This window comes from Neolamprologus multifasciatus, chromosome 23 (genome assembly GCF_963576455.1).
Source record: "Neolamprologus multifasciatus chromosome 23, fNeoMul1.2, whole genome shotgun sequence".
Lineage (NCBI taxonomy): Eukaryota > Metazoa > Chordata > Actinopteri > Cichliformes > Cichlidae > Neolamprologus > Neolamprologus multifasciatus.
This window is the reverse complement of record NC_140460.1, coordinates 3,069,877-3,191,772: the sequence shown is the minus strand read 5'-3', so window position 1 is coordinate 3,191,772 and position 121,896 is coordinate 3,069,877. Positions and strand designations below refer to the sequence as shown.

The window sequence follows — 121,896 nt, the reverse complement described above, 5'->3', positions numbered from 1 at the left end:
GCTGATTACTTGCGTTATCTCGCACCACTTTAGTCGCAACCATTAGCTTACGGGGAGGGGTGTTTGTTCTTTTGTATCAATGTATCAACAACAAATAAACCTATTAACGAATTATTTTATGATGAAGGGATTTGAAACCCGTATCTGTTGAAAATAAAGTTGAAAAACATTAAGTTATTCAACCAAGTGAGTAATTACAAGTAAGTACCAACCCCTCCTCTGTGGTTTCGTCTTATACCGGAAAGGTCCTTGTTTACAGCACAGCTCTTGCTCCACGTTAGCATCCGTGATTTGACAAGAAGGAGACGGGATTTTTTTATTTTTTTTTTACTTTTAAAGCAGTTCGCAAAACTCGTTGAATTAATCTGTGGTACACTTCGACTGGCATGGTTGTTTGGAGGCGGAAAAGCTAGCGACAAGGGCAGCAATGACAAGCTTGCTAACGTAGCGCTAAGGTTAGCCTGCTAGGCAACTGACGCTAGCTAACTTGTCACTAAGTGGTGCATCCAGTTTACTGAAACAGGTACCGGTATGTCAACTTAACTCTATAACAAGTACTCGTGTCTGTTTCTTTACTGACAGGCACTCGCACTGCCACGTATCACGCCTGGCTTGCTTAGTTTATGACCTGAGTGGCTGCTCATAAAGAACGACCGCGGTCATGGGTGCGGAGAGCAGCGCGGTGCGGAGCTGCACCCTGGAGGAGCCGCTCCTGACTCTGCCCACCGGACCCACCATGTACTCGGCGGTGCTCCAGGATGGAAAGCAGGCTTCTGTGTTTGTTCACAAACGTGGCAATGAAGACAAAGTCAACAAAGCTGCCAAGGTGTGTAATTTCCAGATGTCGCTGCTCGCCTTTGCCGTCGCTCATGTGCGTTATGCATGGAAGTGTGCAGCCAGCACGCTGCCATGATCATGTTGGACACAAAGTACCGCTGCATCGTTGAGACAATTTTACCAAACTTCTCCAGTCGGTTTCCTGTATTTTCTAAAACAATGTAGAAAAAAAGTTCTTTAAAAAAGCGAATTAATGCATCACGTGTGATTGTGTGTGAAGTTGAGCTGTACACACAAGTGTGTAATGTGGATGTAACATTTTAATTAAGAAAAAAAAATAACATGCTTTTGCTTAGTGGAAGAGCCCCCTCCAACTTCAGTATTCTCTGTTGTGACTAGAATTAAATAAGTGAAAGTATGAGTTTTATTTATTGACGGGTAATTTAAATTACTAATTATTTGCAATTCTTACACCTGCTTAATCATCCACACATTTCACCCAGCACCTGAAGACACTGCGACACCCGCGTCTACTGCGCTTCCTGTCCTGCTCAGTGCAGAATGGTGGCATCCACCTGGTGACAGAGCCTGTGCAGCCCCTGCAGCTACTGCTAGACAGTCTCTCCCCAGAGGAAATTTGTGCAGGCATCTATGACCTCCTGCAGGCACTTGTTTTTCTGCATGAGAGGGTGAGTGTTTCTACAGTCTCTGCATGATTATATCAAAGCATGTGGAAAAACAAGTTAGATGAAGATGGAGAAGGTGATTGACCCTCGGATGTCGTTCTGTTTGCATTAAACATGCATGCATATTCATGCAAGTTCCAAACTTGTCTTGCTCTTCCACCAGGGTAAGTCGAGCCACAACAACGTCTGTATTTCATCTGTATTTGTCAGTGATGATGGTCATTGGAAACTGGGAGGGATGGAGACTGTCTGCAAGTTCTCTGAAGCAACTCCTGAGGTAAGAAGTGTATTAAAGCCATGTGGGCAGTCATGTGAAAAAGAAAGTTTGAGAAGAATTCTTTACTGTCCTGTGGAAAAACTAAGTAAATATCATGATTCAGTAGCTTGTAGCTTTCTCAGTCTTTTACATCATAGTGAAAGAATATTGACCCAGTCTTTGTACAACTCTTTTTACAACATTGTTTCAGTTCATTGAGGTTTGCAGGCATTGGCTTAGGAGATGATGTCAAATTTCAATTGATTTAAGGTCTAGACTTTGTTTTTGTTTGCTTGGTTGTTTGTTTGTTTGACAACTACTTGAAGTTTTAGCTGCTGGATAGAGTTGGTCTTTGGTACACAGAAAAGCTCATGGTTGACACAATGACAGCAAAGTGCCAAGGTCATGTGGTTGCAGAGCAAGCCAAAATCATCATCCCTCCACCACTGTCCTTAAAAGTTGGTTTGAGGTGTTTGTGCTGATGAGCTGTTTTTAATTTTTGCTTGATGCGATTCTGTGCATTATAGCTAACCATTTCCACTTTGATATCATGTAGCCAAAGCACATACCGTAAATCCCGGACTACAGAGCGCACCTGATTAAAAGCCGCATGCTCTAATTTTAGAAAGAAAATCAATTTTGTATTTTTTTTAAAGCCGTATGCGTTTCACTTCTAATATGAGATATTTACACAGAAATATTACACGTGAGGATTAATCCGTAAGGTAACATCAACATGGTAACATACAAAAATACATACTGCAAATGCTTTCTTTCCTCGAACAGCGCCTGTAACGCGGCTACCTTTAAGTATACGTACGTATCTGTAACACACAAATTACGTTGCTTATGGTATTTTTTACGGAACAGTGCACAAACAACATTACATCATCTCTTAACAACCGGTAAAAATATATACTACTTATCAATTTTATTGGTCTACTGTTACCAGGCAAAATGTTTTTGGCTGCATGAAAAACAATATGCATTAGCTGCACGTCAGTATAAGCCGCAGTGTTCACAGTGTGGGGAAAAAGTAGCAACTTATGACCCGAAAACTACGGTAATAGTGGTTAAGCTGTTTTCTAATCGTACTGTCATAACATGCTGATATTTGAGAAAACATGTTGTATGACTGTAATACCACAATTCAGTCCGTGTGTGTTCACTCAACTAATGCTAAGCTGGCAAAGATTTATCCAAACATTGAGCTATTTTGCTTGCAATGTATATACAGTTCAGCAGTTTTAATGCACTTTTTTAGACTGTTTGAAGACTCACTCTGTAAAATATCAGGTTTATGTTAAATGTTGGCTATTCCTAAACTCCTTAGTTCCTCACAAGCATCCAGAATGCAAGAGAGGCCAGCTATATTCCTCCAGAAGAGCAGGTAAGCAGGTTAAAGTTAATGATTGACAAGAAGCACTTCCCACTGTGTTGACAGGTTTTCAAGAAACGTTTTCTTGACAGGTGGAGGGTTTTAAAATCCTTCCTGATAAACATGCTCACTCTCGGGACTGTTACTCTTTTGGGATGATGGTGGAGTCTCTTATTCCTCTCCTTAATGGCTATGGTAAGGAGGTGACCTTGACTATCACATTTCATTTTTTCAGGTTTAACCTGCATGTACGTTATCATATGCTTTGCACTGTTGTTTTCAGTGTCACAGGAGCTTGCTGCCAGCCTGACAAAAACACTGCAGGCAGGCCTGCTGAACTCTGACCCCATGTCGCGGCCGCCGCTCAGTTCCTTGCTCACCAATGACTTTTTCAGGTTTGTGTGGTCAGGTTTGATTTGTAGTTATCAATAAATACTCAGAATGATTTTTTTAAAACAAACATAATTTTTCTGTGAACAGGAATGACTTTCTGGAAGTGATGAATTTTCTGAACAGTCTCACCCTAAAGACAGAAGAAGAGAAGAATGAATTCTTTAAGTAAGAAATAATTTACAGGTTATATGTGGACTTTTTTCACAGATAGAATTTTCTTTAACTTGTATTATGGTATATATATTCTCCTTACGTAGTGTTTTGGTTTTATGTTTTTTAGGTTTCTTCTAGACCGAGTCCAGAACCTCCCTCAAGAGTTGATAGCTACACGCCTTGCTCCCAAACTCCTTAACTCTCTCGTTTTTGCAGAACCCATGGCTGTAAAAAGCTTCCTGCCTCATCTTTTAAGGCCAAAGAAAGGTGAGATTGCATTTGAGCAAAAATTGGCTCCTGATAACCAGATCTTATAATCCCATTTTCTGAGAGAAAGCCAGAACTTAGTATTTGCCTGACAGGCACAAATGTTTTATGAAACTTTCTTTATTTCACCTTTGTGGACAGATAACAGTGGTGGTGGTAGCAGTGAAGATTGCCTGCTGTCTATGTCCCTTTACCGTAAGCATGTGATTCCTCAGCTTCTCAAACTCTACAAGGTCAATGAGGAACATGTCCGAATCGTGCTGCTGACCCACATCCACCTTTACGCGGAGTTTTTCTCCCACGATGAACTCAAAAACCAGATCCTACCTCAGGTGGGGTGTTACTTTAGAAGCAAACTTTTTTGTTGTTGTTCTTGTTGTCAAAAAAACGAAGACAGTTGAAGCTGAATAGTTCAGTATTTTGGAAAATGTTTAAACCAATAAACAAATTTTTTTCTTTAGTCTTTCTTAAGAAGCTCCAGACGGGGAGATTAGGTAATAGCTTAAACAGGGTGAAACAGGCAACCCCAGAAATTGTAACCAATTTAATAATAATAATAATAATGTATACTTTATTGATCCCTGTGGGGAAATTCCTCTCTGCATTTAACCCATTCACTCAGTGAAGCAGTGGACAGCCATTGGGCGCCCGGGGAGCAGTGTGTAGGGACGGTACCTTGCTCAGGGGTACCTCAGGGGAATCGAACCCCCGACCTTCCGATCACAGGGCCACCAATTTTATCTAATGTCTAAAGCTTGAGAACAAAATTCAAATGAAACTCTCTTAAGTATATTATCTTGTCTATTACTCTCTTTAGGTTTTGTTAGGAATGAGAGACACCAGTGATTCTCTGGTTGCCATGACGCTGCAGAGTCTGGCGGTGTTGGTGCCCTTGCTCGGGGCTCAGGTGGTCGTTGGCGGAGAGAGAACCAAGGTCTTTAAACGCACCACACCTAACTTTACCAAGTCTACAGAAGTGACCCCTGAAAGTAAGCAACGCTGTCTATAAATGTCAATGAAAGCACCTCTAACTAAATAATAACTAAACAGTGCAGGACAGCACAAGTCTTGTGTTGCGATAACTAATTTATTAAAATTGTATGTCTAAGTTTTTTGGATAAAGACACTTTTTTTTGTAGTTATGCCTCTGCAAACCACTGCAGTGGATTTTAAATCAGTCAGCTGCAGATTTTCAGCTTTTGCAAAAGTATTGCATAAACTGTTTAGTAATTACTGGAATATTAAATGTCGACCGTTTTCAGAGGCTCAAAAGTAACTGGACAAACTAAAACTGCAGTAATTTTAAATATAAGAGTTTGTTTTTGTAACTGGACAAAAATCCTTTTGCAGTCAATTACTGCATGAAGTCTAGAATCCATGAACATCATCAGATGCTGCGTTTCCTCCCGTGAGATGCTCTGCTAGGTTTTATTGGAGCTGCCTGCGGTGCCTGGTTGTTTGTGGGTCTCCCTGCAATCAGTTTTGTTTTCAGTCTTCATGCTGTGTTCTGTTGGGATTAGACTGATTAGACTGACTTGGCCACTTAATATCTTTGCCTTGAGATAATCTTGCGTTGTTTCAGCATCATGCTTTGAGCCATTATCCATTTGCACTGTGAAGTATCTCTATTTTCAGATGTGTGAGTGATGATGTAGCCACTTAACACGTTTTTGCTATTTCACAGTTAGGTTTGTTTTGGTTTTCAGCCTAATGATGGCTTCCTTTACTTTTATCAGTATTTATTTGGATCTCATATTGAGAATTTCTCCTATCTCTTATCTGCTTAATTTGTCACAAAATAATGAGAAAACAGGCTTCACTTGGCCATGAAATTGGTTGTTAGTCAATTGTCCTGTTACTTTTGAACCTCTGAAAGTGGGGGATAGTTTAAAAACAGATTTGTAAACAGTTAATTCAATACTTTAGTTAAACCCCTTGAATTAAAGGTGAAAACCTTCAGCACTTCAGTTGCATGAAAAAAGACTGCAGTGGTGTATAGAAGCAAAATTATTTAAATTCCAAAACCTTCTGGACCTAACTGTATATAGAGTACATTTCCATTATTGATCCCGTATATCAAATAAACTGAGGCTTTTGTTGTTTTTGAGAATTTAGCTATACCATATAAAAGTGGTGCACAGAACCTGATTGTGCATTAAAGGTCTGGCATCATACAGAGTTTACTAAATAAAAACCTTAAATAAAATGCTTCATTTTACAAGTAATCTTTAAAAAATCAACCAGGAACCATTACAAGAACATTTTATATGGAAGCATTCCTGCAGCAGTGTGTAGTAGTAAATAGGTCCTGTTTTTGTAGAGGTGTGTTTAGCATGCCGTGTCTCGTCCAAAGAAGATTACTAGTTTAGTCAGACTACCAGTTCAAACTAGAAAATCTGGATTTGGAGATTGAAATGTCACTCTAGTAATCCTTTAAGAACTACAGTCAAGTGAGCTACTCTCATCTTTCTTTACTTTTATTCTTTAGCCTCACCTGTCCATATAGTTGGAAGTTTCCACCCTCAGATGGCCCAACCCTCCAAAGTGCTGAATTTATTCCCTAGACCATCAGGGACTGAAGGCTTAGTCCTTGGTCACACGGGTAGCAAGACACCAAGGGTTCTCAAGCCAGTATCGGGTAAGAAACTCCCGTCATAATATTAATTCAAATGAATTTGTTCATTTATTTAAGGTCCATTGTATAATTTATTTTTTGTATATTCCAGATGTTAGCAGAAAGATGTCTCTGCCTTTGAATGGCTTTCATCAGGACAGTGAGATGGACCAACTTTCTTCTAGCCCAGAGCAGACTGACAGACTAGAAGGCACTGTGGAAGACTGGCCTGACTGGAGTGACCCTGATAGTGAGAATAGAGATGGGCATTCGGTCCAGATCCACATTCAGGCCTCAAAGGGCGCAGATCCAGTTAGCAGCCTGGCAATCACACATCAGAACACAGACGAGGAGCCGTGGGATGACTTTGAGGACACTGAACCTACCCCGGATCTCTCCCCCACAGCTCCTTTATCAGAGTCAGTCATCCCTACACCACCCAAAGGGGGCGCTGCTTCCCCATCTTCAAAACATGGCCCTGAACCACTGAGACTGGGTTCCTCTAAACCCCTTAAGTTGAGCTCAACACTGCGGCAGTCAACAAAGACAGAGGCCACTTCCTTATGGGACAATAGCTGGGCTCAAGAGAAAAGGAACTCTCAGAAATCACATAAGCCCTTAAACCCCCAGTCCAAACCTACAGTGCCACAAAAAAGTAGTTCAGTAGGTCTGGGGGAGGAGTTTACTATAAGGGTGAAGACAAAGGTAGAGCAAGACCCAGAGCTGGATTTGTTTGCAGACATGGTGCCGGACATCAAGTTGTCATCTCCAGCAGTGCTGTCACTACAAGAGACTGGCGAGCGTGAAGCAGAGCTGTCCACAGCATCTTCTGATAACACTAAACCTCTGCAGGTCGATTCATCCATCGATACTTTAACATTCACTGCCAAGTTTGCAGCAGTTGACCTGACTGAGGTGAGTGTCTGGTGAAAGGATGTTTTATATACTTTAATATATTGGTTCTCAGTCACAGCTACCTGAGATCTTGATTTTGTTATACTTAATGCTGGTAAAATAAGTATTGAACACGTCAGCAGTTTCCTAAGTAAATATATTTCTAAAGGTGCTGTTAAGATGAAATTCTCACCAGATGTCAATGATAACCCATCCAGTCCACACATGCATAGAAATCAAACCATAGATGTCCGTAAAATAACGAGACAGGGAAAAAGTATTGCTGATATGAAGAAAAGAAGGCACACAACAGGGTGCTCCCCACACGATTTCAGACAGCGGACTGAAAATAATTATCAGAGTTGTCCAAGAGCCAAGGACCGCTCGTGTAGAGCTACAGAAAAACATGGAATTAGCAGATACCACTCAGTATCACCCCCAAAACGTGTTATAGGCGCGCCGGTCCATCATGTTCCTTTCTCACTTTGCCTCTCCAAACAATGAAATGGACACGTGTGCAGAAGTTGCATTACCAGCAGGGGGATATAATATGTTAAAGTTACAAAGTTGGTAATGAGCAAAAAAATGTGTTGGTACATTCAAGGTCCTTAATTGTCAGAATCAATTAAGCTAGGCGCCTGTGTAAGTATATGCAAATGTGTTAATAATGTCTGTTTAAACACTTTCCCGTGGTTATTTCCATGCTGGCTTGAAATAAAATATCTCTCTGCTTTTACTGCAGAAGCTTCAATTTGTACATGCGTGTACATTTCACGTTTTGGAGAGCAAAGCGTGAACTGGCCAGTGTGTCTATTACATGCTTTGCCCTGATATCGGATCGCGGGAACAATTGTTTATAAGAAAACAAGTATTGTACTCGACCACCGTGGACTGTATGCACACTCACCACGCCATAATCTCATTTCTGAAGAAAAAGCATGTTGAAGCAAATTTAAAGTTTGCTGAACAACATTTAGACAAGCCTGGGAAATAGTAGGTGAATATATTCTGGCCATGTTTGGAAGACAAAAGGTGTTGCATATCATGCCAAAAGTGAAGTTTGGAGATGGGAACGTCATGGTGTGGGGCTGTTTTTTAGCATACAGCATCGGCAGCTTTGTGTCACTGAAGGAAGTATGAATGGGAAAATGCACTGAGATAAAAACCTGCTGCCATCTGCCAGGATGAAGATGAAATGAGGGTGTCCAGCAAGACAATGATCCCAAAGACAATCAAGGAAACTCAACTGGTTTCAGAGAAAGAAAATAAAGCTGCTAGGATGTCCCAGCCACTCACCTGATGTGAATCCCCTTGAAAATCTATGGAAATGGTGCTATGGTGCTGTTTTTGTGCTTTCCATTGCCTTGTCTGTTATATGTCATATGTAGCACCAGGATCTCAGAGGAACGTTGCCTGGTTTCACTCTGTACTGTACGACTGTCTGTGGTTAAAATGACAATAAAAGCGACTTGACTTAAAAGAACTAAAGCTCAGAGTTCATAGAAGGGGCCTAAAGAACCTGGAAGAATGGCCCAAAATCACGTGCGAAGTATTCAATACATTTAAGCAAGCGCGTTCAATACTTTTCCCTGTCATTTCTCAGTATGGATTGGATGAGTTGTTATCGATAACTGGTGAGAATTTCATGTCAGTAGCACCTTCAGAAATATATTTAGTTTTAATTGGTGACGTATTCAACACTTATTTTACCCGCTGTATGTGAAGCACCATCTGTGTACAATCAGTTATAAGGCATGACTCTCTTTCTCCATTTTACTGTTTTTGGAGACCTTGTTGGTTTGTAGAACTTTTAGATATGCAGACAAGCCTGAAAACACAGGCTCGTTAGGCTTGGGTTGGCTGTGGCTCAGGTGGTTGAGCAGATCGGCTACTGACTGGAAGGGTTGGTGGTTCGATCCTTCCCCAGTCTGCATGCCAAGTATCCTTGGGCAAGATACTAACCCCAAGTTGCTCTCAGATGCATCCGTCGGAGTGTGAATGTGTGCGAATGCTTAGATTGCACTTAAAGAAGGAAGTGCTTGTATGAGTGGGGGTGAATGAGGCATGTTGTACACAGCGCTTTGAGTACTCTGGGAGATTAGAAAAGCGCTATATAAGAATCCATCCATTTACAACTAGATGTTTTGGTTTTTCCACCAACAAATTTTACTTTTATCTAGTGACAGTAGGTTCCAACATGACTTGAAATTCTTTTGACAGTTACACTTCTGTGTATAACTTTGGAAATTACTGCAACCTGTAACCATTTAACACAGCTGCCATGATTTTGAAGAACCTACGAGCCAGAAGACACAGAAGAGATTCAAATGCATGTATAAAAATACACAGTATAAAATTCAAAATCCAAGGTGCTTTTCAGAAAAACTGACCTCTGACCTTGAATTTAAGGTCACTGAGATTACCTTTTTTAAGATTTTTAGTAGATGCACCTACTGTATGAATTTGAAAACTCTGTCACCTCATTCTCACATTCACAAACATGGGTGCCCATGCCATCTGCCCACTGTGGGGACAGTGGCCCATTAGCCTTTAACAGCTGAGCGGTAAAAAGCGACCGTCAATGACAATCATTGAGAATTAAGAATTTCCCACTATTGTAAATATTTTTCCCAGTGGATGATTGCACCTCTTCATTTTCTTCTTTTCTCTCAAAGACTGAACCAGGTGGCTGGGGAGATGAAGATGACCTGAACTGGGAGGACAACGCCTGGTGAATACGTTTGATCCATTACTTCCATCTGCAGTAAAAGACTTGACCACTGGAAAACTGAAACCCATGCACCACATCTGGAGTGCCACTTCACCAACAGACCAGTAAACTAGAAGTTTAACATGATGCAGTAGGGATGGTAATGACAGGGATGGGCTAAGGCTTTTTATGTTATGTTGATTTTATCATTTTTAATTATGAGAACTCGCTTTTAAACTGGAACGATCAGCTCTTCATCAGATGGTGCTAGACTTGGACAAAATAAGCCATTTATAATTTGCCAATCAGAGGTGAATGTAATCCTGTTTCATCTGCTCTGCTCATTTTCTTTATGGGTTATTTTCACCAGTGGCATAAAGAAATGTTTCGGAGACACTGGGTCTTCCCAAAAAGAGTCAGTTTGATTAACTGAAGGCCTGCACTTTGAATGAATGTGAAATCAGAATTGCATAATTTATTAGTAGCTTTTGGGTTGATGGTGAAATAAAGTAAAACTTACTGTATCAAATGTGTTTACTGTTTTGTTTTACAGTACAATATTTCATACAGCGACCCAGCCAGGAAAGACTCGAAGCTGTAGCTAAAATAAATGAAATGCTTCAAGTTTCAGAAACAGGTTTAATTAAAAAAAAAGAACAAAGATTAACATTTTTTAAAAAGAGAGAGAAACCATTTTCAATAGCAGCAAAAGTTGTGGGGACTTTGTGGGTTTTCCATACAGAAAGCAAACACCCTGAGATGAAAAACTATCTCGAGCTGCTGGGTCTGACTGTAGTGATGTGGGTTAGGAGAGTCTGGAGCTCCTGTAGTCTGGAGTCCAGCCACTGTGGAGGTGGTGCACTACTGTTAGTTTTACCATCAGTGAGAGCCTGAAGGGCTTTTAAAGCACTCTCAGCTGTCTGGATATAGCGGCTGTATTCCTGCTCTGCGCTGTTCTCCTGTCGAGCTCTCTTAGGGCATGGCTGAGAGGGATGAATAGTTAAAGAGAAAAATAAAGGTCTTGTTAATTAAACTGGTATTGATATAACATGATAGTACTTCATAGGACACAGTTTGAACCTGGAGAGCAAAATCTTGTGATAAAAATATCAAAAACAAATCTTACCCACTGCCATATTTATATATCTGACAAAGCTGACTTCCAATCAAACAGTCACATTGAAGTTGGATGCGTTCACTCAAATCTTTTACTGCTAAACAAAGTATTTGGTTTTTTTTATGCTTAGCAAAATAAAACTGATTCTGATCATCTCTGACATCCAATAAAATATGAGAATCCAGGCTGCTTTTGTGCAATGTGCACTGTCTCCTTATGCTCTGGTAGCTTTAATTTAATATAAGCCTGCTACTACTAATATGAAACGTGTATGTGAGACAAGACTGTGCATGAACATGCATATTCAGAAACACTGAATACATTTCAAGTTGATTAAACTAACCTCTGAGTCTGGAACAACTTCAGAAGGTGGTTTGTTGAAAGGCTTTTCTTTGCTACACTCCAGCTTCTCATTGTGTTGCTTGATGTGTTGCGTCTCATGTTTGAGCCTCTCCAGCCGTAACTCATTGCCTTCCTGCGCATTCACCGTCTGCAGCAAAAGAAATGACAACTTCACCATGCTTCGTTTTTATACACATGTTCATGAACAAATAATAGATTTCCCTTACCTTGCTAAGATAATTAACCACTTTGGTTTTGGTTTCTTCGACACTCAAACTCTGAGAGATTACTTCTTCGTGGTTTGTATTCTTTGACGTCAGAAGGATATATCAAGGTTACGTTTAAGCTTCAACGGTGTATGAATTTAATGTAATATGAAAATTATGTTAGACTTATAAATTAATACCTCTGCAAATTGAGAAAAGGCCTCCAGGGTGTGCTGCTGCACCAGCCAAGACTCGTCAGCCAAAAGGACTCCAAACAGGCCACTCAGCCTCGGAAGAATTTGACTCTGGAACCAAAACGGGTCATAACTGAGAAAAAAATGCTTAATTTGTTTCTATTATTTTTATTTTAAGAAAATAAAAATGGTTATTATCATTTGCTTCTTATCACGAACTTTCCTTTATACAGCAAAATCTCTCTCTCTCATATATATATATATATATATATATATATATATATATATATATATATATATATATATATATATATATATATATATATATATATATATATATATATATATATATATATATATATATATCTCTCTCTCTCTCTCTCTCTCTCTATATATATATATCTCTCTATCTCTCTATCTATATCTCTATACATATCTATATCTCTCTCTCTCTCATATATATATATATATATATATATATATATATATATATATATATATATATATATATATATATATATATATATATATGAGAGAGAGAGAGATATAGATATGTATAGAGATATAGATAGATATATATAATATAGATATATATGAGAGAGATATATATATATATATATGATGGAGATATATATAGATATAGAGAGATATATATAGAGAGATATATATATATATATATATCTCTATCTATCTCTCTATATATATCTCTCTATATCTATATATCTTATATATATATATATCTATATATCTATATATATATCTATATCTATATCTATATCTATATCTATATATATATCTATATATATATATATATATATATATATATATATATATATATATATATATATATATATATATATATATATATATATATATATATATATAAGATATATAGATATAGAGAGATATATATAGAGAGATAGATATATATAGAGAGATAGATATATATATATATCTATAGATATATATATATATCTATATCTCTATACATATCTATATCTCTATACATCTATATCTCTCTCTCTCTCATATATATATATATATATATATATATATGAGAGAGAGAGAGATATAGATATGTATAGAGATATAGATAGATATATATAATATAGATATATATGATAGAGATATATATATATATATATATATATCTATATATATATATATATATATATATATCTATATATCTATATATATATATATATATATAAGATATATAGATATAGAGAGATATATATAGAGAAGATATATAGAGAGATATATATATATATATATATATCTCTATCTATCTCTCTATATATATCTCTCTATATCTATATATATCTCCATCATATATATATATATATATATATATATATATATATATATATATATATATATGAATGAGAGAGAGAGAGATATAGATATGTATAGAGATATAGATAGATATATATAATATAGATATATATGATAGAGATATATATAGATATATATGATGGAGATATATATAGATATAGAGAGATATATATAGAGAGATAGATAGATATATATATATATAGATATATATATATATCTATCTCTATCTATCTCTCTATATATATCTCTCTATATATCTAATATATATATATATATATATATATATATATATATATATATATAGATATAGATATATATATATATATATCTCTATCTATCTCTCTATATATATCTCTCTATATCTATATATATCTCTATCATATATATCTATCTATATCTCTATACATATCTATATCTCTATACATCTATATCTCTCTCTCTCATATATATATATATATATATATATATATATATATATATATATATATATATATATATATATATATATATATATGAGAGAGAGAGAAGGAGGGGAATATAGAGGAGACTTGCAGGCTCAAAGCTTTAGGAGCAACTAAAAGCAACAACAGTAGGCTAAAGAAGACAATAGAAAGACAAGTAAACCAAAATTAAAATCATCATTTGTAAAAAGTCTTTTATCACCTGGCTGTCAGGAGGGACAAAAATCTTCCCCAGAGAGCAGAGAAACTCCAAGGCAGCCAGCAGGAACCAATCTGCACACTTCTGAGAAACCACAGCATCCAGACACACCAGAGCCTGTGATAACACAGACACACACATCAATAAATTTATTCTGCCCTCTTTAAATGTTAACGTGACGGCCAACAACACACCTGACAAATCACGTGAGGTTCAATGTGCTTCACTAAAATAGCCGAGAGTGACAAGAGAGGCTGCAGCGTCCACTGGAGCACAGGGTGGGTCTGCAACTACAGCATGGCAGGTTACAGTTTACTGCTCTTGCATCTTCTCATTTACTCCACCTGTTTGTGCGTGTACCGTTTGTTACCTGGTCTGGACTCATTCGTAACCAGAGCTGTGTGACCATCCTCACAGAAGACAACACACACTGCTCTTCGGGAGAGGACTGGCCTCGAACCACCGATAGGAGAGACGTCAGCACTGCATTCTGGTAACAGGAGGAACTTTCTTTCATTCACGAAAGATTGTGTGTTCATGGACTGATATAAATAATAAAAACAACCATTAACCATTCTGTGTTAGTAATCTCAGCTGCGTAACTATTACTCACTGGAAGCTCTGAGTTCATAGGCCAACAATGGAAAGGTCACTAACAGTCTATTGCAGGAAAAAGGTTATCACAGTCCAAACATCATTTATTGCTGATAATCAAGCTGCCATCGTCACGGCACAAGTACAAACGATGCTGCGGCCTTAATGTTTGTACATCAAATAACTGTCTTTGTTGCATGCAAGGCTATAATAATAAGGATGAATGAGTACAAGTTTATTATTGACTTTTGTTTTGTCCTTTGCACAAACAATAAAAGGCCTTCACTTGATAAAACCATGCTAAAAAGATTCAGCGATGGGGTGCAAGACTCCCATTACATCCCACTGCGGAGGTTGTCCTCACCACTTTGCCGACTTGTCCCAGTTTGTATCCTCCATTCTGCCAGTCAGCCAGCACTTTTTCAGTTAAACCAGTGATTTCTGTCACTACTTGCCGGCAGATGTCCTGAGAAAGAGCTCTGAGGAGAACATGGTGCCAAACCCGAAGGTTTTCCATCTCAGCGGGTGGAAAATGTGACACCAGCTCCATCTGTGAAAATAAATACATAAGATTATGGGAGAAGACATTATTTATTAAGATTATTTTTTTATTCATTGAAGTTGTTTCTATTGATTTCTTAAGCATCATCTAAACCCAGAAAATGGCACTCTACTCCAAATTATATGGACGGTACAAGGATTCACTGAGCTAATGTTAACAGGGACTACATCTTAATTCCCGTCAGCGTCTCTTCTTCCTCAGAAGACTTAGAGACTTCCATCTGCCACTGAAGGTGCTCAAGAACTTCTACTGCTGCACCATCGAGAGCGTCCTGACGGCAAACATCTGCAGCTGGTTTGGGAACAGCACCAAGCAGGACAGACGAGATCTGCAGAGAGTGGTGCGCTCAGCCGAACGCATCATTCAATCAGAGCTCCCTGACCTGCTGTCCATCTACACCAAGCGGTGCAAGTCCAAAGCTAGGAAGATTATGATGGACCTCTCCCATCCCAACAATGGACTCTTCTCACTGTTGAGGTCTGGGAAGCGCTTCCGCTCCCTTAAGGCCAAAACAGAGAGGATGAGGAGGAGCTTCTTCCCCCAGGCTATTCGGGCCCTGAACCAGGTGTAGGACTGGACTCTCCCACACATCACATCACCACACGCACCACCACACACTTCCTATAATCCTATAATTCCTATAATTTATAATCTTGATAATCTATTTGCACTTTTTTTTTTTTACTGTAAATTTCTAAGTTAATTTGTAAATTTTGTAGTAACCTGTAAATTGTAAATACTGTAAAACTTTTTTCTGTCATTTAATGGTCGGGCATTGCGCAGCTACAAGCATTTCACCCCCATGTCATACTGTGTATGGTTGTGTGTGTGTGACAAATAAAATTTGAATTTGAATTTGACTGAATGTGGGACTTCAATTACAAACTCATCACTCCGGTAAAGTTTCAGAAGCGTGTGTAGCATCAGTGCTGCTCTGCTGTCCAGCATTTTACATGTTTGTCTTTGCCTCTAATTGTTGCAGGCCCCGATAAGAAAAAACACCAACTTTTCAACCATTTTAATGTTTAAATATGAATCCATGTATTTCATTATTTGTAAATTAAGCAAAAGTCTTTGTGTAATTTACTTTAATACAGTGCAGGCCGACTCTCTAGCATAATTCCTATTTCCCTGAAATCTTTCCCCACTAGGGATTCTAACCTGGTGGTTCGGCGTCATAAGAAAAAACATGCGTTTTAGCAGCGTGCCCAGATGTGATGCCTGGTAACAATCGGTGGCACATGCTTTCACCTGAAAGAGAAGAAGGGGAGCAGCAGGGAGGGGTGATGAACAGCTGAGTGAAAGCACCAAAACAAACAGGTAAGAGAAATGTCTGACAATCTGCCTGTTTAAACAACTGAGACGTTATTTTTTGAGCAGTGATGCATGAGACAAAGGCTACGTTCACACTGCAGGTCTTGATGCTCAATTCTGATTTTTTGATCAAATCTGATCTTTTTGTCTGCTCGTTCACACTACAGATAAAATGCGACAGCAAACGCGCTCTAGTGTGAACGCTCAAAGCGGCCGCATGCGCAAAAGAAGACGTCACGCACAACGCGATCTGTTTAGACCCAGAGCAACAGTATTGTTTGACTGATGGCCGTTAATATAAAGACTCTGGACTTCACGTTTCCCAATTTTTGCTTTAAGTTATTTTGTTATTTACATAATAATGTAAATAACAAAATAATGATCCTTATTGCTGTTTTAGAGGAGCGCTGCTTCAAAGGATAGCTGCAGATTTCTGTCAGAATCTGCAGATTATACAGTACAAATAAAATGTTCACGTTTCTCCAACGTTGTCTTCCCAACAGTTTCACCGGATGGCCAGGAAGCGTTCGCGATGTCTTCTCGGGCGCTGATAATTGGCGTCTGTCTTGTGTCAGTGACGTAAAAGACGGATTTAATGCGACTTGACCATCAAACAGCAGCTTTCTAAAACATCAGATATGTATCGGATTCAGCACCACATACGAAAGTGACACAGATCGGATTTGAAAATATTGGATTTGTGCCGTTCACACTGTCACACCATGATCAGATATGGGTCGCATAGGGTCAAAAAAATCGGATTTGATGCGCTTTCGTCTGCAGTGTGAACGTAGCCAAAGACTGAGAGCGGCTGTCGGGCCATAGTTAAAGTATTTTAGAGACTCTCCAAACTAATGAAGGCAAGATTCAGATGTAGGCTTACACTCCTAATCGTGTGTGTTCTTCTCCTTTAATGCAACTGGATTTAGATCTGTGCACTACTGAAAGTGACACGTGAATTATTATGATTGAATTCATTAATAATTGTTATTATTATCAGCTCCAATCTATTTCATTCGTTTCAAAATGTCGTGAAGTACTGTCTGCTGTGACGTCTCACTTTCAAATCAATATGTTTGTGCGTTGTGCATTTTGCTGGTCTCTACATACCAGTTGAGCAATAAGGAGGACATGATGTAGGCAAAGCTCTGCTGTCCCATACCTGTCAGCACAGATTTAAAAGACCAAAAAAAAGCATTTGATTCAATTAATAAACAAAATCTTCACAAGCAATATCTGAAATCAGTCTAAAGGTCCCGCATAGCAAAACAAAAAGACCCAAAAAGTAACATTACTCTTCACTCTCACCGTGCTGTAAAGCACCAAACATCTGCTGCCAACACAGCTGTTTGAGTATCAGCCTGAAGTACAGCTTCAACCAAGCAAAATTCCTGAGAAGAGGAAATAAAGAAGAGGGGAAGTCAGATAAACCGGAGAAGGGTGGGAAAATTGAAAAAAAGCAAAAACAAAAAACACGCATAATACTGAGCTATCACAGAAACACGGAAGAACAACAAGCTTTTAATCGAGGGAAATCCTGCAGTGACACACTGCTAATGGTCACCACGAGATTACACACAACCTAATAATGTATTTTCAGTCTTTAACAGTGATTAATATAAAGAGCTTATGATCACATAATGTTTTAGAATAAAACTCCTTTTATTTTTGTTTTTATTTGGCAATTTATTCTATTTTACTTTATTTTTTATGTATACTGTAAAAGTAGATCTATTGCTGTATATTATTGTTAGCATGTTTAAATATAAATACTTGGCACAATCACCCATGGCTGCGTATGTCGGGGGTCAGGTTAGGTTCAAGTGAGGCTTTGTCCTGATTGGATACTTTCTGAAATCTTTCTTCTTGACCAAGCTAATAACGTCCTTGTTGTTTGCGAGTACTGCTCCCACAGTTTGTATTAAACATGTTGATATTTTGACAGAAGCAGCTTGTATAAACCGTGGTGCAGGAGGTTGGGAAGCGCATCTGTAACTGGAAGGTCGCCGGTTCGATCCCCGGGCTCTCTGTCCTGGTCGTTGTGTCCTTGGACACTTTACCCTACTGGTGATGGCCAGAGGGGCCGATGGCGCGATATGGCAGCCCCAGGGCAGCTGTGGCTACAACCGTAGCTGCCTCCACCAGTGTGTGAATGTGAGAGTGAATGAATAGTGGAATTGTAAAGCGCTTTGGGTACCTTGAAAAGCGCTATATAAATCCAATCCATTATTATTATTATTACAAATAACATATTTCACTCCTTGGCAGAGGCTGGGTTTGATTTATTCCCAAGACTACCGGATGGAGATTAAAATGATACAATCATGGTATCATCTGTCAATTCAGATCAGGGCATAGCAAACATAATTTTGGTCCTTAGAATGTCTTATTACCTGTGGTTTGTTTTGTTTTCTCTCACTCTCTCTCACACACGCACACACACACACACACACACACACACACACACACACACACACACACGCACGAACTCCAAGCGAACCAAAATGCATCACTACAAACCACATGAGAATGTTCCCCCCGCTCATTGGCCAGATGTATCTGGGGCGGGAGCAACAAAAGTAAATACAGGACGATGGTGCTGTGCTGTGGACTATTGGAGAACACAGAATTTACATTCAATTAACTCTTCAAACCTCAGTCGGCACGTTCCATTTTAAAGTTCACAGCAACACAGTTACAAAAGAGCTGAACAAGTATGTACTAAGCAACTTTGTTTAATATTGAGAAATTGTCTCTCTTAAAGGAACATCGCAGTATGGCTTCGGTTTGGAAAACGGCACCTGAACAAATCATAAGACTTCTGAAAAACTGTATTGGACAGACAAGCCAAACCAAATGGAGATGTTTGATCATAATGGAAAACACCACATTTTATATAAAAACCAAACACAGCATCACAGCACTCTCACTTCATACCAGCTGTCAGGCACAAGTGAAGGAGTGCCAGACTGCACGGCTGTGGTGTCATGTCACGTGCTGTTCATCTCAGGTTGTATTTCATTTTTAAACCTGTTAACTACTAGCTTTTTTAAAATTATTATTACTTCCTGATATGTCACACCATATCATTAACAAATAATGTCATTTATTTTCCCATGACTGTATGCTACCTCGTGGTCTTCACATTTACAGTCTACAACAAATGAAACATCACATCAGATTAACAGTTTTAAAGTGTCCCTTATGCATTAAGTGGAACAGTATAAGAGCCATACTGCTAGTATTGTGTGTGTTGTTGTGTTGACCTCACCAGTACACGGAAGTATTCAGGGGGAAGCCAAGCCACACTGGCACAGAGGTGCACACAGATGTGTTGATGCAGAGTGACTTGGACTTGTGCCTGACCCTTCAACATCACCCCAGGCAACAGCACCGGGACCTTACGCTCAGTATAGCAACGCCGGAAACTAGTGAAGACGGCCTGGAAGAGAGGAAGCCTGGGGACAAAGATGACACACTGAAGGACATAAAAACACTACACAACAAAAGAAGCTATTTTCTACTTTAAATTCAGCACACATGAATGTAACCTTTTCCAAGGCTGCTAACTAAGACACTTGTTCCTAACAGCTTAAAAGAGATTGCTCCATGTGGGATGTAATTATTATAACATTACTGCATATTAAAAATAAATTGATAGTAAAACCGTAAAGGCTAAATTGATATTCATAATTATTCAGCTACACTTGAGTTTAACTGCATTTAACTGCACTGTGAAAACATGAAAAGTACAATTAACTTTGTGAACCAAACAAGTCAATAATAGATCAATAACTCATAAAACTAGTAAATTTTACTAATAGGTCCTTCAATAAAACAAGTGTTTTAAAGTTTTTACTGCTCATTAAATCATCTAAAACCATTATTACCTGATATTTTCTTCTGAAAACTGACTCCCTGCATACCAAAGCTGCAGCACCTCCTCAGGTTGGCCGGCCAGCTGGCCCATGACGCTCACCAGCAACAGACAGTGTGGAAGCTCATGTTCAGGACTTAAACCTGCAGACAGCATTTTGTACAATCTCTAACAGTCAGCATCTACAAACATTATAGCGACATCACGACAAAATACAAATGTAGCAAAGGTCAGCTTTCAGTTAAAGTTTTGAAAGCAACCGTGGTGACATTGAGCCCTCAGGCCACCCTCATCAAGTCTGTTTCTGTGCACAAAGCAACTGAAACTGATTCAACAATCCACTTCTTAACTGACCATATCAATATCACAGAAATTTAAGTGACTTGATGGTATAACGTACAGCTGGGCGATATGAGATTTTTTCATATCACGATATGTTTTTTTCATTTCAGGCGATAACGATATATATCACGATATAAGCCAAATAACTATATTTGTAAGATTTAAATGTGCCGTTGCTCACAAGTAAAATGTGAAATAATCAGCAGCTTGTTTTGATTTAAATATTTATTTCCCATAATAATAAGTAATAAGGGTAGATGTACTTAAGGAACATGAGACTTTTTCAGATAAATAAAGGCAAATATTGCAAACTACACAAAAGGCAGCCGCTAAAGCGTTTAAGTTTCAAAATAGAACAAACAAAACAGACTAAATTGTCAATTTCACTTAGAAACAAAATATTAATTCTAAAAATAAATTTTAGTTTGTTTTACAGAAGATCAGACAAAATTGACTAACTTTTGTCAATATCAAATAAACTGAGAACTAAAAGGAAATTCTCAATCTCTCCTTGTTGTATAGCTTAGCTTTTCAAACAGTTTTAACTGTTACTTTAGTCTGACAAAAGCCGAATGACGAGTTAGCGCTTCCAGTCAGAGATTATTGTATTTCCAGACTTGCTTTCGGCACAATTTACAGTGCGCGCTACTCTGTTTTTTTTTTTTCAGACTTGAAATAGCCGAAATACCTTCACACTACGGAACTTCTGTGGCTCTTCCGTTCAACAATCTCTCCGGCGTTGGAACCATCATCTGTTTTCTCTTCGGTAACCTTCGGTCACGCTCTCAGTTGATTTTTCTCTAGTCGGCGCACTCATTTCCTCCATTACCCGGGCGGCACGCCGGCTGGCTGCTTCCCAAACAAATACACATGTGCGGCTTGGCACTTGTGCTGTACATAACAAGTCACGTGACGTGACGCTGCGGCTGTGATTGGTTCGGCTCTGCGCTACTTAATTTGGATTGGCTGTTCTTTTTTTTTTTAAGAGGACAAGAGCGGTGAGGTCTATCGCAATAGTTTAATTTTTCTATCAAGAAAAAGTTATTTCGCAATACATATCGTTATCGTTCTATCGCCCAGCTCTAGTATAACGTGATTAAAAAGTGTTCCTACGAACTTTTTTGAGCAGCGTACTATGTGTCATATGCCAGTGGAATGTCATTAGTGCACAAACTGTAATTGTTGAGTTTAAAAAGTCACTACTGTATCATGAAAATGTCCAAGAAGATAAACCTTCCACTTACGCAGGTCTTGCTGGAGGACAGCTTCAGCAAAAGGTCTTAAAGGCAACAGCTGAAGCAGGAAGGCATCCATGGGAACAAGAGCTGCTGCATTTAGCTCCTGAGACAAAGCTATGGGCAGTTCTGGAGTGCACAAGCTGGGAGGGAATTTACTGAAAGACACCAGCCACATTGTTATAATCAGTATTAAACATAAACTAAAAACTGTGACTTGTATCCATTTTTTTTTTTAAAATGACACGTAAACAACCGATACCTCGTGATCTGGAGGTAGAGCTGGTGGAAGCAGCTACAAGATTTTGTTAGAAAAAATTTGAACTCCTGTTAAAAGGATAAAAAGAAGAAATGTGTTTTAGAGATAAGATACAAGACAGCCCAACGTTTTTATGCTGTAAAAAACACCTGAAATAAATCCTAATTTGAACTACCTTTATGTAATGAATCAAAGTGTTGGCAAAAAATCTGCACATCTTTGCACTTTTTTGGAACAGCTTGTATTCTGGACTTTGCGTGGCCTCCTATAAAAAGAGAACAGCACCAATACAAAAGGTCCCCGGGGTGACCCTACACTTTTATAAAGAAACCGAAGTCCTTCTGTAAGTACAAAGGGTTACAGCACAGGAAACACTCAGCATTTGCTCTGTCACTGTTGTGACTCCAGTTGGCATCAAGTCACTAAAGACACAAATATGCTGAGATGCAATCTTTGTATATAATACAAACTGACATTATTTTAGAAGTAAACAGAGAAAGAGAGAGAGAGAATTACAATATACACATGTTTATAATTAGAGGTTTTCTACCTGTAAGCCAGCATGTTTAATCTGTTCAGCCAGCTCCACAGAGTTGTGGAAGGATGTCAGCAGGTTGTCAACAAGGCGGCTGCTGATTTCACTGTGATGTAGATGCTCCTCAACCAATGACTGGTACTTCAGACTCGTTCTGAACAAAAGAACAGCCCGTTCAAATACTTATAACAACCAATAAACTCGCCCAACTCTTAAAACTAAAAATTCATTGAGTTAACCGTAAAGTTTAATGACACTGATTGCACTAACTTGATGAGGAACTTCCACGTGTTTGCATGCAACGCTACATCCAGGTTGGAGATAACAGAGCAGATATCCAGCAGACTATGAATCACTGAGGAAGGTGAAAAATATGTCAAATGAACTGAAGATTGCATTAAGATTCGAGAGCACAGAAAGTGAGAAAATATGAAACACATAGTGATGTTTACCTGCACAGACAACTGAACACACCTGTAACAATATCAGAGACGTCCTCATCTGAGGCGCTGTTGTCAAGGCAGATCTTATCCAGCAGCTCTAAAAGACCCTTTTGAAGCGAATAAGCCTCCTTGAATAATCCCTGGAGCAAGTCAGCCACAAGGGACAGACGGCCACAGTAGACCACCTCACTGTCCTGTGGACAACAGACAGAATATGCTTGATCAACTCTGTTTTCTTCAGATAAAGCTCTTTAGGGGTACAAATCAATTTAAAATTAACTGTAACTACTAGCTCTGAGGTCTTTACACTGGCTGCCTGTCTGTCTGAGGATAGACTTTAAAGTTCTGATGCTGGTCTATAAAGCTCTGAATGGTTTAGGACCAAAATACATCAGTGACCTCCTGACCCAGTATGAACCTTCCAGATCCCTCAGGTCATCTGGATCCGGTCTTTTATCAGTTCCCAGAGTCAGAACCAGACACGGAGAAGCTGCATTCAGCTTTTATGCTCCTTATATCTGGAACAAACTCCCAGAAAGCCTCAGATCAGCTGAAACACTCAGTTTATTTAAATCCAGGTTGAAGACTCACCTGTTCTCAGCTGCATTTGAATAAAGCACCAAATCCGCACTTAAGCTTAAATTTCAAAACTTACTTTTTAACTACTGATTTTATCTACTGTTCTGATTTTATCTGTTTTGATTTTTGATTTTATATACTGTTTTGTTTGTTTGTTTGCTTGTTTTAATTAATTTTAAATCATTGTTTTTGTTTCTAATGTCTATGTAAAGCACTTTGAATCACCTTGTTGTAGAATTGTGCTATACAAATAAACTTGCCTTGCCTTACTTTTATGTTCTTTTGCATTGCTAAGTGGTTATATTTCTTGCTGCAGTATGATGGGATGCTTTTCAAATCTGTTTTCAGTCAATTTCTTGCACTGATGACACATTTGGTTTAAACAAGATGAGGAAAAACTTAAAAATGTTCTTTAGAATTATTTTCAACCACTTAAATTTGACAGATTTGTGTTTGAAACAAATATTAAAAATCCTAATTGCACTACTCAGATTAGCATCAGCATTTAGCTGTGTATAACTGTAATATAAACATTTATGTAATTAACCACTTCTGAGCAGCCACTAAAACATAGTCAGCTTGGTTATTAATATTAATGTTATAAAACTAAAACACATGCAGTGACTTCACAGAACACCTGGTTTATAAAGATAACAGCTACCAGCAAACGAAATATTCTGACCTTGCAGTGCTGAAACGTTTCTTTCAGAATTTTTAGGATACAAGCTGGTAGCGAGCGGATAGAATCCAGGTCAGGGGCTTCCTCCAATGAGCCAACATGACGCACACAAGTGGATAGCGCATCAATTATCTGCATCATTGCCTGAAAAAGAGAACAGAATCTTGTCACAATATAATCCAGGGTTTAATTTGGGAGAAAATTTAGAGCAATGCACATGATACGGCATGTAAAAAGTTGTATGGGTTCCACTGTACCATTTTGAAATGCACTGTGTCGCAATACCTGCAGTATATTCCTCAGTAAGGCACAAAGTTCAGTGTTTTGACTTGAAAGTCCACCGACTTGGTCCATGATTTCTTTCATCATGCTGTCAAACATCGTCACAGCCTGAAAACATTTGAGATTTTTTTTTTTTCAAAAAGATTAAAGAAATAAATTTTTAAGGAAAAAAAAAAAATGGAAATACAGCAGTTATTCAAAAGAAAATAGTTACTTGTATCAACAATCTGATAATAAAAGAGCACTGTATCTACTTTTTTAAACAAATGCCATAGATGGTATTCACATATTATGCAATTATCAGGATACCTTTGGTAAGATCTTGGAGAAGCATTCATCCTCCAAGTCTGGCAAACCAATATGAGGGAGGAACATGTCCGTAATTATCTTCAATATGCCTGTAAAGGTGTCATATTATACTTAAACAGCAAGTCATACCAAAGTTTGTAATTATTAAGTGTGTAATTAGGAAACTCACGTATGTGATCATCCCAGCTGTCAGACTGACAATGCAAAGAGTGAACACAGTTAAGGGAAAAATGCATTACAGGGTGATTTCCAATATAATGCCGACCTACCTATTTTATCATTTCAGCTACAGGATTAATGCTATTTTTTGGTTCTTTTTCCAGGGTTGTAATGGAGACAGGTGACAATATGAACCATAAGCTTACAACGCTGAAACTTGGATGAAACAACAAACATTAGAGAGGATATAGTGAGCTTTGGCAGGACAGACTTGAGTTCCTGGCGACAGGTTTCCTGACTCCACTGCGCCACCTCGTCCAAGAGAGAAGTGTTGGTCTGGGACATGATGAAAGACGTGCACTGCGGTCCAGGGAACAGATTTTTTCATCCAAGTTATCACTGAAAATGACTCCCAAGCCCTCTTACCAATTAGCTATTCAAGGAAATTCCTTTTATATCCATTCTGATCAGTTACAAATAGACAACTTTCCCTACTTCAGTTACTCTGCTTTGCCTAATTGTATTATAAATATCTTAAATGTCATGCAGACAGCGTTACCAGTACTTTTGTACAACAAGCTAGCGTTATAAATTTACTGAGTGCAAAGCGTCAGCTAGCTTGTCTGTTTACTGACATGTTTTGCTAACGGAAACAGGTAATGTTTTCGATGGTTAATACGTATGGCATCCTACCGCAAATACAAGTCCAGCTTCTCTTTAAGAGGTTACAAATTCACACCAGCGTTCCTAGGAGTCTTGAATTGTTGTCATTTTACGTTTTTAACGACTGAAACGACCAAGCGGATCGGTAACTCAATCTGCTTGACACTAAAGATAGCGCGCGCCGTAGTTTGAGTCGGACGTGACGTTACGACCCACGTGACTCGTCTACCCTCATTGTCATTTGTTAGAATCTTAGCTTTCAAGGAGTTCAACCAATCAGAGATCTGCTGAACTGCAAAGCGTTCGAAATAACAACTCTGGTTTGGAGTAGTGATGGGATTTCCGGATCTTTTTAGAGATCCGGCTCTTTCGGTTCGCCTCACTAAAAAGAGCCGGCTCTTTCGGCTCCGAACTGGCTATTCAGGTTGTTTTGTTGCTTTAATTAATTTATTATTAACAATAATATAAAATTATGCACAAAAGGAATTACTAACGTAAAAAAAAGTAGTTTTATTTATATATGTTTATATATAAATATATGCGGTGGCCCCTAGAGACAAAACACGTACAAACTCCAAAACACATTTCTAGCATGAACTGAACTTCCAAAGCAGAGCTACATAGATCACTTAAATTACACAATTGAAAGCATGAAGGCATGTGTGTATTGTTTGTGTATTTATACACAGGCACTCATATATATTCAAATAATTTAAAAACAACGTTCAATTACCTGTTACTACCACACACCAAATCCGGTCGTTGGTACTTGCTGGCTTGTGTAGCCACTAGGTAAGAAAAGCTCAACACTGCACCTAGCATCCTGGAGCACTTCTGTTGTCTTTTGTACGTGTTTTGAGTTTTTATGTGCTTCTGAGTTTTTACGTGCTTCGGAGTTTGTACGTGCTTCAGAGTTTGTATGTGATTTGAAGTTTGTACGTGCTTTGTCTCTAGGGGCCACCGTAAATATACTTTTATTTATTCACTCCACATAAAATGTAATAAATAAATCATATAATACAAAAATCAACTATTCACATTTCAACTTTTAACTATTTAAATTTTCAGCTTTTTCCTTTTACAAATTTAAAGTGAAACAACACAATTAAATATAAATTAAAATATGAAAACAAAAAGAACATGCATATTCTCTGCCATATGGACCTGCATGAATAAACTTTCTGAATCCTTTATCATCTGCAACTGAAATTAGTTGTGGATGATTACTATACCTTTCTAATGTGACGTTGTTTGTCCCTGGCTCTCTTTCTCTCCCTCTGGCTCTGTTCTTGTGCTACTGAGTGTAACTACCGCCCCTCCCCCCTCTTCCAAGCGTAAAGCACACGGCTCGCGTGCGGAGTGAAGCGAAAAAAAAAGTGCGAGAGAGAGGCTGAGAGAAAGAAAAAAAAAAACCCACGTGACGGCTCGCGATAAGGAGCCGGCTCGCGTCGTTCACGTCAAAGAGTCGGCTCTAAGAGCCATTTCATTCGCGAACGACCCATCACTAGTTTGGAGCCCACAGAGACGAAGTTAAAAGACCGGAATTTCAACAATTACACTTTTGTCGATCTTTTCTGTACACATGCACATACTAACATGTTACTTATAGGTTAACGTTTATAAAACTCATTGCCGTTCCAAAAATCCTATTTGTGTGTTGGAGAAACTGTCAAAAACAAATACATTACGTGAATGATATCACGTTATTTTGAGTCAGAAGGAAAATCTGCAAAGTATTTATTTATTTACTTACTTCAAGAGCGATCTGGGAAAGATGACAACAAAAATTGCAACAACTATTAAAAATATATTTTATCTGTCCAAAAAGGACTAGATTGTTCACAGAGTAGAGACAGTAATACAGATTCATAGGAATACTTGCAAAGTGGGTCATTTCTTCTTAATAAACCCAGTTTATTGCAGCATATTTACCACAATCAATAAGAATATTAGCCATAACACATACAAGCATCTGTAATCATTTTTGGCAGACAATCACTTATTGGGAGAACCCTGGTTCCAAGCCAGGGATCAGGGAGGGTTGTGTCAGGAAGGGTGCCCGACATAGCAATCTTTGTCAAACCAAATGTGGATTAAAAAATGAGATTTCCTACAAACTGTGCTATTATTGGCCAAAGACAAAAGGAAGATGAAATTGTGGAAGACGTGTTTGCAGGCAGCAAGAGAGATGAAAAGAGGGATCTGTAGGTTAGAATAGGGACTATGTCTGTTAAAGTGTCTAGTAAATGTTGGCTCCAGCACACCAGGTAAACGGGATTCAAGCTGTTAAACAATGGTGTAGATAGTAATGGGGTAGGAGTAATCTTGAAAAGGAATGTATGTGAATAGTGTTGTAGACGTGAAGAGGTTTTCAGACAGAGCAGGACTTTGTAGCTGGAAACCAAAGAGGTGTTGCTGAATGTTGTCAGTGCATATGCCTCACAACGTGTCAGTTGGAAGAGAAAGAGGATTTTTGCAATAATTTGGATGACGAGGTAGGGAGTATTCCTAGGAGTGAGATAGTAGTCATTTAAGCAGACTTCAGTGGGCATGTAGGTGAAGGAAACATGAGTAATAAGGAGTTGCTGGGTGGGTAAGGTATTAAGGAGAAGAATATGGAAGGAAAGTACAGCTGGGAAAGTAGAGCTGAAGTGGTGACGGAAACTAATCAGGGAAATGAGGAATTTAGACAGGAGTACTGGGAGTCTCCATACCACAAAGAGAGACGTGTCAAGAGCAAAGGAAAAGGCTTATAGTGAGTTGTATGTGAGGCTGGACGGAGAAAAGGACTTGTAATGAGTGGCTAGCCTAAGAGATCAAGTAGTAAAGGATGTGCAGCAAATTAGGACGTCTCCAAAAGTTGATTCTGTTCATCTGGATGTAGCGTTTTCTGGGAGAAACGTTTCGTCACTCATCCAAGTGACTTCTTCAGTCTCAGCTGGCTGCAGGTTTCCCCAATCTTATAAACAGTACATTTGCATAATGACTGAAACCAGCCCACTGAAGGAACAATGGGCTGTGAGGTCAGTTTCTTAATCATAATTATGCAAATTCTCATGACCATTGATCAACAAGAGAATGCATCAAGACGAAGCAAATTAGGATGATTAAGAATAGAAATGGTCCACTGATATGGCGAAGGAACAGACATCGCCATATCAGTGAACTTTTTAACCAAATTGTTTAAAACAATTTTGGAGTGTTAGACGATGCCTTTGAGAGTGTTGATGGAGAACTATAGCTACGGTCAGAAGAAAACATCTGATGGGGTGTAAAGAGAGGAATGTGATACTGCATGAAAAGAAGTAAAGAGTAGTGAAGGTGGTGCAGGACATTCAATTCAATTCAGTTTTATTTATATAACGCTAAATCACAACAACCTTGCCTTAGTGCTTTATATTGTAAGGTGAAGACCCTACAATATCACAAAGAAAGCAGAGAAAACACAACAATCACATGACACATATAAGCAAAGCTAGTCTGTGGTGAGGCATGTGGTAGGAGTGACAGGTGTGTTCAGGCCGGGGTGAGATTACACTGGGCATCGGCTCTGAGTCTGTTCATGTTTGCAATGGTGATGGATGGGCTGACCGATGAGGTCAGGCAGAAGTCTCCATGGATTTTAATGTTTGCAGTTGACTTTGAAATTTGTAAAGAGAGTAACGAGCAAATAGAAGAGATCCTGGAGAGGTTGAGGTATGCTGGAGAGAAGAGGAATGGAAGTCAGTAGAACCAAGACAGAATACATGTGTTAGAATAACAGGGAGATACTGAAGACACATGGAGCAGAAGCTATTTGAAATACCTGAGGTACCATTCAAAGCAACAGACAGTTCACAACACAGGTGAAGAAGAAGAGGTGATCAGGATACACAAGATTAGAAATGAGTATGTGAAAGCAACAGCTCAAGTTAAGTGGTTTGAAGACAAAGCATTGTGGAAATGTGAAATAAACTAAGGTGCACACAAGCAGGTTATCTTTATGAGTTTTGTTTTACCTTTGCAAAGGTAGATGAGACAACAGTGCAAACAGCATGACAGCAGTATGCGTGCTCTTTGACAAAGAGGGACTGTAATCCTGGACTACTAATACAGAGTTATCTATCTACAGTTAGAATATTGTGTAATAAAAGAGAACTTGTACATCAACAAGTCTAAAAGATTATATGAAAGCAGAATAAGAAAATATGGAACCACCAAAGGTCCACTTGACACATAGAAGCAGTTTAATCTTAAAATACTTCATTACAAGATGCAAAAATTAGATACTCTGGACATAAATCTGCTCCTTCATATTTGTGTGACCTGCTCCATATCACTACTATTTCCTGCCCTCTCAGATCATCATCTGCTATTCATCTTACTGTTCCGTCCTCACACCTTATCACTGTGGGGAACAGAGCTTACAGTCGCTCTGCTCCCCGGCTCTGGAGCTCTCTTCCTCCTGCACTAAGAAATATTGACTCCCTCTCCGTATTTAAGACACAGCTCAAAACACACCTGTTTAAACTGGCTTATTCGCTTTAATGCTGATTTGTATCTGTTGTCACGCTCTGTTTTGTAATTTTAACTTATTTTATGTATTTTAAGTACTACTGTTCCTTTTATTAATTGTTTTTTTGTAAGGTGACCTTGGGTTTCTGAAAGGCGCCCTCAAATAAAATGTATTATTATTAGTAGTAGCAGTAGTATGTACGAAGGCGGTATAGTGGATATATTGGACAAAAGATGCTGAATATCAAGTTTACATCTGCTGTGGCAACCACTAAAGGGAGCAAGAAGAAGAAGAAGAAGAAGAAGAAGAAGTAGTAGTAGAAGAAGAAGAAGAAGAAGTAGAAGAAGAAGAAGAAGAAGAAGAAGAAGAAGAAGAAGAAGACTTCACTTAAGAAAAGAATGCTTTGCAATCAACATGATGATATTTCTTGTAAAGTTTTATGGCAAATTAAACCATAATGTAAAAATAAAACCCCCATTTTCTAGATCTTTGTAGCTGTTGAGCCATCTATCTACTTAGCACTTTTAATTCTTATTTTTATTTTCATGTCTATTTAAGCGTTATGTGACAGTATGTTTGCACTAAGCACCGCAGCAATTTCCTAATGTTGTAAACCTGCTCAACATTTGGCAATAAAACCCTTTCTGATTCTGATTCTGATTCTGATTCTGATTCTGATTCTGATTCTGATTCTGATTCTGATTCTGATCTGGAATTTCTGTAGCCTCCGTTTTGCAGATAAGTTCTTAAGCATTGAAGTGAAGCCATGCTGTTGCTTGCTGTTGTGTCCTTTCCTAAAACTTTAAAGTGGGAGCTCACTTTTTGTTTATGAAACAGGGCTCCACACTGATGCTTATCTCGCTTTCTTCACTGCGACACTGCTTGAAGTGTGCTCGGAAATATAAACATATGGGACAGTGGCGCTATGACGATTTTCCTCCACCACTAAATCATTCCTTCTCTTTAAGCATTCACTAATTACACATGTATATCATATAACATAAACATCTGACTCAAAACTCCCAATGGGTTCAATGTCCTCATTGTGTATCATACATAAAGCATGATATTGTTTTTGTATTGAAGAGGCATTGTTAGTGTATAGCAGTATTTATGAGAAACAAAACAGAGACTGTTTCTGGGAGTCAGGTGTACACTGAACCTTCTGGCACTTGGATGTAAACAGGGATTTATGCAAGGCAGTTATTTCAGATGTGAACTGGAAGATGGGCATGCATAACATCCACTGAAATCTTTCCACAGGAAAAAAAAATAGCACAGAAGATTAATAGCAGGATTCTCTCTCTTGGGCCAGATGTCAGGACTGGAAGCAACTGTACAGGAGAGAGCGGAGAGAGTAAAAGGAAGCAAAAAATCCAAACAAGCTGAACAAACACTAATTATGAGAGGCATTCAACAGAAGTACACTTAGTGCAGTTATCTTGCATCCAATCAGAGATTTCTTCAGCTTTAAGTGGAAGGAACGTTACGGCCAATTGCACAAAGGTGAGTTAACAGTTTCCAGAAGAGAGACAAATACAAAACGGGGGATCATAACAAAAAATAAAAAAGCAGTTTTAGATTTTCTCTTATTCATCATTACACTTAAGACTAAAGTCAAATTGCAATGAGAGCATGAACACAGTTAATACTAACTTTTGGAAGAGTTGGAAATTCAGGTGTGTAGCACCTGAATCAATAAGGAGGATGACTTGCTGGCTATGCACCATCAAGTCAGACTGATGTATCTGGCATGATAATTAATATTCACAGAGAATCTGACTTTATCTTCAAGTCTTGTGACAAACTGAGTAAACAGATGCTATTGTATGTGTAGGTGTGGTACCTCCAACCTCCTGCATCAGTTGAATCCGAGCAGTTGCGTGTCTTCTCCAGTTTCAGTCCACCTTGCCAAATTTCCAGTCATCAAGTTTATCCTTGTTGAGGACTTCTCTAGCACAACGTCACCCCTGATAGCATTAGAAACAAGGTGGAGCACATGTAGCCTTTGGAGCATCACAGTTGAGATCACGATTCACTATAACACACTGAGGCTCCGAGGAGAGATGCGGACTTTCTCTGAGAAGGTTTCTCTGTTTCATCCTCCTTTTTTCTGCCTCACGCTTCCACACGTTTAATGTCTTTAAGCAATTTCAACAAAATCTTTTCATTTTCTTTCTTGAATTTTATCTATTTGTCTCTACGATCATTTTCCTCTTCTAACTACATCAGCTGTCAAATGTTGACGCCTTGTGCAAATCCAAAATGGTTTACCCAAACGTACATAACACAGACGGCTTTGTCTCCATACTTTCCCTTCTGATAAACTACATCTGGTGACAGGAAATCTGGTTCTTCATAGAGAATGGGGCTTTCTTTACCAGACTTTTTTCCCATGTTCACAAATTTCCATTTTTTGCTATCTGGTGTACTTAATCACTCCTTGAGACTTGATCCTCACCATAAATTCAAATATTTTTTGACACAATTTGGTGGGGCAGTAATTACAGTAAGAAGGATGCAGTCCGCAGTTACTCTCTTCTCTTCCTTTGACAGTAATTCACTGAGTTCCTGGAACCTTGTGTTTACCTGGCCCACTAATGACCTCTAGACTAGACATGAACACAAGGAAACAATCAATGTCTTTCTTTCCCTTAAAACCCCCCCACAAAAAATCCCCTTTTCTGTATTTTCCCCTGTAGCATTTTATTTCAAATCTCTCTCTGGGGTATAAAAGGTTTGCTTTCTCCATATCTCAATTATAATACGTAGAGTCTAGAAAAGCATTTTTCAATCAGCTGATTTTTCTTTCAGTTGATGTTAGACCCCAGATTCAATCAACGAGGAAAACCACAGAAAATATTAATCGATGTGGGAAAGGACAAGCAGAGGGCTGATGTGACAGAAAAGGATGAATGATGAAGGATGGTGATCCACTGTAGTGGCTGAAAGAAGATGCCTTCACTTGAAAAAAGTGCATATTTATTGAAAAGTCTTATGGCCATAAATGAAAATTTCCTAGGCCTTAACCCTTATTTATAGCTTGAAAAAAGGGACATTATGCAATCTGTAATATCAGTAAATCTTCTTTAGAATAAATAAAGTCCTATAGATGGAAGTGTTCTGATTCTGCCTCGTTGGAAGCAGTTTCTGTCTAGATATTTGTAGCTGTTCACCTCTCTGCAGCTATTTATAACATTCAACCAACTGCATTATATATATATATATATATATATATATATATATATATATATATATATATATATATATATATATATATATATACACACACACACACACACACACATCTTTATCTGGAACATCTGGAATTTCTGTTGACTCTGACCTGATGGAGTACTGGCTATTGTTTTGGAGATAAGATCTTAAACATTAAAGTGAACCCATGCTGGTTATTCTTGTGACTTCTTTTCCAGACACCCTGAGGTGTGAGCTGGCGCTGCTACAGGAAGGGACATTCTTCTTCAGGAAACAAGGCTCCAACCTGTTTGAAGTGCATTTGAAAGTATAAAAATACACGGGACAATGGCAATATGGTGGTTTTTCCCCTTACTACTATGTTATAATTTAAAAAAAAAGAAAAGAAAAAAGAAACCAGTATTACTGAATCCTGTAGAATTCAGTAATTGTTTGTCTTTTTCAAGACTCATATTTTCAGTGTTCCCCAAAATAAAAGCATTTCTTTTATTTGATCGACAGTGAATCCAGCAGTCCTACAACTTCTTCAGTTTCATGACTTTTTCTAAGGCTTTTGCAACCTTTGCAACCACTTAAATATTAAGATTTGGTTACAAACTATAAATATATATACATATATAGTTTGTAACCAAATTTATATATATATATATTTATATTGTTACCTAAACTACAATTTAATCTCAATAAATTAGACACTTTTACAGTCTAGTGAACCTTCAAAGCAACTATATATATATATATATATATATATATATATACATACATATATATATATATATATATATATATATATATATATATATATATAGTTTGTAACCAAATCTATATATATATTTATATTGTTACCTAAACTACAGTTTAATCTCAATAAATTAGACACTTTTACAGTCTAGTGAACCTTCAAAGCAACATGCATTTAAATAGGGTAAAATGAATATATGAAAAAAAAAAAATGCTTTAAAAAACAATGGAAATATTATGATAGTGTCCTCTAATAAGATTACAAAGAATTTGCTAATTACTTACTGTAAATTATTCATTTTACAAGAAAAGGGCTGAGTGTAACTCACTTTAAGCCTCCTACCTCCCACACAGACCTCCCCATACCTAGATAATGGAAAGGTTATCAGTTTAAAGGAAACCGGTTGTAGATTGGAATACAAAGTGGAAGGAAAATGGCTTTTGTTATTGTTTTTGTTAGGGTCATGGGGTATTTGGCAGAATTTAGCCAGTAACATTTTTTAAGTCTTCTGATGTGACTCAGTGTGAACTAAGGTCTATTCAGAGTGTCGACATGAGCTAATTCCAATCCTGTCTGCAACGTTACATGGTACTCTCTATCCAAATGTTTTCTTTGGGATTTTTTAAGCACTGAGCGAGTCAAAGTGAAACGGAAAGTACAGGAATGTGTGCCAGTGGTGACAATTAGCATGCTGCCAACCTAAATATCATCGGAAAGATTGGGCTGTGAATTTCATGTAAATGTAGTCTTTTATGGTAAAAGGTCTATTACTTCTTTCATCATTATAATGAAGAATAAAGCTACTTTTTAAAGTTAAAAACAACAATCAACTGTCAGTGTAAAGTCACCCAAAGTATCTTCATGTACTGTTAACAGAGCTGAGAAAACGCAGCGTTTGTGTTCTACTATAGGAGAAACACACTTAAAACACACACTGTGTCACGTTAAAAAATAAACACCAGAATGAATCTTGTCTCTTCACAGTCACTACCACTCATTTCTTTACACTTTTTAAGTGGTCTTGAGCAATATCTTTGTACATGACGACTTTCAATGGTTTTTTGATTAATCAGGCCACTTGACCTATGAATCAGTCATGCATTAAAAAGGCGCCTAGCTCAAGGGATGAATGAGTGTTGTGACTACAGATAAAAGACATCTTAGTAAAGCAGCCTGAGTCCTTAACATATTTGAGGAAACTGGTGAAGTGGAGAAGTGGCAGGCCTAAAAACTACAACATGTTCTTAATAGGAAGAAATTCAACAAAGACCTGACAAAAACTGTGTATGATGAGTTTTTACTGAAGACTCATCATGTAGCCATTCTTAAGGAAGGAAAGAGGGGAAAAGGCCAAGGAGTGCCAAATTATACACTGGACTGAAAATCAGCAGCATCAGGTCTTATGGAGTGATGAATCCAAAACTAAAATCTTTGGTTTAAATTGTCAACATGTACAGAAGAGAAGTACAACAGTGGGTGTCTTTAGGCATCTGTAAAACATGGTGGAAGCTTGCGTGGCACATACAGGTAGTGAAGTGACTACCTGAATAAATGACAAGAAAGCTTGCCTACGTGAGTTCAAGCTCAGTAGAAATGTACAAATTATTTTTTTACCTTATAAATTGTATTTCTGTTTATTTTTGCACATATTTCTTTTTTGTGTGCAATAAACAAAGAAATGATGGGTGGTTCAAGACGTTTGCACAGTACCAAATCACAACAGGGACAAAAATCATTCATGTGCTCATGGATCACGTGACACAAATAAGTGGTTCCCTTTAACACCACTGCAAAGTTTACAGTGCCGTCATCAAATTAAAACATCAATTTATGCTTAAGTTAATGACCCAGAATCTGCAAATGACCTTTACTAAATACCAAAGTGTTTACAAACATGCAAACTGAAGAAGTTGATGACAGCAAATACTGTGCCTGCTAAATATTACCATGTGGTCCGGTGTAAGTACCACCTGTTTACTACAGATTTTTAAAGTGCCTTTTTTTGGCAGCATAAAAGTAAAAGTGAAATTTGAACTGGATTAAAGCCATAAAATGCTGAAGGCGGAAGAACTTTTCAAAATTCAACGTGTGATTTAAAATATGACTCAGTTCGGGCTATTTTCTCACTCTGAGTTCTTGTTAGTTTTCTGATTGGAGATATTTTATCGCAGGCTTTTATTTATTATTGCACTACCGTTTAGAAAGAGTTCTAAACTCACCCTTTCCTGTATGGACTTTACGCCTGGCAAATGTACTCCTATTCAACTGAGGCTAATGGGGACTAAAAGTCAAAAAGGTATTTACAGGAATATCTACAGAGTTCATATACACAATTCAATTCTGAAGGACAAAATTTTTTACAACTGCAGAGAATCAGAATTTGTGCTTTATTGAGTAAGAAACCAAACGTGAAATGCAGAAGGACTGTATTTGAATGGTTACAGAACAGTTAAAGCATTATTATGTGCTTCGATCCACAGAACTGTTAAATAAAGGCGGACGTTTGAAATGTCACAAAGGTTACAACTATTTTTTGTCGTCCGACCAGGTGATCTCATAGTCGCTGAAGAGAGTCTTCAGCTTCTCCACAGAAACAGCATGGTCAGCTTTTCCAAAGGCCTGCGAGTGAGCAAGAGACCTGACATTAGTGAATTAAACACTACTGAAGATTTTAACTTTTCATTCAGCTTTTAGTTCACTTACAGTGGACTCTCCAAACACCCTTATCTTTTTCTCTTGGTTGTTGTGCTCGATCTTTCCTCCTCCAAGGCATTTGCACTCCATCCCCAAGGCCTCCATAGCAGGGTTGACCTTCTCAAAAATATGATCTGAAAATGTATGAAGACATTTAGAAGAAATTGAGATTGTAATTTAGTTACAATTTAATAAAAATAGCAATTAGAATCAAATACGGGAATTTGGTAGTTGTCTCCAACGACTAAGTTGGCATGAATTTCATCCCTCTGCTCTGTGCAGTATCTATTCCGCAATGCACGTCTGCAAAATCCACCAAAGGGACCATAACAATGAGACAACATTGCAAAATACACTACATGCTATAGGTTTATATCGGCACCAACAGTCACTGCTGTGCACGATATCTCGCGCCGAACTGACGCAGTTGACGCTCCCCTTGAAACCAACTATAATAACTTACTGTGATATTCGGCATTTTTTGTGCCACGGACAATGTCTTTATGCACATCGCCATCTTTCGCTTTTACTCTGACCAGTATGTACTTAAAAGTTCCCTCTGGATCAATCTCTACATCGGGGATTTTAGCCAGAGCGTCTGCCATTGCGACTGTAGATTTACGCAAAACGCCGTAGACTCTCAAACTGCGCAGAGGTCTACTGACCACAGAGAACATGAGTAGTTCTCACGCATACCTTTATTTGGGTCAGGATTTCTACTTCGCTTCTTAAAGCGGCAGGACATTCGCGACTTGTTGCTATAAATGTGCAGATTTAACGGCGCGCTCGCACTCTGGCGCCCTCATATGGCAGTAAGTGCGAAGTGTTTGAATTTGCGTTCCTTGCAGTCTGTGTATACCGTGGATTTGCATTAGAAAACTTTATGTTACATTACTCAGACGCACAAGTGAGATCATCAAATGTCTAAGTTTGGTATGAGAATTTTCTGCTTTCGGCCGTTTTCTGCAGCATGCGGCAGATTGTCCGCCGGTGTCTATCGGAGAGATCAGAGGTCAAAATCAAACCTCACAGTTAAGTTTGCGTGATTAGACTCCCGTTTGCCCTGTGACTTCATTAAGAAGTAATTTATCATGTTACCTTAAGCTTGGAGCCAAAGGACACAGAAGTTTTAGGACAGTCAGAGAAAGATAAACCTCTAAAAAGACAAAGCCTTTCCCATATAACCAAGCCAATAAGACAGGGAAGTCCAATAAACCTTTAGATTTTTTGTAACTAACAGTGATGAGTTGTGTAACTGTCTGTTCCATAGTTACAACTGTGTAATTGCTCTACTATTCACAGCTGTGTTAGTTAATCAGAGAGTTTGTTTCATCTAATTGTGGAAGGGAGTCAGGTTAAGATGTGGCAGTAACAGTAGCTACAATCCGATGCCTCAGCTCAGACAGGAAGGATGTAAACTGTCACATCTGGAAACGCAGCCAGCCAGCAGACACCTCTGCTCCTATGTGCCGCACATTTTCCATCTCTAGACACTTGCAAACAAGCGACTGTCGAGATCCTACAAAATCTTTCCCCTTGCTTTCTACCAACACCTCCTTTTCAATGACATGTCAGTTCTGAACTGTGAAAAGCATGTTTTACTCTATGCAGCGTCTGTTTGCACACTTTGTACTGTTGTTGTGTATTAGTCAGAATGATTCATTGCATGCAGTTGAGGTTTAGACGTGGGCCATGAGATTTCTTGAAGCACAAATGCAAACACAAGAATTCCTCATTAGTGATGAAGATAATATTCTCTCCTGACATCCAAGAAAACATGTCAGTGGCACACAAGTCAATCACAGATAGACTCTTATCAGCTCCCAGTGTTTCAGAGCTTTGAAAAAGAATTTCCTTCTCAGTGGCTTCATATTTAATACGTGTATTTTTAAACGCTTAAGTACCCTATGTCATACAATTTGCTTTGTCTTTGAATTTGTTCTTCTTTTCCCCTCATTTTTTTTTTTAACAAATTACAATTGTGGCCAAAAGCTTTGAGAATGACACAAGTATATGCTTTTACAAAGTTTACTGCTTCTGTGTTTAGACCTTTTTATTGGCTGTTTCTATTGCACACTGTACTGTACTGTACACTGAGGATACGTGTCAAAATGTGTTTTATTGACAATCACATTAAGTTTATGCAAAGGGTCAATATTTGTAAAAATATTTGGCCTTTTCTTAAGACCTGTGACATTTGCCCTGGCATCCTGCCATTCTTTCAAGCAGCCTCTGGGTTACATCCTGGCTGACGGCAGCCAGTTCGTGCACAATCAGCGGTCGGAGTTTTGGGGATTTTTGTTTGTCCACCAGGTTCTCAGTGGAATTAAGGTCTGGGGAGTTTCCTGGCAAACATTTGATGATGTTCCCCAAGCTTAGCTATCACTTTTGCTCCAGCATGCTGGGAATGGCATTGTTTATTAGCAAAATGTTCTTGTTGGTGGTTGGGAAAATGCTTTCATGTTTTGGTGCCATTCTTTATTCATGGCTATGTTTTTAGGCAAAATTGTGAGTGATCCCACGCACATGTATGAGACGTAACCCCACACACGAATAGTCACAAGATGCATTATTGTTGGCATGACACAGGCCTGATGTTAGAGCTCACCTTTTCGTCTCTGGACAATCATTTCTCTGGTTGTCTCGAACAATTGTAAAGGGGCTTCATCAGAGAAAAAAGGACTTTTAGCAGGCGGGCTCTGCCGGCAGCCAGCTGTGCCAGAGAGGACCGAGCTTCAGGCCCAGAGGCCTCAGGGCATCCCATCCCCCGGAAGGGGCCCAGCCGGGCCACAGGCGCCAGGCCCCGCCAATCGGCCACCAGGAGTGAGCCGGTACATATATGAGCGCCCAGCCCCAGTCGACAAGGACCACCAACACACCAGATAGGCCTCCGTTTCCTCCTGCTGTCTTTCCTAAGCAACTGAATAATTTTAGGACAAGGATGGCAAACTCATTTTACGTTGTGGGCCACATACAGCCCCCTTTCATGTAAAGTGAAACTCTTTCTATCAATCTAAAGAAGTTTAAACTACACATTTAAACCCTGTGATACAAGAAAAAGAAGTTTCAACAGAACATCTCTTTTTGTTCGTGATAAAGAAATGCTGTTTTTGGTAAATGAAAGAAATCTGTCAGGATCCGTCTTTGGACTTAAATTGTAAGAAATTAGTTTGTAAACTTAAAGACAAAGTCTGATAGCTCATTGCCCAGTCTGTCCTAAAATTATAAAACATCTTGTTAATTAACAAAAAAATGCCCATTTTAATAACGTGAAAGAAAAAAATCTTTAGTAGACAGTAAAAAAGCAGGAACTTTTCAAGCATGGTATTTTCACAAGCTGATAAAAATATAGAAAATGCAGTTAAAAATCTAAAATGTATCCTCTCATTGACATTTTCCAAAAACTATCCAATGACCAGATTGGAGTCTTTGGCAGGCCAGTTCTGGCCCCCTGCCTTATGTTTGAAACCCCTGCTTTGGGAAATGGTACTGGCGCTTGCTGGGCTTTGTAAGGTGCCCTGAAAACGTATTTATAACAACTGAACTTCCCTCTTTAAAGTTCTTCATGCTCCAATAATTGGTTGATTTAGGTGCAATCTTACTAGCATCAGTATCCCTGGGAAGCTCTTTTTATGCAAAGCAGTGATGACTGTACATGTTTTCCTGCAGATAACCATGGTTAGAGTAAGAACAATGACTTCAATAACCCCTGCCTGTTGTTTTAACTTAAATGATGTTCACAGGTGCTTTTGAAGCAGCTTTTTGCACATGTTATTGTTCTCTAAAGCACTCTGAGCAGCATGTTTTGATGGCATCTCAGTGAAGAACACTATATGCAGTGGTTGTGCATGTTTAAAAATGCAATATTTGCACGTGCAGTGCAGTGTAGTGTGATACTCATGTAAGGTAGCACAAAATGTAATACACTAGTAACTTCATGAAAATAGTTTGTAAACCGAAGTAAATACACTTGTTTTCTGCTCATGACAATGATACTGAAAGTACTAACGAAAATAGCAACGGTGTTAATAAATTTTTCTTTTGCTTTTCTTTTTAACTTTTGCTTTTCTTTTTATCTCAAAAGGAACAGCCTCTCGCAGAGTGGAGGAGTATAAGAGTCAGGGTGGAGTTTCCACTCAAAAGTCCAATTGTTATGAAAGCTTTCAGGAAACCTGGACCAAGCCAACCATCATAAAAGCCGGCACTTCAGCGCAAAGCCCTCAGAATCATATCGATCTGCGCTGAAGTCAAAGGCTAAAGAATCACTTAAAATGGTGAGTGGAAGTTGAATCAGTTTAAATTCAACTCTCTGCACTGCAGATTTATTCAGTTGTATCTTATAGCCTGTGATTGATAGTATACTATTAATGTATGTTAATGCATCTTATTTTTTAGGAATTGTGCGATGGATTATTTCAGGCACGTGCATCGTGGATCCAGTTCACTTTTATCTGCTCAGGTATGTGCAATGCAGACATCGTCCCACCTGCAAGTTTTAGAGCCTGATAGAAACTTTTTTGCATTTTTGCAAAAAATTGCATCTAATGTGTATCTCTGTTCTGTATCCTTAGTGCTGTGCATGTGGACTAGTGTTGAGTCCTGGTCTTACGTCTACTCAAACAAATCAATGAAATGGGATGATGCACGTAATTGGTGCAAGGAGCGCTACACAGACATGGTGGCCATCCAGAACCGGGAGGAGATCGAGCATCTTAACAACTGGCTGCCCAAAAAAAGGGGCTACTACTGGATAGGGATCCGTAAGATCAATGATGTCTGGACCTGGGTAGGAACCAACAAAACTCTGACAGAAGAAGCGACAAACTGGGCAGAAGGAGAACCGAACAATGGCAAAACTGAACAAAGTGTAGGAGTCAGTGAGGACTGTGTGGAGATGTACATTAAACGAGACCAAAATCCAGGCACGTGGAATGACGAGAGGTGTATGAAAAAAAAGACGGCTCTGTGCTACACAGGTAAGCAACAGTTTGGGGCTTATATGCTTTATTTTAGCTGCCTTAGATTGTTATTCTAGTTCATTATTATTAAGGTAATCTACTGATAAAACATTTAGAAATAGTTTATTTGATATATTATTTTTACTATGATTAGCAGGCTTATAAAAGCATGTCTGTTTTTTCCAGCGGCTTGTAAGATTGACTCCTGTTTGCATGGAGAGTGTGTTGAAACCATCAACAGCCACAAATGTGATTGTTTTGAAGGGTTTTTTGGAGACAAGTGTGACCAAGGTATGAAAAAAATGACCCCCTAGATTAAATCATATTTTAAGTCATGTAAAGGATTTGATATCTAACTGTGTGTTTTATTTGTTGTCAGTTGTGCAGTGTAACAAAAGTGAGGTGATTGTTCCAGATAAAGGACATGTCAATTGCTCTCACAAGTATGGCAGTTTCTCCTATGACTCCTTGTGTCAGTATTCCTGTGAGGAAGGATACGAGCTGAGTGTGCAGACTCCTCTGAGGTGCTCGGGGTCAGGAAAATGGTCAGATAAGCACCCTTCATGTGAATGTGAGTTGGAAATCTGCATTAACAAGATAAATGAAGAGATGAGACATTAACCAGTAGCTACTAAAATTCTGAGATGCTATATTTTATTGATTGTTATTATTTTCTACACAGTGATGGAGTCATGGCGTAATGCTTTCCCCCTCTGTTGTCTACAGTGATTCAGTGTGAGAAGATGTCAGAGCCTACACATGGATCCATGAAATGCTCCGATCCTCTGGGCTCATTCAGCTATCAGTCCACCTGTACTTTTACCTGTGATGAAGGTTATGTACTGTCTGGATCTCCATCTCTGCAATGTGAATCATCAGGAAAGTGGAATGGATCCCAGCCATACTGTGTTGGTACAGCCACATGTTTTTACCTTTCATCATTGTGTAGTTTTTATTATTTGGAGGATGATTAAAATAAAAACTTTAATTTAACTCCTTCTGTTGCCTCTCTTTTGTAGCTGTTCAGTGTCCTGCTCTGCAAAACTTGACAAATGGCTTTGTCAGCTGTGGAGAAGATGCTGATATGAGGTTCAGCTACAAAAACAGCTGCAGCTTCAGCTGTGACCAAGGTTACCATTTAGTGGGAGCCAGTAGAGTGACCTGCACATCAGGAGGTACATGGAATCAGCAGATTCCTCACTGTGAAGGTAAGAGGAACACGGAAAGTAGAACCCACCCATCTTCTATATCACGAGGACACGTTCAATAAAATACACATTTTTCTTTTCTAGTTGTATCAGTATTTATTCCAAACACCTTTCACTTATCATAGCAATTTTAACAATGTCTGTGTTCTTATATGTTACTGATTAATTTTCTTTCTTTCTTTTTCTTTGTTTTAGCAAAAGGATGTCCTGCTCCAGAGGTGCCAACAAATGGTCAGATCAGCTGCAGCTCTTCTCTGTCTTCATCTCTTAGTCATGACACACCCCATCCACTTGGCATGGTTTGTCATTTTACATGTGATGAAGGACATGAGCTGCAAGGTGCACACAGCATGGAGTGTACACATCCAGGCCAATGGACCTCCAGATCACCAACCTGCACAGGTACATGTGAACCCATTTTACTTGGATTACTTGTTGTTCACAACTTCATTTGTATGTCAATGACATGAACGTGAAATCTTCCTGTCCTCTACAACAGCTGTTCGATGCCCGCTGCTTGAGCCTCCTAAAAACGGTCACATCAATTGTTCCAGCACTGAGTCAGTTTACAACTCTCAGTGCTCCTTCACCTGTGACCAAGGCTACTCATTAGAAGGACCTGAGCTGCTGACATGTGATCGTCATGGCAACTGGACTGCAGAGAAACCCACCTGTCAAGGTAAATGAGCAACAACAGAACAAGGGGAACAAGAAGTTAAAATGCATAAACTTAACATAACAAGTTTCAGTTCAAAGTTTGACACTATTCACATTTCACCGTGTTTCCACAGCTCCTGCTCCAATTACTGCAGTTACCGCTGGTGTGGCAACAGGGGGCACTGCCTTGTTATCAGGCGTGTCTATGGCTATGTGGGTCTTGAAAAAACTGAAGAAGAATGTAACCAAATTCGACCTGAGCAGGTTAGAGAAGGATTAACCATTTTTATTATCTTTATTTTTAAGTTGATTGAAATCTCAGTGCTAATCTTCTCTCTTTTATTACAGCAGCACTGAGTCTCCCTCACAGAGCTACAAAAACAGCATTGACAGCCTATTATAGGAATCTCTGATATTCTTAATATTCTTAATAAACAAATATGGATACTGTAAATTTTTACCACATTATTGCAAAACATATTATGTGCACTAGTATAACACACTAATCCGGCAAAGCCAATGTAAGAAAAAGAGCTTATTTAGACACATCCACTGAATCATTGTATCCCTTTGTAAACTGTAAAAAGATCTGTGATTGCTCTGAAATGTTGCTTCAACATGTATTTCCTCCCAGTGGGAGTTTTATATTGAACATATTGTTCTACAACTTCATGAAAATGCTGCAAAAATGTGGCTATTCCTGTTACTTTAAACGTCACATCACATGTAAGCTGCCATTTCACTGCATACCTGTGAATTCTTTTTAGTATTTATGTGGTATTTATTTTCTAAAAGAAAATTGTGTTGAATGTTTATTCAGGTGTTTGCTTGTACAAAGCTATATTTTTATTTTCAATATTGTACTGTAATGTTACCATGTACACACAAAACAAATAAATATTGTTTAAAACAATTGATTTTGGCACTTCCTTGTTTTGTTATAATGACCAATAAAAATATTCCATTAGTTTTGTCACCACCAGAGATGGGCACTGTAATCTGATTACTTTTTTCAGGTAACGAGTATAGTAAGGGATTACTGTTGCAAAAACGGTAATTAGATTACCGTTACTTTCCTGTAGGAACGCTGCGTTACTGCGTTACTAAAACCGTGATTTTTTTGCGAGAATGTCTCATGACAGTGACGTAAGCGAGTGCGACGTTCGTGACAACAGCTGTGTGCAGATCAACAATGGATAATATATCGAGTGCGGGAGAGAGTATGAGCGTGCAGCGTTTAAAGCGTGGAAGTACTGACCTTACTTTGAGTTTGATTCCATAAAAAGTGACAAAAACATTAGTGTCCGTTGTGCGTGGGAAGAAAACTTCTTTTTACAGCGAAAAAAACCCCTAAACAAGCACCGAGTAGCTACGACGTAATGGGAAACTCACAGAGAAACTCGCGGATTCTTCCACTGACCGCTGCGGCACACCTGCACCAGGGTAAACCTCCGCCTACCCCACTCCTGCTTTACAGGTGAAAATAGAGCAAAAGGACCGCTAGTCTTTGACTTTATTTATTTTCTGCTGTGTTTTACTTGCATCTATTTGAAAGACTGAGTGTAAACACACAAAAAAATAAAATATGTGCTGGAATGTGCAGAAAATAAGTTTAAATGTTAAACAAATTTCTTGAGAGAATGTTGCATATAATTAAATGTTTGCTTGATGCATAAAGTTAAAAGATTAAAACTAATAAAACAAGTTTTAAAAAGAGACTTTTCCATTTGATTACATTTTGTATGATGATTATGCAGAAAAAGTAGAATTGGGCTGAAAGATCTATCACTTTATCACCTATTCAGGTTGTAAATCATGTTTTTAAAAAGTAACTAAGTAACTAAGTAATTATTTACTTTTGAAAATAAGTAATCAGTAAAGTAACGGGATTACTTTTTTGGGGAGGTAATCGGTAATTAGTTACTGATTACTTTTTTCAAGTAACTTGACCAACACTGGTCACCACAATGATAGAAATGCTTAGCCAAGCAGGGTCTGGTTTCATAACTTACCTCATCAATTCTGCACGACATGCACCGACTCTCACAGTTTTAGCAGTGACCTTCTGCCACCATGACTTTTTTTAGATGTTGAGAAAGAACCTCTTTTGAAAGCTGCCTGGACCTTTTGTCTCTCCAGCAACCTTTCCATCATAAAGGACACGACAAAGCAGAATAACATTGAAAAGTGAGAGGTAGGAAGGAAAAGCTATATTTCTGGGTATTCTATCCATTGTTTTAATTGAGTGTCATCTGTGCAAGCACTTTTGTGGGACAGGAAAGGGTCAGATATCTTACATAAGGCTGAAAATGACAACATGTTGTGACCATCGAGTTATTCTATGCTAAAGCCGCCCTGAATGTAAAAATGAGAGCTTACAAAAACCTGGCAATGACCCTTAGATGCACTGGATGGAGGCACAATTATTTTTACTGCTGCAGCACTTTCTTATCTTATGTTTGGGTTCATCAGATAAGCAAAGATTTAACTTCAGCAGCAGCTTCTGTCAAACAACATCACATCTGAGTAAATGAGACATTTTCTCATCAGTCATTTTTAATGATAATATACATCATAATGCAGCGGTCCACAACCTTTTTTGCGCCATGGACCGGTTTATGCCCGACAATATTTTCATGGACCGGCCTTTAAAGATAAAGGATAAATACAACAAAATAAAACTAGTACCGGTACCGAAAAAAAGAAAATTTATTCATAACACACGTGAAAAGACCAAGGAAAACCGAGTTAACGATAACAAACGATAACAAAATAACGCTGAAAACCGATAAAAACCCTGAAAATCATACATTTCACACCTGAGCCTCAACTCTCGCGGCCCGGTACCAAACGACTCACGGACCGGTACCGGTCCGAGGCCCGGGGGTTGGGGACCGCTGTCATAATGGATGTAAATATATCCACCTTTCACCTTGGGTAGGCAACAGATTAATAATCTAGGATGAGGTTGATATAAATTATTGATATTATCTTTGGGTTTTAGATTTGATGCTAGCAAAATGTGTGACTGATGTCATGGAACATGCAACACTGTTACATGTTATAATTGTCACACTATGAATGATTCTGAATGTTTTCAGATAATCCTTTGGATGAGACTACTGTCTGCGGGATGCATCACGACTCCAGCAAGACAATGACCTGGACCCAGGCCAGACAGTGGTGCCAGGCCAGATTCACAGACACGATGTTGAAACCAAGAGGAGGATGACTGTCTGGTCTCTATCCTGCTGCAAAGGATATTTTCTCTCTGTATTTCTGGATTCCACTCCCCAAAAAACACAAGAGTGAAATTTGGACACAGTTTGAGAATAACAGCATACGGATCGGTAATGATTCATCAGCAACAAAGGAGCCAAATAGCCACAGTGGAGGATACTAACCCCATGTCTGCTACTACTACTGGTGGTGGTCAGAGGTGGCGGTGGCGCCAGTGTCCGGCAGCCTCGCCTCTGTCAGTGCGCCCCAGGGCAGCTGTGGCTACAATGTAGCTGCCATCACCAGTGTGTGAATGTGTGTGTGAATGGGTGGATGACTGAATGTAGTGTAAAGCGCTTTGGGGTCCTTAGGGACTGAGTAAAGCGCTATACAAATGCAGGCCATTTACCAAAGTTTGATATTTCCTATACAAAATTTTGCACCATTTTAAATCCTGTTCTTATTTTGTTGATTTAGAAATATTTTAAATTGTTATATTATCGTCATAATATCACTTTCACTGAACATTTATATTTGTATAATTATTTGTCACATCTTTAACTGCTGTAACTATTAAATTGACCAACTTTATTTATCAAGAATATCATATCTTCTCCTGAACTTGATTCATTTGTATGCAGCTTGGCAAAGGATAAGGCTGTTATCTGAAAAAAGGAATAACAGGAATTTTGGTATTAATAACAAGCATTTTAATCATGCTTTGTTTGGGGGTGGGGGTGGGGGGTGTCATAATTGCCCAGGTTGAAAAGAAAAGCCAAACAGGTGAGCAGATGGCTATTAGAATGGGCAAAGAATGGCAACTCAAAGTTATTAGTAATTTATTATTAGTAAAGGACAGTATAAACTGAAGTCAGGTCATCCTGGCATATTTATACATCCTTATACACACTTTCAGATGTCTGAATGTTTTTAAAATATTTCTTTCCACACAACATGCTCTACATATTTCAATAACTTATACTTTTCATCATTAAAACACTGAAATTAGTTTTTTGTTTTTTACATAATTTTAACATATTTGAATGCCGATGCAGAGCTGATGAGTGAATACAAATTCTCCTCATTGAACTTATACATTCACTTCATTTAAAGATATTGATAAATAATTCGGACTAAGGCTGACTGTTCAGTGCTGTTAGTTTTGTTTTTTATTATATATCTCTGGTACACTGATTCTACTTCTAGTGACTCAGTATGAGATATTATTACCACTGACTAGAACAGCAATAATATTGCTAAGAGATTCAGTGCAAGTTTATGGCAAAACAGGTCCAGAATAATCCACAGCTCTATTTACTCTTCACAAGAAAGAAATGTGAGCATGAAAAGTGAAATGAAATTCTTATACCTGACAATTTCCCTGTAACCAAAGGCCTCCACAGTCACCGGTTCTCAGTGTTGGGAAGGTTACTTTTAAAATGTATTCCATTACAGATTACAGAATACATGCCCCAAAATGTATTCTGTAACGTATTCCGTTACGTTACTCAATGAGAGTAACGTATTCTGAATACTTTGGATTACTTAATATATTATCATGCTGTTTACAACTACATGAATGTGATTTATTACTGTTACTGAAGGTCCGCGGCTCCGAACCGTAGTAAAGGGACCTCTGACTAATACGGTGGGTTCTGTGTCTCGTAGCCGAAAACTAGCTTTACTTTGTTGTCTGGGTCACTTTGCTAGCGAGAGACAGAGAGAGGCGTTGAAAAGCTGCTCCAACAGAACTTATTGTTTTTGGAGGAAAACACGAACACGGTGTACAGTGAGTCTTAATAGCTTACTTACAGCTGGGCTCGTCAGGCTCTCTTCTTGGCTGCAGTGGTTATTATTATATTTACATGCTTCCAGCTCCCGTTTTTGCTCGATGACAGCTCGTACTTTTCCTTTTTCTCCCTCCCTCGCTCACAGACACATAACGTGTATGGCAGTCCATTCTCCCTGCAGCACGGACTACACTGCCTATGATGCTACATTCTTTAGAGCTATACCTGTAGCATTCTGCCTGTTAGCTTAGCACAACAACAACAAAAGGCCTCTCTCACCCAAGAAACACGCAGAGAGAGAGCGTCACCCTGTAACCATGGCAACCGTAACGCTGCCACCTGGAACAACAGAACGTAGCTGTCAAACAAAACCCAAACAGTCCTGACCCGCCACAATATGAAACAGGGAAGTACCGCCGTGTAATCCATTTATTTCAACAAAGTAACTGTATTCTAAATACCACCTTTTTAAACGGTAACTGTAACGGAATACAGTTACTCATATTTTGTATTTTAAATACGTAACGGCGGTACATGTATTCCGTTACTCCCCAACACTGCCGGTTCTCAATTCAAAAGAGCACATTTGAGAGAGAGTTACATCATGAATGTGCAGCTGACACGTCTCCAGCAACTGGGTGACGACATCCTGTTGATATGGAGAAAGATTTTTGAGGAATGTCACATTTGACCTATTGCATGAATTTCACTTTATAATTGTGTAGGTTTAAAGTCAGGATGTGATTCATGCATTTGTACTGTATCCATTTACTATAATCTCACATGAAATGAGTCACTTACTGTGTATGCATGTGTCTGTGTGGGGATGTGTGTATATGAGTGAAAGCCTTCCTGAAAGGAAGCTATGGCCAAAATGATAACGCAAAATTTACCAGTGGCTCAATTCCAGAAGGATAAATAATGTCCTTTATCTATTTATGAATACGTGTAAATGTAGTGACAATAATGAGTAACTAAAGACAGATAAGACGATAGTACTCGTCCTTATTTATAGAAACAGATACGACATATTCAAAACAGTAAGGAACAACGCAGGACTACTCTGATAATTCATTCTGAATAACTCTGACTTTTCTAACATGATCGATAACTCTTTGAGAGATGAATTATTACAACTTATTAATTATGAATAATATTTATTATTCTCCTCACATTATTCATTCCTGTTTTATCTAAATGGCATAAACCAGTATCCGTGCAACAGTTACAAATATTCTATCTGTGGTTCATCTTTATGTTCACCACAAATAAATAAATAAATACATCAGTTTTGATACATTGTAAAAAAAAAAAAATCACAAATAACAACATTTGTTATTTGTGATTAGTTATTTTGTGATTTGTGATTTGTTATTTGTTTTCCCAGTCTCCCAGTCTGCTCCCCGGTACCTCATAATATCCACCCATTTATAATTAGATTATTACTAATATGTCCCTCGCTTGTTCATGACAAACTTCGGTGTCTTTGTTTAACCTGAAAAGGATTACAAATATTAAATTCAAATTCAAATTCAAATTTTATTTGTCACATACACAGTCATACACAGTACGATGTGCAGTGAAATGCTTAGACAACTGCTCGTGACCTAAAGAAAAAAAAAGAAAAGGCTATGAATCAGATAGGAAATAAATATGGAAATTAAAAAGGGTAAATTTGACTAGGAATAAAATATAAAAATTTAAGTTAAAAATGAAATAATTGTACAACACAAATTAGAATGAAGGGTAAATTTAACTGGGAAAGAATAAGATAAAATATATAAATTAAAGTTGAAAATAAAATAACTGTACAACAAAATACACAATACACAGTATAGAAATATATAAGAATGTATGAAGAAATATAAATATAAATATATATATACACAATAACAGCAGCTGTACAAGTATTAACTGGGAATGAAGAATATAATGTAATATAATGTAAAAATAATCACAAATAACAACATTTGATGTTTTCCCAGTCTCCCAGTCTGCTCCCCGGTACCTCATAATATCCACCCATTTATAATTAGATTATTATTAATATGTCCCTCGCTTGTTCATGACAAACTTCGGTGTCTTTGTTTAACCCGAAAAGGATTACAAATATTTTTATAAACCTGAGCCAAAGACCTGACCTTTTTCTCTAATGAATATATTTTCCCCGTTTTTTAATCATGCAAACCGTTTCCACATCAAGATCAATGCTCTACTCACTGTTTCCATCCCTATGGGTCGAAAGGTTTCCTCTCGGTGGAGCTGACCCAGATCCAAACTGTTTTGGCAAACACACTGAAAATCATCATCCTCTGTTTCAACATAAGACAACAGGAAACCAACAGTTTTATAAACTGATATTTCAGCTTCTGATTCTGTAGGACCAGATGATGTATGAACACAGCTGGCAGCCAGTGTTGCAGCATATAAAGTTATCAATACTTATATTGACTGAATTTATTTGAATTTGTTTAAATTAATATCATTTAATGCTTTTTTTGATGATGACAGACAATAGAAGTTTCCTATTTGTCTTTTTTCTTTCTTATGGGAAATGATCCTGAAGCCTTCTGTGGAATTCAGCGTTAGGAAATATTGCGGGAAATTCCGCTCCAGGCTTCCTGTAGGAGGATGGAGTCAAATATAAGAGGAGGCAGTCCAGTGGATCACACTCAGAATCATTTTACCCTTAAATATACTGAGGCGGAAGGATCAACAATCTTCTGCAGGCTATCAGGCATATTAGTTAACATGGTGAGTAGAAGGGTTAGTAATTTAAATATCAATCTTTTCAGAGAACATTATTTCACTTTTATCTTATATTTAATGATGATAGCACGCTGTAAATTTATTTTAACTTGTTTTGTGATTTTATTATCATAGGATTCCTGCTTTGGACTACTTAAGAGCTGGGGATATAAGAGCTCTGCTTCATGGATGAATTTCACCTTCATTTGCTTAGGTACAGAATTTTGATGCAAGCAGAAACATCAGTGTAACTGTTGCAAGTTTTAAGACCAAAGAGAAATTATTCAAATCCGTCCTTTCTGCCACATATGCATCTAATAAATATCTCTGTTCTCTATCCTTAGTGCTGTGCATGTGGACTAGTGTAGAGTCCTGGTCTTATTTCTATTCAAACAACACAATGACATGGGAAAATGCACGAAGCTGGTGCCAGGAGCACTACACAGACATGGTGGCCATCCAGAACCATGAGGAGCTTGAGCATCTTAATAACTGGCTGCCCAAGAAAAATGGCTACTACTGGATTGGGATCCGTAAGATCAATGATGTCTGGACCTGGGTAGGAACCAACAAGCCTCTGACAGAAGAAGCGACAAACTGGGCAGAAGGAGAACCGAACAATGGCGAGAGAGTAAATTCAAAGATCAGTGAGGATTGTGTGGAGATGTACATTAAAAGAGATAAAGAACCAGGCAAGTGGAATGACGAGAGATGTACAAAATCAAAGACTGCTCTGTGCTACACAGGTGAGCAACAGTTTGGGACTAACATACTAGAGCAGATTAAAAATGTAAGATTAATTATGTGACATTATTTTACTATAATAGGTAAAATTTCTAAAAGCATGTCTGTTTTTTCCAGCGGCTTGTAAGATTGACTCCTGTTTGCACGGAGAGTGTGTTGAAACCATCAACAGCCTCAAATGTGATTGTTTTGAAGGGTTTTTTGGAGACAAGTGTGACCAAGGTAAGAAAACAAAATGACAGCGTAGTTTAAATACATATTTTAAGTCACGTAAAGGATTTGATATCTAACTGTGTTGTTGTTTTTTTGTTGTCAGTTGTGCAGTGTAACAAAAGTGAGGTGATTGTTCCAGATAAAGGACATGTCAATTGCTCTCACAAGTATGGCAGTTTCTCCTATGACTCCTTGTGTCAGTATTCCTGTGAGGAAGGATACGAGCTGAGTGTGCAGACTCCTCTGAGGTGCTCGGGGTCAGGAAAATGGTCAGATAAGCACCCTTCATGTGAATGTGAGTTTAAGTACTAATAGCTCGTAATATTGCTACTTTTTTTTTGTAATTATACTGTTTACTACACAGTGATGGAGTCATGGCGTAATGCTTTTTCCCCTCTGTTGTCTACAGTGATTCAGTGTGAGAAGATGTCAGAGCCTACACATGGATCCATGAAATGCTCCGATCCTCTGGGCTCATTCAGCTATCAGTCCACCTGTACTTTTACCTGTGATGAAGGTTATGTACTGTCTGGATCTCCATCTCTGCAATGTGAATCATCAGGAAAGTGGAATGGATCCCAGCCATACTGTGTTGGTACGGCCACATGTTTTTACCTTTCATCATTGTGTAGTTTTTGTTATTTGCATGATGATTATAATAAAAGCTTTAATTTAACTCCTTCTGTTTCCTCTCTTTTGTAGCTGTTCAGTGTCCTGCTCTGCAAAACTTGACAAATGGCTTTGTCAGCTGTGGAGAAGATGCTGATATGAGGTTCAGCTACAAAAACACCTGCAGCTTCAGCTGTGACCAAGGTTACCATTTAGTGGGAGCCAGTAGAGTGACCTGCACATCAGGAGGTACATGGAATCAGCAGATTCCTCACTGTGAAGGTAAGAGGAACACGGAAAGTAGAACCCACCCATCTTCTATATCATGAGGACACGTTCAATAAAATACACATTTTTCTGTGTCAGCCATCCTTTGCCAGAATCCAGAGAGAGAAGCTCCCCTCATCATGCAGTGCAGTGAATCTGTGACTGAACTGCGACCAAACTCCACCTGCAGCTTCAGCTGTGAAGAAGGTTTTGAACTGCAGGGAGCAAACACCATCAAGTGTTCTGAGGACGGACAGTGGAATAAAAACATACCTACATGCAAAGGTCTGAAAGACTAATTATATCAATATTTATTTGAAAACACTTTTTACTCATCATAACATTTTTTTTTTTTAACTTTTATTTAACTTTTTTCCCCAACAAATACAAGACTGGTTCACATCCAAAATAATAACACTACACAGCACTAGAATATTACAACATTATGTCCATAATTGTTGTCCACTAGGATCCAGTTTGCAGGTTACTCCCAGTGCTTCCAGTGGTTTCTTCCATTTGTCCACAAAAATTCGGGAGCTCCCATCAATATAGTGTCCCAGCCTGATCAGAGTCATAACTTCAATGATGAGCGACTTCCATAGAGAAATGGAGGGAGGCTCAGCCCCCACCCATCTCAACATAATGCTTTTCCTGGCCAACATTAACAGTGACTGAATTACATGCTCATGTTGTACCAGTGAGACGGGAATACATCCCAATATACACATTAATGAGTTTTCTGTCACCTGATGACCAATGGCTGTACTAATATTGGCGCAGACCTCTTTCTAAAATGACTGGATAATAGCACATTCCCACAAGCAGTGGAATCTAGTGCCCACTCTGACCTTACACTTGAGACAGTTTGGAGATGTTCCCATATTATACTTACTATAAATATACAGAGAAATTGTGCAAAATTTTGTGCTGCAGTTCTTTAAATCGGTTACAAACAGAGATTTTAGATGGAAGCAGCAGGATTTTGTCCCATGCTTGTGTATCTATTTCACATTTAAGCAGCGTCCCCCAAGATTTTCTCAACCATGCCAGTTTATCCACAATTAGGGCACAAATCTCGGAATAAAACTTTGATACAAAATGTTTATGCTCCCTATTATCCAGAAAGAATTTCTCCAACCGAAAAGAGGCAGTTGAGATTTGTAATGATTTAGCATTTTTTAACACATAATTTCTCATTTGCTAATACTTATAAAACTCAGTCTTTGACATAGAATACTGGGACTTCAAGGATTCAAATGATTTAAACTCACCATGTTTAAAGAGGTCATAAAACCTCTTTACACCTACTTTATGCCATCCCACAAAGCTCGACCCTATGTTTTGCGGCAGAAGGTCTGGATTATTTATAAACGTTGACAAGATATTAAACGGAAGACTATCATCATAACATTTTTAACAGTGTTTGTGTGATTATGTTCTAAAATGTTACTAAATATTTTTCTTTCTTCTTCTTTTTTGTTTTGTTTTAGAAAAACGATGTCCTGCTCCAGAGGTCCCAATAAATGGCCAGATAAGCTGCAGCCCTCCTCGGTCTTCTTTTGTTAGTCATGAGGCAACACATCCAGCTGGCATGGTGTGCAGTTTTACCTGTGATGAAGGTTATGTACTGTCTGGATCTCCATCTCTGCAATGTGAATCATCAGGAAAGTGGAATGGATCCCAGCCATACTGTGTTGGTACGGCCACATGTTTTTACCTTTCATCATTGTGTAGTTTTTGTTATTTGCAGGATGATTAAAATAAAAAGCTTTAATTTAACTCCTTCTGTTGCCTCTCTTTTGTAGCTGTTCAGTGTCCTGCTCTGCAAAACTTGACAAATGGCTTTGTCAGCTGTGGAGAAGATGCTGATATGAGGTTCAGCTACAAAAACACCTGCAGCTTCAGCTGTGACCAAGGTTACCATTTAGTGGGAGCCAGTAGAGTGACCTGCACATCAGGAGGTACATGGAATCAGCAGATTCCTCACTGTGAAGGTAAGAGGAACACGGAAAGTAGAACCCACCCATCTTCTATATCATGAGGACACGTTCAATAAAATACACATTTTTCTGTGTCAGCCATCCTTTGCCAGAATCCAGAGAGAGAAGCTCCCCTCATCATGCAGTGCAGTGAATCTGTGACCGAACTGCGACCAAACTCCACCTGCAGCTTCAGCTGTGAAGAAGGTTTTGAACTGCAGGGAGCAAACACCATCAAGTGTTCTGAGGACGGACAGTGGAATAAAAACATACCTACATGCAAAGGTCTGAAAGACTAATTATATCAATATTTACTACAAACAGTGTTACTCAAGTTTTTTTTTTATTATGTCCTGACATATTAATAATATTTTCCTCTTTTCTTTTTGTAGCAAAAGGATGTCCTGCTCCAGAGGTGCCAACAAATGGTCAGATCAGCTGCAGCCCTTCTCTGTCTTCATCTCTTAGTCATGACACACCCCATCCACTTGGCATGGTTTGTCATTTTACATGTGATGAAGGACATGAGCTGCAAGGTGCACACAGCATGGAGTGTACACATCCAGGCCAATGGACCTCCAGATCACCAACCTGCACAGGTACATGTGAACCCATTTTACCTGGATTACTTGTTGTTCACAACTTCATTTGCATGTTCAGACCTTTACGAGCACAGGTGAGATCACTTTTTTAATATGTGAAATCTTCCTTTCTTTTACAACAGCTGTTACATGTTTGTTGCTTGAGGCTCCTGAAAACGGTCACATCAATTGTTCCAGCACTGAGTCAGTTTACAACTCTCAGTGCTCCTTCACCTGTGACCAAGGCTACTCATTAGAAGGACCTGAGCTGCTGACATGTGATCGTCATGGCAACTGGACTGCAGAGAAACCCACCTGTCAAGGTAAATGAGCAACAACAGATCAAATGGTACACAAAATGTAAATGTGCACACTTACAAATCTCTGTTCAAAAGTTCACATTATTCACGTTTTACAATGTTTCCACAGCTCCTGCTCCAGTAGCTGCAGTTACCGTCGGTGTGGCAACAGGGGGCACTGCCTTGTTCTCTGGTGTGTTTATGGCTATGTGGCTCTTGAAAAAAATGAAGAAGAAAGCTGACGCATATGAGCTGAGCAGGTAAGAGAAGGATTCACCTCTTTGTTTCCTTCATCTTTCTTTTGAAGTTTGTTGTCTTATCCTCTCCTCTCTTTTTTCACAGCAACTCTGACATAGAGTCTTCCCCACAGAGCTACAAAAACAGCACTGACAGCCTAATATAGAAGACACTTCTCTTCCTCTAAGACAGCTACAGACAGCTGTGTATTTCACCACAGAAATGCAAAAAGTACACATGATATGCACCAGCATAACAGATGGGAAAAAACAGCCATACTAAATGTGACAAGGAGTGACATAATGTGACATTAAAAGATCTGCAATTGCTCTGAAATGTTGTTCCAACATGTATTTCCTCCAGAATGGAATTTCATATTGAACATATTGTTCTACAACTTCATGAAAATGCTGGAAAGGTGGCACGATTCATGTCACCGTAAATGTTACACAACGTTATGTGTGAATTGTCATTTAGCTGCACAAATGTGAATAATTTGATATGTATTTATTTACTATTTATTTTAGAATAGGATAGTTCGAATTGAATTTTTATCTTATTGTTTTTATGTATAAAGTTGTGTTTTCTTTTACCTTCACTGTTTTTTTATGCTATGAAATTTTACAGTTGATGTTTTATGAAATTCTGGAATATATGCAAACCTAATAAACCTTTTTGGATAAAAATATGAAGAAAAATGTCTTTGTTTGCTGTTGGCACGTTCACGTTTCTTCATCGGGACTAATGATAATAGTTCAGCTGTGTCACCACATTGCTGCAAATGTGTAGCCAAGCAGGATCTATTTCAGGCTCATGTGGAGCCAGAATTTAAACTTGACTCATCAGTTCTGCCCATCATCAACCTGATCTCGCAGTTTCACAGTGACCTTCTGCCACCGTGTGTTTTTTTAAGGGCTAAACAAGAATGTCTCACTTCTCCCTCATGAAGGTCATTAGCAGTTATTCAAGGAAGGAAGAACTGTATTCCTGTGTGTTTCATTTCCCCAGTGCTCATTGTTTGTTTTAATAAACTGATTGTTATCTGTGCACTTTAGTGGTGCAGGAAAAGGACCTAATATCTTACACAAGGCTGAAGGTGACAACATGTGCCGTGTATTGTTATGAACATCCACTTATTGTATGATAAAAAAAGGGAAACTTACAAAAGCCTGACACTGATTTTTAATTGTGTTTAAAAAACGCACACTTATTTTACTGCTGTAACACCTTTTTTGATTATATTTGAGTTGATTAGAAAAGCAAATGTTTAACTGAAGCAGCAGCTTGTGTTTACAGGTTCACAGAGCATTTTATGGTGTTATTATAAAAATAAGTCAGGATTTTCTTATTCAGTCCTTTTCATCATGATCTTCATTGTTACTTATGAGAAGTACTGTTAGTCTTAACTATTGTTGTTATTTTTTACTTGTGCAGATGACAAATAATAACAGCACGTGGATCAGTAACAATTCAAGGGCCCTGTATGAATCAAATAATATCCACTCCACAGATATGTGTGTGGAGATGTACATTAACTCAGGAAAAATAGAAGGAAGTTGAATGATAGAAGTGTATCACAATTTTTGTTTCATAGCATAGTAGTTTTACTTACTTATTTATTTATTTCATTAAGTTTTTTTTATACGATTGTATATTTGTTTATATCTTATTTTACTGATCTATACACCATTCCACCATTTTTATTTTTGTGTTTAACTATTGTGACAGAGCAATTTCCCAAAGTAAATTTGATGGGATAAACTCAATAAATCTTATCCTAAAACTAATGATTTTATATGAGTCATCAAGGAAAAAGACACAGTCATCTGTACAAAAAACAAGAACCTGTGTGAGTTTTGAAGTGATAAGTGACCAGGACATGTCCTTCAACGCACATATTAAACAAATATGTAAGACTGCTTTCTTCCATTTGCGCAACATCTCTAAAATTAGAAATATCCTGTCTCAGAGTGACGCTGAAAAACTAGTTCATGCATTTATTACTTCCAGGCTGGACTACTGCAATTCATTATTATCAGGAAGTCCTAAAAACTCCCTGAAAAGCCTTCAGCTAATCCAAAATGCTGCAGCAAGAGTCCTGACAGGGACTAGAAAGAGAGAGCAGATTTCTCCTGTCTTGGCTTCCTGTTAAATCCAGAATTCAAAATCCTGCTCCTCACATACAAGGTCTTAAATAATCAGGCCCCATCTTATCTTAATGACCTTGTAGTACCATATCACCCTATTAGAGCACTTCGCTCTCGCTCTGCAGGCCTACTTGTTGTTCCTAGAGTATTTAAAAGTAGAATGGGAGGCAGAGCCTTCAGTTTTCAGGCCCCTCTTCTGTGGAACCAGCTTCCAGTTTGGATTCAGGAGACAGACACTATCTCTACTTTTAAGATTAGGCTTCAAACTTTCCTTTTTGCTAAAGCATATAGTTAGGGCTGGACCAGGTGACCCTGAATCCTCCCTTAGTTATGCTGCAATAGATGTAGGCTGCCGGGGGATTCCCATGATGCATTGAGTTTTTCCTTTCCAGTCACCTTTCTCACTCACTATGTGTTAACAGACCTCTCTGTATTGAATCATATCTGTTATTAATCTCTGTCTCTCTTCCACAGCATGTCTTTATCCTGTCTTCCTTCTCTCACCCCAACCGGTCGCAGCAGATGGCCCCGCCCCTCCCTGAGCCTGGTTCTGTTGGAGGTTTCTTCCTGTTAAAAGGGAGTTTTTCCTTCCCACTGTCGCCAAAGTGCTTGCTCATAGGGGGTCATATGATTGTTGGGTTTTTAATCTGTATCTATGAAGCGCCTTGAGGCGACTTTTGTTGTGATTTGGCGCTATATAAATAAAACTGAATTGAATTGAATTAAGTGACCTTTTATTGGTGAGCTTTTTCTTAAAACCCAGTGTAATGCAACATCATGTGAATATGGGAGACAGGAGCCAGGAGACTATCAACAATATAACTGTGAACGTGGTTTTGAGGGAGAAAGGCGCCAAACATGTGAGCAGTTTAGTGTTGAAATCGGCAAAGAGCTGCCATTCAAAGTCAGGACAGGTGCTCCACACTCGCGGGGTCTCAGCCGTTCCTCACACTCCGGTCATGCCTCAGCTCGCGATAAATCTTCCAAAAAGCAGGGAACAGGAAGGGTCCAAGAATCTGAAGCCAGGAAGGGAAGCAATCACTGAAGGTACACGATATCGGACACGAATCTATAAGCCGGGATTCTCACTAACGTGGTAATTCAATATTCCAGCGACGAAAGGCTCTGAGCTGCTGCCTTTAGTGTCCAGAAACAGCGAGGAGCTACAGGTGTGCATGCCTAAGGCAGGAGCCCGAGGTGAGCTCCGCCCTGGCCGAGTGATGCAGGAGCAGGAGGGAGGGGAACAGAGATCAAAACAAACACAAAAACAGACGTAGCCTTGCAGGGCTGGCCGGGCAGACACAGGGACCATGACGTTCTTATCCAACAAGCTAATTTCTACAATAAACAAAAAAGGACCAAAGTGCAAGTACTATATTTCCTGAGGCCATAAACACTTTCAAAATGCTGATCCAATTACATGCATCAACCTGCACTGTCTTTAAAAATGTATTACAAAGAAACTGCAAGATATTAAATCACTGCATGACTGTTTAACCCGTTTGTGTCCTCGGCCTTAGAGGACTGTTGTTTTTTCTCTGCCGCATCGATCCTGCTTCCAGTGAATCATTATAAGTTATTAGCATGAACAAGGCTCGTCGTAGTGCTGTTACAGTTACCACACTGTCAGATCTCTGATGACAATACGTGGATTGGCAGCATCGCCTCTCAGTAGGAAGGTTCCTATTTCGAATCCTAGTTGGGACCTTTATGTGTGGATTGTGCATGTTCTTCCTGTGCTTGTGTGGGTTTCCTCCCACAGTCCGAAGAAATACTAGTCAGATGAAGTGGTGATTCTACACTCCTCAATAAGTAAAAATGTACAGATTAAAGTATTGTATGAAGCTATTATTAGATGTTGCTGCTGGTGTAAAGCACTTTGAGAGGTCAGTGTGACTAGAAAAACACTACAAATACTTTGAAATCTGTTATTTTTATATTAGAAACCTGTTCGATTATATTACATTAAATTATGCATAACCCATTTGCGCCCTTAGCTGTGTAATGCCCTTCTCTGGATCAGTCAGAAAATAGATACCATAGCTGCTCAGAAGGAAATCAGACATTCAACACAACCTGTTGGGTTAAGCGTAACCCTGGCTTTCTCATGATTGGTTCACCAATTTTTTTTTTTCAATTCAATTTCTTTATTGTCCCACAAGGGAAATTAGTTTAGCAGCAGGAGGATAAAAATAAACAGAACAATACTACAAAATAATAATAACAATAATAATGATAGAAAGTTCAAGGACAATTATTTGCCATTAAGGAGACAAGACGCAGTAGGGATAAAAGAGGCCTGGAGTCTTTTAGTCCTCCTCGGAGGTACTCTAAAACGGCGGCCGAAAGGCAACAACTCAAACTCACTGTGAAGTGGATGGTTCACACAATTAATAATAGAATGAGCCTTTCTATGCACATTTCTATTGTAAACGGCCAAAAGTCCATCTTGCCAGCACCCTGAAATTTTGCTAGCAGTTTTTACCAGAAGTCCCAACCAGCTGTCACTTGTAGACACACGGAGGTCTGAAGTGGCCCGAGACCTACTTGTGCATGTAATTTCATTAAATTGTGTAAATGTTTGTAAAATGTTGTTGGAAAGCAAGTTAAATATGAAGGCTGACAATTGAACTTATGGATCGTGTTTTTTCTTCACTCTAGGTTATTACGATCAGCAATACTAGTGTCATGCTACTGTCACTGCATGTTGGGTTTTTTGTTTGTTTTTTTTCCCCTTAGACTATAAACAGACTCTATTAGCTGCAGTCGAGCTATTTTTACCTTCTGCTGCATCTGTTTTTGCTACATAAAAACATAAACATACTCAGGTTTTCTCAAGTATATGTTATAGAGGCAAGAGAGCATATGAAATCTCATTGCAACACCCCTCAAAAGTAATAATATCTCTGTTTGTTTCTCACGAGGAAGAAACTTACCCAAGTAAGGTCAGTGTTGAAATTATGCGTTTGTCTTAAGCTGCTCCACCCTTCCACACAGCCTTTGCCAACCTAGCAGTTTAAAAAAAGAAATTCAAAGAATGAACAAAAAAGAAAATGCTGAGAGCTTTCTTTTTTTTCATGTTGTTCACAGGCTGCCTGAAGAAGCCAGTCCATCATGTGATACACAACTATAAACAACAAGTCTTATTTAGAACAGTTGTACATTTACTTATATTAATTACAGTGCAGTGGTAACAGGTAGATTCAAACATGCTCTGGATGCTGTTTTAAATATCAGTAAGTTAAAGTTTTTGTTTAATATGTTGTTAACAGAGATGGGCAGTAACGCGTTACTTTTTTCAGGTAACGAGTAAAGGGATTACTATTGCAAAAACGGTAATTAGATTACCGTTACTTTCCCGTAGGAACGCTGCGTTACTGCGTTACTAAAACCGTGATTTTTTTGCGAGAATGTCTCATGACAGTGACGTAAGCGAGTGCGACGTTCGTGGCAACAGCTGTGTGCAGATCAACAATGGATCATATATCGAGTGCAGAGAGAGTATGAGCGTGCAGCGTTTAAAGCGTGGAAGTACTGACCTTACTTTGAGTTTGATTCCATAAAAAGTGACAAAAACATTAGTGTCCGTTGTGCGTGGGAAGAAAACTTCTTTTTACAGCGAAAAAAACCCCTAAACAAGCACCGAGTAGCTACGACGTAATGGGAAATTCACATGGAAACTCGCGGATTCTTCCACTGACCGCTGCGGCACACCTGCACCAGGATAAACCTCCGCCTACGCAACTCCTGCTTTACAGGTGAAAATAGAGCAACAGGACCGCTAGTCTTTGACTTTATTTATTTTCTGCTGTGTTTTACTTGCATCTATTTGAAAGACTGAGTGTAAACACACACAAAAAAATATTTTATGTGCTGGAATGTGCAGAAAATAGGTTTAAATATTAAACAAATTTCTTCCAGTCAGAGAATGTTGCATATAATTAAATTTTTGCTTGATGCATAAAGTTAAAAGATTAAAACTAATAAAACAAGTTTTAAAAAGAGACTTTTCCATTTGATTACATTTTGTATGATTGATTATGCAGAAAAAGTAGAATTGGGCTGAAAGATCTATCACTTTATCACCTATTCAGGTTGTAAATCGTGTTTTTAAAAAGTAACTAAGTAACTAAGTAATTAATTACCTTTGAAAATAAGTAATTAGTAAAGAAACAGGATTACTTTTTTGGGGAAGTAATCTGTAATTAGTTACTGATTACTTTTTTCAAGTAACTTGACCAACACTGGTCGTTAATACTATGCCAACGTGGTGTGGTGGTTAGCACTGTTGCACTGATCCTGAGTTAAATTCCACCATCAGGCCGGGATCTTTCTTTGTAGAGTTTGCACGGTCTGTCTGTGTTCATGTGTGGGTACTGCGACGTGCAGTAAGTGGGGATCAGTTAAATGGAAACGAAATTTCCCATAGTTGTGAATGTGAGTGCAAATAGTGGCCCTAAGATAGGTGGGATAGGCCCCAGCCCTCCCCCAAGAGACCCTAAAAGGATATATATATATATGTATGTGTGTGTGTGTTAATAATGTCTTGTTAAATGCTTTGTACTTCATATGTTTTTATCTTACTACCGACTCAGTGGATTTAAATATATTATCGCCCCCTGCTGGTTGCTGGTATTGTATTTTTATACACATTAGAGCAGCGGTCCTCAACCCCCGGGCCTCGGACCGGTACCGGTCCGTGAGTCGTTTGGTACCGGGCCGCAAGAGTTGAGGCTCAGGTGTGAAATGTATAGTTTTCAGGGTTTTTATCGGTTTTCAGCGTTATTTTGTTATCGTTTTTATCGTTTACTCGGTTTTCCTTGGTCTTTTCACGTGTGTTAGGAATAAATCTTCTTTTTTTTCGGTACTGGTACTAGTTTTATTTTGTTGTATTTATCCGCGACACCTTAAAGGCCGGTCCATGAAAATATTGTCGGGCATAAACCGGTCCGTGGCGCAAAAAAGGTTGGAGACTGTTGCATTAGAGTCAGCCTGTCCTTGGGACCTTTGTGTGAACATATGGAAAAATCACAGTTTGTTTTATTATTTTAATCAGAATCAGAACACTTATTAATCCCTGAGGAAATGATATGGTTACAAGATAATAACAGTAACAGACTTAACTAAATTAAATAATATATTACAAACTTTACAAAACTCTAATGAAAGTGTCCTTCCATGTTCAAGAACCACACTCAGCAGCGTTTCTGCACAGCCACTATACATTAGTTACCTGGATTTTGCATTGAATTCTTTTCTAGCCACTTAGATGCTCTGAGGTTATGCAGCCTTTTATCATTTTTATTTAGTAAGGTAATTAGATATAAGGCATTCAGTGAGTGCACAATTGCCAGTAATAAGTTGGACTCACTATTGATGGATGTTGGGCATGAGTGCTCTGCCAGGGCTACCCTTTGTCCCCTTTGTTTTTGATTCATAATTTTTCTGGACAGGATTTCTCGGTGCAGACTTAAGGGTTCATCCCATCCTCAGAATTTCATCTCTGCTTTTTGTGGTTGGTGTGGCCCTGTTGGTTTCCTCCAGCTTGGGCTGGAGAAGTTCACATCCAATTGTTAAACAATGAGAATGAGCATCAAAGTCTGAGGCCATGGTCCTTAGCATTAGTAGTCATATGGACATACCACACTGTATAAGTGTACTTTTTTTCTCTCTCTTTTTTCTTCAGACTCTAAACAGCTTCTCTACCATCTTCTGACAAAGTCAGTTACTTTCTCAATTATGTGTTGAAGAAATAAAATAAATAAAATGAAATCTTATTGCAATATACCTCAAAAGAAATCAACTTCTTTGTTTTTTTCTCCAGGGAAAGAAACTTACCAAAGTAAGGTCGGTGTTGAAATGAGGCGTTTGTCCTGAGCTACTCCACCCTTTCACACAGTCTTTGCTGTACATTTAAATAATTTTTAAATGTTCAGTGAGTTGTTTTGTCTTCACCAGAGCACCTAAAAATGCAAATCTATCAACTGTGAAGAATATTGCAATTTTTACACAATTTTATTAAAATATCACTCAGCTAAGGTTGTTGTCTGTTGTCAACTCAACCTGTGAGTTACAGACTGATGAACACTATGAGCTGATTGAGTAAGACGGCACAAACGTTTTGAACAGGAAATGTTTTTAAAGCCTTCTGTGGAATGACGAAATACTGGACAGTATTGGAGGGGGTGGGGGGAATTCAACTGATATCCTCCAGGTTTCCTGGACGATACAAGAGAAGAACATAAAAGCAGCAAATCCAGTGCTTAACACTCAGAATACTTTCATCCCTACATATGAGGCTGAAACCCACAGAGTCAAACATCTACTGTAGGCTATCAGGCATATCATTTGACATGGTGAGTGGCGTATCAATTTAAATATTTTTATTTTTAGGGCAGATTTCAGTAAAAATCATTTCAGCTTTAATTTAATGAACTTTTTTTTTAATATGATGTTTACAGAATTCCTGCTTTGGACTATTTCAGACCCATGGATATAAGAGCTCGTGGATCAACTTCACCTTTATTTGCTTAAGTATGTAAATTAAGTTAATTAAAAACTTTTACAAATAATTTATTAAAAAAATCCATCCTTTTTTTGCTACATTTGCATCTAATAAATATCTCTTTTCTCTATCCTTAGTGCTGTGCATGTGGACTAGTGTAGAGTCCTGGTCTTATTTCTATTCAAACAACACAATGACATGGGAAAATGCACGAAGCTGGTGCCAGGAGCACTACACAGACATGGTGGCCATCCAGAACCAGGAAGAGATCGAGCATCTTAATAACTGGCTGCCCAAGAAAAATGGCTACTACTGGATTGGAATCCGTAAGATTAATTACATCTGGACCTGGGTAGGAACCAACAAGCCTCTGACAGAGGAAGCAACCAACTGGGCAGAAGGAGAACCGAACAACAGCAAGAGTGACAAAAATGCAAAAATCAGTGAGGACTGTGTGGAGATGTACATTAAAAGAGATAAAGAACCAAGCAAGTGGAATGATGAGAGATGTACAAAATCAAAGACTGCTCTGTGCTACACAGGTGAGCAACAGTTTGGGACTAACATACTAGAGCAGCTTGTTTTAGCTGCTTCATGTTTGATATTCTTGTTCATAATCTCACTGATCTAAAAGCTTGCAATTATTTATTTGACATGTTCTTGTAGTATAATCAGTGTTGGTCAAGTTACTTGAAAAAGTAATTAGTAACTAATTAATGATTAAGTCTCTGGAAAAAGTAATCCCGTTACTTTACTGGTTACTTATTTTCAAAAGTAATTAGTTACTTAGTTACAACCTGAATAGGTAATACAACAATAGACCTTTCAGCCCGTTTCTATTGTTTATGCAGAATCCATCATATAAAATGTCATCAAATGGAAAGGCTCTTTTTAAAATTTGTTTTATTAGTTTTAATCTTTTAACTTTCTGCACATTGCATCAAGCAAAAATGTATTTATATGCAAACATGTTTTACTTGAAGAAATTTGTTTAACATTTAAACCTATTTTCTGCATATTCCAGCATTTAAAATAAAATATTTTTTGTGTTTACACTCTTTGAAATAGATGCAAGTAAAACACAGCAAAAAATAAATAAAATCAAAGACTCAGCACTGAGATACTTACTCTGAGTATAATTAAGAAGACTTATGAAAGTACATTTGCTTTCTGCAGCGGCTTGTAAGAATGACTCCTGTTTGCACGGAGAGTGTGTTGAAACCATCAACAGCCACAAGTGTGATTGCTTTGAAGGGTTTTTTGGAGACAAGTGTGACCAAGGTGAGAAAAGAAATGACCGCCTAGATTAAATCATATTTTAAGTCATGTAAAGGATTTGATATCTAATTGTGTGTTTTATTTGTTGTCAGTTGTGCTGTGTAACAAAAGCGAAGTTATTGTCCCAGAAAAAGGATCCCAAAATTGCTCTCACAAGTATGGCAGTTTCTCCTATGACTCCTTGTGTCAGTATTCCTGTGAGGAAGGATACAAGCTGAGTGTGCAGAGATCTCTAAGGTGTACTTCCTCAGGAAAATGGTCAGAAAAGCCACCTTTGTGTGAATGTGAGTTGGAAATCTGCAGTAACAAGATAAATGAAGAGATGAGACATTAACCAGTAGCTACTAAAATTCTGAGATGCTATATCTTATTGATTGTTATTATTTCCTACACAGTGATGGAGTCATGGTGTAATGCTTTTTCCCCTCTGTTGTCTACAGTGATTCAGTGTGAGAAGATGTCAGAGCCTACACATGGATCCATGAAATGCTCCGATCCTCTGGGCTCATTCAGCTATCAGTCCACCTGTACTTTTACCTGTGATGAAGGTTATGTACTGTCTGGATCTCCATCTCTGCAATGTGAATCATCAGGAAAGTGGAATGGATCCCAGCCATACTGTGTTGGTACGGCCACATGTTTTTACCTTTCATCATTGTGTAGATTTTGTTATTTGGAGGATGATTAAAATAAAAAGCTTTAATTTAACTCCTTCTGTTGCCTCTCTTTTGTAGCTGTTCAGTGTCCTGCTCTGCAAAACTTGACAAATGGCTTTGTCAGCTGTGGAGAAGATGCTGATATGAGGTTCAGCTACAAAAACACCTGCAGCTTCAGTTGTGACCATGGTTACCATTTAGTGGGAGCCAGTAGAGTGACCTGCACATCAGGAGGTACATGGAATCAGCAGATTCCTCACTGTGAAGGTAAGAGGAACACGGAAAGTAGAACCCACCCATCTTCTATATCATGAGGACACGTTCAATAAAATACACATTTTTCTGTGTCAGCCATCCTTTGCCAGAATCCAGAGAGAGAAGCTCCCCTCATCATGCAGTGCAGTGAATCTGTGACCGAACTGCGACCAAACTCCACCTGCAGCTTCAGCTGTGAAGAAGGTTTTGAACTGCAGGGAGCAAACACCATCAAGTGTTCTGAGGACGGACAGTGGAATAAAAACATACCTACATGCAAAGGTCTGAAAGACTAATTATATCAATATTTACTACAAACAGTGTTACTCAAGTTTCTTTTTTGATTGATTATGTCCTGACATATTAATAATATTTTCCTATTTTCTCTTTTGTAGCAAAAGGATGTCCTGCTCCAGAGGTCCCAACAAATGGTCAGATCAGCTGCAGCCCTTCTCTGTCTTCATCTCTTAGTCATGACACACCCCATCCACTTGGCATGGTTTGTCATTTTACATGTGATGAAGGACATGAGCTGCAAGGTGCACACAGCATGGAGTGTACACATCCAGGCCAATGGACCTCCAGATCACCAACCTGCACAGGTACATGTGAACCCATTTTACCTGGATTACTTGTTGTTCATAACTTCATTTGCATGTTCAGACCTTTACGAGCACAGGTGAGATCACTTTTTTAATATGTGAAATCTTCCTTTCTTTTACAACAGCTGTTACATGTTTGTTGCTTGAGGCTCCTAAAAACAGTCACATCAATTGTTCCAGCACTGAGTCAGTTTACAACTCTCAGTGCTCCTTCACCTGTGACCAAGGCTACTCATTAGAAGGACCTGAGCTGCTGACATGTGATCGTCATGGCAACTGGACTGCAGAGAAACCCACCTGTCAAGGTAAAAAAAAAAAAAAAAAACAGATAAAAAGGGGAAAATAAAAATTTTCTATATAATGTGGACATTGTGGAGAACTATTAATACCTTGGAGTACACTTACACAATAAACTGGACTAGGTTAAAACACCACTACACTTTACAGGAAGGGCCAGAGTTGTCTCTATTTTCTGGGGGGTCGGAGGTCTTTCAACATCTGTCGGACAATGTTTAGAACTTTCTATGAGACTGTTGTGGTCACTGCCATCCTCTATGCTGTTGCATGCTGGGGCAGCAGGTTGAGGGTCGCAGATGCCAACACACTAAAAAAACTGATCTGCAAGGCCAGTAATGTTGTGAGGATGGAGCTGGACTCCCTCAGGGTGGTGTCTGAGAGGCGGATGTTGTCCAAGATAAGGACAATGCTGAATAACACCTTTCCCCCACTCCATGACGTGCTGGCTAGTCACCGGAGCACATTCAGTGAGAGACTGAGATTACCAAAGACTACACTGAACGACACAGGAAATCATTCCTGCCTGTGGCCATCTCCCTGTACAACTCTTCCATCTAATACACTGTGAAACTGCAATAGCTGCACCCTTTTTGCACATGCTCAGTAAAATAGCAAATGACAAAGTTTACAGGTTAGAGTCAAATGTCAGTTATATATATTCCACCCCTGTAATATTCTTCATATTTATAATTCAGTGATTGTATTTATTAATGCTATTTCTTAAATTTGTAAACTCTGTAACATATTGTATTATTTAAATAGTTTAGTCTGTTACTGTTACTGTCTTGGAGCAACTGTAACCCACGTAATTTCCTTGGGGATTATTAAAGTAGTCTGATTCTGATATATCACGAGGACACGTTCAATAAAATACACATTTTTCTGTGTCAGCCATCCTTTGCCAGAATCCAGAGAGAGAAGCTCCCCTCATCATGCAGTGCAGTGAATCTGTGACCGAACTGCGACCAAACTCCACCTGCAGCTTCAGCTGTGAAGAAGGTTTTGAACTGCAGGGAGCAAACACCATCAAGTGTTCTGAGGACGGACAGTGGAATAAAAACATACCTACATGCAAAGGTCTGAAAGACTAATTATATCAATATTTACTACAAACAGTGTTTACCCATTGTAGCTCTTTTATTTTAAGTCTCTTTAACTATGATATATTTTATTGATCTCCTTCTGTTTCCCTTTTGTAGCAAAAGGATGTCCTGCTCCAGAGGTCCCAACAAATGGTCAGATCAGCTGCAGCCCTTCTCTGTCTTCATCTCTTAGTCATGACACACCCCACCCACTTGGCATGGTTTGTCATTTTACATGTGATGAAGGACATGAGCTGCAAGGTGCACACAGCATGGAGTGTACACATCCAGGTCAATGGACCTCCAGATCACCAACCTGCACAGGTACATGTGAACCCATTTTACCTGGATTACTTGTTGTTCACAACTTCATTTGTATGTCAATGACATGAAAGTGAAATCTTCCTGTCCTTTACAACAGCTGTTACATGTTTGTTGCTTGAGGCTCCTAAAAACAGTCACATCAATTGTTCCAGCACTGAGTCAGTTTACAACTCTCAGTGCTCCTTCACCTGTGACCAAGGCTACTCATTAGAAGGACCTGAGCTGCTGACCTGTGATCATCATGGCAACTGGACTGCAGAGAAACCCACCTGTCAAGGTAAAAAAAAAATAAAAAAAAACAGATCAAAGGGGAAAATAAAATTTTTCTATATAATGTGGACATTGTGGAGAACTATTAATACCTTGGAGTACACTTACACAATAAACTGGACTAGGATCAAAGGGGAAAAGAAACATTCACACCTTTACAAATTTCGGTCCAAATGTTCACATTATTCATATTTCACATTGTTTCCACAGCTCCAGTGGCTGCAATTACTGTTGGTGTGGCAGCAGGGGCTACTGCGTTGTTATCTGGTGTGTCTATGGCTATGTGGGTCTTGAAAAAAATGAAGAAGAAAGCTGACACATATGAGCTGAGCAGGTTAGAGAAGGATTCACCTCTTTGTTCTCTGCTGTGTTTCTGAATATGTTGACTTTGAAAGAACTGAAGAACAAATCAGTTATGTGTGAACTCAGCAGGTTCGGTTTCTCCTCTTTTCAAAACTGTTTTTTAAGTTTGTTGAATTTAGTTGCTCATGTTCTTCTCTCTTTTATTACAGCAACTCTGACATAGAGGCTCCTCTACAGAGCTACAAAACGCAGTGACAGCCTGATGTAGAAGACATTTCTGTTCTTTGTAGACAACTACAGACAGTATATGTTTCAAAACAGCAATGTGAAAATATGAATCATATATACTAATTTAAAAGGAGTATAAAATAAGTAAACCCAGTGAGTGGATGTGACATTTGCAGATTATATTATAGGTTTGATCATATTTGGCTGAATTTTTAAAACAAAATGTGCTGACACACATTTTTCCTCCAAAAGGGAGTTTTAAATTGAACATATTGTTCTACAACTTAATGCAAATGCTGGGAAGGTGGCTTTATCCATGTTTTTGTAAATATTATATAGCATCGTGTGAATCTTGTGTGTATAACGTTGTGTTTTGCTAAGTTACCATTACACTTTAAAACTGATATGTTATATTTTCAGTCTTAGATGGTTGGAAATGTTGTGATATACATGCAAAACTAAGAAGAATTGATTTAAAAAAAAATCATCCAGAGAACATTTTGTTACATATTTTATTTTTTAATTCCTTGTTCAGCATATTGCTAATTAAAGATGAATTGGACACTGATCCTTATCTTTGGTGGGTTTTAATGTCAACACGAGCAAAATGTGTGGCTGCTGGGGAAAGATTAGGACAATAATAAGTTGGAACTCACATCTTCCACTTAATTATTACATTAACAGCTGTTCCAGGTAGTTGTTTGGCTGACACAACTCAGTTCGAAACATATTATTACTCTATCAAAACAATGAACTGAACCCAGGCCAGACAGTGGTGCCACATCCACAGTCATGGCGGTGATCCAAAACTAAAAGAAGAATTACTACCTAGTCTCCATCCTACCACAGAGATATTGTTTCTTGTATTTCTTGACTGTATTCATCAGAAACCCCACGAATAAAAGTTGAACTTAGACTGGAAATAACAACACATTGGCAGGTTATGTTGTGTGGCAGGTAGGATGTAGGACCCAAATACAGGACTCACAGACACGAAAGGATGAACTCAAAAAGGAAGCTTTATTGCGCTGTAGCAAAAACATACTAGAAACAAAATCCAAAAGCAGAAAACTAGAAACTAAGGACAATGAACATAGACGCTAGAAACTAGGTGCAAGGAAACACAAAGCACAGGGAAGTGGTACAACACAAGAAAAGGGAGGCTTAAATATACAAGGGAGTAATGAGAGAATGGGAAACAGGAGGGAACCACAGCTGGGACTAATAAGACATGACGAGACAAGGGGAAGCAAAACTAGATACACTGACATAGGACGCAGACTTTCAAAGTAAAACAGGAAACATGAGAAAATCACAAAGACGCAGACTAGACCCTGAGACCAAAATCCTAGGACTAAAAATAAAACACAAGCAGAACCAAAACCCGTGAATAACAATAATCAAAGAATTGAACTAAAACACACACAAAACACTGGGCCACAGATAGGGATGGGTATCGAAACCCGGTTCTTGTTGAGAACCGGTTCCCACTGTTTCAATTCCTTGGAATTGTTTTCCATTTTTGCAAACATTCTCTTATCGATTCCAGTCGCCCCGAATGACGTCACCACGTTGCGGAGCGTCATTTACCTGGCAGGGCGCCTAAGCGGCTCAAACGCTAAGTTTGGTTATACTTTATGAGAACGGATGACAACAGGGCAACTTGCAATACTTGAAGAGTAGATGTTTCATTTAAGAGAGGAAACACTACGAATATGCTAAAGCATTTGCTCACAAAACACACGATGACCTTAAATGAATGTCATGTTTTTAATTCCGCTCCGGACTCGTGAATCCCAACCCAGCAGCAGCGCTAACGTTTGCACGTCCTCTCCCGTTAATGCGGCAGGTAAATAATCAACTAACCAGTGGCGGTCCTAGCCTTTTTGGCGCCCTGGGCGAACACTCCCTCTGGCGCCCCCCCCCCCCCCCCACACACACACACACACAAAACATATTAAGGATTGTACATTAACATAAAACTGTTGTGCACACACATATGAAGAGAGAGAGAGTATGCATAGTATGCAAACGGCTACCTAACAGCCATCATAATTCGTCATACAATGAGAACAGGACAAATCAACAATTACTAATTAATATTAAAAACTGTAACATAATGTATTGTTTGGAGTTTAGTCTGTTACTGTTACTATTTTTACCATTTCTTCTTGGAGCAACTGTAACCCACATAATTTCCTTAGGGATTAATAAAGTATTCTGATTCTGATTGTTTCACGATGACCTGCCATTATCCAATCACACATCTGCTTACCTGATTCTTTTACTCGTTTCTCTTCCTCTTCTTTTCTCTTTTTTCTAAACTGAGGACCTGATGGCTTTGAACTTTTCTTGTCCATCTTCCATTGGTTTTAATTTTGCACTCCAGTATGAACACCCATCCCTCAACACGAGGATCACCACAACATGATCTAACACACCTACACCTTAGTTCACAGATTCACTTTGTCTAGGGTGCATTTCTGAGATTTCACACAACCCAGGATTCAAATCATGAATCCATAATGGACTTGGATTTACAACATTATAAATGAAATGTGCTCTATTTGGAAGCAGCCGGTCTCCCGCCCCTTTCGACGGGTTGTGTGTGAGACTTTAAATTATCAAACTGTAAATTTTACATTTTAAATTGTTATTGATCCCTTTACCCCGAGTCCTAACGTGTATATTTATTTTCTTACTCTTCTTATATATATTGTTTGTTTACTTGCACTGCTGTAACTGGAGCCTCGTCGTCTCGTCTCTCTATATACTGGACTGTAGCGGAGATGACAATAAAGTTTACTTTGACTTCAGCAGCGAGCAGGCGCGCCGAGGGCTCTCGCGCTCACTTTTCGTGTATAGAATTAAAAAAACAGATAAAATTAAAAAAAAAACATCGGTGAAAACTATAAGTCTGTATTATAATGTGTGGTGTTTTTGTGTTTGTTGGTTTGTTTTTATTTTGTTTTACTTTGCGAGTTGGTTATTAGATGCTGCGGTTAGAAAATCCCCCGCCCCCTCTTCCCTGTGTCACAAGCAGCAGGCGCTCCTCGCAAACGAAGGGCGCCCTTACTCCCAGCAAATGGGCGATAGAAAACCAATCGGTGCCTATGCCATTCCCAATATGCGCTGGCTGACGTCGGGGCAGCATGAGTACGAGCATTTTTTTTTTTGTCGATGCCGGTGATGCCGCCCCCCACCACGATGCCGCCCCGGGCAACCGCCCGTGTCGTCCGTATCTAAAACCGCTACTGCAACTAACAGTGCAGATTATGTTAGCGCGATCTGCCTCATTACAAAACCTGCCATTACTGTGCATTTAGGTGACCATGATGAGAGACAGAGTCTGGCTCAGATGCATTTCTCTGCAGTCTACCGGTAGCGTCTCCTTTCAGGCCAGGATAGACGAATGTCACCGAGCAGTGACTCAGTTTGTGGTCAAAGGCTTGCACCCATTTGCCACAGCAGATGATTTTCAGTAAGTGAATGTGTTTAATTGTAGGCAGGGACATTACTGGATATTCTTGTGTAATTGCTACAGAATAATTGATGTTATACTTTGTTATTGCTACAGAAGAATATTTATTTTATTATTTTACATTTACAATTTTTTTTCCTGGGGACCCTGTGACGCCCCATTGAAGAGCCGTAGGCTGTGGATCTTTTAAGATCTCACTGTTGGGTTTGTAAGGCCATGTTACTCCTAAATTTCTATCTTGTTCAAAGAGAAGATATAAAACAAAGTTCTAAGCTAATCGACCTTAGTGTTCTCCTTGACGTCACAAAAATATGATTAGTAACTTGCAGTGTTAAACCTGGACCAACATTAATTATGGTGATGCAGGAACAACACCAACATGAGGATATCAGATACGTCATCATCAGAATGCACCTAATGAAGTTCCAAACTGGGTACCTGCAGAGCCAGATAACATACCCTTTCAGGACTGTGTGGAGATACATTGCAAGGAAGAGAGACATAACCAAGTGGAACAATGAGAAATAAATGCAGTAACAAGAAAGAGTCTGTCTGCTACACCTTTTCCTTTCCTGAATCTCTTTCCTGACTGTTATTTTAGCATTTATTACTTTTAGGTTGTAAATTACAATCTTGTGCAAACATTAGTCCTTTAGTGTTATTGCATACTGTATGGAAACCATGTGAAAATACAACTGTCAGCATCATTCTAGTTTCCAAGGATTGTTGTTATATTTCTGAGTTGCACAAACCACTAACCGCACAAAATTACTAACTTTTTATTCTTAGTTTGTCTTTTTATGATCACAAAAAGTGATATGCTGTTTTTCACATTAAACACATTAAAAAATAACAGCTCTTGATGTTGTCCCACTCCTCCAGTCCATTCTCTGGTGGCGGAAATTTATATCCATTTCACAAAGTTTTATATTGTAGATTCTTCAAAATAGCCACCCTTTGATTTGATTACTGCTTTGCACACTCTTGGCATTCTCTCGATGAGCTTCATGAGGTCGTCGCCTGAAATGGTTTTCCAACAGTCTTGAAGGAGTTCCCAGAGATGCTGAGCACTTGTTGGCCCTTTTGCCTTCCTTCTGCGCTCTATCTCATCCCAAACCTTCTCAATTGAGTTTAGGTCAGGTGACTGAGGAGGCCAGGCCATCTTGCGCAGCACTCCATCACTCTCCTTCTTGGTCAGATAGCCCTTACACAGCCAGCAGGTGTATTTGGGGTCATTGTCCTGTTAAAAAATAAATGATGGTCTAACGAAACGCAAACTGGATGGGACTGCATGTTGCTGCAGGATGCTGTGGGAGCCACGCTGGTTCTTTTTGCCTTTACTTTTGAATGAATCCCCAACAGTGTCACCACCATACCACCCCTACAACATCACTCCTCCATGCTTCACGGTGGGAACCATGCATGTAGAGACCATCCATTCACCTTTTCTGTGTCACACTGTTTGCGACTGCACTTGGGGACATATTCAAATGACTGACTGACTGACCTCCAGTTCTTAAAATAATGATGGACTGTCATTTCTCTTGGTTCTTGTCATAATATGAATTCCGACTTTTCAAATAGAGCTGTCAGCGGTGGACCAACCTGACTTCTGCACAAGACAACTGATGGTCCAAACCCCATTATGAAGGCAAGAAATTCCACAAATGAACCCTGACGAGACACACCTGTGAAGTGAAAACCATTTCAGGTCACTACATCATGAAGCTCATTGAGAAAAGGCCAAGGGTTTGAAGCGCTGTCAACAAAGACTTTCAGGAATCTAAAATATAAGACATATTTGCAGTTATTTATAGATGATGATGATTGAATCTTTATTTTGAACATGTTGAAAAAGTACAACAACATAGAATTAAAAGAGACAAATGAACAAAGCAAAACAAAAGGAAAACGAGCAACCACAACTACAAATAACTTTCATGTTCAAAAAGGAGCAGGAAGAAGCATGAGCTTATTTAATCCCACCCCTTTTCCACTATCTAGTAAACAATAGACTACAGAAATACCTCCTTGCAATTACATTATATGTCATGTGTATTTTTTTTATTATTATTCATTTATATATATATATATATATATATATATATATATATATATATATAAATGAATAATAATAAAAAAAATAAAATAAAATAAATAAATAAAAATAAAAAAATAAATATATATATATATATATATATATATATATATATAAAGGATAAGCGGAAGCGAATGGATGGATGGATGGATATATATATATATATATACATATATGTTTCTATCCATACATACATATATACACATACGCACATATACACATTTTCAATAACCCCATTAACACCTCAAAGGATACACAACCTACAAATATATATATACCCATACCGACATACCCGTGCACCCGCACACACATGAAATATTAGACAAGAACACCCGATCAAATCTCCACCTCTTCCCTGTACCCTGTAAAAACCATCTCCTTAAACTGCTTTTTATTTTAGATTTATTCTTTGCTGCATAATTCTATATATCTTGCTTCATATATTTGATTTCAGTATGTATCTACAATGTAGTGAAAATAAAGAAAAAATATTAAAATGAGATGGTGTGTCCAAACTTTTGACTTTTGTAGTGTGTATGTATATATATTTTTATAAACCTGAACCAAAGAACCGACCTCTTTCTCAAACTAATATATTTTCTTTTTATTTTCATCTTCGACAATTCCATGCAAACCTTTCCCCATCCAGATCAAGGCTCCAACCACTGTTTTTATCTGTTTGGGTCTAAAGGTCTAATCTTTTCCTGCTTTTTGGCTTTCTGTTGGTGGGCACACCCCAACTCATCTATCAAGCCAGCAGACCTTGGAGCTATTCTCTTCCTCTTCATTAATGTACGGCAACAGGAAACTGACAATTTTTAAAAACTAATATTTCAGATGTCGAGGTTTAAAAAAATTGTTTTGACTGTTTATCATAGTTACACAGTGTCTAGCTTAGAAACACAACAATTTCAGTGGGAGTAGCGTGAACATGCAGTCACCCCATTTGTCACCGCGTGAGGAGCAGATCCCTATTAGCTGCATTGTTGCAGAGTCAAGTAAGCCCCATCTCACCCTAAAAGTCAACCTGGGAGTTCAGTACTGAGAACGAGCAGCCAATGCTTTTGTGCAGGAAATGTTTTTAAAGCCTTTTGTGGAATGGAGCAGTATTGGGGGGGATTCCATGGAAACCTTCCAGGTTTCCTGAATGACACTAGAGAAGCGTATAAAACCTGGAAATCCAGCGCATAACGCAGAGAATCATCCCAACACACACTAAGGCTGAAAGCTAGAGAATCAAGTGCCTTCTGGAGGTTATCAGGCATATCATTTAAAATGGTGAGTGGAAGGGATATCAATTTAAATATTATTCATTTTAATGTAAATTAATTTGGTTTTAATTTAACGCACCTTTAAATTATTTTTTACAGGATTCCTTCTTTGGACTAACCCATGGATATAAGAGCTCTGCCTCACGGATCAACTTCGCCGTTATTTGCTCAAGTATGTAAATTTATTGCCAGAAGAGCCTTGAGTGTCTCACTAATAATAATAATAATAATAATAATAATAATAATAATAATAATACATTTTATTTATGAGCGCCTTTCAAGTCACCCAAGGACACTTTACAATAGGATAAAACGACAATAAAATAAAAGCACACTAAAACTAAAAGGTTTTAGAACCAGATAGAATAGAATAGCCCTATGTTCACTGTACATGTATGACAAAATTGTGGGTGCTCCACACCAAGTGTGCAGGAATAAAATATAAAAAGTAAAAATAGGAGAAATTTATACAAGATGAAGAATATATACAGGAGGGACAAAGGCAGCCAATACTAAAAACACTCATTAGAGAGAAAATTAGTAAATAGAATTTTTTTTAAATCTCTCCTTTTCTCCCCATTTACATCTACTATATGTCACTGTCTCTATTTAAGTGCTGTGCATGTGGACTAGTGTAGAGTCTTGGTCTTACTTCTACTCGGACAACGCAATGACATGGGATGATGCACGAAGCTGGTGCCAGGAGCACTACACAGACATGGTGGCCATCCAGAACCATGAGGAGCTCGAGCATCTTAATAACTGGCTTCCCAAGAAAAATGGCTACTACTGGATTGGGATTCGTAGGATTAATAACGTCTGGACCTGGGTAGGAACCAACAAGCCTCTGACAGAGGAAGCGACAAACTGGGCAGAAGGAGAACCGAACAATAACGAGGGTGACAAAAACACAGGCATGCATGAGGATTGTGTGGAGATGTACATTAAAAGAGATAAAGAACCAGGCAAGTGGAATGACGAGAGATGTGTTAAAAGAAAGACTGCTCTGTGCTACACAGGTGAGCAAAAATCTTGAAAAACTCATTTTTGCTGCTGTGTTGCTGTTCTTTAATAGGTGATCTAAAAGTTAAAAATGATTTTTCTGACATATTGTTTTAGTATATTTACCAACCTTTATAGAAGTACCTCTGCTTTTTCCAGCGGCTTGTAAGATTGACTCCTGTTTGCATGGAGAGTGTGTTGAAACCATCAACAGCCTCAAATGTGATTGTTTTGAAGGGTTTTTTGGAGACAAGTGTGACCAAGGTGAGAAAAATCTGATAGCGTAGTTTAAATACATATTTTAAGTCATGTAAAGGATTTAATATCCAACTGTGTTGTTGTTTTTTTGTTGTCAGTTGTGCAGTGTAACAAAGGTGAGGTGATTGTTCCAGATAAAGGACATGTCAATTGCTCTCACAAGTATGGCAGTTTCTCCTATGACTCCTTGTGTCAGTATTCCTGTGAGGAAGGATACGAGCTGAGTGTGCAGACTCCTCTGAGGTGCACGGGGTCAGGAAAATGGTCAGAAAAGCACCCCACATGTGAATGTGAGTTTAAGTATTAATAGCTCGTAATATTGTTACTACTTTTTGTTAATTTTATTATTTCCTACACAGTGATGGAGTCATGGCGTAATGCTTTTCCCCCTCTGTTGTCTACAGTGATTCAGTGTGAGAAGATGTCAGAGCCTACACATGGATCCATGAAATGCTCCGATCCTCTGGGCTCATTCAGCTATCAGTCCACCTGTACTTTTACCTGTGATGAAGGTTATGTACTGTCTGGATCTCCATCTCTGCGATGTGAATCATCAGGAAAGTGGAATGGATCCCAGCCATACTGTGTTGGTACGGCCACATGTTTTTACCTTTCATCATTGTGTAGTTTTTATTATTTGGAGGATGATTAAAATAAAAAGCTTTAATTTAACTCCTTCTGTTGCCTCTCTTTTGTAGCTGTTCAGTGCCCTGCTCTGCAAAACTTGACAAATGGCTTTGTCAGCTGTGGAGAAGATGCTGATATGAGGTTCAGCTACAAAAACACCTGCAGCTTCAGCTGTGACCAAGGTTACCATTTAGTGGGAGCCAGTAGAGTGACCTGCACATCAGGAGGTACATGGAATCAGCAGATTCCTCACTGTGAAGGTAAGAGGAACACGGAAAGTAGAACCCACCCATCTTCTATATCACGAGGACACGTTCAATAAAATACACATTTTTCTGTGTCAGCCATCCTTTGCCAGAATCCAGAGAGAGAAGCTCCCCTCATCATGCAGTGCAGTGAATCTGTGACCGAACTGCGACCAAACTCCACCTGCAGCTTCAGCTGTGAAGAAGGTTTTGAACTGCAGGGAGCAAACACCATCAAGTGTTCTGAGGACGGACAGTGGAATAAAAACATACCTACATGCAAAGGTCTGAAAGACTAATTATATCAATATTTATTTGAAAACACACCAAGGCGTTCCCAGGCCAGCCGAGAAATATAATCTCTCCAGCGTGTCCTGGGTCTGCCCCGGGGCCTCCTCCTGGTGGGACATGCCCGGAACACCTCACCTAGGAGGCGCCCAGGAGGCATCCTTGTCAGATTCTCAGTCGACGTCAGCAGCGCTCCGCCAGCACTATACACAGTGCAGGTAGAGCACCGCTTTCCCCTCCTGAGACGCCTGACGGTTTGCCAGAATCTCTTCGAGGCAGTCCGGAAGTCTTTTTCCATGGCCTCTCCGAACTCCTCCCACACCCAAGTTTTTGCTTCAGCCACTGCCCGAGCCGCATTCCGCTTGGTTGTCGATACCTGTCGGCTGCCTCCGGAGTCCCACAGGCTAACTAAGCCCGATAGGACTCCTTCTTCAGCCTGGTGGCTCCCTTCACCTCTGGTGTCCACCATTTGGTTCAGGGGTTACCACCACGGCAGGCACCAACCACCTTGCGGCCGCAGCTCAATGCAGCAGCTTCGGCAATGGAGACGCTGAACATGGTCCATTCGGACTCAATGTCCCCCGCCTCCCTCGGAATGCTGTTGAAGCTCTGCCAGAGGTGTGTGTTGAAGATCTCGCGGACTGGGGCCTCTGCTAGACGTTCCCAGCACACCCTCACTACGCGTTTAGGTGCACCGGGTCTGTCCAGGGTCCTCCCCCGCCACCTGATCCAACTCACCACCAGGTGGTGATCAGTTGACAGCTCAGCCCATCTCTTTACCCGAGTGTCCAGAACATATGGTCGCAGGTCTGGTGATACGGTTACAAAATCGATCATCGACCTGCGGCCTAGAGCGTCCTGGTGCCACGTGCACTTATGGACACTCTTATGTTCGAACAAGGTGTTCGTTATGGCCAAACTGTGATTAGCACAGAAGTCCAATAACAAAGCACCGCTCGGGTTCAGATCACGGAGGCCGTTCCTCCCAATCACGCCCAACCAGGTCTCGCTGTCGTTACCCACGTGAGCATTGAAGTCTCCCAGCAGGACAACAGACTCTCCAGGTGGAGCACTCCCCCTCCCCCAGTTACTCTGAACTGCCACTCGGCGCATAAGCGCAGATGACAGTCAGGACCCCGTTCTAAAATGTTACTAAATAATTTTCTTTCTTCTTCTCTTTTGTTTTGTTTTAGAAAAACGATGTCCTGCTCCAGAGGTCCCAATAAATGGACAGATAAGCTGCAGCCCTCCTCTGTCTTCTTTTGTTAGTCATGAGGCAACCCATCCAGCTGGCATGGTGTGCAGTTTCATCTGTGATGAAGGTTATGTACTGTCTGGATCTCCATCTCTGCAATGTGAATCATCAGGAAAGTGGAATGGATCCCAGCCATACTGTGTTGGTACGGCCACATGTTTTTACCTTTCATCATTGTGTAGTTTTTGTTATTTGCATGATGATTATAATAAAAGCTTTAATTTAACTCCTTCTGTTGCCTCTCTTTTGTAGCTGTTCAGTGTCCTGCTCTGCAAAACGTGACAAATGGCTTTGTCAGCTGTGGAGAAGATGCTGATATGAGGTTCAGCTACAAAAACACCTGCAGCTTCAGCTGTGACCAAGGTTACCATTTAGTGGGAGCCAGTAGAGTGACCTGCACATCAGGAGGTACATGGAATCAGCAGATTCCTCACTGTGAAGGTAAGAGGAACACGGAAAGTAGAACCCACCCATCTTCTATATCACGAGGACACGTTCAATAAAATACACATTTTTCTGTGTCAGCCATCCTTTGCCAGAATCCAGAGAGAGAAGCTCCCCTCATCATGCAGTGCAGTGAATCTGTGACCGAACTGCGACCAAACTCCACCTGCAGCTTCAGCTGTGAAGAAGGTTTTGAACTGCAGGGAGCAAACACCATCAAGTGTTCTGAGGACGGACAGTGGAATAAAAACATACCTACATGCAAAGGTCTGAAAGACTAATTATATCAAGATTTATTTATTGCAAACACTATTTACTTGTCGAGGGACTTTTAAGTAATTTTTTAAAATATGCAATATCTTCCTGTCCTTTACAACAGCTGTTACATGTTTGTTGCTTGAGGCTCCTGAAAACGGTCACATCAGTTGCTCCAGCACTGAGTCAGTTTACAACTCTCAGTGCTCCTTCACCTGTGACCAAGGCTACTCATTAGAAGGACCTGAGCTGCTGACATGTGATCGTCATGGCAACTGGACTGCAGAGAAACCCACCTGTCAAGGTAAAGAAGAAACAACAGATAAAAGGGAAAAGCAAAAGTTCACACTTTCACAAATTTCACTTTAAAGTTCACACTATTCACATTTCACTGTGTTTCCACAGCTCCTGCTTCAGTTGCAGCAGTTACTGCTGGTGTAGCCACAGGAGGGATTGCCTTCCTCTCTGGTGTGCCTGTGGCTATGTGGCTCTTGAAAAAACTGAAGAAATCAAACAAGTTTGAACAGGTTAGAAAAGAATTTACCTCGTTTAAATCACGTATGTGTCTTTTGAGGTTTTCTGATTTTTCCTCTTTTCTCTTTTCTTACAGCATCTCTGACATAGAGGCTCCACAGAGTTTCCAAGAACAGTATCGACAGCCTAATATAGCAAAAACGTGCTATAATAGAAAACTACAGATGGTTTTACGCATTATGTGTAAATTATCATTGTAGTGCATAGCAGCAAATAATTTGATATCGAATTCATGTAATATTTATTTTCTTAAAAAAGCATTATTTTTTAACTTTACTAAGTATAAGGTGATGTGTGTGTGTGTGTGTGTTCTATTTTTTGACTTTGTTACTGTAACACTTCAAATTTGATGTTTTTTATCTGCTGTTTTCTATGTTCGGAAATGTTCTGATATTCATTTGATAAAAATATACGGAGGACTAATAAAAAAGTTCAGCCAGTTGTGTCAGTGTCACCACACTGGTAGGAATGCTTAGCCAAGCAGGATGTGTAGTAGTGGGGTGTGTAATAGCCTCGTGTGGAGCCAGCCTTCATAGATCGACTCGTGATTTCTATCATCAATCTATTTTCCCAGTTTCAGCCATGACCTTCTACAACCTTCTGTTTTTTTTTCAGGGGTTGAGGAAGGATATGTTTTGAAAAATTCCCAGATCTCTTGCCAAAACATCGACCTTTCCATCATAAAGTTCATGACAAAGCAGAATAAACATATAAAAGTGAGCGGTATTCAAAGAAGGAACAATTATATTCCTAAGTATTCTTTTTTCTCTCCCAGAGTTCATTGTTTAAAAAAATTCAGTCTCTTTTACTTTAGTTGGACAGGAACTCACATCTCGCATCTTTCATAAGTCTAAAGTTGTCTCGAAGGACACTGCCGTTAAAAACAGTTTCCATTACATCAATATGTCAGGATATGGAGAAGATGTGCTTTTGAAAACAGACAAGAAAACACTCATTCTAGCCACAAATGAAAGGCTTACAAATTCCTCTTTAAACACTAAAAGGTGTTTCAAAGGCTGCAGTCCAACCTCTATGGGTAAGCACCTTGTGGCATTGTGTACCTTTGCTTCATTAAAATCTGCCCCTGAAACCACCTTTACTAGAAATAGGTGGGGTTTCCCTAAAGGTTTGTTAAAGTCATTAAAATATTCAGTAAATCATTCGTTACGTGCATTCAGCCTGAACAGAAAACATCCAGTTATTGTATGATAATGTTGCTCTGAATGGCAAACGAGAACATATAAAAGCCCGACACTGGTCCTTCGTTTCGTCTAACAAACTTTACATTTTTCTGCTGTAACGCTTTTTGTTTTATGTTTGAGTTGATCAGAAAAAACTTTAACTTATGTAGAAGTTTGTGTCAAACAGTTCAAAGGACAATATTATAATATTCATTCTGGGTAAGTCACAATTTTCTTATTCAGCAACTCTCCGTGGTGATATTCATTAGTACTTATGAAAATATACTCTTTTTTCCCTGTTGTACAGACAGTAAATTGCTCTTTGAAGATGAAGTGGACATTAATCCTCATCTTTGGTAAGTTTTAATTCCAGTTCCAGTGAAATGTAGCTGCTGGGCAAAGACCGGCTGACACGTGTCAGAAAACTTTATTAATTATCATATTAAAAGTAGGGATGCAGCGATACCGATACTGGTATCGGGCCGATACTGTAAAATGTGTGCTTCTCGGATGAGAGGTGAAACGTCTTCAAGCAACTTAAAGACGCTTTTCTTTGCAAGCTCCTTTGACTACAATGACCTGGATGACTGAGAACCTTCACAGACATGTACTCATACTCGTAAAAGTTAACCGATACCATGAACCGATACCAACTTATTTCATTAATCAGAGGGTGGCTTGTCATTTCTGTTGTAGTTTTTTAGATTGGCCACTAGGGAGCCAATTATTATTTTATTTATTATTTATTTAATAATAATTATTTTGTTTGTTTGTTTACAATATGGACACTCTGCAATAATTTAAAAGTTTATTTTATTCACAAACCTAATTTGTATTTATTCCAAACAGAAGTGTTTATTTATTATTCTGAAAGCTCGAGACAGTGCCAATAGTTCAGTGATATTTTGTTAAATTACAATGTGGAGACTCTGCAATAATTTAACAGAAGTGCTTATTTTTCACTTGAAATTTTTTTGTGGTCATTTTTATTAAGATTTTATTTTTTATCGACCGGGAATATAATAAAACCTGTCTTCCAATTCATTGCATTTGTGTGTATGTGTTTGTGGTAGAAGTATCGGTTTTTGTACTCTGTATCGGCAAGTACTCAGATCCAAGTATCGTATCGTATCGGTTTGAAAAAATTGGTATCGTTGCATCCCTAATTAAAAGCTGTTCTGAACATTTGCAGGTAGTTGCTTGGCTGAGACTACTCTGTGCTGGACGTATCACTACTCAAACGAGACAATGAACTGGACCCAGGCCAGAGAGTGGTGCCAGAAATATTTCACAGACATGGTGGTCATCCAGAACCAAGCGGAGAATGATTATCTGGTCTCCATCCTGCCACAGAAAAGAAGCTCCCCATATTTCTGGATTGGGATCACTAGAAATCATATGAATGAAAGCTGGATTTGGATTGGGAATAACAGCACGTGGATTGGTAACAATTCATGGGCACCAAATGAACCAAATAATGTCCATGCAACAGAGTTTTGTGTAGAGATCTACACGAACACAGGAGAAAATCGAGGGAAGTGGAACGATGAGAAATGTAGCAAATTAAAATATGCAGCGTGTTTTAAGAGTACGTAAACCTGTCATATAGTATTTCCTGTACAGTTTTTACCACATTTTTAATTCTGCTTTGTTGATTTTTTTTTCTTTTTGCTATATCATAACTTTATATTTTCATGAAAAAGCATGGCTGATTTCCTTTAATCTTGATTTCAGAATAGTTTTTACATGTTCATAATATTTGTTTTAAATATTATTTTTATTTGTTATTGATGTAAATTGTTTACATATTATTTTAATGTGCTATGCACCATTACAGTAATGTCAGATATTTTTTGTTTGCATTGTTTAACTTTTCTAACATCTTTTTTTTATATATATCAATTATTAAAAAAGAAATAAAGTGTCTTCTATACAAAGAAAAGCTGTGAAGGTTTTATAATGATAAGTGACCTTATATTGATGTGCTTTTTCTTAAAAGCCCAGTGTAATGAATCATCCTGTGAAAGAGGAAGATGCCAGGAGGCCATCAACAGTACAACCTGCCTCTGTGAACGTGGCTTTAAGGGAGACAGGTGCCAGACAGGTGAGCAATTTAGTGTTATTTATTATAATGCATAAAGAGTTGCCATTTACAGTTATTAGTAATGTGTGAAACAATGTGCAGGCATACTTGCACGGAGGAAACAAGTAATCGTAACCGAGTTGTATATTCCGACACACACGCTTTATTTTTTATGCTCTACATATATAAGTGACTCGTGAAATTATCATTATTAAGCCTACATCAGTATGAACACAAAAACACAATATAAATGCTTTAAAATGTGTTATTTTCATATTACAAACCTGTTACAAGACATTACATAATGCCCTGCATACCTGTTTGTGCCCTCAGCTGTGGATTTTCCTCAGCTTGAGAACAGATAAAGCCGCTCAAGAGAAAATCAAACATTCAACACAACATGTCGATTTAACTGGAAGCCAGGTTTTGTCCTGAGTGGTTCCCCACTTTACGTACAATTAGACATAGAAGTAAATACTTCAAAAAAGATTTCGTTTAACTGCTACACTTATTCTGTTTTCAGCGACTCATTATCCACATTCTTATATAACATTAAAATGTGCACGCACCAGCATGTTTGTGCTTTGAAATGTTTTATAAATCATTACAAGATGTTGAGTAACCTGTTTGTGTCCGTAGCTGTGGAATGCCTCCCTCTCTCTAAGCCTTATAATGGACACCATAGCTGCTCAGGAGGAAATCAAACCTTCAACACGACCTGTCGATTAAAGTGTGACCCTGGCTTCTCCATAAATGGCTCGTTATTTGTCACTTGTGAAGACACTGGGGACTGGAGTGGGCCGAGACCTACTTGTGCAGGTAATTTCATGAAATCATCTAAAAGTTTAAAGGTTCTTGAAAATACACAGGTTTGTTTTTATGAGAGCTGTGCTTCCAGTGAAGCATTTTAACTTACTGTTACCACTGATTAGAGCGGTAGTAATACCAAACTGTAATATCACATTAAAAATAAAGTACACTTATTGGGCCAAAATACTAATGAGGATTTAAAAAGTCATGGGTTTTGAGAGTTTTGCTTTGCTACAATATATTTGGGAAATGTACCAGTTGAGATGAATAGGAAAGATAAACACCTTTTTAAAATATTCCCGGCAGCAAGTAAAAAAGCAATAACTAGAAGATGGCTGGACAAGGAACCACCAACAGTTGGAGACGGGTCAGCGATAGTAAAAGAGATTTGTGAAATGGAAAAGATGACCTTTTCTCTAAGACTCTGTAAAGACAAAGTTCAAAGATATTGGTCAAAATGGTTTTCGAGTATGCGAAAGGGTTGTGAATAATGTAGGGAAGGGATCTTATTCATTCCCTTCCCATTCTGTTTTCATTTAACCTGATTTTCCGGTGCTCAACTGGTCTTAATAGCTTATGATGCTGAATGGACACTTGTATAGACATGCACAAAAATATGTCAAAGGGTATACATGCAGGAGTATGCATGCATGCACATGTAGATATGTATTATGTATGTATATGTAGATGTGTATGTAGATGTGTATGTAGATACTTGAAAGTGTGTGTGAGTATGTACACAGACGTAGGTATGGGGGTGAAGATGCATGGTGTGTCTCCAAGTGGAAAAACTACATTTTAGTAACTTCCCATAGCCCTTGGTGAACCCCTCCCTCCATTATTTTTTATTATTTGTTTATTTATCTTATTTATCTTATTATTTTTACTTCTAGTTAGTAGTTTACCTTTTTCCCTTGCTGTGTCTGTGTAAATGTTAATGTTCCTGTTCCTAAAAATAAAAAAAAATAAAGTATAAAAAATAAAAAAAATAAAGTATAAAAAATAAATAAATAAAAATAAAGTATAAATAAATAAATAAATAAATAAAAATAAAGTATAAATAAATAAATAAAAATAAAGTATAAAAATAAATAAATAAATAAAAATAAAGTATAAAAATAAATAAATAAATAAAAATAAAGTACAGTGCTTTAAAATGTATTATAACATACTGTAAGATGTTGTATAACCTGTTTGTGCCCTCAGCTGTGGAGTGTCCTCCTCTACCTCAAACTTATAATGGAGCCCATAACTGCTCCGGAGGAAATCCGACATTCAAGACAACCTGTCATTTTAAGTGTGACCCTGGCTTCCTCGTGATTGGCTCACCAGCTGTCACTTGTGGAGAGACCAGAGTCTGGAGTGGCCCAAGACCTACTTGTACAAGTAATTTCAAAAAAATCATGTAAATGTTTGTAAAATGTTGTTAAACATTAAATATGGCGGCCGGCCAGTTTATGTATGGTTTTTATAGTTTCTTTGCCACAAGAGCTGTGCTTCCAGTAACTCTTTTGATGGAAAGCAGTAGTTTTGACATGTACATGAATGATGTGCTATAATGTGCTATAATGGTAAAAATTGCTTTCCCCTCTCTTCCAGGCTATAAACAGGCTTTGTTGGCTTTAGCTGGATGTGGAGCCCTCTCTACCTTCTGCTGCATCTGTTTTTGTTGCATAAAACACAGACAAAGTCAGTCCTTCTCAACTACTCTCTATACAAATAAAAGATTCAGTGCAATCTTATTGCAACACCCCTCAAAAGTAATCCATTTCTCTGTTTCTCACAGGAAAGAAACTTTCCCAAGAAAGGTCAGTGTTGAAATTAAACGTTGGTCTTAAGCTGCTCCACCCTTTCTCACAGCCTTTGCTAACTTAGTATTCAAAGAATTTTTTTGAAAATCTAAGAACATTGTTCTGTCCTGCACAGGCTGCCCGAAGAAGGAAGTCCACCCTGTGATACACAACCGTAAACAACGCCCCACGCCTTAATTAGAATATATTTGACACCAAGACAGTTCACTGGTCTCCTTGCATCATGCACTGGATGCTGATTCAAATATCAGTCAGCTAAGGCTTTTGCCTAATATGTTGTAAAAGTTACATTTGATATGTTGCATACTTATAAATTATGTAATTGTGTATATTCGATGGTTTGTCGTCATGGTATGGTTCAGACATGTGTGCCGCATTCTTGTAAATTGCTTTGAAATGTAAATGTGAATAAAAATAATGTTTTAGTGACTGTGTCTGCATGTCTTTTTGTGAATATATAATTATCTTTGGATGTGTGCATGCATGTGTGGAGAGTGCTGCGAGTGGTTGAGTGAAACCCTTCCTGAAAGGAAGCTGTGGTAGAAACGATATTACAAAATTGGACGTTGGCTCAGTCCCTGGAGGACAGATAATACTGTTTTACCATTTACTGAAGAGGTGAGAGTTAAATGCCAAGAATTAGTAACTGAAGACGGCTCAGAAGGTAAGACACGTAATGGCTGTTCATTCATACCTATAGAAATCGATGCTGTACCTTCATTCTCACATATAGCAGCCATGTGTCGTTCTCAGTTTTTCTTTGTATTTCAGATGTCAGTTGATGTACGACAAAACTCGCATTGTAACGCACTGATAGCTACGCTGATTGTGTTTGCTGTAGGTAAGCCTGCGTAATACACACACCAAACACTTTTCCTCACCAGTCCACATTTATCTCACTGTCCTTATGCTGCATGTTTAGACTTGAGTAGTAGGAGAGGAGGTGCGCAGGCATGGACATACAACTACAGCACTGGTCCAAACCAGAACTGGTACGAGGCTCGCAAGTGGTGCCAGAAGTTCTTCACGGATATGGTTGCCATTCAGAACCAAGAGGAGACCAATTTCCTCAATGATCTGCTACCATTTAATCCAAAATATTACTGGATAGGGGTTCACAGAGTGGCTGGATCGTGGACCTCAGTAAACACCAGTCAGAGTGTACCTGAAGAGGCTCAAAACTGGGCATCAGCAGAGCCAGATACCATACCCCGTCAGGACTGTGTGGAGATATACATTAAGAGGGCGAGAGACACAGCCAAGTGGAACAATGAGAACTGCGATAAGTTGAAAGGAGCTGTCTGCTACACCGGTAGGATACTTTTCACTTAGTTTGATGGCAGTAAATGTAGTACAGCTTCTGACACTTTGTGTGATTTGCAGCCTCTTGCAAACATGAGTCTTGTAGTGCTCATGCAGACTGTGTGGAAAGCATTGGAAGCCACATCTGCAAGTGCCATCCTGGTTTCCGAGGCCTACGCTGTGAAGAGGGTAAGCTAATAAGATCTGTAGAATATTGCAATATGCAATCCAAACATACAACTATTAAATTAAAATAACCTGCCGGGATTAGCCTGATATTTCATTCTGACCACCTCAGACTTATTTAATGAAATTACTTGACAACTCAGCCACAAGAGTCCCCATAACAAGTGATTGATTTTGAATAATACTGACCATCTTTAAGTCTCCGTTTTATATCTGAATGGCATAGTAAGTCCTGAACCTCGCCGTAGCAGTCCGTTTAGGGTTAGATTGTTATTAATTTGTCCCTCATTTGTTCCTCAGGAACTTCTGTATTTTAGTTTTAGCCTACTGACAATTGTTAAAGATATTTTTGCAAACCTAAGCAAAAGACATGAACTGATTTTTATTTGTTTTATCTCCAGCGATCACATGCAAACCTTTTCCACATCCAGATCAAGGCTCTCACCGCTGTTCTAATCCCTATGGGTCGAATCATTTTAACTCTTCCTGCCATTTTCTCTGTGAAGTTGGATTTCGGTTAATAGGCGCGCCTCGACTGATTTGCCAAGCCAATGGGCTCTGGAACCACCCTGTTCCTCTGTGTCAAGGTACGGCAACAGGAAACCAGCTGTTTTTAAAAACTGATATTTCAGATGGCAAAGTTACAAAACATATTTTGACTGCTTATCATAGTTGCGCAGTGTCCAAATTTGAAATACACCAACTTCAGTGCGAGTAGCACGAACTGCAGCCACCCCATCGCAGCCTTCAGCTACAACTCGACCTGCGAGTTCAGTTGTGATGAAGGCTACGAACTGATTGGGCAGAACCAGATCATCTGTGACCACACTGGCCAATGGACAGCCACTGTTCCAGTATGTACAGGTAAAGTTGTCATTGCCTTTGAATTGAAATCATTCTGTATGGTGGTTAATTAGCAGTGTTGGGGAGTAACGGAATACATGTACCGCCGTTATGTATTTAAAATACAAAATATGAGTAACTGTATTCCGTTACAGTTACCGTTTAAAAAGGTGGTATTTAGAATACAGTTACTTTGTTGAAATAAATGGATTACACGGCGGTACTTCCCTGTTTCATATTGTTGCGGGTCAGGACTGTTTGGGTTTTGTTTGACAGCTACGTTCTCTTGTTCCAGGCGGCAGCGTTACGGTTGCCATGGTTACAGGGTGACACTCTCTCTGTGTGTGTTTCCTGGGTGAGAGAGGCCTTTTTGTTGTTGTTGTGCTAAGCTAATAGGCAGAATGCTACAGGTATAGCTCTAAAGAATGTAGCATCATAGGCAGTGTAGTCCGTGCTGCAGGGAGAATGGACTGCCATACACGTTATGTGTCTGTGAGCGAGGGAGGGAGAAAAAGGAAAAGTACGAGCTGTCATCGAGCAAAAACGGGAGCTGGAAGCATGTAAATATAATAATAACCACTGCAGCCAAGAAGAGAGCCTGACGAGCCCAGTTGTAAGTAAGCTATTAAGACTCGACTGTACACCGTGTTCGTGTTTTCCTCTGAAACAATAAGTTCCGTTGGAGCAGCCTTTCAACGCCTCTCTCTGTCTCTGCTAGCAAAGTGACCCAGACAACAAAGTAAAGCTAGTTTTCGGCTACGAGCCGACACAGAACCCACCGTATTAGCCAGAGGTCCATTTACTACGGTTCGGAGCCGCGGACCTTCAGTAACAGTAATAAATCACAGCAATAGTACATTCATGTAGTTGTAAACAGCATGATAATATATTAAGTAATCCAAAGTATTCAGAATACGTTACTCTCATTGAGTAACGTAACGGAATACGTTACAGAATACATTTAAGGGCATGTATTCTGTATTTTGTAATGGAATACATTTTAAAAGTAAACTTCCCAACACTGCTGCCTACTTTCTTCAACTGCTAATGGCAAAGAAAGGTGATTTAGGTGACTTCTGAGTATTTCACAAACTGCTGACCTGATTCTGTAATCTGTAATGGAATACATTTTAAAAGTAACCTTCCCAACACTGCTAATTAGTTTACTCATTTTTATTTTTAGTTAAACTGATCATAGCGTTCATTTTGTGTGTCTGTGTGTGTGTGTTTGAGTGTCACATACTTTTCACAGAACTTGTATAATACTTGAACCCTTTTTACAGATGTACTTTCGAGATATACTACCACATAACTGCACTCAGTCCACTTTCACATCCTGTCTGGACTGTGCAGCAGATTAGCGTTAGGTCACGCCTGTCATCACTCCACTTCACACTCATTTAAGTCCGTGCTGGACAAACAACACTGATTTTTTTTTCATGGGTCAGTAAACGGTTTTTTTGTTTTTTCTTTGACCGTAAATGATCTCAGCACGATGATTAATCTGTGTTTGTGAAAGCGCAGTCATAACATACAGTTGTTCAAACTGACATTTTAAATAAAAGCACCGATCTGCATTATGTGAATGTATCTATCTTTGTCTCACCACAGTGAGAAAATGCTCCCCAGTTTTCCCACCTGCTATGGGCCACATGACCTGCGTTGACCCCGTGGAGCCTTTCTCTTATGGCTCATGGTGTAACTTCACCTGCAAGGAGGGTTACTATTTAACTGGGGACAAGGTGCTCAGCTGTCTGACCTTGGGACAGTGGAGCAAGCCTACACCTACATGTGCAGGTGTGTCGCAAACTACTCTGCTGTACCACAAAGCAGCACGCGCTTTCTGGATAGAAATAAAAATTGCATGCTCTGATGTTGAAAGCACAGTGTTTCCTCTTTTCTAGTGGTACAGTGCAACAGTCTTCAGGCTCCACCTCATGCCTATCTGCAATGCCATGACCCTATAAACGAGCACAGCTACACCTCAACATGCACTGTTCAGTGTGAAGAAGGATTTGATCTAATTGGTGCAAATGTGACAAAATGTTCTTCACAGGGTAACTGGAGTCATGCACTTCCTGTTTGCCTGGGTATGACTAAATGCTGATATATATACTATATAATTTAAAATGGTTTTGAATGTGAACCACAGGTTAAGAAGCTGCCTCTTCTTATGTCTGTCTGTCTTTAAGCTAAGAGATGTTCTCCAATTAGTTCTCCTTCTCATTGCTCCACATCATGTTCTGACCCAAATGGTTCCTTCAGTTTTGGTTCTCGGTGCACATCAACATGTGATGAGGGCTTTCTGCTGAATGGGACGTCCAGCACTGAGTGCACCTCCACGGGCATGTGGAGTACAGACATTCCCCCTTGCTTGGGTAAAGAACATGCTAAAAGCTTGTAATTTCATGCTTCAGTTTGCATTACAACAATTTTTCACTAAATCAACTTAATGTCTGTGAAGGTTCTCAGTCATCCAGGTCATCGTAGTCAAAGGAGCTTGCAAAGAAAAGCGTCTGGACTTCTTTAAATCAACTTAATACCTTGTGTACATCTTTCCTTTTGTTCATCTCCAGCTAAGAAATGCCCCACACTGAACTCTCCTGCTCACGGATCCATAATTTGCTCTGACGCTCATGGAGAGTTCAGTTTTGGTTCTCGTTGCACGACAACGTGTGATGAAGGTTTTATCTTAAATGGAACTGCTGTCACTGAGTGCACGGCGATGAGCAACTGGAGCACAGACGTCCCACATTGCTTGGGTAAAAAAACATTCTAAATGCATGCATTTTAATCTTATTGAACATAAGAATGTGTAATTTCAAGGTTTACATAGTGTTCATCTTCCACTTTAGCCATATAAAACATATTGCTGACCTTCTACCCTGCCTGTTCCCTCCCACCAGCTAAGAAATGCCCCACACTGAACTCTCCTGCTCACGGATCCATAATTTGCTCTGATGCTCATGGAGAGTTCAGCTTTGGTTCTCGTTGCACGACAACGTGTGATGAAGGTTTTGTGCTGAATGGGACAGCTGACACCGAGTGCACGGCTATGAGCAACTGGAGCACTGACGAACCTCAATGTCTGGGTAGGAAAAAACCCTCTATCAATAATAAGCGATCAGACAATCAAAGATGAATGCTTAATTTAAAGGTTTAAATGGCATGATGCTTTTTCTTTGTCTTGGTACCTCTGTGTCTTCATCCCTCTTGCAGCTAGACGGTGTCCCACTCTGAACTCACCCTCTCATGGGTCCTTAGTCTGCTCTAATCCCCACAGAGAGTACAGTTTTGCTTCTGCGTGCACATCAACATGTGCAGAAGGTTTTGTGCTAAATGGTACAGCTATTACAGAGTGCACACCTCAAGGCAGGTGGAACAGAGCTGTTCCCCATTGCTTAGGTAAAAACACTTGAATCAGAAACAGACCGATAAACTCCTTTTTCCATATTTTAAATTGCACAGCTACACTTTTTTCTTAAAAAAAGCTAATAATCTGCTCTGTTCCTCTCTATGTGTTGTGAGTTTTTTTCCTTTATAGCTGAAAGGTGTCCTATTCTCACTCCTCCTTCTCATGGGACTTTCGACTGCTCTCATTCTCATGGCGAGTTCAGTTTTGGCTCCAGGTGCACATCAACCTGTGAGGACGGCTTTCTGCTAACTGGGATTCCTGACACTGAATGCACCTCTGCGGGCACATGGAGCACAGAAATACCAGGCTGTCAGGGTAAAAAACCAAAACACGATACGGTTCCCATCCACATCCTTCTTAATCTGTGTCCATACATTAAATAGTTTCAAACTCTACACCACCCGGAAAGTCAACAGTGAAGCTGTACTGAGCCTATACTGTTTTTATGTTATCCACAGCACGCCGATGCCCCCTGCTGGCCAAATCGCCACAGCATGGGAGGATGAACTGTAGCCATCTGAACTCTCCTTTCAGTTATGGCTCACAGTGTGACTTTAAATGCAATAAAGGTTTCTGGCTGAAAGGAACATCTTCTATGATGTGCAACACCTCAGGCTGCTGGAATCAGGATCCACCCACCTGTCAACGTAAGTGCATAGCAATACTTTGAATGTTATTACATATTCCTTGATCTTATGTAATTGTAGTTGCTGTCCTCTTTAGCTGTACAGTGTAAGGCCCTCCGTGCCTTCTCCTCAGACCTCTCTATGAATTGCTCTCATCCTCTGGGGAATTTCAGCTTTAGCTCTGAATGCGTTTTCAGCTGTAAAGATGGATTCACCCTCAATGGCACAGCAGTGATACTTTGCTCTGCCACTGGGATCTGGAATGACAGGCTGCCCAGCTGCACAGGTGAATTATTCTCTGTAGTTTAAAATGTTATTTCCCCCGTAATTTATAAATGACACCATTTTTCTAAGATAGGAGTCTTCTCTTGCACACTGTGTGGTGTGATCCAGGCAAAACCCAAACTAATATCAACAAACACTATAAAACAATGACTTCTGCTGGCCATGAAGTATACACTGAGAACAATTCCCTAAAGCTTCATTAAAATCTTTATGTGATCCTACGCCAGGTATGTCGATAGGGACCGCCATGTTGCTGTACACTGGCGCAGGGGCGGGAATTGCTGTTGTGATACTTCTCCTGATAGGCCTGACTATGTTGATCATGAAACAATTTAAGAAAACAGGTGAAACTTACTGTAGTGATGCACATTTACACATACAGTGTGGTGTAGCAGGGTGAGCACACTTCTAATCCCATCTTTTCATCTTTGCAGGAAATATGATCACTTCTAATGTCCCGACATGGGGTGAAAGAGAGAATCCAGCATTTGAGTTTTGACCTCGTGTTCCTTTTTTTACTTTTTGCTTGTTTGTTTGTTAATTAGTTAGTTTGTTTGTTTGTTTTAATCAATTTTAAATCATTTTTTATTTGCTTTTTATTTGTTTTTGTTTCTAATGTCTCTGTAAAGCACTTTGAATCACCTTGTTGTTGAATTGTGCTATAAAAAATAAACTTGCCTTGCCTTGTTATTATTATTATTCTAAGCTTGGTAGTTACTGCATCTACTTGCTCTCGCTTAAGCAATAGCAATTCATATGACAGACTTCATCCACGATATATAAAGTATGTCTACAGCTGTTCCATTAGGTCCTCCCTGAAAATTTCCAAAAGTCAATAAAATTTAAAAAATCTCAGAAAACTGTTGTTTCATTTGCTTTTTCATTGTTTTATGTTTACTCTTCCCTGACTCATTCAGTCCCAATTTACTGCTGGCATACTTTCAGCTATGTCCAGTATCATGTGGTACAATTAGGAACAACCCTGTCCCGTCAGGTCGTCATCAGAAATTCATATTTTACACATTTGGCATTTGAATGCTGTGGGGTCAATTGGGAATGTTCCCAGAAATCTCTAGGCTTGCCGAAATGCCGTTAACTGTCAATTTAGCACATTTGGTGACCGGAAAGCTCCCATCATAGGATAATGGTGAGGAGGTGATCAACTCAGTGTCAAACTGGGCACTGATCCCACAATGACTACCCCCACCCATTACACTGATTTTTAAAATGTGTTTCATATTTGTGAATATATAAGTCCAGTGGCTGAAATGATACATTTCCATGGTATGACTGTATCTACTGCATTAAACCTTGCTGGTCTATGTGTGCAAACAGACTTTATTTATAATCTGCAAGCATCCTTTGGAGTACGTTCAGCAAAGCGTGTGCATCTGTCTTGGCACTGCAACAGCATGAAGCCAATTATAGCAGTTAAAAGACAGAGGGTTTGTGGCCCGCGGTTGGCATGGAGCGTGCAATAAATAACCGCACTGTCGACAGGAAACGGTTTGGCTACCATCGGAATAATAATGAGGTTATTGCTACCCGCTGCGACCGTATGATCACGGTGGGAACTTTTTTTTTTTTTGGTCTTCTCACCTGCTACGTATGCCAACTGCACACAGACAAGAAGGTAAAAGGCTCCCCCAGGTGACCACCTTGGCTTTCTTCCCCGATATTTAAGCCTTTTTTCCCCCCTCTTTTCATTCACCTATAGATACAAGATACATTATGTTATGTTAGGCCCTACAACAAAGAGTGTTGTTCCTTCTAACACATGAGAATGAACACATGCACATGCCAGCAGACGCTCGGAGCAGATACAGAAACAGATACTAAGGGACTGCGAAACACAGACGTACTGTAGGTATACTCTGCTGCTTGCTTCTTTAGCTCTGGTTGGCAGTAGTGTGCTACGGTGACAGACAGTTAGATTGTTCCTGACCATTGACTTGAGCTCTCTGCTTTGCAAGGTCTGATTTCATAGTGGGAAATATGAGATGGGTCCAGGAGAGGGTTCACGGCTGGGGCAAGGAGGCACTCCATACAGTAGGGCTTCATATCTCCGTGTCACCCCGGGCATTCTCCCCTGACACAGCTTTCAGCCACTCCGTTGTCTGAAGCCCCCTCCGTGGGTTTTCGCAACCTCCCTTCCCCATGATTGGTGCATTCCAGCTGGGCACAGTGCCTGGGTGGTCCCCCGCCTCCCCCTCCTCCCATCCTCTTTGACTGAAGGAAGGAAAAAGGCAGAAAAATGCAGCAAAGGCCTTTGACCAAGAAAAGCACAATGTGAGCGTTGATGATGGCGGCGTGGATGTGATGCTTACCTGCCACTGACCCATACGGCTGTCATAGCCCAGCCTTTTACAATCTGACGATCCATTCAACAGCCAGGAGAAGATGTCTCACTGACCCGTCACCTAGATCGGACTGATAAGCACTGAGGATGGACTGACCTGCCTCTAACCCTCAGCATGAATATCCCGTTTTCATACGGACAAATCACCCCGTGGTTCGTAGCAACACCGTAGCGAACATTCACCGTTTCACGTTTATTATTTTCTGATTAATTCGATCGAGATGAACAGCATACACACACATTTGGAGAATAAATACAAATACACACCCAGTCGACTATTTACATGAGTAGATGCAGTTACGCTCTCATAATCTAGCATTCAAACATAATGAGAGGTCAGTGTCATGCACGTACAGGAGAGATTTTAAAGCATAAGAGGCAGGAGTGTAATTGGGTTTGTATAGAGGTGAACATGGTATAGTATTGCATGGTATCACTGTGAGTGTACCCCTGTCCCCTTCTAACATTTTACGTCCACGTACCAAATTACCACATTTCTGAGATAAATTCAGTCTGTCTGAATCTGATAGGCACCCTCACGAGGTGAAGTATGAGTCCTGCATGGAGTAGAGGCGGTCAATAGGAGTGAGTGGCGAGCAGTCGCCAAGAGACAGGCAGTCGCCGTCAGCCATGTGACACAGCGGGTCTCTGTCCACATCGCCATACAGGCTCTTGAAACCTTTAAAAAGATATAAATGATTATTTTGTATCTCAACTACTATTGGAAGTTTAAACTAATACCAGCAATATCAAAAGTCCATTTTTTTACTTTTAAAATTACATTAATTTCATGTTTGTTTTACAAAAAGCTTAAAATAAGCTGAGGATTGAGATCTTTTACCATAAGGATGCATATGATCTCCTGGCATCTGAGGCGGGGTCAGGCCCTGTCTGAAGGGGTCCATGTCCCAGTCCTGCTGTTCCAGTGTGGTCATTCCCATCTGCTGCTGCTGCAGTTCAATATGGACATAAGAGGACCCGAGGTGCTTCATCTCAGAGGTCACGCTGCCACTGGAGGGCGCTGTGAAGCACAGGAAACCAAAGGAGATCACAGAGCTGTGTGTTTATGAGCTTTTGTTCTCTGTTAATGATTGTAGCCTGTTTTAACTCCAGAAACCCCTTCAACACGATTAAAAGCTAAACTTTAGCTCTAAACTTTGGAGTCTTCTCACACCCCCGTTCTCTGCGGCCTGCTGGAGCGGGGGGGCTGGGAGGAGGAGTTGGCCGTCCGATTGGGGTCTGGAATGTGGGGCCTCCCTGCTGCTGCCGAGCCGGGGCGGTCTGCTTCTCTCCACCCCAGGGAAAAGGGTAACACTACCTGGGTCTTGGTGCAGTTTCCCCCTCCGGGGGCAAGGGTACCTAGACCTGGGGCTTAGAGTACGCTTGGGGAGTGTGATTGTGTGTACAGCGTCTCTTTATGTCTGTCTCCACGTTGGGTGAGTGTTGAGTAATCACATATGAGAGCATGAGGGTGGGAATGGACGTTTGTATCTGTGTGTGTCTATATGTCAGGTCGGGTATCAGATGCCACCTCTCTGAGGACATCTCAGGCCCTCCAAGGTATGGAGGCCTATCTCCCCCCACCACTTCCCCTGCCAGTGGCAGACGCCCTCAGACATCGGTGCGTTGGTGGTTCTTTGTGTCTGGGGATGGGCGTCCAGGTACACACCAGCTCGCTCCTTGGTGGCTGCTTGTCGGGGCCTGGAGCCTGGGGCTCGCTCGGGCCACTTCGGGGGTGGGGTGCCCTCGGCCTCTCGGCCTGGGGCTCGGTCACTCTGGCACAGCTGGCTGCCGGCGGAGCTCACGGGCACGTCACTGCAACGCCCCCCCCCCTCTGGCTTCTGCTCCGCGGCTGCTGAGTGACCCCTCATCTGGGACTCTCCTCAGCTCTTTCTGGGACAGTGGCGCAGCTGCCCCTCTGTTGGTCTTCCTTGGTCTCTTGTGTTCTGGGGGCCTCTGGATGTCTGGAGTCTTGATCTCCTCCATACCTGCTTCATGCCCTGGAGGACGGGGCTGTGATATTCCCATAGATCATTGTGATGTTGTTTATTATGTTGCTCTTTTTTCTTCTGCTTGTTTTCTCTTTTTTATTTCTCAACAGGTGATCCAGGTGATTGATAGATGGATTTTTTGTCTGCTTATTCTGTTGTTTTTTGCCCTTCATCACGTCCCTCTTCCCCGCTGTTTTTCTTTCTCCCCTTTCTTTTCCCCAGTCAAATCTGTCCCGTATTTAACAAGTAAAAATAAAATAAACAATAAAAGGTATAAAAAAGGCTGAATAAAATCTTTAGTCAAGGTATTTCCCATTACCGATTAGAAACAGATAAATAAATAGAGAAAACGGTCCCTTTTCTTACAGCGAGAACATAAGCAATCATGAATAATACCTGTGTGATGCGATGGGTGTTCACACTGCTCCTGAGTCTGTTGCTGCTCCTGCTGCTGTTGTCTCCTGGCCAGTTTCTTCATCTAAAAACATGCATCGAGAGACATTAAAGCTCTTTAATGCCTCAGTGCAGTCAAATCCTCAAGTCTACTGTAAAAAAAAACTGTCCTCCCACTCCACAGTCCATCTACCACCCAGGAGTATGCTTGTGTTCACTCAGTTGTAAAGTATCAAGAATGAAGTAGAGGGCAGCCACACACGAGCCCAAATTGTGAGGAAATATTGGGTTTAATCTACAGTGATCTCTCCATGAGATGTCATCAGTTTCCTGTATGAACAGATAACCAGGCTGATTTCCACTCTGGCTTACAAATACAGTGCAGAAAGAAGGCTTTTATTAGCAGTGCATGAGTGTGTGTGTGTGCGTGCGTGTGTGTGTGCACTTTGAATTACTTTGGCTCTTTGGTTCTGGAACCAGACCTGCACCACCCGGACACTCAGACCAGTCTCAGCTGCCAAGGTCTCTCTTACCTTGGATTAAGATTCAGGAGGGCAACACAAAGACAGAATGCGAGGGTGAAAAAAAAAGAATGAGGAGGTCATTTGAAGGATAATAAAAATCTGCGTCACATCACAAATTTAGCAAAGAGGCAGAAACTGCTTAAAGAAACACTCATGGTGCTTATTTGTTTTGTGAAAATAACAAACTATAATAACTGCTATGTTTTCAAAAATCTTTACTTTGGTACTTTTTAGGAATTTAGCAATGTCACTTATAACAAAACTACAGTGATACTAATGTACAGAAGATACATGAAACCATATAACATATTTTTGAATGACGTTTTCTCCTTTTTTTTGTTCATTCTGTCAAGGTGACACATGGTACAATGGCTTTCTTTCACAATATGAGGTAAAAGGGTCTCTGGATTGTACAAGCTAGTAAAAGGCTTAGCTCTTGCACCTTGTTTTAAACAATGAATAAAATAAGTGTAAAGATGAAACAGTGCTAATTTCTGTTATGTCCTGATATGAAATAGATTCATAGTTTTAACTTGAATGCAAAGTAACAGAAGATTTTTTTTCTTTACCTTTCGACAAGGCTTGGAGGAGACCTCAAAGGATGCTTTAAAGGTCCGTCTTTGCTGAGTGGTCAGAATAGTGCGAGGTCTTTTGGGGCGTTTGCTCTCCACGTCATCTGATTTAACTTTTCTGCCTGCAATCCTTCCAGATTCCTCCTCAACTTCTTCATCTTCATCATTACTTTTACCTAGAAGACAGGCATGGATATGATTGAAAATATTCACATAAAAACAGAAATTCTTTCTTTTGTTGTGAAGGAAAATTCATGCCTGACAATGTTTAAATATTTTTTTATAAGAATTTTAGTTTTTGTTTAAAATGCAGATACTTTACATCAACCTGGCTGATGTCGGGCTGAGTTTTGTGCTTTTCTGTGTCTCCCAGGATGATTTTTATGTCCCAACTTGAACTTCATTTGAATCATTATTTTGGCAATGTTTTTATTGCACTGTTACAGTTAGTTACTCAAACTAAAATGTGCTTATTTTACCCAATGCTGGACAGCGTTTGAATTCTTAAAGTGGGATTTAATCATCAAAATGGGTTGTGAATTTATTACAAATCAAAGAGCAGCATGAAAGCATGCAATTTCTGTACCTGTTTCAGAAGAGCTCGGACTGGCCAGACACTGGTGGTAGCCCTCTCTGGCACATAGTAGCTGTCCCTCCCTGAGGACGCAGCGATCTCCTCTCTGCAGGCGGCAGGAACAAACGCTGCAGGTGAAACAGCGCAGGTGGAACACAGCGGCCCCCGCACGCATCACCAGCTCTGCAGGAGAGATGGCTTCTGTGCACCCTGCACAACGCACTGCAAACAGACTGAACAGTGGAGGAAAGCAAGCGCACAGAGAAAGTGTGAGAGCTGAGTAAATAACAGCGAATAGGGATTTGGTTTTCTTTAGACACTTGAGGACCCCCTCACACATCAGTAAGATGGGACTCAAAAAGTGCTGGGTAGACTTTGAGAATGTTGCTGAGTCGAGCTGTCACTCAAAACAACCGCCAGCCTGACTTCTCTCGCCTTCCCCCCCCCCCCTCCCCCCCTCCTGCCCGGACCACTCAGACACATACCCTTAGTGTGTCGGGTGTGTATCTTAGCGCCTGGCAACCAGTACTGGTGAGCTTAGCCTCAGAGACTGTTGCCGTGGCTCCGACTGCCGTGTCCGAGGCTGCGCTCCTGGGGAGGCAGGAGAAAGGCTCTCGGCAGGCCATGGCTCCAGGCAGAGGGGTGGAATCAGATCTCCTGGTGGGAGAGACTGAGCCACTGGTCCCAGGAATTATCCGTGGAATTATCCGTAAGTCTGCTTAACCAGAAGTAGACAAAGACAGAGCCAGCCCTCAAGCAGCAGGACCATTGTCCACTGGCTGGCACCTCCGCATTTTGGGTCTGTCACGCGGGATGATGCGTCATCATTCTGGAGCTGGCGTTTGTCTCCAGACTTGACTAGGTCACCAGAGCAGTCAGCACAGAGGCATGAGAAAGTGACAGCTTTTCCCCTTTTTTTGTTTCCAAATAAAAATACTCCATGTGCCTCATGAGAAAAGGCTTTCTTGATACTGCGAAACCATCAGAAAATAGGAGCATTAATAACACATTAATAACCACAATTATTGTTCTGTATGCCCTAATCTCATTGAATCTATTTTATTTACCTTAATAAGTTAACTTGAATAAATTGTGTAATGTTGCTTTTATTGACTTTCTTCTTAATAGTACAAAGATACTGCAAATTTTTACACTACCTAGGAAAAAAATACACCCAAACTTAAGCAAATTAATTAATTTTTTGATACATTTCAAATTCCGAATGAGAACAATGTTTCCAAACAAATAAATTTTTAAGTTGAAAATAAAACAGCCATGTTGACATATCCCCGTCAAAGGCTCCGGAGCTCGTACGTCCTAAAGCCAGACATTGCTAAGACCTCTTACTGTTGCTCCGGGGTCACTATGGCGATGGTAAGAGCCCCTTCCCAGAAGCTCAGGAGGGTCGGTCTGCTTGACCCATCTGAGTTGTCTGCCCCTTCAATGGTATGTGCTTTAATATGGTCAACATACCGTCTGTGGAATGTGCATTCCTGTGGCAACACAAGATGCATCAATCAAATATTTCAAAGGAAGTGTGGCAGAGGAAATACCCTGAATGTTTCTGGGTCTCTGAGATACCGCAAAGCATTTGATTTGACATCTCAGTATGACGCTAATGCCAGTGGAGAAGAAACTACGGGCATTAATGTTTTGAGATCATTCGTGTTTCGAGAAGCGCTTTTCCATTATACGCCTTATCCAGTTGGTCTAATTATCCCCAGTACTCTTAAGCGTCGTTAATGCAAAGGTAAGAGTACCTCCAATACTTATGGAGTGGCTCGAGGTGTTTAATATTTCAGAGTTTCCGCTGACATGATTGGCCCAGAGGCTCGGCCAGGAGAGCGGGAACACTCAGTCACGCTGGATTTAGACATGGCAATTAGTGACAAGATCATTACAGAGGAGTAAGTCAGCAGAATTTTGCACTCCTCCACACTGACATGGTCTGGGTGAGGCACTCCTAATGCAGAAACACTGTATAAAAAGATTGTTTAGCAGAAATGTACACGGACAAACTCACAGTTTGCCCTCCTCTTTCATTGTTCTTGCTCTGACTTCAGTGCTGACCTTTGGCAGTCAGGCAAACAGACTGCTGGTCTAGTGGACAAGCAGAGAGACAGATCTTGTTTCTGGATCAGGTTAACTTGGATCCATTGCTGAACGCACACACCAGCGGGAGCTATGTATCAGATACAGATCGTCAGGTCAAGTGAACAGCGAGTCACACCGAAGATCTGACGACCAATCTGCTGTCCGGTCCGCCTGCCCGCTGAACCGTTTAGTTAACCTAAACCAAGCTGCAGACACGCCGTCAGACAGGATTGTGCATACGGCTTCAGAAAACTGGAGTCACTACAGGTCAGACAGCCAATGTCTAAACTATGGAATAAAACAAGCATTATTAAAAACAACTGCATTCAGTCGTCTAAATGAATCCGATTACTGTAAATTAATGAGTACAGTTAGAAAAGCTTCAGCGGCTTCTGTGGGGCAATGACTGCAAGCTAATACCACACATACTGCCGATGACTTTATAATTAACGCTTAAATACTGTGTTTTTTTCAATGCAACCCTCGGGTTGGATAAGAGGAAGAAAAACAGATGGATCCCCCCCTACGCTTGAGGTGCAAAAACCCCTCTGCTCAGCTGGTCTTTATAAAAAATTTAATTCAAAGTGTTTTGATATAATCAAAAATTAAATTAAAGGGGAAAAAGGACAATCAGAAAGTATTATGACATGAAAACACATTGACTTTATTTTATTTTTTTGGTTGTGATTACTTTCTCAGATACTGAATGAGTTTAAATATGCTTAAGTTCTGTTAAAACAAAAATGTTTTTATGCATCTTGTTTGTTATATCACACATATTAGATCATCCAAAAAGAGATAAACTACTTTAATTATGTTTTTCAATAAGTTAATTTTTTAATTTTCAACCCTTTTTTAATGTTATTATTCCTTTGTGGCACATATATTATATCCTCATGTTCCTATTTGTTATTAAAAAGAAACATTTTAGATGCAGAAATATATATAAAATTGAAATCTGTACGGTCCTCTGGTACTGGAAAATATTAGCATTATTGTCTTATAAACCACATGATTGGGCCGGGCTTCATGGTATGGCCGGCACTGATGAAACAAAGGTAAAAACAAAGCAAGATTCAGTCAGACGATGCAGCATGTGGTAAAAGACAAATGTTGTCACAGTATGGAATAATCACACTTGTTTTGCATCAGCCGAACGGGGGAGCAGGACATAGTTTGTTGGCGAGAAGAAGAAAAAAAACTGGCACAGTTTTAAAACCCTCATTGTGGACAAAAGTAGTGCTCATGTGTTATTGGGTGTCATAGCTCCAGACAGGACAGCACGGGCGGAAGGATGACGGCTGGACTCAGAGGTGGAGCTTTGGCACCAGGCCTCCTGCTAATTGATCAGGTCAGATAACTCACGGTCGGCTGGGCGTCGTCCCATTGCTCAACACAGGGGCTGCTGTGTGAAGAGCTTTCCAGATGCCACGGCGCATAACGCCAGGGCTCATGCAGCGCACTGTCCCTCAAAATAAGTTCACACCATCCTCACCGTCCCTCTTGTAGGGATGCACCAGACCTTCTGACATATGGCTGTGCACTCCTAATTACCTCTCAGTACAAGTCTTTACGTGTTTTCGCCAAGTGTTATTATCTCCACTGAAGACACTAAGTACTAAATTTTTTTTGTTTTGTTTTAAAGAAATTAAATCTACATATTTTTCTAAAACACTCCATCTCCTTAAAGGTATATGTCTCCAACATGAGTGCGTTGAAACATTTCCTTGCCTCCCTGTGTGCTTGGCAGAACAGCCATTACCAAATTGTTCAAAAATAATGTGAGTTGTTGCCTTTTAGGGTGTGCAGAGTGTATTTGGAAGCTGAGGGGGGATGAGCTGGTGAATGAGGTAGGAGGGCATGAGCAGTAGGTGATTTTTTTTATTTATTTATTTTTTGTGTGTGTGGATGGGTGGGGAACCATATGTTGTCCCCAGCTTGCAGTTGCCACGTCCGTGGGCCTCAAAATTTTAACACATTTTGACAGTGTGTCAGTTGAGCTTTACCCCTGGTTGTGCATGAAGGTGTGACCGCATTATTGTGTGTGTGCATGTGCATGGACGGACGAACGCAACACAATAGTTTTCTTACATTCCAGCTCCCTTGCCACCCCTTCCTCCTACAGTCACCTTGTTCTCTCAGTGCGCTGTGCCAAGTTTACTGGAAGTCATATTACGGCATATACACACATTTAAACACAACTGCACACATAATGCATCCATGTCTACCCAATACAACACTAAGAAGGATTAGAAATATTTATGTTGGCCTTATGAGAAAGTTATTTCCTTTATCGCTCTCTCAGACACACACACACACACATGCACGCACATACACACTTTCTTTCTTAGTCAAGGTCAAGTCTGGACAAAGCTGTACTGTTGCAAAAATGACCTTAATGATACACCATCAGGTTTGGCCCTCAGAATAAAATGATCAAAACTTTTTTTAAATGGCAGAAAAGGTCATATATATTTTTCTATATCATGATTATATTTTTGCAGGAAGCTGCATAAAAACGACGACCTTATTTAGAACTTTATTAGTTTAGCATTGTGTTAAAACGCTTATTCAAACATTTTAATGGTTAGAGTCGTTTAATATTATATATATATATATATATATATATATATATATATATATATATATATATATATATATATATATATATATATATATATATATATATATTTATTTATTTATTTTTCCTTATTTATTTATTTTTTTTTAGTGTATGAGAAATACTAGGTATTTTTTTTCTGTGTGTTGCATTATATGATCCCAAGTTGCAAATTTTACTTTGTCACGTCTTGGTCAAAGCTGAAATTGGTGATTTCCCGTGAAAAAGGAACTACTACTTACGCCACCTATGAACCAAACAGTTATAAATAATAACTCACTCAGCATAGTCCCGTTTGCAGTAAAGTTTGCGGTCCCGCAGAAAGCAGGAGTTCGTGAGCGCGTCCCCGCACGCCGCGCACCGCACACAGTCCTCATGCCAGAGGCCGTCAGTGACTCTGAGCAGGAATCGGTCTCTGATCAACCGATGGCATCCGGCACACACTGCCCTCCGATTCACATCTGCAATGCACGGAAATCCTTTAATTGGTAAATAGTTTGGTTCAGCGAGAAGGATAAAACTGAAGAAATGAAAACTGGCAAATTTTGTTGTGTGCGTAACCAAGTGGCTGAACTAGGCGAAGGTTGGCAAATTAACCAAACTTTTCCTCTTTTATAATCAGAGGGAAATGTGTGCGTGTGTTTTATAAGAGCGAACATTTGAACAATTAATTTAAAGTTAGCACTTTTTTAAAATGTCAAATTGTTAAATTCTAGAAACTGAGTAATTCTGTTGAGCTGATAAAAAAAAACAACAAATGAAGTTGCTTAAAATAAACGAATCTAATCTCAATATATTGATAAAATACATGTTTACTTACCTAAGGATGTATCCGGTATATCCACCATTGCTGTTCCCTGAAGAAGCTGCGAAATATATTTTCACCAAGGTTTAATTTAAGGAAAACATTTTTCTAAGATTTTCTTCTTAGAGTTTTCTAAGAAGAGTGGCATACCTGTAAAATGCGAGTTTCCGGTCAGCAGCGAAGGATTTTGGTTCTGAACTCCCAGTCCTGCTCAGAGCATCTCCGCCACTCAAAGTTCCCCTGCAACTTGCTCCTCGGAGCAGAGAGCAGCGCATCAAAGTTTCTGCTTAGTGCTTCGAGCGACCTCGCTGAGTCCACAGTTATTGACTATTTGGGCTGTCTATCAATTATCCTATTAGGGGTGAACGGGAAAGAGAGTGAGAGAGCGCGAAACAGAGTAAGACTTCCTCCATGTGCAGGTGCAGGTTACCTCTCTCTCTCTCTCTTTCTCCTTCTCTGCCAGGCACTCTCTCTCCTCCCTCGGTCACTCGCTCTCTCCCCCACGCTTGTGTGTCTCTCTCGCCAAGCCTTAATGGCAGTCGTATTCAAATTGGGATTTGATGATATTTTAATGTTCATGAAGTAAACTGCAGGTTCAAAGGTCACACTTAAGTGATGATTTCTCCCCAAATCTTTAAACGATCAGTTTGTTTTTCTGCGAATTAGTGGCTTCACAAATCTTCACTTTAGCCCAGTCTTGGCAGTAAATGGGATCATAGAGATTCCAGTGATTTTTGCAAAATAACAAGATCTATTTTTCCTATTGAAACTTGTGAGCAAGATATGCCTGTATGCTATTTTATATTCTAGCTCCAGTTGCAACTATTGCGGACAACTGCAAACCCGTGCGGATTTTGTTACATATCAGCCAACATACTGACGCATTCCACTATAAGCACATATTCCGACGTAGATTTTCTTTTTTGTTCTCTGTAGATTCCTATTTCTTTGTGGATTATCTTCACCAAGAAGTCTTAATGAAATCAAAGGTTTTTGTGATGAGGTCCTGGCAGTTCGTGATGTTGAAGCCTGCAGAGGCCCTGACGAGTCATGTAACCGTAGCCACGAGGACGACACAGGAATCCGTGCAAACAGCTCTAAAATATGCTGTGGAGCAGTGTCTCTCGTCTTGATGGCACTCTGTGGACGCCATCTGGTGGACGAGGGGTGAAAATAGCAGGTTCCCTTTATATTTGATACCAAACACAGCTAATAAAAGAAAATGTGATAAGGCATTGACACAATGCACAAAATAGTTCATGTACATTTTTAAATAACTTTATTCTGTAAGAATTCTCAGACACGTTTAAGAAATGCAGGGATGGTTTTTGTTTTATACAATTCCGCTTTGAATAAAATATGATTTTTTTTTTCAAATTGCATTTGGTGGCTTTTGAAACAAACACCTGAAATTAGCTATTTACAAAATTCCAAACCAACTTTATTGGAATTTATCGTGTTATGACTCCACCATCCCCACAACCACATTTTTTTAAAAAACATTTTAATTGCATTTTTTTTAAATGGGTACAAAATAAGCTGTTTTACATTTCAATCAAGTCTTTTTAATTCCATCATCATATCGCTCATGATGCGGGAGTATGTACAAGGAAAAGGGGAAGATGTGTGTCATGTGATCTGATGCGGCGCTTCCAGCATCTCCATCAAAAAGGTGTCGATAGGCGTGTCCCCAATTAGCTTGAAGAAGAACAGATGCTCCAAACATTTGAGGCCGATGGAGCGCAGGGCAGGCAGGCGCAGCAGCAGTTTGGCAAACCTGAGAATAATAAAAAGTCGTGCCAAATAGTGAGGCGTGAACAACTGAGCTTAAAACTCACTTCCACACATGTTCAAAGTTGTTTTAAAAAGGCATATTTTACACACACTCACTAACCACTTCGTTTGATACACCTGTTCACCTGCTTTGTAGTGCAAATATCTAATCAGCCAATCACATGGCAGCAACTCTGCATTTAGGCATGTAGACATGATCAAGATGACCTGCTGAAGTTCAGGACGAAAAGTGACAATCATCTCTACGGTTTGCAGAGAATAGTCCAAAAAAGAAAATATATGCATGGGAGCATCTCTGAATGCACAACCTACAGATGACCTACAGCAGCAACAAGACCACACCGGGTCACCTGCTAAAGGACAGGGCGCCACCTAAATTGAACCACAGAGGAATAGACAAACAATGTCTCATTTGATAAGTCACAATTTTTACTGTGACGTTAGAATAATAGAGTCAGAATTTAGTGCAAACACCATGAAAACATGGATGCATTCTGGCCTGTATACAATTCAGGCTGCTGTTGGTGGTAGTGTGTGTGTGTGTGTGTGTGTGTGAGATATTTTCTTGGCACATTTTGGGCTCCAACTGAGCATCGCTTTAAACATCACTGCTTATCTGAACATTGGTGCTGACTATATCATTATTGATCACAGTGTTCCCATTTTCCGATAGCTTTTTCCAGCAGGATAAAACACCACAGTCACCGGATCTCAATCCAATAGAGCACCTTTGGGATGTGGTGGAACGTGAGAATCCCATCATAGACATGCAGCGATCATATCAATATGGCCCAAAAGGACTAGCAAGATGTTCCTAATAAAGAATATAGTGAGTGCATATAAACATTTATTTTTTTAATGTTGTAAACATCTCACTTTTCATGAGACGACATACGTACACAGTAAGCCATGTCAAAGAAAGTCAAGCTAGTGTTACATTTACCTTTCAAAAATCAATTCTTTGCTCACAGAGATTTATGATTTAGATGAATGAAAACAAACAAGAAAAAGTATTACATGTTGCAGTGGTGATCTATTTCACCGCCGGGCTGTGGCATGTTAGTTTCACTTCAATTATGTGCACTTAATGTCATCATTTCACCGTTTCACGTTTTTTCAGTGAGGTGAAATATTCATGGTGTAATAATAATAATAATAATAATAATAATAATAATAATAATAACTGTGATCTCAATAGTGACCAAAATATTCTTAAGCGTTCTTTCTGCAGCTCAGCTGTGATGTGTTGACTTTTCAGGAAGTTTGCAGTTTGTGCTTTTACCTCTAATACCTGTTGCTCTCAATCAGCTCCCAAATAAAAAATACAATCAATGGCAACAATTTGCAGTTACAAACAGTGTTGGTCAAGTTACTTGAAAAAAGTAATAAGTAACTAATTATTGATTACTTCCCCCCAAAAGTAATCCCGTTACTTTACTGATTACTTATTTCCAAAAGTAATTAATTACTTAGTTACTTTTTAAAAACACAATTTACAACCTGAATAGGTGATAAAGTGATAGATCTTTCAGCCCAATTCTACTTTTTCTACATAATCATCATACAAAATGTAATCAAATGGAAAAGTCTCTTTTTAAAACTTGTTTTATTAGTTTTAATCTTTTAACTTTATGCATCAAGCAAAAATTTAATTATCTGCAACATTCTCTGACTGGAAGAAATTAGTTTAACATTTAAACCTATTTTCTGCACATTCCAGCACATAAAATAAAATATTTTTGTGTGTTTACACTCAGTCTTTCAAATAGATGCAAGTAAAACACAGCAGAAAATAAATAAAGTCAAAGACTAGCGGTCCTGTTGCTCTATTTTCACCTGTAAAGCAGGAGTGGGGTAGGCGGAGGTTTACCCTGGTGCGGGTGTGCAGCGGTCAGTGGAAGAATCCGCGAGTTTCTCTGAGTTTCCCATTACGTCGTAGCTACTCGGTGCTTGCTCGGAAGTTTAGGGGTTTTTTCGCTGTAAAAAGAAGTTTTCTTCCCACGCACAGCGGACACTAATGTTTTTGTCACTTTTTATGGAATCAAACTCAAAGTAAGGTCAGTACTTCCACGCTTTAAACGCTGCACGCTCATACTCTCTCCCGCACTCGATATATGATCCATTGTTGATCTGCACACAGCTGTTGTCACGAACGTCGCACTCGCTTACGTCACTGTCATGAGACATTCTCGCAAAAAAAAAAAAAAAAATCACGGTTTTAGTAACGCAGTAACACAGCGTTACTTTTTTTCCTACGGGAAAGTAACGGTAATCTAATTACCGTTTTTGCAATAGTAATCCCTTACTTTACTCGTTACTTGAAAAAAGTAATCGGATTACAGTTACAAGTAACACGTTACTGCCCATCTCTGGTTACAAATAGCGTTATCAGCCTACATCCTTTTAAATGTAATGTTGTGGTCAGGCAAAAGTGTTTTACTTGCATAAGAGCTGTGTACTAACATAATGAAAGCTGCCATCCTTATTATTCTTTACATCCAGTGCAGCAATGTGTTTAAAAATGATCGATGTTGTAACGGAACAGTTCCTACCTGCCAGGCTGGTCCGGGTACTTCTGTTTTGTATACGACTCCAATGAAGCGTAGACTTTTTCTCTCAGCCCCTCAACCTCTGCTGGGTTAGACAAACCTTTTGCATCTGGAAAAAAGACCCAAAACAAAACACACAAGTCATTCTGCTAGTTCGTGATCGAATGGAGTCAATTTTCTGCAGTCCGTTTGTGATAATATGGCTGTTGACTGTGAGCAAAAATCATAAATCTGTTGCTGTCTAACAACACAGAAATCCAGTGTATTCCATTTGAAGCTGTAAGTCTGAATTTCAGCGTTCTCAACTTTCAACCTGTGAAAATACTGTTGTACATATTTGATTCACTAAATAAGCCATATACAGAACACCGTGCAGCTCTAACCATAAATGTGTTGCTCTTGTGTTTTTCAGTTAAAAACAACAACAACAAACCCAAACAAACATCACCTTGTTTCCCCATCGTGGGCTGAACGGCTCTACTTGCTAAGGAACAAAATAAATCCTGTTTTTCTGACTTCACTACTGGAACACACTCAACTCGGGAGTGATGTCACTCCCAGCTCTGCTTCCAAGGGAAACTGAATGCATCATTACATTTAGAGTCCAGCCAGAACCTCATAAATTTTAAACAGAGATTCAGAAATTCCTCCACAAATAGTGACCTAATTGCTGCAGGATGCTTAATTGACTGATTTATAGGACACAGGTGCTCAGCAACGTTGTTTTCTTCTACCAAGACACCTGTGCAATTGAAAATGGTTGCTGCAACTACTTTAATCAGCAAAAAGAATCCAGGCAATCACTCATTTTTCTTGATATAAAGTAGATTACTATCCTATTTTTAGTCTAGTCTGACTGAGCCATTAGAAACACATGGGTGCACAGTAAAATCTCTCCAACTAGCCATAATATTGTGATGACCAACATTACACTTGACAAATATGTTCACATGAACTTCATGAATCCAGTATAGTGATTCTGCAGTTACTAGAATAAGCAGTGAAATAACAACTGAAATGTCTGAAAATGTTGTTTTGGGTGGTACGTAACAGTCTCAAGAGGCCAGACTGACCTGGATTGAAGAGGACGATTGCTCGCAAGCAGCCGAGCTCCGTCTTATCCATCTGCATATCTTTCATTTTAGACACTAACTCTGTGAGTACTCTGCAGGAAATCAAGAAAGAAACAATGACACAAAAATAGGGCTGAATTAAATCAGTATAAGAATTAGAATCATTTCTCAGTAAAGAATTTGCATTTCTATGCAAATATGTACTTAGCTTAAATGACAAGACACTGAAATGAATGCAGTTAAGACATTAGTAACATTTACAGCCAGTTAACGGTGGTGTTGGGGGGTTGCCTCAAATCACAAAATATACAGAATTAAGAGGTTAATCATGAAGGAGTCTAAGGCTACGTTCACACTGCAGGTGAAAGCGCATCAAATCCGATTTTTTTGACCCTATGCGACCCATATCCGATCATGGTGTGACAGTGTGAACGGCACAAATCCGATATTTTCAAATCCGATCTGGGTCACTTTCGTATGTGATACTGAATCCGATACATATCCGATGTTTCAGAAAGCTGCTGTTTGAACGGTCAAGTCGCATTAAATCCGTCTTTTACGTCACTGACACGAGACAGACGCCAATTATCAGCGCCTGATAAGACATCGCGAACGCTTCCTGGCCATCCGGTGAAACTGTTGGGAAGACAACGTTGGAGAAACGTGAACATTTTATTTGTACTGTATAATCTGCAGATTCTGACAGAAATCTGCAACTATCCTTTGAAGCACCGCTCCTCTAAAACAGCAATAAGGATCATTATTAGGTTATTTACATTATTATGTAAATAACAAAATAACTTAAAGCAAAAATTGGGAAACGTGAAGTCCGAAGTCTTTATATTAAGGGCCATCAGTCAAACAATGCTGTTTGCTCTGGGTCTAAACAGAGCGCGTTGTGTGTGACGTCTTCTTTTGCGCATGCGGCCACTTTGAGCGTTCACACTAGAGCGCGTTTGTTGTCGCATTTTATTTGTAGTGTGAACGAGCAGACAAAAAAATCAGATTTGATCAAAAAATCGGAATTGAGCATCAAGACCTGCAGAGTGAACGTAGCCTTAATGTCACATTATTTGATCTTTTTGCCTCATCTTTCAATCCTTCCTACCTGTCAAAGATGGAGCCAACTCCAGCACTGTGGGCGCTGCTTCTGTGGACATGAAGACCTGTTGCCAGCAGGATACCGTCTTTTACCGTGACCGAGCGATGCGAGAATGATGCAATCAGTAGCTCGTTCCAGCCTGGACACAAAAAAGGAACAAAGAAAAACGAGTGACATCTCGATCCACTCGTCTCTTTAACGCCCGTCTTTAGTTCGTGTAAATTAAATTTCCCTGCTTGCTTAAAATTAATTATCCATTTTGTGACTTTTTCACTTTATCGTCCTGGCATGTGTTAAATCTCCTCCCAGCAGAGGTCAGCACTGGCAGCAAACTGCACTGCTGGGACTTGCAAATGGTCCAGTTATTTTGGTTTCACTGCTCCATTAAACTAGATGTTACAAAAAAAAAAAGACTTAAATAGACTGCTTGACAACGGCTCGACAACTACTCTGAATGAAAATACTACACAAAAAGTGAGGGGGGGGAAAGCGAGGATAAAGGGCTGTTGCAGGAAACTGCCGCGTATGAGTGTGTGGTCTGATGTTTGTGTGAGCATAAGCTTGCCGCATGCACTGGTTTGTGTTTGCGTGTCTACCTGCTCGTAGTAAGATGACCTGGTCATCGAGGGGGAGCTCGGAGAAGTGCGGGATCCTTTTCGCCCACTCCACCAAGGTGAAAAGCTGCTTGTCTGCTGCTTGGCAGATATTGGTGACAGGGTCATTGGTCTGGAGAAGAACATGTAGGACAAGTGCCAGACCGGTTTAATGTGATTGGAAGCACTGTTAGTGACATCTAAACTTTTCCTAGCAACCGCTGGTAACCAGGTGCAACATTGGCTATTTCTGACTCTTTTTAAACCAACAATTTCCTCTCGTTGCTTGCGGTAGTTTTAATACAACCCTAAATTCTACATACCAAAGAAGAAGAAATATCTTGAAGCACAATTCAATCCAAGTTCCACACAGCTTTTAAATTGTGGCTCTGTTACCCAACCTCTAGGTTTTAAAATTCATTTAAGTCCTTGAGCTCATACCCAGTAAATTGCCAGATCAGTGTTTACTTAATTTGTTTACTAACGTCTCAGATTTAAGAGTTCGTTTTGGACCAGAGCAGCTCGGCAGCTCGGCTACATCATCTCAACAGATTAACCCAGGAGATTATGACAACCGCACAAAGTAGCTTGTCACAATTTTGGAGCAAAGCCTAGATTTATTCCCATAAACTCCTCAGCTTGTGTTATTTATATTCAACTGACCCATTTGCATCCGGTCCAAGCTTCACACTCAAAACTATTTAGCCAAGCTTGTGTGTTTATGTTTATAATAAGATCAGTATATCTTAATAGCACAGCACATCTTGGCATCTAGTTTCTCCCCAGAAAAACGGCCTCAGATTCATAATACAAGCAGTGAAAGAGACATGGACCAGTGTCTGTATTAATTACCGAGTTCCCGGGGCTGCCGTCGCTGTACGTCTCTGTTTTGGGTTCTACAGCCAATTCGGCATCTAGGATCTTGTCCACAGGCATGTCCTCGTTGAAACTGCTGGTGGATTCTACCTCATTCTCACCCCGCTCTTTCCCACGCTGCCTCTCTTCCTGCACCGCTGCACACAGACACACAAAAAAACCACACAGCATTTAAACGTCCTGAATTGGTGACTAGAAAATCCGTAATATTAGCAGATAACTCAAACCCCCCCCCCCCCCCCCCCCCCCCCAATCGCGACAGATAGCTGCCCCTCTGCCATGAGTAGGGATGGGTACCGGTATCCGGTGCCATGATGGCACCGGTTCTGTCATAAACAGTAGTAACCAGACTGAAAAGCAGCGCACATTTCGGTGCTTTATTTCGGTGCTTTTTTCCCTGAGCTGTGATACACTTTAGATTCTAACCAATCATTTTACGTTTCCGAGGATAGTAGGCGGGTCCAGGTACGTACGTTCTTTTAGAGCAGAGCTACAGATTAAAAATGCCCAAGGCGAAGCGGTCAAAGTCTGGCTGTACTTCACAGCAAAAGATGCAAACTCAGCAGCTGCAACAAGTGCTTTAAGCTGATACTGTGATGCTGTCAAAGGAAGTAACACCTCAAATCTGATGAAACACCTGGCGACGCATAGCGTTTTTTTAAAACCGAGAAATGCACCGTATTTGATAGCTTGCTGCGAGACCTCACACCGAGCACATCTACTGCAGGTGTGGTGCCTGTTATCGACCCGGAGTTAGCAACATCCCCCAAAACCCAAAGAGGAGAGTCCTGGCCCCTAGCCCTGCCAGTGTAGCAGAAATGATGAGGATGATGATGCAGCAGCAGCCGTTCTTCTCTGCGTGAGTAGCTTAATGTTGTTCGTGTGTAATTTACGTTGAGTAGGCTAACCACGTTATTACATTAATGTATGTAAGGTGAACTAGCAAACATCATCATAGCTACATGCGGCTGTCTTCTTGTTTGATGGCAGATACTCCCTTCACCCTGGCCAAAAAGGCTAAAATGACCAAAGAAAAAGTGGAAAACAGTTAAACATGAGAGGTTTTTGGACAAAGTTTGTGTTTTTTCCATTGTTTAAGCTGCTTCCAGCCAAGAGTGATACCATATATGCCCCATAGCTGCAGAAAAGGCTAACATTGTTATCTTTTTACAAAAAAACAGCTGAACATGAGAGGTTTTTGGACCAATTTTGTGTTCTCCATTCTTTAAGCACCGGCACCGTTTCAAAAGTACCGGTTTGGCACCGGTATCGGATAAAACCTAAACGATACCCATCCCTAGCCATGAGGTCTTTTTCCTTCCCACTGTTGCCAAGTACTTGCTCACAGGGGAACGTCTGAATGTTGGGATTTTCTCTATTCTTGTAGCGTCTTCATCTTACGATATTAAGCGCCTTGAAGCGACTCTTGTCATAATTTGGCGCTATATAGAACAGTCAATAAACAAAACTGAATTTACCTGAAAATTATAGTTTCACTACAAGACAAAACCACATGAGATTTTTTTTTAAATTGCAAAATGTCACATATTGTTAAAAATTCCAACCAACCTTTTTCTAACCCTCCATACACACCTTCTCTTTTCATGCCCATGGCCAGGCACTTCTGGTAGCGGCAGTATTGGCAGCGGTTTCGCTGGCGCTTGTCAATCAGGCACTCCTTGCTATCTCGACAAGTGTAGCTGAGATCTTTGCGCACGGTCCTCTTGAAGAAACCTTTACATCCCTCACAGCTGTATACACCATAGTGCTTTCCTGAGGAGAATAAAGCCACAGGATCAATATTGATTAGGACCACTATTCAGCTTGCATCACAGCGCATAAAGCGTCGCACTGGCTTGTAGACTAATTTCTGGGCACATCTTTAGAATTAGGATTGGAAATGTGTGTTTTCTGTATGATAGACAACCTACTTGCAACAACATACCAATAAAAGATATTTGCAGAAACATACCACGCAAATCCTGACAAAATACTTAACAAACGACTTCAAACAAGTTCGTCTTTGTCTGCTATCTGTTCTCATCTGGGTGGGGGGAGCTGTGGTGGTGAGTGGGAGTGTAAATATGCTTGCCCATCCCTCTCCTCCATCCTTACATGCTAACATTACCTGAGGAGCGGTCCCCACAAATGGCACAGATGTGCTTTGACATCCCTCCCGGGCTCGTACATTGGTAGTTGATGTTTCCCAGATTCTGTAGGCCCGGCGGAGGCTTGATGTCCTCTGAGCTGCTAACACTGTTCATAGAGTTCATCTGCAGATGACAGGAAGAGAGAACAAAGAATTAAAGCTGAGGTGGCGAGAGCTGAACGGAACAGAGCAGAGGAGGAAGCAGAGGGGAAGTAAGAGTGAAAAGTTTGTGGTAGTCTCATGACACTCTCTCCCTTCCCCTATTTTCTCATTTTGTCTTCCGCTCACTCATAGTTTTTTGTTTCCCCCACCCACACACTTTATTGTGAAAGTGTCTTGGTATGATCACATGCTCAGCCTGTAGGAGGGGCTGAGGCCTGTCATACAGGTTTTTTAATGTTTGCTGACAGGGAGAGTCGCAGGAAGCGGGAGTCACGTGGAGCAGGTGTAGTACTCAAACTCAGCAGCAGAGGGAACTCATGGTGAATTTTACGCTTTGTGATGACAGTTGGCATTTCTGTTAGACCTCTAATGAAGGCCAAATGTATTTTATCTGCCTTTTTTTTTTTATATCATAAGCAGTGCTTACAGCAGCGTTTAATCCCAAGTAGATGCACAATAATGCACACTTCAATTGACATGATTTATATCTCTTACTGCAGCGTAGGGTTTCGCACCTGATCCCAAGGAACCCCACGAGATATACGAGTAACTCCCAAATATGGTGCATCAAGACTCCAAACCACAAAGTATGGCCAATTTAGAAATGATGTGTAATATAATATGTTTCCCCAAAAAAGAGCAACAAGTTAAGCCTCCTTTGATTTCTTCATATCTGCTTCTTTCTCTTCTTATCGTCCAGCCTGTCCTCTCTCGCGTATTTGCGTGATCTCCAGATTCCAACCAGAAAAAAAACAAGCCTGGCCTACATATACCTCGTACTATATGATGCAGCATGATATGCAGTATCGGACATCCTTCTGACAGATCCTATCACTTATTTACAAAGTGCACTCTCAATATTCTCCAATGGCAGTCTGAACTTAGGACTATATCCATGAATTTGCAGCAGAGACCATCACACAAGTTTCTTTTTGCAGTCATTCAGTTTAATCTCAGCATGCTGCCTGCAGGGAGACGGTCACACCCTAAACAAGCTTTTAGCAACAGCGTGCTCGCTTATTGGCGAGTCTGTAGTGAGCAGCTATTCAGCGTAGCAGACAGTTTTCATAATTAATTTTGCACGACCTTAAAAAAAATAGGTGTTTTTAAACTGTGGTTTAGACAACATGCAGCTTTACACAGACAACAGGATGCTGTAGAAAACGGCTACGAGCACTGCATATGGATTATTGATGCTTCATACATTTTTTATTCAACACATGGTACGAAGAAAATACTGCATGAGACATGCAAGGTTTACTGAGTGATGCACGTGTTTGTTTCTTAAATTTATATGTAAAGATTTCTGTAAAATGAAATGGATTTTCTTTGAGTAAATTTTTGCTGATTGATGAATTCATTAAAATCGCTGATTATTTAACTGATCAGAAAATCAGTTATCTATTTACACATAATTTCTCCTTGGAATTAAAATCATGATTTCACCAGACTTTAAGCTGTAATCATGAATTTGCCTATGTTGCCCCATGTTGTCATGTCATGTTCGTAATCTTCACTCCATGAAAAACATACATTACATGATAAAAAAACCTGCCAGCAGCTTTGTTTTTGGCATGCAGCGAAACAGCCAAAATCATCGCCTGCTATTCCCAACAGCACGGTCCTGAATCTAGCCTCGAAAGCACCACGTGCATCCAAACATCTTTGTTTCTGTTTGTATGGCTGACTGTCAAATCGCTGAGCTTAAAAAGTGCAACAGAGCTCCTGTGACGTAAAGAGCCTCGGTATTATTAGTATATGCCTAAATGAGCAGAAAAAAGTAAAACAAATAAATAGAAACATCCGCAAAGGAAGAAGGAGAAACCAGGAAAAATTAGGCTGCCCTTTCTCCGTCTTTCAGGAATCCATTAAGGGGCTAATAGTCATACTGTGTCTTATATGTCCACTTCCATGAGTGTAGTAATTCAGAACTCATGGATGACCTTTAGGGAGAAAAGTTTAAAGGTCAGCAGAAGGGTAAAAGAGTGAGAGTAAAGCCAAGGTATGCCTGCCAAACACATTGGATATGGCTAACCTTCAAAGTCCTGTCTGCTGGAGGAGATCCCAAGCAATACAGGCACATGACCACCGAAAAACATGTTATTTAATACATGTGCCAAGAGTAACAGTTCTAGCAAGTAGTATTTGCATTCTTCACTACCTTAAAACACACAAACTCTGCTTCAAAACACATTCTCTAGTATTTCCAAATGGGGCTCTGAGTGGTGCATATTTTTTTAAACTTTTACCTGCCTTAAGAGTTCGCTTTGACAGAGAATGGTGAAAGAAGAACAAACATTTCAAATATAAATGCAAAAAAAATATAATAATCCTGTCATGATAATTTCATGGATACATAAAAGCAACTTTATACTCGAGCCATTTAGGGAAACAACAATTCATTGTTATCTTCTATCTATCTGACATGTCTCACCTGTGGACTGCTGAGTGGTCCAAAGTTCATGTTGGGAGTAGACTGCAGCGATACAGAGGGCGAGCCCAGGGAAGATGTAATAACTGGATAGGGAGAGGCCAGGCCGTTCATTGGTGAGCCCAAGGTGGACATGGGGGACGGTAAGGGCCTGGAGGTGCTGATGACTGATGGGTGACCCACCATGCTGCCCATCAAAGGGGGGTGGGTGTGGGCTGTACTCATCGGCCCTGTAGAGTCTGGAAAGGAAGAAGGTGCATGTTGAAAAGAACAAGCAAATGCTTTGGATTTAGGAATAAAGGAATAAAGGAATTAGGAAGGTACACCTACACAAACAAATGCATCCATGCTACCACACATGCTTTCTTTGCGAAGTTGTACTTTGAGCAGACACTGCTTGTCACAGGCACTATCTAAAGCCACTTGAACAGCAGACTATTCAAAGGCGATTCTAATATTTATGTATATACACAGCGGCAGAATAACAGAAACATTATATAACCCAGTATCTCTGCTAACTTTGGTCCTAAGAAGGATCTATTAATCTGGGAATTTTGTGTATTACGAAAATCAAAATATCCACCCAAGGCCAGTTTTTAGCTGCATCCAAAATAGCTGCTTGAATCTAAAATCCATGACTTTGGAGGTATTGGGTGACAGTGTAACAAGTTTGAAACCAATACCGACTTGTCTGACTTCATGGAGCTGAACTCGACACCACAGATTTGCTGAATCACACATACAATAGACATAAAACTAATAAACAGAGGCGAATAAATTAAAATAAAATTAAACCACATCAAACCTTTGTTAGCTATCAAGTCTCCACCAACTTGGAGAAAAAATAAATAAATCCGGCTCCGCTATACGCTACGTCCACACGTACCCGGGTATTTTTGAAAACGCAGATTTTTCTATGCGTTTGCACCTTTCGTCCACACGTAAACGGCGTTTTCGGTCACTGAAAACGGCGGAGATTTCTAAAAACTCCGGCCAGGGTGGATATTTTCTAAAACTCCGTTTTTGCATTACGTGTGGACGAGAAAAACGGAGAAAACGCAGCGTCAAAGATGTGCGCCTTTTTTGACGTCACACTGTGCGCCACGTTATTGTTTCGGTTAAATGAATTTCTACAATACTGTTATTGTTAATTGTACTCTCTGCAGTGTTTAAATGCTTACATATACACACACAGTTACTGTCCCTCCACACATACGACTCGGTTCTGCTTCAATGCCCCAGCTTTGTTTACTTTTTCCCGCCGAGGCTTCTAGACTTCTGATTGGCCAACATTTCTACACTGTTAGGAATATAGCGCCACCTGCTGCTTTGGCATGTTCCTAGCAGCGTTTTCCTTCATTTCTGCCTTTACGTGTGGACGGGATTATTTTTTAAAACGAAAACGGAAAATCTCCGTTTTCAAAAATACCCGTGTACATGTGGACATAGCCATAGTTTGTTATTTGGTACTGAGCCGATGTGTTCAGTGTTTCTTTTCTGAAACAATAATTATAGAACGAAGAGTGACCTGAACAGTAAAGCTGTGGAGGATAAAACCAAACCGATGATCAGGATGTTGCTCTACAGTCAGATGACGGAAATCAGTGGATTGTTCAAAAAGGACGTCTCTACATTACCATTAGTCATTTGATACATTTGTATAAAAATTAGCTTCAAGGTTTCACATGAATGGATACACTAAATAATCACACTTTAAAACATAAAGTCTAGCAACTGACAAAATGATGTTATCTAATTAGAATCCAGGTTTGGGTTATATATTGTTGGCCAGTGGTGCCATGTGTCCTTTTGGAGTGTAAATTTAGCGACACAGAGTGAAGCCCATTTGATTTTGGTCACAGGATGCTGACTTTGCTCAGCAGCCATTGATGTAAACTGACAGGCTGGCATTTACATAGATGACCTACTTAGAAAAGCTGTCAGTCAGCTGGGTAACAGAGCATGGTGTGTAATTTCATGCATGTGTTGTAGCTGCGAGTAATACAAATTCAGCAAATACCATCATATACATATGGTGTGTACGAGCAAGGGACCAAGACACATCTTTACACAAATGCCAAAGGCTATCATAATACAGACAGATGCAATAAGCAGCAGCCCTCTGGGCTAATGGTGATGACTCAACAACGCGAACAAAACTGGGCTTTCTTGAGTAAAATGCTACTGATGAAGAGTGACAGACCACCATATGCACATAAACATTTGGATAAGCCTGCAGACGTTTTGGCTTTTTTGTCAGTGTATATCCCCTGCCTCCATTTACACACACAAACTCAGCGTGAAACTGGGCTTTGCACCACTGTTCTTAGTTAAATGTCACATTCTTGTGTCCCGTGTGCATCTATAAAGCTGGGTTGTGGCATGATTGCACAGACACGCAATGAACAGCACCTGTGTTTTGGGTTTCTTATAATCTTCAAAGGTCTTTTTTTTTTTCCTGAATCAAAGCCGAACCGGGTGCCCAGAGAGAGCCCCAAGGGAGGATTTGATGTCTTTT

The 121,896-nt window shown here is 39.5% G+C and overlaps 11 protein-coding genes across 20 annotated transcripts in view; 7 read left to right on the top strand and 4 right to left on the bottom strand.

The window, feature by feature from the left end:
• Positions 1-286: 286 nt before the first annotated feature.
• On the bottom strand, positions 287-26,025 carry firrm (fignl1 interacting regulator of recombination and mitosis). The gene is made up of 25 exons (XM_085150448.1): positions 25,845-26,025; positions 25,401-25,511; positions 25,162-25,201; positions 24,993-25,081; positions 24,687-24,791; positions 24,405-24,545; positions 23,175-23,337; positions 22,971-23,055; positions 22,716-22,854; positions 22,341-22,430; positions 22,169-22,233; positions 21,916-22,064; positions 20,343-20,472; positions 19,724-19,910; positions 17,761-17,843; positions 17,563-17,614; positions 16,300-16,389; positions 14,941-15,126; positions 14,353-14,472; positions 14,177-14,272; positions 13,986-14,099; positions 11,994-12,098; positions 11,815-11,895; positions 11,589-11,735; positions 287-11,111 (listed from the first exon to the last, which is right to left on the bottom strand). The coding sequence occupies exons 2-25, from the start codon at positions 25,494-25,496 to the stop codon at positions 10,896-10,898; spliced, it is 2,769 nt and encodes a 922-aa protein (XP_085006574.1). The 5' UTR covers positions 25,497-25,511; positions 25,845-26,025; the 3' UTR covers positions 287-10,895.
• scyl3 (SCY1-like, kinase-like 3) lies at positions 662-10,657 on the top strand. The gene is made up of 13 exons (XM_085150449.1): positions 662-826; positions 1,281-1,466; positions 1,627-1,740; positions 3,053-3,109; positions 3,190-3,292; positions 3,381-3,492; positions 3,578-3,655; positions 3,771-3,910; positions 4,052-4,242; positions 4,728-4,899; positions 6,399-6,548; positions 6,637-7,439; positions 10,094-10,657. Exons 1-13 carry the CDS (start codon positions 662-664, stop codon positions 10,151-10,153), a joined length of 2,331 nt encoding a protein of 776 aa, XP_085006575.1. The 3' UTR covers positions 10,154-10,657.
• Positions 26,026-36,635: 10,610 nt separating the features above from the next.
• Positions 36,636-37,651, bottom strand: LOC146490724 (14 kDa phosphohistidine phosphatase). Its single transcript, XM_085150249.1, has 3 exons — positions 37,425-37,651; positions 36,971-37,095; positions 36,636-36,886 (listed from the first exon to the last, which is right to left on the bottom strand). Exons 1-3 carry the CDS (start codon positions 37,636-37,638, stop codon positions 36,794-36,796), a joined length of 432 nt encoding a protein of 143 aa, XP_085006375.1. The 5' UTR covers positions 37,639-37,651; the 3' UTR covers positions 36,636-36,793.
• Positions 37,652-41,098: 3,447 nt separating this feature from the next.
• Positions 41,099-44,684, top strand: LOC146490723 (E-selectin-like). 2 transcript variants are annotated; one of them, XM_085152118.1, is made up of 11 exons: positions 41,099-41,235; positions 41,357-41,420; positions 41,533-41,937; positions 42,106-42,210; positions 42,299-42,490; positions 42,646-42,831; positions 42,939-43,127; positions 43,323-43,529; positions 43,627-43,806; positions 43,919-44,048; positions 44,136-44,684. In XM_085152118.1, the coding sequence occupies exons 1-11, from the start codon at positions 41,233-41,235 to the stop codon at positions 44,185-44,187; spliced, it is 1,713 nt and encodes a 570-aa protein (XP_085008244.1). In that variant the 5' UTR covers positions 41,099-41,232; the 3' UTR covers positions 44,188-44,684. The 2 variants fall into 2 exon arrangements, with proteins under 2 accessions (XP_085008244.1, XP_085008243.1); XM_085152117.1 differs by having other exon boundaries at positions 44,133-44,684.
• A 6,727-nt stretch (positions 44,685-51,411) lies between these two features.
• On the top strand, positions 51,412-57,168 carry LOC146490722 (E-selectin-like). Of its 2 annotated transcripts, XM_085152112.1 has the most exons (15): positions 51,427-51,547; positions 51,677-51,755; positions 51,886-52,287; positions 52,403-52,507; positions 52,602-52,793; positions 52,908-53,093; positions 53,201-53,389; positions 53,474-53,659; positions 54,865-55,071; positions 55,180-55,368; positions 55,453-55,638; positions 55,746-55,952; positions 56,078-56,257; positions 56,364-56,493; positions 56,576-57,168. In XM_085152112.1, exons 1-15 carry the CDS (start codon positions 51,545-51,547, stop codon positions 56,634-56,636), a joined length of 2,502 nt encoding a protein of 833 aa, XP_085008238.1. In that variant the 5' UTR covers positions 51,427-51,544; the 3' UTR covers positions 56,637-57,168. The 2 variants fall into 2 exon arrangements, with proteins under 2 accessions (XP_085008239.1, XP_085008238.1); XM_085152113.1 differs by lacking the exon at positions 55,453-55,638 and having other exon boundaries at positions 51,412-51,547.
• Positions 57,169-64,634: 7,466 nt separating this feature from the next.
• Positions 64,635-71,346, top strand: LOC146490721 (E-selectin-like). Its single transcript, XM_085152147.1, has 15 exons — positions 64,635-64,973; positions 65,079-65,151; positions 65,260-65,664; positions 66,299-66,403; positions 66,493-66,684; positions 66,841-67,026; positions 67,135-67,323; positions 67,408-67,593; positions 67,707-67,913; positions 68,039-68,218; positions 69,102-69,287; positions 69,410-69,616; positions 69,714-69,893; positions 70,097-70,220; positions 70,399-71,346. Exons 1-15 carry the CDS (start codon positions 64,911-64,913, stop codon positions 70,442-70,444), a joined length of 2,529 nt encoding a protein of 842 aa, XP_085008273.1. The 5' UTR covers positions 64,635-64,910; the 3' UTR covers positions 70,445-71,346.
• Positions 71,347-76,905: 5,559 nt separating this feature from the next.
• Positions 76,906-82,310, top strand: LOC146490720 (E-selectin-like). The gene is given in 15 exon segments (XM_085152148.1): positions 76,906-77,274; positions 77,367-77,439; positions 77,882-78,286; positions 78,429-78,533; positions 78,626-78,817; positions 78,932-79,117; positions 79,226-79,414; positions 79,499-79,684; positions 80,881-81,087; positions 81,195-81,383; positions 81,468-81,653; positions 81,766-81,945; positions 82,047-82,188; positions 82,252-82,282; positions 82,284-82,310. Coding segments are annotated over 15 exon segments (2,301 nt in total). The 5' UTR covers positions 76,906-77,271.
• Positions 82,311-83,624: 1,314 nt separating this feature from the next.
• LOC146490719 (L-selectin) lies at positions 83,625-88,481 on the top strand. The gene is made up of 8 exons (XM_085152141.1): positions 83,625-83,712; positions 84,549-84,944; positions 85,356-85,460; positions 86,079-86,258; positions 87,456-87,635; positions 87,849-87,938; positions 88,036-88,057; positions 88,176-88,481. Exons 1-8 carry the CDS (start codon positions 83,631-83,633, stop codon positions 88,216-88,218), a joined length of 1,098 nt encoding a protein of 365 aa, XP_085008267.1. The 5' UTR covers positions 83,625-83,630; the 3' UTR covers positions 88,219-88,481.
• Positions 88,482-88,614: 133 nt separating this feature from the next.
• selp (selectin P) lies at positions 88,615-95,338 on the top strand. 4 transcript variants are annotated; one of them, XM_085152110.1, is made up of 17 exons: positions 88,615-88,724; positions 88,832-88,901; positions 88,983-89,372; positions 89,444-89,551; positions 89,950-90,135; positions 90,221-90,412; positions 92,003-92,188; positions 92,296-92,481; positions 92,584-92,769; positions 92,968-93,153; positions 93,298-93,483; positions 93,611-93,796; positions 93,936-94,121; positions 94,265-94,453; positions 94,530-94,718; positions 94,945-95,061; positions 95,152-95,338. In XM_085152110.1, the coding sequence occupies exons 2-17, from the start codon at positions 88,832-88,834 to the stop codon at positions 95,214-95,216; spliced, it is 2,808 nt and encodes a 935-aa protein (XP_085008236.1). In that variant the 5' UTR covers positions 88,615-88,724; the 3' UTR covers positions 95,217-95,338. The 4 variants fall into 4 exon arrangements, 3 of the variants coding, with proteins under 3 accessions (XP_085008236.1, XP_085008235.1, XP_085008237.1); XM_085152109.1 differs by having other exon boundaries at positions 88,644-88,901; XM_085152111.1 differs by lacking the exon at positions 88,615-88,724 and having other exon boundaries at positions 88,832-88,897.
• A 642-nt stretch (positions 95,339-95,980) lies between these two features.
• lmx1a (LIM homeobox transcription factor 1, alpha) lies at positions 95,981-107,801 on the bottom strand. Its single transcript, XM_085152142.1, has 9 exons — positions 106,800-107,801; positions 106,665-106,710; positions 106,125-106,305; positions 101,143-101,363; positions 100,554-100,732; positions 99,916-99,993; positions 99,464-99,545; positions 97,918-98,097; positions 95,981-97,755 (listed from the first exon to the last, which is right to left on the bottom strand). The coding sequence occupies exons 2-9, from the start codon at positions 106,690-106,692 to the stop codon at positions 97,613-97,615; spliced, it is 1,092 nt and encodes a 363-aa protein (XP_085008268.1). The 5' UTR covers positions 106,693-106,710; positions 106,800-107,801; the 3' UTR covers positions 95,981-97,612.
• Positions 107,802-107,905: 104 nt separating this feature from the next.
• rxrgb (retinoid X receptor, gamma b) overlaps positions 107,906-121,896 on the bottom strand; it is a 35,588-nt gene continuing 21,597 nt past the window's right edge. For 3 of the 5 annotated variants that reach the window (XM_085152134.1, XM_085152133.1, XM_085152131.1), the window contains exons 2-10: positions 119,382-119,617; positions 116,765-116,909; positions 116,206-116,409; positions 114,613-114,773; positions 113,764-113,893; positions 113,174-113,306; positions 112,066-112,157; positions 110,996-111,101; positions 107,906-108,426 (exon numbers count right to left, since the gene is read on the bottom strand). In XM_085152134.1, coding sequence (XP_085008260.1) covers positions 108,279-108,426; positions 110,996-111,101; positions 112,066-112,157; positions 113,174-113,306; positions 113,764-113,893; positions 114,613-114,773; positions 116,206-116,409; positions 116,765-116,909; positions 119,382-119,617 — 1,355 coding nt within the window. In that variant the 3' untranslated portion in view covers positions 107,906-108,278. The remainder of the gene's footprint in view (positions 108,427-110,995; positions 111,102-112,065; positions 112,158-113,173; positions 113,307-113,763; positions 113,894-114,612; positions 114,774-116,205; positions 116,410-116,764; positions 116,910-119,381; positions 119,618-121,896) is intronic. The other 2 variants (XM_085152135.1, XM_085152132.1) reach the window with 1 other exon arrangement.

Excerpts from the sequence above, each read along its gene's own strand:
- firrm (XM_085150448.1), bottom strand. The coding sequence starts at position 25,496 with ATGTCCCAGACCAACACTTCTCTCTTGGACGAGGTGGCGCAGTGGAGT. Across the intron at positions 23,056-23,174 it reads CGTCTCTGATATTGTTACAG|TGATTCATAGTCTGCTGGAT; the intron begins GTGTGTTCAGTT and ends CACCTTCCTCAG. Across the intron at positions 20,473-21,915 it reads TGTCCTCCAGCAAGACCTGC|GTTTAAGTCCTGAACATGAG; the intron begins GTAAGTGGAAGG and ends TGCTGTCTGCAG.
- LOC146490723 (XM_085152117.1), top strand. Across the intron at positions 42,832-42,938 it reads ATCCCAGCCATACTGTGTTG|CTGTTCAGTGTCCTGCTCTG; the intron begins GTACAGCCACAT and ends TCTCTTTTGTAG. Across the intron at positions 43,530-43,626 it reads CAGATCACCAACCTGCACAG|CTGTTCGATGCCCGCTGCTT; the intron begins GTACATGTGAAC and ends CCTCTACAACAG.
- lmx1a (XM_085152142.1), bottom strand. The coding sequence starts at position 106,692 with ATGGTGGATATACCGGATACATCCTTAG. Across the intron at positions 106,306-106,664 it reads TATACCGGATACATCCTTAG|ATGTGAATCGGAGGGCAGTG; the intron begins GTAAGTAAACAT and ends CGTGCATTGCAG. Across the intron at positions 99,994-100,553 it reads CCTCCAAGCCTTGTCGAAAG|GTAAGAGAGACCTTGGCAGC; the intron begins GTAAAGAAAAAA and ends TCTTAATCCAAG.
- scyl3 (XM_085150449.1), top strand. The coding sequence starts at position 662 with ATGGGTGCGGAGAGCAGCGCGGTGCGGAGCTGCACCCTGGAGGAGCCG. Across the intron at positions 1,467-1,626 it reads TTGTTTTTCTGCATGAGAGG|GGTAAGTCGAGCCACAACAA; the intron begins GTGAGTGTTTCT and ends CTCTTCCACCAG. Across the intron at positions 3,911-4,051 it reads TCTTTTAAGGCCAAAGAAAG|ATAACAGTGGTGGTGGTAGC; the intron begins GTGAGATTGCAT and ends CTTTGTGGACAG.
- LOC146490722 (XM_085152112.1), top strand. Across the intron at positions 52,508-52,601 it reads TGGAGACAAGTGTGACCAAG|TTGTGCAGTGTAACAAAAGT; the intron begins GTAAGAAAACAA and ends TTTTGTTGTCAG. Across the intron at positions 55,369-55,452 it reads GCAGATTCCTCACTGTGAAG|CCATCCTTTGCCAGAATCCA; the intron begins GTAAGAGGAACA and ends TTTCTGTGTCAG.
- LOC146490721 (XM_085152147.1), top strand. The coding sequence starts at position 64,911 with ATGAGGCTGAAACCCACAGAGTCAAACATCTACTGTAGGCTATCAGGC. Across the intron at positions 67,594-67,706 it reads AAACATACCTACATGCAAAG|CAAAAGGATGTCCTGCTCCA; the intron begins GTCTGAAAGACT and ends TCTCTTTTGTAG. Across the intron at positions 68,219-69,101 it reads AGAGAAACCCACCTGTCAAG|CCATCCTTTGCCAGAATCCA; the intron begins GTAAAAAAAAAA and ends TTTCTGTGTCAG.
- selp (XM_085152109.1), top strand. The coding sequence starts at position 88,799 with ATGTGTCGTTCTCAGTTTTTCTTTGTATTTCAGATGTCAGTTGATGTA. Across the intron at positions 89,373-89,443 it reads AGGAGCTGTCTGCTACACCG|CCTCTTGCAAACATGAGTCT; the intron begins GTAGGATACTTT and ends TGTGATTTGCAG. Across the intron at positions 93,484-93,610 it reads TGACGAACCTCAATGTCTGG|CTAGACGGTGTCCCACTCTG; the intron begins GTAGGAAAAAAC and ends TCCCTCTTGCAG.
- LOC146490719 (XM_085152141.1), top strand. The coding sequence starts at position 83,631 with ATGAAAATATACTCTTTTTTCCCTGTTGTACAGACAGTAAATTGCTCT. Across the intron at positions 83,713-84,548 it reads GACATTAATCCTCATCTTTG|GTAGTTGCTTGGCTGAGACT; the intron begins GTAAGTTTTAAT and ends GAACATTTGCAG. Across the intron at positions 88,058-88,175 it reads AAGAAACTTTCCCAAGAAAG|GCTGCCCGAAGAAGGAAGTC; the intron begins GTCAGTGTTGAA and ends TGTCCTGCACAG.
- LOC146490724 (XM_085150249.1), bottom strand. The coding sequence starts at position 37,638 with ATGTTCTCTGTGGTCAGTAGACCTCTGCGCAGTTTGAGAGTCTACGGC. Across the intron at positions 37,096-37,424 it reads AAAAAATGCCGAATATCACA|ATCATATTTTTGAGAAGGTC; the intron begins GTAAGTTATTAT and ends ATACATTTTCAG. Across the intron at positions 36,887-36,970 it reads GGGTGTTTGGAGAGTCCACT|GCCTTTGGAAAAGCTGACCA; the intron begins GTAAGTGAACTA and ends GCTCACTCGCAG.